Here is a 144179-nt window from a genome sequence, read left to right as displayed (position 1 = left end):
ATGCCAGGATTCGGCCTAATTTTAAAGGTAAGAAGTATTCATCCTATAAAACCTCCCCCTCCCCACTCCCTTTGGGGACACTGAGCCACCCCCATTGCCTACCTTAGAGCCAGGAGGCTGGGGAACAGGTCTAGCACTCACAGCTCAGAGGAGCTTCCCCACCCCATCACCCTGGGTCTGTGTGCCAGGCACTGCCTTCTCCCAGCAGTGCCCTGGCCTCCAGCTCAGAGAGACAGGCTTGGAATCTTCTCCCAGATTCCTGGAATGCTCTACCAATGTGGCTGTGCTTTGCTACCCTTAGGCCCGCCTGTGAATGTGACCTGCAACATTTTCATCAACAGTTTTGGCTCCGTCACCGAGACTACCATGGTAAAGCATCTCCATGCCCCCCCCCCGCCCTTCCTCTCTAGTGTGAATGGGAGAAGCCCACCAGATAGCAAGCCAGTCTCTCCTCTGCCATCCTTTCCCTGTTTCAGGGTCATGGCTAAAGCCATGGGATGTCCAAAGGTGGTCACTAGGAGTTTATCTTTCCCTAGCCCAGGGTTTTTGTGGCTAAAGGCAGACTAGCCTAAGCAGCAGACAGCCGAGTTTGGAAGATAGCATGATGACTAGCACAGGCTTTTAATCAGAAAAACCTGCATTCAATCTCAGACTCTACCATCTAACAGTTGTATGACTTTAGGCAGATTTACTGAAACCTCTCTTTGTCTCAGTTTCCTCATCTGTAAAATGGGAATCATAACAGCACTCTCCTCTCAGGGTTGAGGTGAGATTTAAATAAGATGATGCATATGAAGAAAGCACTTAGCAAAGACTCAGGCACATAGTAAGAGCTTAATGGGTGTCTTTTCCCTTCCCATCTTTGCCATATCAGCCCAAGGCAGGCTCCTTCTCCAGTGGAAAATGCCCACTGCTCCTGAGATGTGTTCCCAGAATTTTCCTCCTCGTGGCCCTCCTCTGCAGGCAGGCTTGCTAGTCCCTGCAATAACACTGCCTCTGATGGGCCCATCTTTGTGCCCTCCCAGGACTACCGGGTGAATGTCTTCTTGCGACAGCAGTGGAACGACCCACGCCTGGCCTACCGAGAATATCCTGATGACTCGCTGGACCTCGATCCCTCCATGCTGGACTCAATCTGGAAGCCGGATCTGTTCTTTGCCAATGAGAAAGGGGCCAATTTCCACGAGGTTACCACAGACAACAAGCTGCTGCGCATCTTCAAGAATGGAAACGTGCTCTACAGCATCAGGTGCAGCTGGCAGACGGCCAGGAGAACTCGGGGCAAGGGGCAGAGGCGGAGGGGTGGGAGGGAGGTCGCTGTGCTGTGCTGGGCCACACTCAGCCAGCCTGGCTTCTTTCTTCCTGTCCCTGCCAGGCTGACTCTCATTTTGTCCTGCCCGATGGACCTCAAGAACTTCCCCATGGACATCCAGACCTGCACGATGCAGCTGGAGAGCTGTAAGTGTCCCTAGAAAGTCACAGAGTGATGCCTGAGACACCAGCTGAGATAGTTGCCTGAGATAGTCAACCCCATGCTGTGATATTCCAGACAGGAGAAGGGCAGCCCAGAGTGGGGATGGACTTCCCCAAACATACACAGTCAGCTCTTGGCCCAGGTAAGACTAGAAGCCAGAGCTCCTGAACACCCAGTCTAATGTGCTTGTCCATTCCCTCGCTGTTTGCAGGTCTGGCCGCCCTACAGGGCCGGAGGGTGGGAAGGTACCAACCTTATATACCAGCGTGCTTGGGCTGGATGTGGAGGGCCATTGGAGGAGTACCTCCTGTGTCCAGAGATACGCTCCCTCTCACAGTGCCTGCGGGAATTCTACCTTTGCTTCCTTTGAGTTAGCATATTCAAGATGCCTCTACAAATCTAGACTTGCCAGGGATGGGGCAGTCTTTGAACCCTGATTCTTTGTGAACATAGGCAACTTTTTTTTATTGAAGTATAGTTGATTTAGACTTCCCTGGTAGCTCAGCTCATAAAGAGTCCACCTGCAATGCAGGAGACCCCGATTCAGTTCCTGGGTTGGGAAGATACCCTGGAGAAGGGATAGGCTACTGACTCCAGTGTTCTTAGGCTTCCCTGGTGGCTCAGACAATAAAGAATCCACCTGCAATGCAGGAGACCTGAGTTTGATCTGAGGGTTGGGAAGATCCCCTGGCAGAAGACATGGCAACCCACTCCAGTATACTTGCCTGGAGAATGGACAGAGGAGCCTGATGAGCTACAGTCCATGGGGTTGCAGAGAGTCGGACACAACTGGGCGACTAAGCAGAGCACAGCACATAGTTGATTTATAATGTTTTGTTAGTTTCAGATGTACAGCAAAGTGATTCCATTATATATGTATTATTTTCCAGATTCTTTTCCATGATAGGTTATTAAAAGACACTGAACATATTTCCCTATGCTATCCAGTAGGCCCTTGTTGTTTATCTATTTTACATATAGCAGTGTGTACAGATTACTTTTGTAGAAAAGTGAGAAAGGACAGTTCTAGGCATAGACAGTGCCCAGGGTACCAAGGTCAGCCAAGGGCTACCAAGGGCATAGGGTGACAGCCTGCAGGGGCTGTCCCAAGTGCAGAGAAGCCAAAGGATGACAAGGCTGGACATCACCCATGTCCATTTCTTTGCCATCTCCTGGGCAAGTGAGACTGCGAGATCAGGAGTTATGCATTTGATCCTCGGAAAAGTCTTGTCTGTCGGTTTCTAACATATAATAATAGTGATGGATAAAATTTGCCCTATGTGGTCCGCTTTTTAGAATTCATAAACCACCTTCACGTCCAAGTCCTCATTACCTCCTCTGAAATGTAAGTGGAACATTTTAGAGAAGGGGAAGTGACTTGCCGAAAGTCACAAAGCTACTCTGGGCCAAGGCCCTACACTAGACATCTGTAAGCCTTTGTGTTTCTGCTCCCATTTCTACCCAACATGTGAATATAGTCATCTATATGGCAGGAGTCTTCACGAAATTCTAGCTCTCCATGAGCGACTTGGCACTTTTGATGTTAGCTCTCAGTTTGCCCCAGTTCAGGGCCCTGGCTAGGAGTCTGTGGTATGCACATTGGCCCATGCATGGCTGGCAGGGTATAAATAGCTCTCTCCTCCCTGGAGTGAAGTGGCAGAAGCCCCAGCTCCAAGGCTGGCTCAGCTCAAGGTATGTGGTCAGTACACATGCTTACTCCCCTGGGTTTGAGATGGGGCAGGAGGTTCCCAGCTGGGTTCCTTGACATCTTTCCAAGCCTTTTGATGTGCTTCCTAGGTCTGTCAGAATAATTTCTCTTTGGGACTTTCTAATGCTTGAGGACTAGGTAGGAGAGGAATCTGAAATCTTTCTGATTTACCCACTTAGGCTGGGCACATGAAGCAATTGATCAAGTACCCTCTTCAGAATGGTTTTTCTTTCCCAGATGAGCATGAAACTCCTAAAACCCAGGCCTTATTCCTCATCTGTTCTTTCCTGCCAGTTCTAATCCTCTCCCTACCCCCAACCAACACCCACGCTCTGCAGCTCTCTGCCATCTCTTTCACTTTCAGTTGGCTACACTATGAATGACCTCATGTTTGAGTGGCTGGAAGATGCTCCTGCTGTCCAAGTGGCCGAGGGGTTGACTCTGCCTCAGTTTATCTTGCGGGATGAGAAGGATCTAGGCTACTGTACCAAGCACTACAACACAGGTAAAAAAAAAAAAAACCTAGGATCTTACTGGCTGTGGGCTGCACGAAGGGCCTCCAAATGGGAGGGAAAGGAGCAAGGCAGCTGGCCTCTATTGAAGGTCCAATCTGTGCCCAATGCGTGCTAACTTTCTTATATGTCTTATCTCATTATGGTAGTGGTGATCAGTCCCATTTCTCAGAAAGAAAAACCTGAGGTTCTAAGAAATTGAATTAGTTATCCAAGTCCCACAGTTAGTAAATGACTGATTTCAATTCAAAGCCCACGTTCCACCACCAAAGCCCGTATTCTTGTCCCTATCATATGCTGCAGAACAAATGGTCCTGTGTCAGTGAGTGGCAGGAGTGTTCCATCTGTCCTGAGGCCAACTTCATGTGTAAAGTGAGGAATTTCTGCATCTGGCAGTATTCAATGACTACACTGAAGCAGGAGAGAACAGAATTCAGGGACCAGCTGGCTTCCTGTCCACACTCCCTGCCACTGTCTCCAGTGCCCAAGTCTCATGAACTGACATGGTTTCCCAGGAGTGAAAACTGGGTCTGGAAATGAAGAGCAGCTGCTTTTCCAGCTTGAGCACCTTCCTTTTGCAGCTTCCCTAATCACTGGAGGTTCCTCATTTCCACTGACCATTTGGCTGTTGTGAAGAGCTATGACGCTGAGATAGGGGCCACAAGCTGAAGAAGGGAGATCTTGGGTCCCTCCAATGGTGTGCTGATATGCTTTGGGTGCAAGCCTATGGATATGTGTTTGTGTATGTAGGGGTGCAGATAGTTGGGGAGAGGAATGAGCCATTGAACTTAGAAAATGCTGGTGGGAGTGGAAATTGGTGTAAACTTTTTCAGGAAAAAAAACCTGACAATTTGTATATAGACTTATGGTTTTCAAATTTTGCTGTGCATCATATTTCCCTGGGGAGCCTGTTAAAATATTGATTCCTGGGTTCTACCTCTCAGAGATTCTGATTACATGTGCTTGGAGTGATGCCCAGAAATCTGCATTTGAACACGACTCCTGAGGAGTCTGATGCACGTGGTCCAGGGGGCACACTAAGAAACTTTAGTCTGGAACCTAAATTTTTTCCTTACCTATTGATCCAGGAATTCCACTCCTTGGAATTTATTTTAAGGAAATATTCCAAAAAATCATATTGACTTTAGACCCCAAGAGGGCTCCTGGGTCATTGTTTATACTGGCAAAAACTCAGAACTGCTCTTAATATCTACCAATAGGGCAGAAGTTAAATAAATTACATAGCACATCTGCTTGCTGGGATATTATCCAGAGGTCTAAAAGGATGCTTGCAAGGTGCTTATATCAACATTGGAAAATACAAGTGGAAAAGGTTAAGATTCAAAGTTGTATACACAGAATGATTCTAGTGTGGTGAAAGAAACAAACCAAAAGCATTTGTTTTAAAATCCTGGAAGAAAATAGCACCAAGTGTTTCTGAAGCAGTGTGATAAGAGCAAGAACTTTGAAATCAGATAGAGCTGAGTTTGAATTCTGGCCACACTATTTACTATTTGGGAACCCTCAGGAAACATAATCTCAAAGGAGCTTCCGTATCCCTACCTGTAAAATGGGAAATAATCATTTTACCTGCCCCAAAGAGTTGCTATGGGGTTTAAATGAGATAAACTATATAAAGTCAGGGCACTTAGCAGGGGCTTGATAAATGTCAGTTTATGAATATTATTATTCCCTCTCTACATCTCACATTTTTTCTATGCTAAACAAGTGTTAATTTTGTCATGGAAAACAAAACCGCTATCATCAAAAAGAAAAAAAAAAAGAAAGAAAATATGGATACCAAAAACATTTCATGGCTAGAACCCTGGGGTGGGATGAAGTGAGGTGGACTCAGGCAACAGTGGGAGATCACAGCATCACACGCACGACAAAGTCTTAGTCAGTCACTGATGAAATCACTAACCTTGAGGAATCAGACAGGCCTGCTAACAGCAAGACTGGGCCACAATGAAAGAACAATATACGTATCGTCTGCTTTTTGCCTTGGTTATCCTAAGCATCTACTGCCAGGGGAAGCTCTGAGCTAGTGTTTTCTTAGCCTTGGGGCTTGGGAAGCAGGGTAAAGTGAAGGTGACTGTCAGAGGAGGAGGAGAGCATTGGTACGTGTGCCCGGGGCCAACACACTTTTTGTTGGTGGAATAGGACGCTGCTGCCTAATGCTGTCTGGGAACTTGCTGCCCACTGTCCAGAGCTGGTCTCTGTTGGACGTTGTTTCCAGATATTTGCTATCCAGCTCTTCTTACTTGCTTAAGACACAGGCAGTGTTTATCTCAGTGAATCATTGCTGGAGAGCTTCAAGGGTTTCAGGACACACCAGCAAGGATGCTGAGATTGGAGTGGAGTCTAGGCTCATCGCTTTGTTAATCATGAGAATAGTACCAGCTGCCTACGTATTCAACACCTGAAATGCATCATCTAACTTAATTCCTACAATTGCCCAGTGATGGAATGGATATTGTTGTTATTCTAGTTTATAGACAAGGAAACTGAAACTTTAAAAGCTTCGGTGTTTCACCTGAGGTCGCACAGTTAGTGAGCAGAAGCTTCAGGAGTTAAACCCATACAGCCTGGCTTTGGAGTCCTCCCACTTTTAATCCTCTTTCAGGGGAAGGCCTTCTGCTGGCAACTAAAGTGCTTGGAGCAAGAGGTCAGGTCTCTGTTGGCTACTCTGAGAGCTTCATCAAAACATACATCTGGGACCTGGGACCATTTTGAAAGGCTCAATTATTGACCCAGCTTAGGTGCCCAGAGGCTGGTCTACAGAGATAGAGCTGCCCTACTCCTGCCTCTCAGTTTCAGCTGCTGGCTGGGGACCTGCGGCCTGACACCTCACCTCTTTCCTTGCAGGGAAATTCACCTGCATCGAGGTAAAGTTTCACCTGGAACGACAGATGGGCTACTATCTGATTCAGATGTATATCCCCAGCCTACTCATCGTCATCCTGTCCTGGGTCTCCTTCTGGATCAACATGGATGCTGCCCCTGCCCGAGTGGGCCTAGGCATCACCACTGTGCTCACCATGACAACTCAGAGCTCTGGCTCCCGGGCCTCTTTGCCTAAGGTGAAGAGACATGCCAGGGACCTTGCTTGCCACAGAGCTCCCCATTTCCCATTCATTCCGCCATTCCCTCCCACTGACTATTTTCCTTGGATTTAAAGTAGAGAAGAGCCATCAAGCAAGAGCAGGTGTCCTGCATTCTCTTTCCCTGGAACACACTGCTAATAACATTGCAAACAGTGTGGAGACTGGGGTTGCAGATGCTGTCTGGCTAGGGAATGAGTGGACAGTGCTGACTTTGACTTTCATCAGGAAATACTAGCATGTCCAAGATCAAAAGACACTCAGCAAGTAGAAAGCCCCATTTCCTCATGGCACAGATGAGGGTATTACAGCCTAGAGAGATAGAATGACTTTCTCAAGGTCATGCTTCACAAGGAACAATCAAAGAAATACAAGGATTTTAAATTGACGTCTGTTTCTCGCTATGTCAGAAATCAGATACTATCACGAAGAGCTCTAGAGACGATGTCCCTTCTTTAGGGGTGAGTAAACTTTGAGGCAGCAAATAGCAATTAAAGTCAGTGGACACAGATTTTCTAGAGCCAGGTGATATTTTGATGACACAGAGAGATTTATGCTGATGGGACTAGACCCAGGTTTTCCCTGCCTCATGTCTTCATGAACAGAATTTAGAGGTCATCACCTCAATGTCCTTAAAGTCAGCAAGGCTCTGAGACGATCAGGGAGCAAGCTAATTCATTCATTCAGTAAATATTTATTGAGCACATACTGTGTACCAGGCATTGTACTATGCCATGGAGAAATAATGGAAAGCAAAACAACACAGTTTTTATGGCTCTTATAGTGAACATATTCCCTCTTGCTCTGTTTTGTTGGAAACCAGGCCCTGTGATCTCATATCTCCCAGTGTTTATTCCTAAGAAGACTTTTACTGGGGACTTAAACAGGGGGTGATCTGGACACTCAGATGAATTTACAAATTTCCTATATACTGAGGTGGTGGGGCAATAGTTGTTAAGAGCAGGAGATTAGAGACAGGTAGTTTTTTTGTTTGTTTGTTTGTTTTTAGACAGATAGATTTTTATTGAAGTCCCAGCCTCATCATTTACTAATGGTGATCTCAGATAAATTCCTTCTCAGTCTTCTCACCTGTAACGTGGGAATATTACCTCTTCCATAGGGTTATTGCAAGAAATATATACGATAATGTATTGACAGAGAGAATGGTGTTTGGCACATAATAATCACTCAATAAATGTTAGTTATTGTTGTAATTATTAGGGGTCTCGGTGGAAAGGACTGGGTAGTGCTCTCAATTATTTTTGAATCACCAGGAAACCTTTGAGATGATCCTAAGTTCCTCTAGGGACAGACAGTGACAAAGCTGAGATTAGGATCGCGTCACAGGGAAAGTTGTCAGAGATAATTTCCTATACAAGCATACCTCATTTTATTGCACTTCATTTTATTGTGCTTTGCATATCTGCTTTTTTTTCCCCCACAAATTGAAGGTTTGTGGCAACCCTGAGTTGTCAGATGATGGTTAGCATCTTTTTAGCAATAAAGTATGTTTAAATTAAGGTATACATATAGTCTTTTTAGACATAATGTTATTGCACGCTTACTAGACTACAGTGTATTGTAACTTTCACATGCACTGGGAAACCAAAAGATTTGTGCGATTTGCTTTATTGTCGTGATCTGGAATTCAAAGCCACAACATCTCTGAGGTAGGCCTGTAAGTGTGTTTCCTAAATGGCAAGGATATTGAAGAAGCTGTGAGAGGCAGACTGGGCTTAGGTGAAGGCTGCAGGGCCAGATGAGGCTGTGGTAGTGGCCCTGCATGAAGACGAGAGGAAGAAAAGTAGTTCAGACCTAAGAACCCTGCCCTAGTTTATTGCTGCTGCCATATAAGGAGATTCTCCTCTAACTCAGGGAGTTGCTTCAGTGTATGCCTTATTCTTGCTGAGAGAACTCCTTTCTCCAGTCCCCTCCTGTGAGCAAACACCATGCATCTGCTCCCAGGAATCATTCTGTTTTCTCATATAGAAAGAATGTACTTTATTAGAGGATTGTTTGGTTTGGTTTGGTTTTGGGGGGGGTGTGGTATTTGGTATCTCCTCATCAGATTTTGATGACCTTTTCTTTATACATATATAATTGAAGTATAGTTGATTCACAGTGTTGTGCCAACCCCTGCTGTACTGCAAAGTGACTAGGTTATACATATAGACATTCTTTTTCATATTCTTTTCCATTATGGTTTATCACAGGATACTAAATATGGTTCCCTGTACTATACAGTAGGATCTTGTTTTTTATCCATGCTATATATACCTGTTTGTATCCACTAATCCCAAACTCCCAGTCCTTCCCTACCCCACCGCCTCCCTTTTGGCAACCATAAGTCTGTTCTCTATGTTGATGACCTTTTCTTGGCCTCATTGGCCAATAGCAAAGTATGCAGGCATAGACCCTGAACTAAAAAAGTTTCATTGGCCAGCCCCGCAGAGCAAGGGACTAAGTCAGAGAGCTTCTGCTCACTCTTGAGTTTGTGCAACATTAGATTTCATGGGAGCCCCAAGGGAAAATGTGGGGCCAGATCAGGGGCTTTTGAAAGCAACAGCAATCTCACCCCCAATACTATTCTAGTGTCCAGGATGAGAGCAGCCAAGGGTCACTTTGTAAGGGAACTCAACTGGGATGGCCGTTTCCCATGCTACTGGAAGCCACTCCATCTTTGCCTTTATGAGGGCTAGGGCTCCCAAAGGCACCCATCATTGTCTCTTTGCCGGGCTCTTGATCTATACAACTTCCAGTTGGTTCAGTGTATAATGGAAGGTTTTAATGAAGTTTCGACTAGAGACTGACAGATTAGACCTAAAGTTGAAACAATTCTTTCAATCTCCTGTCATCTAAATGGCCCACAGCTCTTGGGGCAGGTAGTAACAAAGAAGGCTAAGAGGGCAAACAGAACTAGCAGAGACAAATACTCCATCCACCTCTTCATTAATTCAAAAGCTACTTACTATATGCCAGACTCTTAGCAAGGCACTGGAGATAGAACAGCGAACATGATAACAATAGTCCTTGCCACTGAAGAGCTTACCATCTAGTGGAGGAGAGAGCCAGGTCTATTTGATGGGTGCTCAGGTACAGGTAACCTGAGCTCATCCAGTAGGGGCAATCAACCCAGACCGGGATGATTAGGGAAGACTTCCCAGAGGATATGGTATCTAAAGTGGACATTTAAGTAAAAATCATCAAGGTGAAGGAGAGATACAAAGAGATGATTCCCTTGGGAGACAACTGAAATCGATCAGCATGGCAGGGTTATAGATTGCAAGGGACAAGGTGAAGCTGAAGAAGTAGGCGGGGGCTAAGTGCCATGCCAAAGGGAGCACTGCCTATATCAGAAGGAGAGTGGAGGACCACTGAAGGGTTGTAAGCAGAGGAGTGATATGATCAAACTTACATTTTGAAAACAAAATTCTGGCTGTTGTTTGAAGAACAGATTGTAAGTGGCCAGCAGAGATGCAGGGAGATTGTTTAGGAAGCTGTTGCCATCCTTCAGATGAGTCAGGATAGTGAGTGGATGATTTCCAGAGATATTTAAGGTACATTGTTGACACTTATTGTTAACAAGACTTTCTTCTTGCCTCTTAAGGTGTCCTTTTCTTTTGATGATCCAAAGTCCTTCATGGACCTCCCCTGTCATTACCTCATTGTGGATTTTCATAGCACTTACTTATCCCTGGGGGCACAGTGGGACTGGGAGATGGTAAATGAAATAGGAGGCCCTCTTTGTAGGTGGCAAAGTGGAAACACCAAGGGATGCTTAATCAGGGTTGCCTAGCAACCCACCACTATCCTCTCAATAGAATTGGCCTAAAAGAAATAGAGCAGAGTTTCTCCATCTTAGCACTATCATCAGTTTGGTTGAGATCATTTTTCTTTGTTGTGTGAGTTGGCGGGGGGAGGGGTGGTGTTCTGTGCACTGTAGGATATTAACAGCATCCCTGGCCTCTAGAAGCCAGTTGCTAGCACCACCCTAAAACTGTGTGACCAAAAATGTCTCTAGACATTTCTAAATGCCCCTGGTGGTGGTGGGGAGGGGAAGATGTTTGTGGGGGTCAGCCCTGATTAAGAGCTACTGAGGTGGAAGATTTCTCTTGTGAGACCTGCTCCTTACCTGGAGTGTGCAGCATCCTCAATGTCCAACATAGCAGAGGCTGGTGAAAGAAGTTGCCTGTCATGAATCCTACTCCTGCTGGGGGGGCCCCATAAGGTGAGCTTAGCCACTCAAAACTTTGTAAGGAGGTGATCTGATTGAGGAAGTGGAAGGACTTCATAAACCTGAGTTCTGCCCTCCCCTCTGGTCCCACCCAGCCACAACCCTGTTTCAAGAGAAGTGAGCATTTAATCTTCACAAAGGAAATGGGAGAGAAAAGTACAGTTACCTCTCAAGTGCCCTTGGGGGATTGCTTCCAGGATTCCTTGCAGATACCCCAATCAGCAGATGCTCAAGTCCCTTACATTTGGCCTCTGTATCCTCAAATGCAGAATCCATGGATACAGAGGGCTGATGGTACCTGAAAGCTACCAAGGCAGGTAGTAAAGGAGACCACTAGGGACTGGACAGGCAGAAGCCAGCATTCTCGAAATGACAGAAGCATCCATAGCAGGGGGTGGATGGTGCACCCCATTGGGATCCCTACCCTGTTCTGCTCTTCATTATGAGAGATGAGGCCCCTGCTCTCCACTCATTTCAAATCCTCACCAGTGTCTCTTGCAAAGAGTGGCAGGGAAAAAGCATAGTGTCAGAGGAAGAATAGACATGGAGGAAGGAAAGGAAGGAACTCACAGTCTGGTATTGAGACTGCAACCTAGGTAATTCACAGCATCGCTGAATTGATGCCCAGAATCCCTAAGCCCTAGTGCCATCTTCTCACTGGGTAGTCTTGGCTAAGGCTTTCCCCTTCTTGGCCTCGAATGTCCTCATATGTCTCACTTGTGAATAACACACCCTGCCCAATTACCACCACAGCTGTGTTATCCTAGGAGAGAACAGAAGGCAAAGAAATCCAGCACTCATGTTCATTGCTTTTTATTCAAAGAAAAGAATCAGAAAATGATAAGAATGAAAAGGACAATAAGAAGCAGAAGCAGAAATTCAAAAAGGAGAAAGAAAGGAAGGAAAAAAGGTACAGGAAGGAAAAGTAGCTGGAAGTGGAGGGTGAAGAGGGCAGAGGGGTGAAGCATAACGGGTAGTTTGATGTTTTTGACACAGTCCTTCAGATAATGGAACATATCAAGGAAAGCTTCTTTAAACACGAGAAGAAAGTCACGATAAAGCTGCAGAATAGCAGGCAGTTGATGCAGGCTGGTAATCCACGAAAGAGGCCGTGAAAGAACTCGAGGAAGGTTGACTCTTCCACTGATGGATGTTGCAGGTGTCCTACGTGAAGGCGATCGACATCTGGATGGCCGTGTGCCTGCTCTTTGTGTTCGCTGCCCTGCTGGAATACGCTGCTGTCAATTTCGTCTCTCGTCAGCATAAGGAATTCATTCGACTTCGAAGAAGGCAGAGGCGCCACCGCATGGTGAGCATAACTAGGGAGGAGCCCACTTCCTTTCTGCTTTGGACTCCTTCCTTCCTACTACTCCTCCCCAAACCAAGACTCAGTCTAGACTGCAAGGACTAGACAGGCAGTCAGGAACCCTGGATTCTAGTCCCAGGCTGGTCACAAATAAGCTAAGTACTTTAACCTTTTTGATTCCATTTCTTTATCTGTCCAATGGGACATTCGTCTAGCAGAGTAAATTAAGGGCATGGGCAGATTCTCCTGCATAGTAAGCACTGCAAATATATTAGCCAATATTAGAACCTTATTGACTGACTTACCACGAGATTGCTTTGAGAATTAGTAGTGGTTGCTCCTGACTCTCCTCCCACCCAGGAGGAAGGTACCCCAGGTTGTCCTATACTGATTGGTGGTTAAGATTCAAGTCAGGCATTGGTGCCTTTCTAGGGGAGCATTATAAAAGGGTCCCCAACATAACTAACCTGGAATTGAAACACTACCACTTGCATCTTCTGGCTCTTTCATTTCTTCGCCTTGGTCTCCATTGGGTGCATCAGATTTGTTAGGCATGACTTGTTATTTTCTCCTGTTCTTGTTTGTGATCACCTGGGGAAGCAGAGTAGGGATCTTGTCCTCATGACAACAGAGGCGGTGCATCCTCCCCGCCCCCCACCCCATTGCCCAGACAGTAGGTGCTAGGTACGCTGTCATGACAACAGAAGTGCCTGAGCCACTGTCACAGAAGGAAGTGCCCAATTATGAGCAAAACTAAAAGCCTTTGCTGAGCTACATAAGCTTCACTTAATCATCAGACACACAGAGTTCTGGCATATCCTGAGCTCCAACTCCCTGTTTACTGCCTAATCTGGAGGCACTAAAGCACACATGATCTCTGGGTGGGGAAACGAAACAACGATCTATCTAAGCGAACTGGCTCTAGCTTGTTGGGGCCACTCTAACACTAAGGTTCTTCTCTCTTCCTAACAGCCCCACCTCCCATTTCAGCTGCTCCTGGAGTGCCCTTACCATATGTCTGCACTAAAAATATCTCAAAAGCTACCTCCGGGATTTCATGTTCCTTGCTAAGGTCCCTTTCTGCTGAGGGCAGGGTCCTTGTCTCATCTAGTGGTTCGTCGGAATTTATCAATTTTTTCCCGGCTTCAGTCCTTGAGTTGCGGCCTGGGAAGCACGCCCTCTAGTGGAGTGATCCACAACTGCACCTCCTTGAGTAGGACCGAGCAAGAGTCCTAAAAGCCTTTCCTCTCCTAGGAGAAGGCGATGGCACCCCACTCCAGTACTCTTGCCTGGAAAATCCCATGGACGGAGGAGCCTGGTAGGCTGCAGTCCATGGGGTCGCTAAGAGTCGGACACGACTGAGCGACTTCACTTTCACTTTTCACTTTCAAGCATTGGAGAAGGAAATGGCAACCCACTCCAGTGTTCTTGCCTGGAGAATCCCAGGGACGGGGGAGCCTAGTGGGCTGCCGTCTATGGGTTCGCACAGAGTCGGACACTACTGAAGCGACTTAGCAGCAGCATCCTAGGCAGAGGCTCGGGGGAAAAACATATGGCCTTGGCAGAAGGGCAAGGAAAGCAGATGTACCCTTTTCTAAGTTAACTGCTCCCACCTCTTTAGCTGTGTCAAACCTGCCCAGAGGCACCCAAATCTTATCTTCATAGGGGTTTTAATCTTGGTGCCTTCTCCATGCTTACCTTAGAAAAGAACAGTCTGCCAACCCGTTCCAGACTTCTTTTCCCAGCTAGATTGCCTCTACAGGTGTCCTGGTAACAGAAGACGGCTGCAGTTGCTGTAGAGCTACTCCAGGGTGACACTTGACCCACCTCCTTCCCTGCACCTCTCCAACCTCCAACTGCCCACAGCCTATCCCCTCCTGGTCATATACAGGGTGATCCTGATGTCATAATGAAGCCCATCATAATCAGTGCTCAATTATGACATAGTTATGACAGCAGCCTGGGCCCTGCTTAGGCACCTGGATCCTGCCTTAAAGTGGCCCAGGCTTTTGATTAATGTAGATAAAACCTGAAAACCATTACCTGAATCATTAGTTCTGTCCCTTTTTGAGTTTCCTACAGTCATTGCTATCCCAGGAGAAATGTAGCCAAATCCTGGAGGTCACTGAGCAGGCTGAAAAACTTAATACAGGGTTGATTCATTTCTAGAACCTCTCTCTGGACCCTGCTATTCCAGCTAGAGAAGTGATTTTCAGTCTAAGAAGAGCTCTCTTAAGGGAGAGAGAGACTCCATAGGATTTTCAAGGATCCCTTAGCCAAGAGCAAGTTAGGAGTATTCCAGAAGTCAGCCAGCTGTTCATCAAGCTCCAGCCTTCATCCTGTTCTTCTCAAATCCCAAATCTCAACCATCCATTTGCACTTTGTAGTGGTCTCCTTCCATGTCACAGTCTAAGATAGCTTATTTTTTTCCTAGACATTTCTGCTTTGTCTTCCTAGCTAGTCTAGAAGCCTCACACAGAAGGGTCTGTTTGTCATTTTTTCTGACCTCAACAGGCCCTGGCACTTGGTTCTGGACACAGCAGCCACAGAATCCAGTCCACCAATCTTTGCAGACTTGTTGGCAAGGGCTCTCTTTCAAGATGGACAAAGGAAAAAGCCTTACCATTATCAACAGAATAACTTGAGAAATGGAAGTAATTTAAAATACTCCCCAGTCCTCTCAGGAACTTGGTCCCAGAACCCTGCTTGCCTCTTCCCATCTCCCAGGACCCTTCCCCATTCTCCAATCTCCTCTCTTCACTTCAATAAAATCACTCAATATCGATCCATCCTTCCCATCTTCACAGCTCATCTCCCACACTGTACATTCCCATCCCCACTTGATTTTGGAATATCTTTCCTCTCTAGTCCCCCAGCCCTCCTCCCCTATAGACATCTGCCACAAAAATGCTCCATCTCAACAGCTGTGGAAGCCGCAAGTATGCTTAATGTGCTGTCATGTCCGACTCTTTGTGACCCTATGGACTGCAGCCTGCCAGGCTCTTCTGTCCGTGGGATTTCCCAGGCAAGAATACTGGAGTGGGTTGCCATTTCCTTCTCCAAGGGGATCTTTCTGACCCAGGGATCCATCCAACCGTGTCTCTTGTGTCTCCTGCCCTGGGAGGCAGATTCTTTACCACTAGCGCCACCTGGGAAGCGTGACAGCCACAAAGTGGAGTTTAACTCTCCACTGTCCCTCCCCAACACACACACAAACACGCACACCCCTCTGAATTTGGCCTAAATAAGCAATACCCAAATTCAGGACTCTCACCCTTGAATTTTAGTCCACTCATCTTTGCTACCCCAACTACAATATGTTAAAAAAAATTTTTTTTAAGCCCAGGGTGACTTATACTATTGGACATTTTTTTTCCTCTTCTGTGGGAAATAGCTTTTTCCAGCTTGAAAAATAGTTCCAAATAATTCTCTTTAGGTTTACTGTGATTGGATAAAAGGGAAAATAATTAGATCTATAGAAACAGAAGTAGCAAAAGTTGGATTTAACTTTCTCTTTCAAAGCTTTTTGCAAACAAATACATTCCATGCTTGTATCCTCTAGCTGGAGACCTACAGGGATTAGGATGAGCAATGGGGAACAGGGAGTCTGAGGGACTCTGAACTGGAAAGCAAAAGAAAACTTCATTTTATTTACTCCCTCATTTTTCACTTCAGTTCAGTCACTCAGTCATGTCTGACTCTTTGCGATCCCATGGAATGCAGCACACCAGGCTTCCCTGTCCATCACCAACTCCTGGAGCTTACTCAAACTAATGTCCATTGAGTCAGTGATGCCATCCAACCATCTCATCCTCTGTTGTCCCCTTCTCCTCCTGCCTTCAGTCTTTCCCAGCATCAGGGTGTTTTCCAAGGAGTCAGTTCATTGCATCAGGTGGCCAAAGTATTGGAGTTTCAGCTTCAGCATCAGTCCTTTCAGTGAATATTCAGGACTGATTTCCTTTAGGATGGACTGGTTTGATCTCCTTGCAGTCCAAGGGACATTTTTCACTTACTTGGGTGATATTTTGTTTACCTCTGGTTCTTCATCTGTAAAATGGATCCAGCACAACCTGTCATGAAGAAACAGTGTGTAAATGAAGTACAGAATACAGGTGAGGTGAGCCGAGGCCTATGGTGATAGGCTGTATAAAGAACTTAGACGAAAGAGCTGAGGTCTCCCCATCACAACTCAGGGCCAAAGCACCACCACAAGGGTGAATTGCTTCTGGCCTACACGTGTACAGGGCTTCCCTGATGGCTCAGGGGTAAAGAATCCCACCTGCTATGCAGTAGTCACAGGAGACGCAGGTTCAAGCCCTGGGTGGAGAAGATCCCCTGGAGGAGGGAATGGCTACCCACTCCAGTATTCTTGCCTAGAGAATCCCATGCACAGAGGAGCCTGGTGGGCTACAGTCCATAGGGTTGCAAAGTGATTTAGCATGCACGCACACATGTACAACTCTCTTCACAGAGGCTGGCAAAATCAAGGATTGGGTAGCAAGGCTCTCTGGTGGGCAGACTTAGAGATACCTTTCCCTATGCCAACGATGCCATTCTTTTTAAGGGGCCTCAGGCCATTGTGCAGAGGTGGGGCAAGAAGCAATTGTTTTTTTCTGCCAGGCACTCTGTAGCTAAGATTCTCTTCTAAGTAGACTCTTCAGTTTGAGATCCTGAGAGGATGCTGGCTTCATGAGAACAAAGCCATTCCCTGTCCTGTATTCCGCGTGTGGCTCATCAGTCCATTCATTCATTCAACTAATATCTACTGGGTGCCTATCAGATGCCAGCACTGTGCTAGGCACTGGGGACACAGCAGTGAGCCAGACTGATGTCCTTTCCCACGTATGAGCCTGCAGCAGGCAGAGAAAGAGATAGGATCTGTTGACAAATCTCTGACCTGAGCTTGTCCACCTCTGATGCCCAGTGACAGGCTAGGCCTTCTAGTGCTATCATAATCAAGGATTAATGGGACCAACCACACCAACATCTCATTGAGGAAGCCATTTTGAAATGGGTTACTATAATTATAGAGGTCCCAGGATAAAGACCCTAAGATGTCCTTCTAACTGCATAGCATGTGTGAAATATACTTTGTCTACATTTTATGCATATCTGTCATATCCATTCAGTATAGACATGTGCCTTATTCTGTTTAGTACTGAAAGTCCTAAGTATCAGGAAGGCCTCAGTTCCGGGCAAACTGAGAAGATAGTTGGTATCATCCCACAAGAGGTTATTTCTTACATAGCTGAAGCTTTTACTGCTATAAACATTGATAGTTTAAAAAATTATAACCATCTCTGAATGAAGTATTCCTAGGTTGTAGTATATACTTACCTGTCCTATGTCTAATTTCCAGGTTGTGAACCACCACTTGTGATGGCAGTGTGTCCTTTAGAAGGAGACAAAATGGGGCAGGTTGAGGTTGTATAGAAACCAACAATAAATAGGCTCTGAGTTAGGCCCTGAAAGACTCTTATATGAGTAAAGTTCTACTGATCACTCAGGGGCTTTGGTTCTCTCTCTCTTCTTTTTCCTCTGTTTCTCCCTCTGCATCTCTCTCTAGGTCTCTATCCACCTATCTTTCTGGCCTTACCTCCTGACTCCCAGCTGTGTTGTAGCTACTTAATGTTGTCAGTTGTCATTTTTATTGGACAAATGAACTTTGTGTGGTCTGCTGCATTACTTAATGCTTAGATAAAATTTACCTCTTCAGTGTTAATGTGTTCATCAAAATTCACGAACTGCACATGAATGGAATGTGTATTGGGTAATAAATGTTACCCTAGAAGTACACACATCTGCAAGAGCATAATCAGCTTTACCCTAATTCCGATAACCCACTAGGTTATTTAAAACTTTTGGAATTTTCAGAGATAAACATTTTTTAAAAGATACTATGTACAAGGAGAAATAATTCTGCAGCTTTGGGAAGTCATCAAAGTCAAGTTTCCAAGTCTCACTATCTCAGCTGTGCTTTCTAAAGGTTTCATTGTTCTGTTTATTCTGTTTATTACCAGTCAGAGATAACTTGACATTGAGATGTGCCTCTCACAGTGAGTTGGCACTTTCCTGGGTTGTAGACGGCTCTAAATGATGTTATGCATTTTAAAAAGGCAGCTCAAGGCTTATCTGCAAATAGAATCATAAACATATACCATACGTGCCACGTATAGCTGCTTAGTGTACATCGATCTTGTGAGTAGTTCTGTGACCATAAAAAAGCACGCGCTGAGCCTGTGTGCCCACCTACCCTGCCTGCATAGCATCGCCTGAGATACTTGTGTGGTGTGGTCTCTATTCTTCTACTTTAGAACTGTGACCTCAAATTCTGCCTTTTCTTCCGTGTAATTCCAGGAGGAAGATATCATCCGTGAAAGTCGCTTTTATTTCCGTGGCTATGGCCTGGGCCACTGCCTGCAGGCAAGGGATGGAGGTCCAATGGAAGGTTCTGGCATTTATAGCCCCCAACCTCCAGCCCCACGTCTAAGGGAAGGAGAAACCATGCGAAAACTCTACGTGGACCAGGCCAAGAGGATTGACACCATTTCCCGAGCTGTCTTCCCTTTCACTTTCCTCATCTTCAACATCTTCTACTGGGTTGTCTATAAAGTGCTACGGTCAGAAGATATCCACCAGGCACTGTGAATAGGAGCTTAAGAGTCCAGTTGTTGGCTTCCTGCTTTCCCCTTGTGGGCTTTCCCTCTCCAGTAGATTCCATCAAGGGCTTGGGCAGCTCCTTCCTGATCTCCCACTCAGAACTTCAACAGCCAATCCCAAAGCTTTGTGGAGCTACAATGCATGGTGCCAATAGTGGCTGTACTTAGAAAGATGGCTCACCTCTCTTCATCCAGATTTTCTGCATACTACCCCATTTCTCATGAAAGTAAGGTTTGGCTTCTTGTGGCCAGGATAACCCTGACTGGAGCTTCTCTGTCTTTCAGTTCTTCGGTAGAGGATATTCAGAACACTGCTACTAGATTCTGGCATTTGTCATCTTAACCTGCACCAATCTTTGCCCTGCCACCTCCTACCAAAAGTCTGACCTTTACCATGACCTCTGTCCCTCCTACCACGGGTTAAACAGGAATCTTTCCCATCCCCAAGTGCTGCCCTGTGTGACTTAGTCATGTTTCCTTGACCCTGGGAGGAAGGCAAGGGGACAGATTCCCCACTACTCAGCTTGGAACAGTCATCAGCTACACTGGGGTAGGGTGTTGCTATACAACCCAACAGAGAGGTCTTCAAGTTTCCTTGAACCTCAACACTGTTAAAATGGGGTCAGGAATCTTGGACTCTCAGAAAGACCACCTTTCCAGATCTACCCAAATTTCCTGATCTCAGAAATATTTATTGTATTCCCTAACTAGCTAGCATCATGGAAGGGTGTGTTTGACTGCTGTGGAGTATGAAAAGAGAAAGATGCTTAGTCTTTTAGAAAGTTACTCGATGATGCTATAAAGCTTTCAAGAAAAGTGAGCCTAAGGTGGTAGGGCCTAGGAGGATTAGAATACTATCCTCAGAGAGTCTTCTGTTGCCTGGACTTTTCGTTTCTTCTTTTCTCTAAAGTCTATCTCCCAGGACCTCTCATTTCCAACTTGCTCCTTCACCTCATATCAGTGAGCAAATAATAATACCATGCAACCTTGCCCAGGATAAAGCGGCCTACGAGGCTCCTGGGAAGGAACTATGTATATAGAGGATCCCTATCCTGGACAAACATTGACTTGGCCAAGCTCAGGATGGAGTTGTCAAAGTTAGAAAACCATAATTTGGATGTATTTCTTAATCCTTCTCATTTCCCTTCTCTTTCCACACTGAGGAGGTGGAGCAGTCAGTTGAAGCTACCCAAAAATATCAGAATAGAAGGAGTGTGGAAGGGCTCATCTCAGGCCTGACACTGGGACACGGGGAAGCACGGGCCTGTTACTCTGAGTCCTTTGAAATGATCCAACTGGGAAGAACTGTAAAAAGGAAGATTAAAGTGCAGGGCTAAACAGCTGGAAGACAGAAGTGATCAAACAATCTCTTAAACATCTTGTCTTTTTCTCTGAATCTAGAATAACTAACAATGTAAGTTGAGTCTCTCTCTGTCTCTCTGTCTCTCCCTTGCCCCATATCTTCCTCCCTCCCTTTCACTTCCTCCTTTCACCCTTCATTAAAAACAGGTGTTCAAAATTGAAAGTCAATAAATCCAATGACCAAAGCAGATCCTACAGACAAACCAAGAGCTCAGCTTTCTTTCCCCCTTTTCCCCATTGAGCTTGACTGCCCTCTGCTCTTTGTGGAGATACTCCTCTTGTCTCTTGGCTTTGTGGCAAGCATTCTGGGCTGACCAGGATAGCTGGTCAAGAAATTAATCTTATTGAAAATATTAATTATGGTGGCCAAGGCAATTCCAAACTAAAGGACTGGGTTAAGAAAGGAGATTAAATTGAGGGGGCAGAGAATCCCTGTTTTCCCATTTCTGCCCAGGTAGTGCCAATCAATGAGAGGCCACAAGCAATACCCCTTTGAAAGGAGCAGAGAGTATCTCTTTGATACTCTCCATGGTCAGGCTGGGGTGTCAGGCTACTGCAGCCCGAAGGCGGGGGTAGTGGGGGGTGGACTATGGAGATGAGCCTATTGCACAGAGCTCTACTTGTTGTAGATCTTGTCCAGATGGGCCAACTGCACAAATCTGCCCTGTTGGAAGTCTCAAGAACAATGCCCTGGAGACAGCTACAGCACTGAGCAATAGAGCCTGCCCAACTGGGACTCAGCTCAGGGCATCAGCTGGTGCTGGGAGCCGAAGAAGCCAAAGTACCAACCAACATAATAGCCCAAAGGAGTCCACAAAGCAGCTCAGAGGCAATGCCAGGTGGAAGGTGCTGTCCCTCCCCATCGGAGCTGACAAGTGGAGAAGGGAGGCACAGGGTGTCAGAGTCAGGTGCAAATGGCTTTCATTTTCCTCACCCTTCCCACACAAATATGGGGGCGAGGGGGGGTGCTGGGTCTCACTGGGTCTGACACTTAGCAACCCATTCAATCGTAGAATTCTTGAACTTTGACCCTTCATACAGTGAATTGGCAGGAGACAATAATGAGACTCATTTGGAGGTCTCTTCTATCTACCCTCATTTTTCCAATACTCACTGCTAGAGATCCACGCTACTTTCTGCCTGGATCATGTATGAAATAATTTTTAGTTTTAAAACAGCATATTTTTTAAAGGGGAACAAACTTCCTACATAAATAGAGTGTTTTGTGTTTTCATTAATTCACTGTTAATATTTAATGTCAGTTAAATATTTTATACGTATATTTTTCCAGAAAAGGGCTTTATTTTTCCTGTTGTTATTAAGGCTATCAGCACCTTCATCTCCTGTTCAGTTTGGGCTGCTCTTTGAAAAGCCAGTGGTCTGTCGTCCTCTTTCCTCTCAATCCACTAGCAAGCAGGACCTCTTGCTATTCCAAATTTCACAGTCATATATATTTTTAAAATTTTCTATGTGGAAGAAGGGTTGCTGTTGTTTCAGTTGCTAAGTAGTGTCCAACTCTTTGCAACTCCGTAGACTGTAACCCACCATGCTCCTCTGTCCATGGGATTTCCCAGACAAGAATATTGAAGTGGGTTGCCATTTCCTTCTCCGGGGGGATCTTCCCGACCCAGGGATTGAATTCATATCTCCTGCTTGGCAGGTGGAATTTTTTTTTTTAACCACTGAACCACCTGGGAAGCCCAGGAAGAAAGGTAGTGAATCAAATGTATTCCTTTCACTTTTTCTCATAAGCCTTTTCCCCCACCTATCACCAAAGAATTGACACACTTCTAGATGAAATGTTGACTCTTAACATTATTTTCCCTCTCCACTGAGCCATGCAAATATCCCAACTTTGCCCAGAACATATTGCCTCCTGGGAATCGTTATACGTGTCCCCACTTGCCTCTCTCCATTCTCAGTTCACTATTATCAATGTGGTAATTATTATTAATATCTTGTCATTTGGGGCTGTCAAAATCTTACATTTAAGTTCACTGTGTTGGGATTAAAGATCTTCCTAGGTTGCTTTGTTGATGAATAATCAGGTAAACATAGAAACCACCGAGGGATTTGGAGCCCAGATAGTACTATCCCTTGCTCAATGGAAGAGATGTAGAATAAGCTCTGTGAGGACATGTTATACAGCTATTTAAGCCACACAGACTCTGGTACATAGGAAGGCTCAGTATGTACATGTGGAATGAAAGCATGACTTCTCATGTGGTCTATTATATACCACAGTTCTATTCATTTGCTTCCCATTAACCTATTGATTACAGAAAAATACACTTGGAAGGGAACTTATAAAACCAGATAAAGTTTACACACACACACGTGCATGCACACACACATACTCAAACTGGTCCTTTGGTATAACAGAACCTAAGTACAGAAGACATCAAAATTTCGTAAATGGCATTACTGAAGAAAGAATGATAATGATCTGATTAAACATTACTAACATGCCAAATAAGAATAGTATCAAGCTATGTTTCAAAAACCAAGCACCAAATGAAAACTCAGGCAGTGATTAGCGAGTATAGGAGCAGGGATTCTGGCAGTACAACCACCTGCCTCTCCCCATTCAATATGCTGTTTCTACCGGAGAGCCAGTCATCCTTGAAGGGATAGCGATTAGCCTCTTCTTCCCAGCTTCACACTCACTTCATTATACATCTAGGATAGATGTACATCTAGGATAGAGTTTGCAATCTACAAACTTGGACTGGTGACATCAGAACAGCTCGTTATCAAATCTTAGGCTAGGAGAAGGAAGGCCATCTGAACCAGAGGCTTTCTTGCTCGCAGAGCATTCTCTTCACGGAAGAGCAAAGCCCAGCTCCTATCATAAAGTCACCTGAAAAAGTCCCTTGAGGACTCAGCTGTTGCCGTCCCACCTGAGTAGCTCTGCCTTTCTCAGTCTCTCCTTTCACTGTGAGGCTTTCTGCAAATGCCCTGGCTGCGTCATACTGTGTGGTGCATTACCAAGGAAGGACATGCTCTCGCTATCAGCTCCCTGGAATAAGGGCAATTTTTACTATCAAGTTCAGGGAACATTTTGCCTTACAGAGCTGGATCTAGAAAAATGTACACATAGTCTCTATTTTCATAGCTTCCATTCATGACAGTGTAGTGATGAAGAGCATGGTTTTGGTACCAGACAGAGCCGGGACTTGAATTACAACTCACTAGATATGAGTTCTTGGGACAAATGACTTCATCTCCCTTGGCATCCCTCGCAGCTCTGTAAAGCATCTGCCTGCAATGCAGGAGACCCGGGTTTAGTCCCTGGGTCGCAAAGATCCCCTGGAGAAGGAAATGGCAACCCATTCCAGCAGTCTTGCCTGGAGAATCCCAATGACAGAGGAGCCTGGCAGGCTACCGACCATGGGGTCGCAAGAGTCAGACATGACTTAGCAACTAAACCACCACCCTAGGAATCAGTTTCCTCCTCTAAGGAGTCATTTGAAGGCTCTGAAAGATCCAGCACACAACAACTAAGTGGCCTTGAGAAAATCACTGAATCTCTCTCTGATTCAAATATTCACATCTGTTCAGTGAAAGTGCTAACAGTACCTACCTCATAGGGTTGTTTTGGCAATTAAATGTGTTAATGTAGCTAAAGTGCGCTTAACTCAGTACTTCGCACATAGTAACTGCTCAATGAAGATTAGCTATTATATGACCTGACCAGTCATAGTCTGGTCATATCATAGCTTATCAAATTTTCAGTACAGGGACCTGGTTGGAACTTCAGATTGCCATTTTTGCATATCTCTTCTTGTTGAGTCCACACTCACAAAACAGATCAACTGAAAATAACCTCTTATATTTTCAGTCTCTCCACTGTCACTGGGTTCTTCCTGCTGGCATATGCAATACTTATAAAACATGTAACCATGGCAAATGGCTGGATCTCTCTGAACCTTAGGTTTTTCAGAGAGAGGAGGAGAAGGGGAGGAGCAGGAAGATGGAAGGGAGAGAGGGAGAGGGCAGAGAAGGAATGTCTCTCTCATTCAAAATGAAAAATAAAAGTAAAAACTACCCTCCATTTGACCCTGAAGTTATCTCTAGCTATTAACTTATTGCCCTCCTTCCATTCATCATCAAGTTTACTGAAGGGGTGTCATTATTAGATGTTTGCACACATCACACCGCCATTACTCCGCAACACACTGCAATCTAGTCTCCGCCTTCCCCACCCTCACTCTACCTCAGGTTCCTCACACCCCCTCCCTGTTTGCCGTCTCAAGTCAACACTTCTCTATCCTAATCTTTCATAACTTCCTGCAACATCTACCCGAGTTGTCACACCTTCTTTGAAATCTTCTTCTCCCTTGGCTTTCATTTCCCTGTTTCTTCTCTTGGGCCTCCAGTAATTACTTCTTGCTGTTCTCATTCTCCAGTATTTCATCTTTGGCTTTCACCCCCTCCTCATTGCACACCTACTGCTTAGCTGTTCTCAACTATTTCCAGGCTGTGAGAACTTATATGCTGATGATTCTCCAATTTCTACCTTCTGTTCCGAATCTCCACAGCTTTAGTCCTATTTTCCAATTTTCTGTTGAACATTCTGAGCTGGGTGCCCATAAGGACCTCAAACTCAGTAAGTCAAGAGCCAAGCAATTCACAATCTCCTTCAAATTTCCTCCTCCATTCTTTCCAGTCTTTGTGAGTGGCACTTACCTACCCAGTCACCTAAGCCAGAAACTTGGGAGTGAGCCTTGACAACTCCTTCCACAACCCTCAGATCAAATCAATCAAGTACTGCTGAGTCCACCTTTCAAATATTTCTGAAATCTGTCCCTCTTTCTCCAACCTCCCTGGTCTCATTTTGGCTCAGTTTTTGATTCCATTATGATTTCCTACCCTTTTCACACTAGTGTCCATTTGACCTTTCTAAACCAGAAATCTTTGAGAAACACTTTCTTGCTCTTCATTCTTCAATAGCTCCCTATTATCTTCACAAAAGAGGACACATTCCTTAAATTGACCTCCAAGAGATTTTCTGCTGTGGCCCATCCCAGTGCCTCCAGCCTCTTTCCACATTACTCTCCTTGCTCCCCTAAATGCATGCTGCATTTGAACACGCTGATTCACCCACAGATCCCTGAACCCATTAACTCATCCTGTCTAATGCTCTGTGCCTTTGTATATGTTGTTCCCTAGCCTTTAAATGCCCTCCTCTGACCTCTTCCATCTGAGGTATCCCTACTCATCTGCCAAGATTCTAACCAGATATCATATTTTCTGTGAAATATTCTCAAAACCCATGTTACCCCAACACCCAGACAGATTTGGGTTCTCCAATAATGCATTGTATATAGCTCTATGTGTACTTGGAAGATTACATAGTGGGTTTTTTTTTTTTTTTGGTCTGTTCCCCTCACAATTACATGAGTTTGAAGTCAAGGGTTACAATGTATTTTTCAATTCCTTATACCAAGCTCACAGTATGAAATGAAAAGTGTTTGCTAGATAATTTTTAAAGTAATGAGCACTTGAAACTTAAAAATTTTTTTTAAATGTTTAAAATTTTCAATCACTCAATTGCAACATTAGTTTCCACCAACTATACTTACTTTGCAGGGGTTGTGTCAAGAGGGACTATATGATCAAGGTAAAAAGCATCCTTGCAGTCTTTTCCTTTGCGAAGCACTTAGTGGCATGTCATCCTTAAAGCAAAGCTTCTAGGGAAAATAATTATGCATTCATGCAAGAGATGAGGCAATGAAGCTCAGAGAGGCCAAGCGACTTGCCCAAGTCTGTTAATGAGTTAGTAACAGGGCCAAAACCAAAACCCTATTTCTGTTTTCCTATTTCTCAGTTTAATGTCTTATTTACTGGGCAAGGAATTTTTAAAGTCAGCTTCAAGGAGTCCTAGAACAGGCAGTCACCTTCCCAATCCCCTCACATGCACACAATATGCACATTTCAGTCAGAGTAACTTTACTTTCAACTGAAACATTTATTATACCATAATACTCATTTGGGATAGGAGTGGTTGGTGGGGGGAAGAGTTTATTGTTGCTTTTAAATTTTTGAAAAAAAAACCCTGCATTTTCTACAAATTTCAGAGGTATTTATTTAACAGCTCAATGAATGTTACAACTGTGTTATTTGGACACTAGTATAGAAAGACCTTGTGTTTTAAAAAATAAGCCAAAATGAAAGGCAGTCATGACAAAGGAAACTGACAATTGAGCATCTTTCTGACTTTAAGCTCCTCTTCAAATTATCAACCTACAGAAGTCATGAGTTCTTATCCGCCTCCCTCCCCTTACACTTTCTAACAATGCCTTGTTGACTGATCTGTTTTATCAGTCCTCAATTTAACACTAATCCTTAACTACTTCAGGCAGTGAGAAACACTGTTATAAAGACAGCCTTGACTATCAAGAGGGCAAGAATGTTTGGGACCTTTGGTCACAGCAACACATTTGCTATCTCGACTGCATTTACTGCTATTCCCACACAGAGAAAGAAACAATTGGCTCTTTTAGAGAACTAATCTCTCATGGGATTTCCCATAAGGCAACTGGGTCAACGGATCACAATGTCTTAGAAATCTAGATCCTGGCATAAGAGAGCTAGCAGGGCCTTCCTGGACCATTTTGTCTTCATCTGCTCACCAGACAACATCAGACTACACTGAAGGTCTAGTAGGGTGAAGTCCAGGCTGTAAGTGTAACTCCTCCCCTGCTTTCTTTTGAAATTAGTTTGAAGCTATTAAGGAAAAGAATGGAATAGAAAGGGAGGGTACAAAATGTGCCATAATTTATTAGATTCGGAGACTCACTTCTGAAACTGCTCTGGCAAGTTGACTACAGGAAATTCAAGGCCAAAGAGTATCTGTAGCTGAGGAAACTCCCTGTGAGACCATTCAGTCCCCAACCTCTCCCATGTTAATCTGTTTAGATGTCCAAAGTCCCAACAGAAAGAGAATAGCACTAATCTTGCCAACAGTTGGGATAGCACAGGTGTAAATGGTGCTGCCACGATCCAAATTCTACAAACTCAGGGTGTCCTTCTCTTTGTGAACTTATCTGTGAAGCCCTTAGTCTTATACTTCTACCCCTTCCCTAATGGAAACATAACCTGTTATCACCGTTTGATTAGCCTAAGTTTCAGGTTGGTCCTTTAAGGAAGGACATAATGTAATTCCTCACTAATACATCATTATCCTTCTTTGAAATATACATTGATTTTGATTGTTAACTCCATTGATTTTGATCAATTAACTCCATTGATTTTGGTCAATTAACTCCATTGATTTTGGTCAATTAACTCCATTGATTTTGGTCAATTAACTCCATTGATTTTGGAGTTAACCTTTCTTGCCCCATCTCTTAGAATTTCAAATTCCAGGTGTATGAACCTTCTTCACACAAGGCCACCTAACAGAGTAGAGCCATGAGCTATGGAAATTAATCTCATTCATGTCTATCTGCTACTTAAGTATTTCTCTCTCCCTAATATCCCAGTGGTAGATTCATTTTCAGAGTAAAGGATTCAAAGGAGAGAGAAAGAGTAAAAACTAATGACTATATCTTTCAGGCTTCACTGGTACCATGTTTGATGTTATCCTTCAACCAAGAGAAAACTAGTTAGGGACTGTAGATACAAAACAGTAGCTTTGCTTCCCTTTACTCTCCCTTGGAGTGGGGACAGGGACAGGGGTGCACTGTCTCTCTGACATCCCCATTTGCTATCTTCCTAACCACCTGAGAACCAAATCTAAGATAAAAGACATCATCCCCTGGCATTGACATCTACTCCTGGATGAAGGCGGGGGCTTTATGATGGTCTTGGAAGGTTTTCGGGGGCCACATGCTTGTTTCAACTCCCTTCAGGGGGCAGGCCAGCTTAATTTTTATTGGGAAAACTAATTGCCTTTCCTGTGATTCCACTCTGTTTCACCCAAGAGGTGTACCTTGGAGGCCCGTTTGCCTTATGGGGCTCAGCCTCATAAAGTTCAAGAATGGCTACTGCCCGAATGCCCTTCCAGATATTCTTCACTCTGCTACTTAACCTCTTCCTTTAAGAATGAAAATCTAGTGTGGATTGACATCCATTCTTTGTATCTCACCGAGTCCCCAGTTTTACAGAGGACCAAGCCCTGAGATTCAGGTCCTCTGTAGGCTCTTAGTGCCCTAAAAAAAAAATCTCCCAAATTGACCTCAAGTAAGGCAAAGTTCTTCACTAGAAATTTGAAGCTATCAACTAAGTGATCAGTATGAAGAATTCACTCAACTGGAACCTCATTAAGGTAGGAATATGATCTTCATCTGTAGCTAAGAACACAGTGTTTGCAACAATGGAGATGAGCAATAAATGCCAGCCCAATGAACAAGTGCACATGTGCATTTGGCCCTACTGCCAACTCTCTCTGGTTGGAAGGACCAGTAAGTGTTCTTGTGTTTTGGAGGAGAGAGTGGTATGGGGGAGCAGGTAGGGGGGGAATATGAGTCTACAAGATAATTAGGAGTCTGGAGCTCAGGGTAAGCTGGGGTTGGAGTTCTCTGTGTATTCTTTGTTTGAACTGTTTTTTGTTTTTCAAAAGTCAGTGTTGGACTTCCCTGGTGGTCCAGTGGCTAAGACTCTGAGCTCCCAACGTAGAGGGCACAGATGCAATCCCTGGTCAGATCCTGCATGCCACAGGGTGTGGCCTTAAAAAAATGCAGTGTTATCTAATGATTTCTTCATCCTATAATCAAAAGCATTCCATAGATATGAAATAATCTCTTCAGTTGGCTTTCACCTACCAATATTGCCTCACTCCCCTTGGATTCATTCATCAACTTTTGTGGAGCACCCACTATAATATGCCAGGCGCTGTACTAACTACAAGGGCAAACACAGTGAAGAAGAAACATGGCCCCTGCCCTCAGAGGGCTTATATTCTGGTGGAGGAGACAAACTTGTACTAAGTTAGTGGAGAAGAATAAAATGGAGAAAGTGTGGAAGTATTATGGAAATACATAAGAGGCAGAACTGACCTGATTGTGGTAGAAGCTGGGGGAAGGGGTGTCACAGAATGCTTCTCTGAGATGGAGACACTTAAGATATGACCTGAGGGGAAAGTGAGAGGGAGGGAAGCAAGAAGGACCTAAAGGGAGGCCAGAGAGAACAAAGGGAGTTTTTCAAAGGGAAGCAATGTAACAGATTGGCACTTTGCAAGGAACATTCTGAGTCGCAGTGTGGGGAACAAATTGCAGGGAGGAGAAGTAGGACACTACCTGAAGATGGTGGCGACTTATAAAGGGGGAAGTAGTAGGTCCTGCTGCTGCTGCTGCTGCTAAGTCGCTTCAGTCGTGTCCGACCCTGTGTGACCCCATAGACGGCAGCCCACCAGGCTAAGAGAGCATTAAAAAAATCTCACTTCACCTGGTCCTAGAGTTAAGTGACATTTCAAGTGAGACTTGAAGGCTGGGTTGGGCATGAGGTGCTGGAGGGGTTGAGGAGTTGGAGAGTCTCCGGCGCTGTAAGCTTCTGCTTTAGCCAAAGCAGTTCTCGTGATTGCTAATGCTTTGGTCTCAACCTAGAATGCCGAGTCCCAGTTCCTTCTAGTCAAATCCTGTATATCTTTCCAGGCCCTCTCAAATCCCACCTTCTCTGCTCACACCCAGATATGGCTTCTCTTGCTTCTAAACCCCTATGCCATGTTTGTCACTTGGCATTTAAAGATCCACTATTTAGTATTGTTACTTAACTTTACACTTATCTGCAAACTCCTTGTAAGCTCCTGAAACTTATGAATAGTCTTCCATGCCTTTGGCATCACCCAGGGTACCTAGCACAGTGATGAGCACATAAGGCACTCAGTGAATGAATGAATGAGGCACTAGAGCCCCTTCAGGGCTCCTTTAGTAATTCCCTATTATCTGTGAAGCTGATAAGGAAACGGTCTTCTTTCCCTACAAGATTTCTGCTACTTGCCTCCGAAGACCTAAGATTCGAGATCGACAGCTCCTTCCCACTGGTCACTGCTTCTCACTCCCCTTCCAATCCTGCCCCCTCTCCCACCACCACCACCTTCTATTGTTTCTCCTGTCTTCTGGTTGTCAGCCAGGATGAGAAAATGGCCTAGCTGTCCTCAGAGACTTACGCCAGCCTGAACTGCTCTGTGGTGCCATGAAGGGCCAGGACTTTTGTTTACAGCTGGGACCATGGCGAGGTGGTGAGCACAGCTGACAGCCCCACGCTGGAGCAAACATCAATCTTCCTCTGTCCTCTTAGCCAAGTTTCACAGACCAGCTCTATTGAAAACTGGCTGCACCCGCCTGAGTCTCACTGACATCCCACCCACCACCCTGGCCTGGGAGCAGCTGGGTGAATCTCGGCTTTGTACCTTTTAGGCACTGCCCTTGGCTCTCTTCTCTGGCCCCAGCCTCTAATCGTATTACCTCAACTTCAGGGCCTTGAAAGAACATGTACTCCCAGGCCCCCACACTCCAAACAATGTCCCACCTCTCCAACCAAATACTCTGACTCCCACCAGTGTACCAACACCCTCATTGGCTCAGTTGAAGTTGAAACACAACAGCAAAAAGAAACAAACCACCCAGTTTTCAGTGTGTACTTTTATGGAGTCTGCCAAGTTTCCAAGTTGAGCAGACAAGGTTCCAGGCCCTTGGACATTCACATGCTTGTGTGATCTTTGCCCGCAGACAGCTTTCCTGCTTGTTTTAAAACCTGCAAATCAGATAGGGCCTGGAGCCTTTACAGAATATCATTTGAAAGCTTAAGTAAGGTCCTCTTTGCACCAAATTCTGTTTCTTGGCCTTCTCCTTCCCTAGCACCTTTGCTCTCTCTAGCACTCACCTGGGGTGAGAATGAAGCCCTATCTCTCGACCCCAGGTTCCCTTTGCCTGTGTTTCTATGCCTACTGGCTAACAGTTTTGACCAGTTAGCTGAGGCCCGTTTCCTGGTTTTCACCCTCTTCCCATTTCCAAAGGTCCATGGGAGATGATTCACTCCTCTCACTTGCAGTGGCTCATCATAGCAACATGTCTTCAGGATCTGGCAGAGAGGGACTTCAGGCCAGAAGAGACTCCCTTTCTAGGAGACCTTCTCAGGATTTCTAGCAGAGAGGTCTTTTCAATCTAAAATAACCTCCTCCCCATTTTTTACATGGTGTCTTCCTATTATTGGTTGTCATCCAATTATTACCTTAGTCGTGTCTGTTTCTTTGCAACCCTGTGAACTGTAGCCCACCAGGCTCCTCTGTCCATGGGATTTCCCAGGCAAGAATACTGGAGCGGGTTGCCATTCCCTTCTCCAAGGGATCTTCCTGACCCAGGGATTGAATCAACATCTCCTGCATTGCAGGCAGATTCTTTATCACTGCACTGTTGGAAAAGCCTATTATCCAAGCCCTTGGTTAACAGAAAAGAATCCCATGTGTATTCTCCTTCCCAGGGCTGACAGCACTTTTTAATTTTTTTCTTTTTCTTTTAAACTGTTTTATTGTAGAAACCTTCCCCCAAAACACCCAAAAGTAGTCTTTAAAATGACAGCTGAAATTTTCAAAAGGTATAGCTTTTATCATTCCCACTAAAATGAGGACTGTGGGGGCAGGTTATAAGCATGAACATAGTTATATTTGAAAAAGGACTCAAAGCATCCTCTCGAGGCAATGCTTGGATCATAGGACCCAGCGTACACTGGTGGAAATCAGTCCTCATCTCTGTTAGTTGATGTGTACCACAGATGGGTTGACACAATCATTCCAAGTGAAGTGTGTGGTTCACAAAAGCACACATTTTGGTGAATCACATGCTAAACTGTTGACTCAGGAAGGGGAAACCAAGTCCATCATTGGCCCTGTCTGTCATGGGCTAGCAAACTAGACTGATCCAGACAAATTTGCCGAACTGGTTTTATGAAATCCCTATGGAACGAGGTAGGTATAAATAGATAGAAAAAACATTGTTATTAAAGAAACACCATTTTGCTTAGCCTTGAAATATTAGGGTTTTTTTTTTAACTTTTAACTTAACCAATCATTCTTCAAACAAACAAACAAACACCCAGTAAGCCCTATGTGCTTAGCTGCTCAATTGTGTCCAACCTCTTGCAACCCCATGGACTGTAGCCCGCCAGGCTCCTCTGTCCATGGGAATCCTCCAGGGAAGAACACTGGAGTTGGTTGCCATGCCCTCCTCCGAAGGATCTTCCCAACCCAGGGCTTGAACCCAGGTCTTCCACATTGCAGGTGAATTCTTTACCATCTGAGCCACCAGAACCCAGTAAGCTAGTCAGAACCAAATGAAAAAAATAGCAAATTAACCTTAGAATAGAGCAATTTCATCTACTACCCAGAAGCCATGGGAAGATACTGGTGTCCCTCTTTATATTCCAGAAGAGACTGACCACTACCTTCCAGACCTAGGAAGAGACCTAGGCTCTTCCAGACCTAGGCTAAGAAATTAGCCAAAGGGTAAGACAAGCAAGGCCAACAGATACCTTTGGGCAGGGTAGGTCCCACCCTGCACAAGGGTACCCAACTGAGAGGGAGCAAATGGAGGCTGAAATTCATTCTTCAACTGCCCTAGTGGCCTCCAACATCCCTGAGAAAGAAAAACATTTTTCTAATTGTTCCTCTAGTGTGGCTGCTTCTCTGCAATTTGTCTGCCCCCAGGTGGCGCATGTTTCTAATTAGCACAAAGGCATCATATGAGCAAATAGTAGCCTTAAAAATTAACTTAGAGATCTTAGAGCCATCAGGTGTTGTGAAGGCTGCAACCATGAATAACCTTTGTCTGGCCTTGGGCCTTGAAACTAAACATTGACTGAAGCTATCTTTCCCTTCCTGTTAACTCAGACTGTGAAGACAGTAATTGAGCTGTAAAATGAAAAGGAAGAAGAGTAACTCGCATTTGCTGAAAATCTGAAAATCTATTAAGAATCAGGAATCTGCTGAAGCTTCATCCCACTAGTAAGTGGAAGGGGCAGGAGATAATTCACCTTTGAGTGGGTACCATGACATAATAGGAAAAATCATGGGTTTTGGAGTCACAAGAGAGAACTCTGAATCTTTGCCCTGCTGTTTACTAGTTGGCAACTTGAAGTGAATATTTAACTTCTCTGGGCTTCAGTGAGGAGTCACAAAGATAATAGATGTAAAGAGCTGAGCATAGTGCTGCCTGGCACATATAAGGCATTCAGCTCCTATGTCTTTTTCTGCTACCACCCTGACTCCAAAGTTAATTCACATTATTCACACCATTGGCCTTTAGGACCTCATTCAATAGAGCATAAGGACGAGTCTGTGCTGTGCTGCTCTGCTCAGTCGTGTCTGACTCTTTGTGACCCCGGGGGCTGTAGTCTGCCAGGCTCTTCCGTCCATGGGATTTCCCAGGCCAGAATACATGGAGTGGGTTGCCATTTCCTTTGCCAAGGTATCTTCCAGACTCAGGGATCAAACCAACATCTCCTGCAATATCAGGCAGATTCTTTACCACTGAGCCACCTGGGAAGCCTCCAAGAATGGGTCTACCAGACAGAATATTGAAGTGAGAGTCAGGAGACATCGGTCCCAATGCCAGACACCTCCCTTGATGTACACTGAGTAAGTTACTCCCCTCTCCTGATCCCATCAATAAAACAAGAGAACACGTCTAGCTCTGATGCTGAAAGGCAAGAGCAGAGGAAATTACTTTTCTTGAGCACCTGCCATGTTATACACACCAAGTTAGGCCCTTTTGCATACCTTATATACATATGCTAAATCAGCACTGTCCCATAAAACTTTCTGATGTTGGGAATGTTCTGTATCTGACAATATCTAATTTGGTACTAACACTAGCCATAAGTATCTACTGAGCCCTTGAAATGTGCATAGTGCAACTGAGGAACTAAATTTTTTATTTTATTTAAATTTAACTAATTCAAATTTAAATACCCATTTATTTAGACAGTGGTTACTGTATTAGATACTGCAGCTCTAAGATAATGAAGCAGGAATATTTGTTCCCATTTACTGTATGTTGAAACTGGGGCTTAGGAAAATTTAAGAATTTGCTGAAAGTAACATAAATAGTAAATAAACCAGATTCAAAACCAAGCAGTAGAAAGTTTAGCAGCTTAGTACTGTCAAATACACCAGGAATTACCTAGGCTCCACTACTCACAAGTTATATAACCAAAGAGAGATAATTATAGTCTCTAGAATTCACTTTCATCGTCTATAAAATAGGGATAATCATCGCCTAATTTGTAGGCTTATTGTTGAGATTAATAGGTTAGAGCTATATAGAGTGTGGCTTTCAGCAACTGTGTTTCCTCACCACCCTTTTACCTCAGCCCCACACAGAAGAGGTTTAGACAGAAACTAAAAAAGATAACTGTAAGGTAGAGGGGGCATTTGGGAAAAATAAAAGCAAGAAAGGAAACACTTATGAGCTTTCATATGTTATCTTTCATAGAATGGAGTTGAGGGAAGGTATGAAATCATCAAACTACTTCCACTTATTTGGTTTGCTTCCTTGCCGTATTCTTGATACTCCAGTCAATGTTAGCCAAGGCAGGGAACAAGGTATATATAATGTATTCTGAGGCCCCAAAAGACAAGACAATGCAGCTGAACAACACAGTACTGTCAAGGGCATGGGCTCAAAGGGCAGGTAAAGTTCAATCCTGGCTCCCAAATTTTGTATGCACAAAATAATATACACCACTTCACAACAGTCTTTCATCTGTGAAACAGGACAGATAACATGCAGGGTGTCTCAATAAAAAACATATACGTTTATTATTTTGCTTTACATTCTGTAGCACCCTCTAGTGGAGTGTACAAAAATAAGCATTATATTTCTACCCTCCAAGAAGTGTGCATTGGAATCACCAGAATAGTTTGTTAAAACACAGACACCCAAACCCTAACAACTACTAGAATTTCTGATTAATTAGTTTGGAGGTGCGAATCTAAATTTCTGACAATTCCCCACCAGGTGGTGCTATTGGTGTGTCTGGAAAACACTTTGAGAACCTCTGCTCTAAATCCCACCCCTCCCCAAAGTGTGCACGTGTGTGCCCAGACACACATATGCACACACACACAAACGTATGGAATCTATAACTGAAATAAGTATAACTTGTGTTGTTTGATTTTATTAGTATGCCTCTAACAAGGATTTTGTGAAGAATTAAAGAATATCATGTGATACGACACAACATCTAAAATATAGAAAGCATGCAAAAAAACTGAGGATCACAGAACATAAATCCCAGGTTCTCAGAACTAGTAAGTGGTGGAATCGGGCTCAAAATTAGGCCTCTAATTAGGCCTCTAAACTCCAAAAACATAATAAAGTTTAACTGTACTACTGCAGAAGACAGGGTGAAAACACAAATATCCGATCATAATTTCAAAAGTGAAAGATCAGTTTTCAATTCCAGGGTCCAAGCCCAGTGAAGACAAATGTCTATACTGACCAGAAAACCACCTGTGTTTTCCCTGCAGCAGAGCAGGGGTCAGGGTGAGGTGGTAAAGGGGGGCAGGTGGCAGCATTTGAAAAGATCCTAACCCCACAGAAAGGGTTAGAATCTTCGTATCTTCATCGGCATCAGTGCTTGGGGGTCATTCATCAAAAATCCCATGGACGGAGGAGCCTGGTGGGCTGCAGTCCATGGGGTCGCGAAGAGTCAGACACGACTGAGCGACTTCACTTTCACTTTTCACTTTTATGCATTGGAGAAGGAAATGGAAACCCACTCCAGTGTTCTTGCCTGGAGAATCCCAGGGACGGGGGGAGCCTGGTGGGCTGCCGTCTATGGGATCGCACAGAGTCAGACACGACTGAAGCGACTTAGCAGCAGCAGCAGCACCCCCAAAAAAGGCAAGAAGAAAGAGATGGGAGGAGGGAATTTTTTTTTTTTAAGGAGGAAAGAAGTAAAGAAAGGAGGTAAACATTTGAATAGAGCCCTACCTGGTAGGGCTATTAATAAGTTAATTTGATTTTTCTCGAGAAATGAGAGATATATATGATCTTTATAGATTGGAAAGTTCAGCAAATCAGGAAAAAAAAAAAAAGGATGGGGGAATCCCATAATTCCAGGGACCAAACAGCCAATCCTTTGCTGGAATTTGGCGGCATCTAGTGGCAAACTCAAAAGGTATAAACCTCACACGGAGAACTTTCTGGAAAATTAGAGTGCATACTTGCGTTAAGAGCACTCTGCCTGGAAATCAGAACAAGCAGGTAAGAGAGCCTCAGCCCCCACAGAAATTCGGAGTCCCTAGTGGAGGGAAAGTCTGTCGTGTACAGATATTCTCAGCAAAATATTGTGGCAGAATTGGACGCAACTTGGGGGTGGGGGATGGACGGGGGAAGGAGCGGGGGTTGGGGGAAGACGGCTATTAGGGAACAGCAAAGCTGCTTTTTGGAACTGCTAGTAAGCGAATGGGGGATTTGGTTGTTAACCGCTGCTGGGCTACGGCTTAGAACGGGATTTTTGATTCGGAGATAGACGTGGGAAGAAAGTGTATTTTTAGGGTTTAAAATCAAATCGATAGGGGAGACCGAAGTATTTCTAGCGAAAACCCTTTATCTCAGTGATGGTCGCCATAACTTAATTGCTTAAATTTCCGTTTTATAAGAATAATTTTCAAACATAAAGTAGAAAAATGATCCGCAGAGAACGCGCGCGCGCACGCGCGCACACACGCGCACGCACCCGCCCCAGAACACACACCAGCCCCGACGCTAGGGGCGCACGCCTGCGCACACCAGCCACCTCCAGCGCCACGAGGCCTGGCGTTCGCGCACACGCCAACGCCAAGGCCACGCGGGCTCGCTTGCGCACAGGAGCCCTGACACCGCGCGCCCGCAGTACCCCCCACCCCCAACTCGCACACACATCAAAACCCCCAGTCAACCTTTATTTTTTTTTTCCTCCGGGAGTTGCGCAAGAGGTTCGGGGGCGTGGCCGCAGATTTGACCTAGCGCTTCCCCACTCGCGGGGACCTTAGCTCATTTCCGCCCATCCTGTTTCCGCAGGCCACGTAGACACTTCCTTTCCCAGTTGGGGGGGGGAACCCACAATGCCTCCCTGCAGGAAAAAAAAAAAAAAAGAAAGAAACCTCTGGGCAGGGGAACTCTGGGTCGTGAAAGTGGGCCACGTGAACACTCTGCCCTATAGACTTATGACCCAACCGCTGTCGCGCTTTTGGAGGGCGGGCTGAAAACCTAAGAGGGCGAACGTCATTGGTCAGAGCCCTCACTAAAGGAGAAAGGTAATTGGTTTCCTTCAAGCCTTAACGGTGAAGAAGCAGGTTGCTAGCACCCGCCTTTACTGCGGCGGAGTGTCATTGCTGACGTGGTGAGCTTCATCCAATCATTTGGTTATAGAACATTCTAAAACTTAGATGAGACGATTGTGATTGGCTGTAGGGCATAAGCCCGCCTCCAGGGTGACGTGTCTGCCTATGGATATCAGTTGCCAGAGAAACCTGGCTTTACTATGGCGGTTGGAGAGTCGGCAGTGATCACACGTCGTCGTCTGTCGGAAAGAACTGGATCCTCGTTTCAGGTTTCGGGGTGGGGGTGGGGAGAAAGGGTTGACGATTTCCTCTTATCGTCGCGTATACAGACAAGATTGATTAATGGCTTTACTATCGGGCAGAACTAGATTCGAATTCCTACTCGCCAACGCCCAGCTTGGGCTGGCTGTTCTTTCTGTGTCTCGGTTTCCATGTTTGTAAAATGGTGATAATAATAGTATCTGCCTCAGAGACTTGTGCCTCAGAGGCGTGTGCTGTATATTAGAGCGTATAATATACGACTGCTAGGTAATGTAATACGTATAATAACTTAATACGCACCGTGGCTCCGGAAGACGTTAGCTATTACTGTGGAGAGAAAAACCCGCGTAATAGAGTGAGAAAAAACGTAAAATTATGTAAAGTCGTTCCTTACAGTGCTTTTCCTATCACCTCCTTCCGTAAAAGAAATTCGAGATACAAAAGAGACGTATCAGTCTTTACCAATGAAATAATTTATTTGACAATTACCTCAAAATAGCGGGGATTGGAATTTTCCGTATTGAAAAGTTAAAAAAAAAAAAGCGGGGGTGGGGAGAAACGGAGAATGAGGAATGAGAGCTAGCTGGAGATGAACCACATGCGATGAGTAGGCCTTGTTTGAATCCTGATTCGGGGAAATCAACTATAAAAAAATACTTAAAGGTGCATCAGGAAATTTTAAAGACGGATTCGACATTTGATTTTTTTAAGGAATTAATGACGATGTTTTAGACGTTGTAATGATACTGTGGTTATGTTTTCAAATTGCCTGTAGCTTACAGAAATATACGAAAATACGAATTAAACAATAAAAGCATTCAGACTGGCTTCAAAATACCTTGATGTCTAGGATTTGCTTCAGAATTAGCTCAGCGGTAAGGGGAAGTGGCGAGGGGCATAGATAAAACAAAATTGACACTAAATTAATCGTTTAAGCTGAGTGATGAGCTTATGGGATTCCTTGTATTGTTCTAGCTTCGTTGGTATATGTTTGAATTTTTCCATAATAAAATACAGAAAGTCAGCTATTCAGTGCTCTTGAGAAAAACAAGAGGGGGGGGGCGGCGAGCAGTGGGTGGGGTTACAGATAAAACAAGATGGCCTTCAGTTGGTAATTGTTGAAGCTGGATGATAGATTCGCAAAGGTTTATATTATTCCCCTACATTTTTATCCATTTGAAATTATCCTTAATAAAACTTAGAAAAAAGCAAAAACAAATTATCGGAAATCATGATAAATGTACAATAAGGTAAATTTAAAAATGTAGCCACAAGAAAGGGGGAAAAACCTTGTACGTTTTTTATCAGCTTTGGTGTCCTTTGTGTATGTTAAAATGCATTGGTGGAAAACAAAACGTTCATCTCATATCTTTATGTCCTTTGCTGTCCCCTTGTTTGACCTTCTAGACTACCATCAGAAAAACTAAGTTTGCTGTGTAGTGAGGATCAGGTCTGATCCTGATTGCAGAACATCCCTCATTACAGAATCTTGGGTAAGTGCCTCCCTTCTCCTGGCCTCAGTTCTCAAACAAGATAATTCCACATAACCTTGATAACTATCTAGGAATATTTTGAGGATTAATAAGGGCCTGTCGAGGAAAGCACTCTACATTCTAAGAATGGAAGGATGGAGCTAAGTCCATCTGTGCTTTCAGTATAGAAAGTGCCTAAAAATCAGTGGGCCCTGTAATCTTACATTCCTTGGTAAAGGATACTCTCTAATACTGCCTATAGTTAGAGCCGTGCATCTATATATATATTTTTTAAAGTTTGTGGCATTCCCTATGCAGCATAATTGAGTGGTCAAGAGCAAATACTGACTTCCTGAATTTAAATCCTGGTTCTGCCACTCACTGTAGGATCCTGGGCAGAATACTTATTCACTTTGTCTCTAAAGTTCCTCATCTGTAAAATAAAGATAATGGTTTCTACTTCATTGGATTATTAAGGAAATTACATGTAAATTGTTTGGCACATATAAGTAGTTGATTTAATTAATCATTGTGACTATTAGTCCTTCTGGTACATCCTGTTTTACACACTTGTGCATATGCACACATGCACACACGTGCTAATAAAAGCAATAGATACCTTTTTGGAGTTGTTAATAATAATAATACTGTTGATTTCTCTCCTGATTTTCCAGAAGCAGCGGTTACTACTAGAACTGAATTCTGAAATTATAACTTCTGACTTATCCTAACACTCTAGAAAGGTATTGAGTATGTTGATCATATTTATTTATAAGGAAATTTCTAGAAACTGTAATTTTTAACTAGCAAATCAAAACCATATTCAGTCTGCTAACAGGTTTTATATTATTCCTCTTTTGTCTCAGACTCAAAAAATAAAATGTTAAACATTAATGTTCCAAGATCCAGAATTGATATAAATGTAACTGACACGGTGTATATGCATTTAAAGATTTATTCCAACAAACCACTGGATTTGTTCACATTCATTTCTGACACAGTCATACACAAAAGTGTCAGTAAATGGAGTCTGTATTCCTGAATAGCCCATCATTTGGGTGAGGAGATGAAAGAAGGTTTTTCAGTCTCTTGACAGCTTTATTTTCCCATGGAGTCACTATATTTTCCTTGCTACTTCCCCCCCCCCCCCCTTCTGAAAGCTAAGTTGCAGAGGAGGGCACACTGCCCTGGTGGGAAAGATGCAACAGATTGGAAAGGGGAGGGCACAGAACCTCTTCATGGGAGGCTATTTGGAGAATGATTAAAGGTGAAAGAGAGGTGGACTGTTAGGCCAGTAGCAGCCCAGAGAAGGCAAGGGTCAAGGTAACCTGAAGGAGCCTCGAGGGGGAAAAGGACCTTGACCTGGGCCTCTGAGGATGGACAGAATCCATAAGGGGAGAAGGAAACCAGTTCAAATGTTATGCATACAAAGTATATGATATACAGTGCTTAAGTCCAGCTGTATGTTAGAACCATGAATAAGAATAGATCCGAAAATTAATAATGATTTTAAATATGCATATTTTAGTGTAAATCTTTAGTCACTTAATTGATATGTGAATCAGTCTCATAATTTACAAAGCTAAAATGTTACAGAGTAGGCCCAGGTTTCCTTTCCTCACGCCCCCATTTCTCTTACTCTCCTCAGAGTTAACCACTATATTATCAGTTCTATTTCCTTCTAGATCTCTAAATTATGCACCTGTTTAAAATGTAGGATATATATATATATAAAATATTCTTTGGTGTTTTCTTTTACATAAATATGCTATCATAGATACTGTTTGACAACTTGCCTTGGATGTCTTCATGTCCATTACAGAGATGTTTGATTCCATTCACAGTGGCATTCCTTTAACTAGTATGATAGTCCATATAAAGAGTAAGCCATGTTTTGTTTTGCCAAATCACTATTGATAGTCCTCCAGGTTGACCCCCAGTGGTTTTCTGTTTAATTTATACTTCACCAAACATCCTTGGAACCCCTTTATAAGTGTTAATTCCAGGGCAATATTTATGTCTTTAAATTATGATGATTAAACCAGTGTTGATACTGGTGGGAGAGGAGCCATCATTATGACAGACTGGATAACCTAGAAACAGTGATACCTTTAAAAATGGAATAATCAAAAATCATTAGAAACTAAGTACCTTTAAAGATCCATATAATTTAGAATGTTATAAAACAATTCAAATCAGTGGGGAAAGGATAGGCTCTATTAATTAGAAAAAAATTAGGCATAATATTTGGAAGAAACTAAAATACTGAGAGAGAATACAGGAAGTCATTTAGAATATTGATTTGGGAGCATTTTCCCCAGGCATGACATGCCAAAGTTCACAAAGGGAAAAGTTGACACATTTGTGTTTTTATACACACAGTGACCCACTTAGAAGAATAATGACAGTTTGGAAAAAATATTTCTAAAATAAAAGACAAAACAACATAGTAGAAACGGGGACAAAATATATAAGAGATGGATACGTACAAATATCTGAACATATGCTCAGTATCACACAAATTCAAATAAAAATATCTTCCTACATATTAGATTCCCCCCCTTTTTTTTGCCAAAAAGATGTTTATCCAGTGTTGCTGAAGTTGTGGGTGAATAAGCTTAACATTTTTGCTGGGAGTACAAATTAAAACATTTCTTCACAAATTAAATTTACCTCTTAAGTCATCAAAGTTGTAAATAAGCAAACCCTTTGAGCAGTTGAGAATGCCCTTCTGAATACTTACTTAATTCGCTAATATATCTATACACTGATATCTGTTAACAACATTTCTGTAATAATGAAGTGTTGGAAACAGCCTAAATGTTCGTTTATATGGGACTGGTTAAATTATACTACGTGGAGATTGTAGAATGATGTGGATGTTAAAAAGAATGAGCTAAGTATGTGGCCATAGATGCCTGTGATAAAGTGAGAAAACGTGAGGGGCAATATGTGTCTCACCTTTGTCAAGACAGTGTAAATCCATGATACATAATCACAATAAGAGCATTACAGACACATTTAGTTTTAAAAGTAGGTTTCTGTGTGAATGTGTACATAAAAAGATTTGAAGACATATTCTGAGATCAGGGAGGGAGGGAAGGTGGTAAGAGGATGCCCATATCTATATATTTTGGTGTTTATAATTATGTAATAGTTTTATGATTATGTAAAGGAACTATTACTCAAATGCTACCACAAAATTAATTACTTGGGAATATAGATTTTCAGTTCACAACATAAATAGTTTTTGGGTGGGTTGAGGAATTAATATATTTTAAAGATCCATTAAAATGTCATCAATTTTTAAGCTTAATGGAAAAACCACATATTTCATCATATGCATCTTTAAAAATCTCATCAGACACTATAAACTGGGAGAAATATTTGCCCAGATATGACAATTGATAAGCAACTATAAAAAACACTTAAGAAGCAACTCAAAATGAATAGAGGACATGTAAAATATACCTAGCCAGGGAACACATTTTTTTAAAATACCAAGACAGCTAATAAAAGAAATAACAAGCACCTATTTTCCTTATCAGGTTACAGTGCACACCAGAGTTGTGAGTTTGAAAATTGGTACAAATTGTGAGAGAAGTAATTTGGCAGCATATTTTAAGCTACTAAATCCACATCTGGGGGCAAAAAAAAATCTTTTAATTACAGGATAAATTGAGGAGGGGAATCACTTTCCAGAAAGAGAGGGTGGTTAGAAAGTATGCCCATTTGGTTTCATCTCATACAGCTCTCAAGATGTATGCATATTCCAACCTTATTAACATGGGGAAATGATCCGTCAAAATAGTAAGGTTTTAAATATCTAAGATTTGATACCAAACCTTCAAGGATTTACACAGAAATGGAAGATAGAAAACTAACACAAACATACGAACATGTTTTCTCTGGCATACCCTAGAACTGACGTAGGGAACAAGTGGGAAAATATTTGATGACCGTCATTCTTAATTTGTGCTTCCGTTTTCCCCATGTGCTGAATCACCTCACTGATTCACTAATGTATACCCAGAAGGGACCTAAGTGCTGCTGCAGAAAGTGAGAGATACATATTACACAAAGCTTATGACAAGTGGAGATTAGTGGTGTAGTTCCATAAGCAGAACAGGTGAAACATTTAAGTAAATACTAAGTTGTGAAGTACTGACAGCTCATATGGTATCAGAGATGGGGCTAGAGAAGTTAGGAAATCTAATGGGACTTTTCCTGGTAGATGAGGTAGCTGAAGGGAGGAAGCATGATGCAAATAACAGGTACACCAAGCCAGTAAACAAACTCAAACTGGCACATTCAGTTTAAAACAGCTCAAAGCAAAGTGTAGTGCTAATGTTTTTAATGAGGAATATCCACAGCATGTATGTCACCAAGTGATGGAGTGATGTAAACTTCTAGCAAGGGAGGTGCAAAGTGCAGTGACCCTAATAATAAGTTTGTATTACAAGTAGGAGACAGACATCAAAAGGATGGTTTTTCCTCCCTTTGATATCTGGCTTCTGACTCCAGGTAGTAATAGTTGGTTGATCTGTGGGATACTCAGATGAAAATAAAGGTACTGAGACCATTCTAAGAAAGGCTGCTTCCTTGGCTTTATTCAGTCTGAGCACAAACCTGGGTATTTTCCTGTCCAGTGTCAGACATTTCATTCAACTCTGGACTTGATATGAATAATAGAATTTGTAAAGAATGATGAAATACACCCACTTAATGAAAACCATGTAGAAATCCTTATGGTTTTCTTTGCATAAATAAGTGTAATCGATGCCATAATATACAGGAGGTTCAGCGGTCATTCTTAGGTTCCTCGGTAAGGAACTGCTGATGACCAGTGTGACATCCAGAAGACTTCTCTGCAGCCTTGCTCCACTTCTGTGTGTGTTGCAGTCTGCTTGGCACTGGGCCATCTTGCTTTTAGTAGTTGGTGTTTTAACTGTCCCCTTGTTTGTGGAAGCTCTGCCCATTATTCCTCAGGTAGGTTTTCTGGATATCACCTCTATTACTTAACTCTGATATCCTCACATACTGTGTCCCCTCTGTCCCAGTTACAGTAAAATTTTTGTAAGAAACATTTTGTAAGCCTAGTAGCTTACGATGTAATACCATGAAACACTAACCACATCTGATCCTTAACAGGATGTGTCTATATATCCCTCTCAGCCAGAAGGTTCTGATTCCTACAGGGTCAGTGTCTGTAGTCACAAATTTTGATGCTGAAGAGCACCTTTGCTCGGATTTCCGCTGAGAGCTTTGTGTTCTGTCAGAGGAAATCATATGCTTAGTGATAGCACCCAGGCCTCTTGCCAATAACTGACTTCCCTGATGCAGGGCTCTAGTTTTCTAGTATTACTTACCTCATTTCCCCTTCAGGGATTCCCTGACACCTGCTCACATAATCTCAGGGGGCCTAGCAGTTGGCAAAAGGGCTTTTTCTATGGGTTAAAATTGTGGTTACCAGAGAAACCTGGTTTCAGGCTTGTCCACCATCACATCTCATTCTTTCCCAGAGGGAACCCTGGTTTTAATAGTCTGATATTTATTCATCTAGATATTTTCTGATGTATACACGTCAGTTTAAAACACAGAAGTTGGACCTCGCTGTTCATAAGAACTATCTAAAACATGCTTATTTCTCCACTTGGGCTATCTCTGGGATCCTGTTGTAAACATTATACATTATGCAACTTGCCTGTTTACCTAATAGTGTATAATTGACTATCATCCCACATCACTACATGAATCTGCTTAATTCATTTGAATGTTCTTCCGTGGTGTGCATACATCATAGTTTCTATTGTCATTTCCCTATTGAAGAATAGATATTTCCAGTTCTTCAGTATTACAAACACCACTGCAATGAACATCCTTGTATCCTTATTCACATATGCAGATACTCCTGCAAGGTACTGTGTTGGCTGTTCAGCCACATTGTATTTATGAAATTCTTACCTAGGGGTAATTTGCCACATTCCATAGATGAAAGAGGCCAAGAAAGCTTAACAGATCTTGCCCAGAGCCTCACAACCCATAAATGACAGCCTAACTGAAGTAGAAGTATGTCTAACAGCAGAACCATGTGTTTTCTCTGATATCACAATTGTAAACCACATGTTTTAAAGTTAGGTTATTTTTTCTTTTTCCTGGATTTCACAAAAGGTCATTGTGATGCCTGCTTCCCCTTTCTAGGTTGTGTCTCACCTCATCTCCACGACCATCCCAGAAGATCTGTAAGATTCCATCTGGGAAAACACTAGGAGTTCTTGGCAGGGAAAGAAGAGGATTGCGTAAGTCAAAGGACTTGTTTAATCTGTCATTCCATAAGAATCACAGAAAACTTGTTTTCATCTTTATCTCACTAACCCTATGCTGCATTTTACAGTGTAAATCATCTTTTTCCTTCTTGAAATTCTCAACTTCTTTGGATTCCAAAATGACATTGTCCTAATTCTCGTATGGCTGCTTGGACCATTTTTGCTTGTGTTTTTTTTTTTTTTTTTTTTTGGTAGTCTTTCTCTCTGCTCATCCCTTAAGTATAATTCTTTCTTAGGTTTGACCAGAATTCTAGACTTGTTCAGTTCTTCCTCTATCCTCCATGAACTATTTCTATTCCTATCTATATGATGATTACACTCAGGTCTCCATTTCTGCTTCTGACCTCTCACCTAAGCATTAAAGTCACATGTTTAACTGCATACCTCACAATTAATAGGTCTATACCAAACTTTCCTTTCCAGTCTCTTTCCTCCTCTTCTAGATACAGTCTTATTTGGTGATAAGACTATCACCTAATCACCCATTCTCAAAACCCTGGCAGTCATCATGGACTTTATCCCTCACCAATTTATCACCGCCAACAAGCTATTGCTGAAAGTAGCATTAGGTACCATTTCTTGTTTGCTCTAAAAATATCCTGTGTTTATATAACTATCACTATACTAACCTTGTTGTTTCGTAATTGTCACTTTAGATACTCGAATCCCTAATACCTGGCATAATACCTGTTCCAAAGTACATAAGCAGTAATATATGAAGACTAACTTGAATGAATGAATTAACTTGTTTCCTATTTTATTACTAATTCCAAACCATTAAAAATTGGTGCTTTTACTAATTCATTAATTACCCAGACCTGAAATTGTAGGGCCACCTGTGACTCCTCTCTCTCCTTCATTTACCAAGTTCTCTGTTCACTTTCTCTTGACTCTGTCATCAGCCTAGTTCAGGCCTACCTGGACTTACACAAAAACCTTTGCTGGTACGCATTTTGCTTCCAGGCAGCTAAATTAATCTTTCTTGTTTCTTTTGTCTTGTCATTTTTCCTGTTCAGAAATCCTGAATTTCACCTCCACTGCCTTTTGTAGTTTAATTCATTCTTTCTCTGAAATTATATTCTTGTCTTTTGAGTAACATCAAAAAACTAATTTATGGGCAGGTCTGATGAGTGACTGGGTAGGCTGAGAGTAGTGGGTGAGGGGTAGTGAGGATCAAAGAGTGAGCAGAGGTAGTAAGTCACTAACAATTAATTGGTTGGCCCTGAAATAGGATCTGAAATCCAGATTTCAAGAGAGTAGTGTGTGTTGTGCTTTAATAGGCCTTTAGGAAGCACACTGTGTTCAAGGTCTCCATAGAAAACAACCAAATAAAATGTTTTATATATTACAGTGGTTGGAATAAAAACAGGGTTGAATGAGTTCCAGAAAGCAGGGTTCTCAAACCCGTGGACACCAATCTGCCGAAGAAGACAATTTCAAAAAACCAACTAGAAGCAATATGCAAAGAAGTAAAATGAGAGGGTCCTCTGGAAAGAAGACAGCTGGTCCCCAGCAGAAGAATCTGGAAGCAGCACTCCCAGGCAGATGGGGGGGTCGCTCTGCTGAGAACCCCCCATCAGGGTCGGTGAGGAAGACCAGAAGGAACAAACAGAAGACCCCTGGGAATGGAGATGGTGGCAGCACCAGCGAAGCACCCCAGCCACCTCGGAAGAAAAGGGCCCGGGCAGACCCCACAGTTGAAAGTGAGGATGCTTTTAAGAATAGAATGGAAGTTAAGGTGAAGATTCCTGAAGAATTAAAACCATGGCTTGTTGAGGACTGGGACTTAGTCACCAGGCAGAAGCAACTTTTCCAACTCCCAGCCAAGAAAAACGTGGATACTATTTTGGAAGAATACGCCAACTGCAAAAGATCACAAGGCAATGTTGACAACAAGGAGTATGCAGTTAATGAGGTGGTGGGAGGGATAAAAGAGTATTTCAATGTGATGTTGGGCACCCAGCTGCTCTACAAATTTGAGAGGCCCCAGTATGCCGAAATTCTCTTGGCTCACCCTGATGCACCAATGTCCCAGGTTTATGGGGCACCACACCTCCTGAGATTATTTGTAAGAATTGGGGCAATGTTGGCATACACGCCCCTTGATGAGAAGAGCCTTGCATTATTGTTGGGCTATTTGCATGATTTCCTGAAATACCTGGCAAAAAATGCTGCGTCTCTGTTCACTGCCAGCGATTATAAAGTGGCTTCTGCTGAGTACCACCGCAAAGCCCTGTGAGGGTCTACTGACCACTCGCTGTTACGTCTGGTATCTGTAAACGCTCTTTTTGTTCTTAGTCTTTTTTCTTGTATAATTGATACTCTTTAAAATCGTTAATGTATAACAGGGCTTATGTTTCAGTTTTCTGTTTTCTCCTAAACAGAAAATAAAAGGAGTGTAAGCTCCTTTTCTCATTTCAAAGTTGCTACCAGTGTATGCAGTAATTAGACAAAGAAGAAACATTCAGTAGAACATTTTATTGCCTAGTTGACAACATTGCTTGAATGCTGGTGGTTCTATCCCTTTGACACTACACAATTTTCTAATATGTGTTAATGCTACGTGAAAAATGCCCTGATTCCTAGTGCCAAAGGTTCAACTTAATGTATATACCCGAAAACCCATGCAATTGTGCTTTTTTTTTTTATGGTGCTTGAAGTAAAACAGCCCATCCTCTGCAAGTCCATCTATGTTGTTCCTTAGGCATTCATTCTATCTTTGCTCAAGTTGTTGAAGGATGGTGGTTTGTTTCATGGTTTTTGTATTTGAGTCTAATGCACGTTCTAACATGATAGAGGCAATGCATTATTGTGTAGCCATGGTTTTCCGGAGAAGTTGATATTTTAGGAATCGTATTTCAGATCTTAAATAAAATTTGTTTCTAAATTTCAAAGCAAGCAATTTGCAGTGTGTCTTTAATGTTACTGAGCCTGAGAAATCAGCAGGCTCAGCAAAGATCTAGGTGGTACTAAAGGAGAGAGTTCTGACTCCTTTTATTGTTGGGTGTAGCAGCTGGGATGCACCCTGCCAGGTCAGCTTCTCTTCTCTCCCCTCTGTGTGGCTGCTCAGGGTGGGATTGCTTTCTACTGATGCTTATAAGAGCCACTTTTGTTCCTGAGGCACCTTGTCTCTATGAGTTGGGCTAGTATAATAGGATATTTAATGGGTACTGCAACACTCCTTTAAAGTTAGGGAGAGCATTGCTGTTTCCCACCAGAGGAAGCATGGGCAGCCACCTCCAGTATTAGACATACTTGTAGATTTGGGAACAAGGATGGCAGCTTTTCCAGCTCCAGCATTAATGCCATGTTCCCAATGCTTCAATAAACCCTTGGACATAAGATTGGGAATCTTATGTTAGGGAGTCTGTGGAGAAGAGGGACACCTGTGACGATAAATCCGTCTTCTGTGAAAATCCCCTAGTCAAACGAAGTTTTGCTTCACAACACTGTTACTACTTTAGTGAAAAAAGTATTCTATGGTTACCACAGAAACTTTGGAAAATACGCTAAGAACAAACAGAATAAGAATCAAATATAATCCTGGGTCTGTCAAGGTCTGAAGAAATAAATGGGACCCAAAATGGATGATTTGAGTTTAACAGAATTTTCCCCAAGTTGTCAGTCGAGGAGTCACCCACAGACTGGGTAACTTAAAAATTCTAATCTCTTAAAAGGAGGCCAGTCGTCTTAGACTAGGGCTCACCCTAATGAACTCATTTTAACTTAGTTACCTCTATAAAGACTCTGTCTCCAAACAGCCACACTATGAGATACTGTGTTGGGGTCGGGTCCCAAGTGGTGGTAGGAATTTAACATGAGTTTGGAGGTAACTCAGTTCAGTTTGTAACATGGTGTTACTACCTCTAGACAGGAGGAGAGGAGAGAGCAGGATGAGGTGAGGGAGGAGGGAGGGGGGAAGACTGGAATAGGAGCTGGGGAGGAGTAAGAGGAAGGAGCAGGGGGAAGGGAAGGAGGAATGACTGGAATGGAATGGAATATTCAAGATGCAGTTAGCTCACAGAAACCTTGAGGAAGACAGAACCCCGGAAGGACTGGGGTGAAGTACCTGCCCTCATTCTTCCCTCCGTTTTATCTACTGCTCGGTATTTCCCTTTGGCCACATTGGAAATCAAAAGGCAAAGATGACATTTGATATATCTACATGGGTAAGCTTGGGGGATACAGCAGGGAATAAAAGTAGATTGGTGGGGGGAAGGCAGATGAGATTTCTAGCACACACATACCTGAAACTAACCATCATTCATACTTTGTCATATATTAGAATTATTATGTTCTCTCTGGGACCTAGGGCCTTAGCCAACTAGAGGAGTTCTTAACAAGGACTTTTATCCATTTAACAGGAAGCCTAGTATACAAGTAAACACATCATCTCTATAGTATAAGAATAGTTGTTAAGTTTATTATTTATAAAATTGTTTAGTTGCTCAGTCGTGTCCTACTCTGAACCCATGGACTATAGCCCACCAGGCTCCTCTGTCCGTGTGATTTTCCAGGCAAGGATACTGGAGTGGGTAGCCATTTCCTTAGCACACATGTCTGACTATGTTAGAAATATCACATTGCCTCTAAATGAACATAAATATGACCCTGAGATCCAACCGTAGCATGTTGGTGGGATATTTACTAAAGTTATTATTGAGGATTCCCCATCTCTATTGGTTGTACAGATATCCTATGGTCTTATCTAGCACCAAAGCCTGAGGAGATCCCTGCTGACATCAGATGACTCTCCACACTAGCTGGGGATGAGGTGCACCTTTACCGAATTGGCCCAATATCTTCAGATCCTTTGTCCCTGCTGCTTCCATCAACCCTTGGGTAGGGGGATCTTTGGTAAGACTAGGTTCCCAGCTTCCCTGAGCCCTCCAGAGTCTTCCCTGGGGCCTGATAAGGGAAAATACTCATGTCTCTGCTACTGGAAGGACCTACAAATCCTGACCTCTTTTCTCTTGCTACCTTCACATGGCCTCCATTGCCACCTAGTGAAACCTAGCTTGATTTTGTCAGGATACAATCCTTTTCAAAATATAAAACCAATTGGCTTCAAGTACCTTCTGTCTCCAGCTCTGCCACAAACCTCACTCTCATGGATCTCTGCAGAAAATGAGAGGAGAGAAAAATATAAGAACACAATACACATGTTAATATCTCAATGACATAATTCGATATTTCCCATTTCATAGGTGGTTAGCTTATTTCTTCATTTTTAAAAAATACATTAGGAATATTCAGGAGAGGCCTAAAGTACTTTATTAGGATGTAAACCAGGCTATCCTATTGACCAAAAAAATAGACAATTACAATAACTATACCCAAATTATCCAAATCTGTTGATTTAGCAAGTTTCTCATCTTAAACTACACAGGTGATGTAGTTTCATCTAGCCATCTAGATGACTAAATGGCTTCCCTTCTGAAACTGAAGGGTGGTTTTAAGAATGTATTTGCCCCATCAGATTCAATGCCTAGCTAACATGGTGGTTCCATGATGTTGTTATAATTGTCATTTGTAATTTTCATCAATATGATTAACAACAAAAATAAGTTTTCCATTCAGGATAATGTACGTGGATTTCACAATGGAAGCGGGTTGTGAAATAACCTCATGACACCAGTTAAACACTTAGAAAGTAAAGAAGGTAGCCATTAAATATAAGCCTTGTCTTGCCTAAGAAAATTTTCTGGTACAGAATAAATGTTCAAAAATGACAATTCTCTCACCTGTTTCCCTTCCCAAAAGAAAAGGGTGATAATATATATTTTAAGATCAGTGGTTCTCAACCTGAGGTCCTCAGACTCTTAAGGGTTTTGAAAGATACCATTAAGAATTGAACCCTTATTTGTTTCCTCTTATTTTTTTCATAATTCATTATGAGGTAACACCTAGCTGAGCTTTTTCTAGAATCAAATGAGATTTTAAAATATATCATGAACTGTGAACTATTGTAATAATAATGGTTAACAGTTTATATAGATAGACATTTCAAAATGTGAAAGTCTGTATAAGGAAGAACAGAAGTTGGAGATACTTTGGATTTTGTTAAATAATATAAAGTTAGGGGAGGCATCACGCCATCTCACTGGTTCATGTGTTTGCCTGTACCTTAATTTTAGCTTCTAGGTAAAAGTCACTAAGCATATACACTTAGAGTTCTAGAACCTTGAGAGTTCCAGAGCGAAGCTCATCTATAGCTACAAGACTTGATAAGATCCTTCCCCTCTTCTACCTTCATCTACCGGAGATGGTAAAATACCTGATATTATTTAATATGTGTGAGAGACTAAGTGCTCTTTATAAAAATCATTCATATAACCTCACAACAATCCTAAGAGGAAGTAATGTCATTGTCCTGGTTTTAGAAAAGGGGCACAGAGGCCAAGGACACACAGCTAAAAGTAACAGACCTGGGACTTGAACCCAGTGAAGTCAGGCTTTTTACTATACTACCCTGCCTCTCTGAAAAACAGTACAGCTATTGAGAAATGTGAAACATGAGCTTCCATTTGTGAAAATACCCTGAGCCTGTGTATCGGTGCAGGCCCTCCTGGAAGCAAGTGCCAAGATAGGATTAGACAAGATTAGAGATTTACTGGGGGAACACCTATGAAAAATAGAGGAAGGAGCCAGATGACCTGGGAAAAGCCGTCAGACTGTGATGCACAGCTCACATCTATGGAAAGAAGAGAGGGAACGAAGGCAGATTAGGCAGGAAGAGTCTCAGACTGTGGTGTAATAATAAGAGAGTCTGTGCCAGGCCAGTGAGGACAAGCAAAGTTGAGGGAGTCCTTCCACGAGCAGAAACTGCCTGGCTCTGGCTGCCCAAATGTGCTCAGAGTATGGGAACAATCTGGAGCAAATGTGGCCTTCGCATAAATGTCAGGGGAGATCTAAAGGTTCTTTTGAGGAAATATTTGAACTATGTGACTCCCTGGCCACCAAAGACCTGGTGACTTTTTCCTGGCAGTCGTCCACATAACTTCTGGCGCCTGAGTGTTTTGTAAGAACCCTGAACCTGATCCCTCTATGCTTCCTCACCAGAGGGGCTCCCACTCCCAGGCATTGTGGGCATCCTGCTTAGCACACAGCTCTCTCCAGGGTCCTGGACCCTCAATGCTTTGTGCTCTGGAGTTGGCAGGCTGGTAGCTTCTTGGACATGTGACAGGGATACCAGCCTTCCGTGTGAGCAGGGAAGTGGTGAGAGGCCCAGAAAACCAGACTCTGGTTGCTGCTGACCCTCCACCATCAACACCCCCAAAATGTCTTCACACCAACCCACAGCCTGACTGCCCTGACCCCTGGAACTGCAGTGCATAGGGGTGTTCACACAGGAGTGACACCTCTGTTCTCCTGAGCTGTAAGACCACAGGCCTTTAAAGCTCCCTTTACCTGGGGGCATCTGTACCTCTGGGCCTGGGCTGACGCAAACATCAGAAGCGCCGCACCAGCACACACAGACCTAAAGTCACCACAGAACCACCCAAACAGGCCAGGGCACATCTGAGGCCCTTCCGGGAATCTGAGCAAGGTGAGTGGGAGAGGGATGGGTGAGGTCTTGTCTGAGGTCTAACTCCATTTCGGGATGGGGGCGGGTACTTCACTGGACTCTGACAGAAGGCGCAGGCCCTTCTGCTTCAGCCCTAAGTTACCTGGTTAGGCCCAGGCCAGACACCTGTTTGCTCAAGTATCCCAACCAGTGTTTCCAGTTGGGAATCCTTGGGCTTTATCTCCCCCCCCTATAGAAGGTTCCCCAAAAGAGGGAGGGAGAAGGAAGGAGAGGCAAAGTGCTCTGACCTGCAATGGGGACAGTCGTCTTCCAGGTATGCATGTCTAGGACAGTCTGGGCCTCAGCCTAGAAGAGTCTGGTGCCCGCTGCGGGCTGGAGCAGAGAAACCAATGTCAGACCACCCTGGAGAGGGGTGTGCCTTGGGGGAGCCCCTCCACATCCTGCCCAGGGGCTGGATTCCTGTCCTATAGAACTGGTGTGTTGCTGGACTCTCATCTCACTCCAGCCAGAATCCAGCTGCACCAGCATCCATCAAACTTAAAGAATAGTCTGAAGATTCCCCCAAAATAACAACATAGAGGGAAAAAAAAAAAGCCAAGGGTTCATTCATTCTTGCTTTGTTCCATAGAACTTGTCAATTTTCTTTACAATTTTCAATTTTTTCTTCTAGTGCTTTACAAAGGCACTCCCCCTGGAATTTTTATGAATATTTTCTGTTTATACACTGCCTCTCCACACACAGAAAACTATACTTCTAATCCCATAGCTCTCTCAGCCCCTTATCATTAGGTGAGGTTACAGGATTAGTTTTGGCTAATCAGCTGTGCATGGCAGTGACTTCTGTTACTTCTAGACTACAGTGACTTTATAGAGGGAGGAGGTGAGAGATTTCTATGGCACTCTCCCCTTGCCACAGTAACCAGCAAGCTTCCAGGTTGTGGAGCCTCTGTCAGCTTGGGGTCCATGACAGACTATAGGAATCAGAGCCCCCTCACCCCTGACCTTCACCAAGGGATGCTGGGCATTCCTTGTGTGCTGAAAACTAAACCATGTTAAGCCACTGAAGTTTGGGGATTGTTACCCCAGCATAAGCTTAGCCTAACCTGACAAGAGATGGCTCTCAAAGCTTAGGATGCAAGAGTCACCTGTGAAACGTTAAAATACATATTGTGTAACAAAAACATATTGGGGGACAGACTTATGGATTAGTGATGTTAAAACAATTATCTGATGATTTGACAAAGCCTTTTGAATTTTATACCTTTTAATCTTTTTAACTTTATTTGTTACCCAAGTACAAGGAAAAACAGAAGACGCGAACAAAAGAGGAAAAATTAAAAAAAAAAAAATCCAGAACTATATTGCTAATCTTCTAGTGTGGCATGTCAGGAATTTTCTTGTGAAAAAAGACCATGTTTTCCTTACACGCCTTTCCAGAGCTCCATCAACTCCGCAGGGTGACAGGGCGAGAGTGTGGGGAATGCAGTCCCTGAAAGGATTTGCTTCCATGTCTGCCCGCCCCCACCCCTAGGGTCTGCAAGCACCCCACCGGCAGGAATCCGGTGTGCTTACCTCTCTCCATCTTTCCCTCCACCCACCCGCCCATGTCTTCAGCAATAGGAAGCTTGCACCCACGCAGGGTTCCCGCCCACCTCCCCAGCATTCCCGTTGCCCACCATTTTCTGAATCAAAATGGATAGAAGACGAGGCTGTGGGGGAACACTGCAGTACTGGACCTGCTCCCGGTCCCCCCTCCCCACTTTCCTTTCCGGTGGTTTGCAGGTGGAAGCCACCTGCACTTGCAGGGAACCCAGGGATTTGCCTCCTCCTCCTCTCTTCCTGGGCGGGAGGCCAACCTGCTTTCAATGCAGTAGGGAGCTGGTACCCAAGCCTGACCGCCGCGCCACAAGCCCACCATTTTTTTTGCCCCAAAGTCGACAGGAGCAGGAGCAGGAAAGGAGCATAGGCAATGCAGTCGTGGGCCCGCATTGGTGTTCGCCCTCGCCTTTGGATAGCCTCTGATCAAATCGCGGGCAGATGCTACTCTCCTCCTCTGGTCTAGAAGCGCGCCCGCCTACGCCTACTCCAAGGTAAGCGGGAGATGGTGCCTCGGCGGGAAAGAGGACTCAGACTACACAGTGAGTGAAGTTCACGTCAGCACTTTGTCCAGCGAGGCCATGTTAACAGTGAGTTCAGGTCCTCGACTAACTCAACAGCACAGCTGGAGCCGAGGTGTCCGCCCCCCGGCACCTGAAAATCTTTTGTCAAGTGTGTTATCTCCTCGGAATGTCTATGTGGCTTTCTCAGATTATCAGAGAGAATCAGCCCTTGAGGGTTAATCCCCGGAGTCTCCTTTCTTTTCCCTCCGCCTGCTTCCTAGACTTTCCACCTCCCCTCCCCCGGAGGTCGACCATTTCCCTTGCAGTCCTGTCCAGGCACTTGAAATAGGGTTGAGGAATTGAGGGTCCGAGTGGGAGAGATTTTTACTAGTTCTTTTTAATATTTGTCAGTTCTGTTCCTTATAGTTATTATTATCATTACTGTTCTTACTATCAGCCTACATCCTGTTTGCCATTAAAAAAGAGAAAAGAGCTCTCTGCTGTCATTTGGGAAGCAGGAGGTAGATTCAAGCATGTGTGGAAATAAGTAAACAACCCAGCCACCTGTTTTCCCTGCCCAGCGATAATACAAATATGGATCCTTCAGGCAGCCACGTTTTTTTTTTTTTTGAAGTTTGAAATGGACAGAGCAGCTGAGGCTCCCCTTGTGAAGGGCCCCTGTGTATGTGGCGGCGGAGGGAGGGGAGGGTCCATGAAGTCAGCCTCTGAGGTCACATAATTTCATAATACCAACTTGGAGCTTCAGATTTTAAAAGCTGGTCAGTCACATGTTCAAGTCTTCAAGATTGTGATTAACCTCCACAATTCCTCTATTTCCTAGTTCCCTATCATGGCCACATCCATATTATCCCTTTCCAATTACAATCAGAATTTCATACTACTTCTTACCATCTCAGGGACAGATCTAAGTTGTGAGGCCTGAAACTTAAAATTCAGGGGACGTGCTTTATGAAAAAGGATGTCAAAAATACATGAGCAATGCAGGCAACTAGGTGCCAAAGTTAATATTAATTTTTAATAAATCACAAGAAATTTTGAAATTTGAACAGCTGATATATACAAAACATCTCAATTTCCATACACACAGCATTTTTATTAATTACTGCCTGGCCCACTTCTATGATTTTTTCCCTACAATTTTTTTTTATTACAAACTTTTGCTCCTCTCTTCATATGTCTGTGTAATATAATTTTTCTTAGAGAAAAATGTAAATATAATTCTGTCTTTCCTTTGCATGGTTAATACATTTGTTACTATTATTATTGTTGATAAAAATTTTAGTTTTACAACTCATTATTGGTGGCAGGTGAAATTTTAGAGGTAGAGCTGCTGTCTACCTCTGTCAAATTTCTTTCTTTTATGAGCTTAACATTGAAGTTTTCTTGTGAATATTTTTATCTTAAATACTCTTACTAATGATGCTTACAAACCAGTTTGATGTCAGTGTCCTGAAGAGGAGCAGAATTTGCCACTCCAAAATATACCTTTGGGCACAAGATTATTTTAGGCTAATGATTTTTTAAGAAATCCAGACCTAGCAGAAGCTCAGAAAACCGGTAAGTTACCCTTTCCTAAGAGATATTTACATTTATAAGGGAAATTTCCACTTGTAAGGGAAATTCCAGTACCTGGAAGAGAAGGATGACTAAATCTCTAGAAGCTTTTATCAATGGAGAAGGCTGCAAGTTAAATTAGCATAACAACCTTATTCTTGTTTACCTCACTTTTCCTGCTTGCCTCTATTGACTGGTCTCCCGCATTCCCACCTCCACCAGTAACATCCTTTGTCTTTAGCTGGAGATGGGATTTAAGGGGGTGTCTTGGGCTATTTCTGGGAGTTACTCAGTTTTGCTGGGTCTCCTCTTTATATACAGGACCTATGCGTGCATGTGTGCTCACTCAGTCTTGACCAACTCTTTGCAACTGTTTCCAACTACATGGACTGTTGCCAGCCAGGCTCCTCTGTCAATGGAATGTTCCAGGTAAGAACGCTGGAGTGGATTGCCCTTTCTTCCTCCAGGGTATCTTCCTGACCCAAGGATCAAACCCACTTCTCTTGGGCCTTCTGCATTGGCAGGCAGACTCTTTACCACTAGCGCCACCTGGGTTGTATACATGTTATTAAATGTGTTTGTTCTTCTCTTACTAATCTGTTCTTTATTACAGGAGGGTCTCAGTAAAGAACCTAGAAGGGTAGAGGGAATATTATTTGTCCTCTCCCACAGTCTTCACAGTAGTAGAAATTTTGAATTTTAAGGTATCTTCTTAGTCAATGTCAATATTTCCTACCATATCACCAAGAAATTAATATGAAGCTATGTGGATGTGATTGGGCAAACCCATACATGTAGTTAGTGTAGCAAAAGATCAGAAGTTCATCTTTGATAAATCACATTTTACATATTTATAGGGAAGCAATGGGAGCCAAGACTGAAAAAGTATCTTGGAATCAGGTAATGAAGTGGGAAATAGCATCAAATGCTAGCAAGTGGCTGGTGTTAAACCACCATGGTATTCATTTGAGCTGTAAAATTTATTCAAGATTCACTAAAAGTATGAACAGCAATAGAATATAGCATGAGTTCATTAGCATTAGAGGCAGATAACTGTAGTTTGTATCTTAGAGCACTTAGTACACTGTGAAATCTTACTGGTAATTAATTATATGCAGAAGTGACTGAGAAAAGCATGAATAAATTATACAAGTAAACCCAAACTAAATGTAATTCCAAATCAACTTCACCTTAATTTGATCCCAAACATGCCCACCTCCATCTCACCACTACCAACATGAGGGGAGTCAGAGTAAAAAAAGACAGTATTTTTTAATTGTCAGTATTTTTGCTTTGGTAACTTTACAGAAATATCTGAGACATTGTATGACTCCTGTATTAGTTTTCTGTTGTCATGTAACAAAATACCAAATTTAGCTGCTTGAAATAACATCCATTTCTTTGGCTACCAGTTCAGTAAGTCAGAAGTCAGGCGTGTACTGAGTTCTCTGTTCAGGATCTCATAAGGCTGAAATCAAGGTGTCAGCCAGGCTACACTCATCTGGAACTTAAGAGTCCTTTTCCAGGCTTACATGGTTGTGGCAGAATTAAGTTCCTTGTGGTTGTAGGATTGAGATCCGGCTTTCCTCCTGACCATCAGCCGGGGGCCACACTTTGCTCGGACGTCACCCACATTCCTTCCCACATGGCCCCTCTATCTTGAAAGCCAAAAGTGGAAAATCTCCCTCACATCAAATCCTTTTCACACTTCAAGTCTTTCTGACTTAAGGAATAGCCATCTGTTTAAGGACTTGTTCAGTTAGGTCAGACCCACTAAGTGATTGCCCTTCTGATTAACACAGTGATTTGGGACATGGATTCTATCTGCAGAATCCGTTTTGCCATGTAATGTGACATAATCATGGGAGCGGTAGCTCTTCATATTCATCAGTCCCATCTACAATAAATAGGAGGGAATAAGCTTGAAGGTCTTTGGGACCATCTTAAAATTTTGCCTGCCATAACCCTTCTTAGATAGTGCCCATACAAACCAAGGGGCCCTTTTCAGGGTGAATTAACCTCTGCATTGCATCTATGCATTCAGAGTTTTCCATTTCATCTATGCAACTGTATTCGGCTAATGAGCCCCCCAAACCTCACATATACATAATCATGAATTAGTTACTGCTTACAGTTTTAACAGAATTTCTAAGCTGTATTAACCAACATTGTTTTGGCTGCTAAGAATTTTACCATTTACCTAAATTGGGGGTGCTGAAGCCTTCCATCTTGGACATGCAATGAAAGGCAGTTATGATTGTTTTGTATAACCACCAGTGTATATGTTACATTGAGGGTGAATAAATTGCAGGAGACAAAAAGGCCAAATCACAAGGAAATAATTATCCTTTAGAGGTCTCTGGGAACTTATCACTACTGTACCTGCTATGTGTCCTGCATTGGGACAGTTGCTTTATATAGGCCAGTGCACAGCTCCTCATGCCCTCTCACCTCTTGCGTGAGGTGGGGATTATTAGCAGGTCAGTAGAAATTTGGAGAAGATAATGTCCAGTGCAAACTGGAATTAATCTACCATATTTCCTGATTTTATCTTGCCATTCTGCTCATGCTCTGGCCCACAGTTCATTGAACAATCTTAGATTCCCTATCCTGACCTTCATTACTCTTCAGGATCTAGTCTGAGTCTCACAGTCTAAGCTTTATTAACAGTTTTTCCTCTGTACCAGCGAAAAGAGACCCCGACCCCGAGTCAGTGTGACTCCCAACATGTCTTACCCATTCTGCTCCTGCTGTGCCATTCTTCTAGAAGGAATAGTTACCCAGACCTGGTACTATAAAGGAATATGAACAGGAAGTGTAAAGGAAGGCACATCTCATAAAGGAAATGCTCCTTGGGATGTTTCAGGAGCATAAAAATAGATCACGGGTACAGAGAGCCATACGAACATATGACCTCAAAGGCCTCACACCACCATTGCTTTTCGAGAGAACCAGGTACTTTAGCTCAGGCTAGAAGAAAAAGGATTATTTTCAGAGCACTGTGGACCCATGGCTTGGATGGTAGTCAACATCTGATTTCATCACTTATCATGGCAGATAGTGAAGATCTCCTTCACTTCAAACACCTTGATCTCTTCTTTTATCCTTTCTCATGCCTCCCTTTATGCTGTTAATATATGTTCCTTACTTTTTTCCACACGATCTTTGGATCAATATTCTAGGACTTTTCTTCTGCCAAATTGAGCAGAGGTGGACATATTCTCCTCCCAATGAAATAGATCATGTCTAGCCCTGTCCACAAAAATGCCCCTGAGTTGACATGCACTGAAAACTCCTTACCTGAAGACCAAATACAGAAGAGAGGCATTTCTCAGTGCTGTCACAGAATGTCAAGGCCCAGAAGCTGGCATTAGGTCTTGGTGAAGTGCCTCACACAGAGCTGATAAGAGCGCCTTGTGAAAGTAAAAGTGAAAGTCGCTCAGTCGCGTTCAACTCTTTGTGACCCCATGGACTATACGGTTCATGGAATTCTCCAGGCCAGAATACTGGAGTGAGTATCCTTTCCCTTCTCCAGGGGATCTTCCCAACCCAGGGATCGAACCCAGGTCTCCTGCTTTGTGGGCGGATTCTTTACCAGCTGAGCCACAAGGGAAGCGCCTTGTAGGTTAGTCTATAATTATTTCTGCAAGCTGACAGCACTGGGAGCTTAACACATCATTGACAAGAGATGTATTCATGCCACAGTTGTGAATTTCAACAAAAATCGCTGGTCAATAACATGTTAAACAGTGGTGAACCCACAGTTCTGTGCTCCTCTGACTTGGTGAGCATCTCATGTCACATGGGCTGCCAAGACCACTGGGCTTTGGCCACACTACAGTGACCTACAAGACAGAGAAGGGATTGCTTCCTTCAGTCACCTGCACTATCATCTCTTTTGTGTCCTTTGCTTTGTATATTTGCTACTTTAGTTGTAACCAAACTAACACCACTTTGAACCTAGTCCAAAAGGTCGTTATTGTGCATCTCTGAATTGAGACCAGATTGAAAATTTATTTATACATGCTATACAGACACAATTTTATAAATCTGCTTTTGGTCTTATTTACAGATGAGAAAATAGACCTGGAAAAAGATTAAATATATTGCTAAGTTCATCTAGCAAGCCAGGAAAGAGACCAGCCCTGGGACATACATCTATGGACTTCCGGTTATCCTCACTAGGTTCCTTGATGGCTTGTATGATTCAGGAGGGACTTGCTCCCAACATCCCACCATCTAGAGATGTTCAGAATATGCTACAGGGATATTTCCTTGGTGAAAGCTACTCACAGAGACGTGGGCTCCAGCCATGTTTACTTGCAGTCTAGGTGGACAGCAGAGGCCTTTTCAGGGAACAGGAGCTGAAGGTCCCAGAAGGCAGGCAGGGCAGTCATGCAGGCCAAGGGGGAAGACTGTCAGCCCCTGCCAGCTGCTGCCATGACAGCAGTCTCCAGGGCCGTGGCCTTTCTCTGGGAGCTCTGAGGAAGCCCAGGGTAGGTCTCTGGTTCAGGGATCCCTGCTCCCTGGTGAGACTGCGCTTGTGTGGCAGATACCGAGTCCCCCGCGAGCCTTGCCTGCAGAGAGAGCCCCTCTCCAGCACAGACTCCATGGAGGTCTGGTTTGCCTTTGCAGGGCCCACCTGTCTGGAGATGGACTTGAGGAATTCTGCTCTCTCCAGCCCAGACGTTCCCCCTGCTGCTACCGCCTCTGCGTTCTTTCCTGATGACGCCCGTGTCAGTACTTGGATCTCAAGACTTGCTGCCTGGGACTGTAGCAGGCCCCGTCCAGCCTGGGGCGCCCAGGCCTGCCTCCCCAACTCCCGCCCCAGGGGGAATAGCCAGGTGGGAAGTGCAGTGACAGGAGCCCCTCTCTTCTGCTTCTGGCCTCGTCCTAACTGAACCGGGACACACATACACATGCACGCGCACACACACACACACTGCAGATGTCCAGAGAAATGAGGAAGGGACACACACACGCACACACCCTTGCAGATGCCCGGAGAAAGAAGGAGGGGACTCTGAGGAAAGGTGGGGTGGCACCTCCGTTTTCTGGGAGACACTCAGGGGGAGGGAAGGCAGGTGCAGACCTGGGCTGAAGGTTGCAGTGGCGGGCTCTTGGCTGGGCAGGGCTTGGGCTGCCACTGGCTGAAGGGCCGTGAAGGCTGGGCGCCCTCTACCCTTCTCCATGCCTCTGTGTCCTCTTCCTGCTCCCTGAAACGTGGGCTCAGGGGCTGTGGTAGAGCAATGCACACGGTCCCTTCCAGACCCAGGATGCTCTGAGTCCACACTGTCCACCAGAATGGAGTGACAAGGGGTCTTTCTTAGGAACACCATTTGGCCTGACTGGGGGCCTTTCCAGACTGGTGGCTGCTGCCTTTCCCAGAATCCAGGTGAACTTAGAGCACAGAACTCTTCCCTCCTGAGCCCCAGCCTTCTCACAGCCTTACTCACTCTTGGCCTCTCAGCCTCTCGAAAGGGTCCAAATCAACCCTAGTTTTTTGAGGTCTGGGTGATAGAGGTTGAAACAGAGGAGACAGTTACAATCTTGAATATTTGGTTCACCAAACTTATATTTACTAAATCTTTTATCCTCTGTCCTATATAGGATATCAAATAAGACACAAATGTTCCCGGGGATCACTGGTTTATATGGGAGCATGTGTGTGTGCTAGGTCACTTCATTTGTGTCCGACTCTGTGCAACTCCATGGGCTGTAGCCCACCAGGCTCCTCTGTCCATGGGATTCTCCAGGCAAGAATATCAGAGTGGGTTGCCATGCCCTCTTCCAGAGGATCTTCCCAACCCAGGGATTGAACCTGCATCTCTTATGTCCCCTGCATTGGCAGGTGGGTTCTTTACCACTGAACTACCTGAGAAGCCTTTATATGGGAGAGAGACGTCTAAACATAGTTTTAGCTTGATAATAAATCTGGTCAACTGGTAATTCTAGGAACACCAGGAAAAGACATGTAACTCTGATGACTGTGAAGAAGATACTTCAGTTGAGTTTTAGTGATTAAATAGGATTTTGCTTAACAGAGAAGCAGAGGGCAGTCTAGACAGAAGGGGGAAAGCAGGAGAAAGCTTGAGGCAAAGCCATGGAGGTTTGGCCTCAGAGATCTGACTGAACCAGTCCAGCAGCAATTCAGATGACAGATATCCATTACAGAGGCCAGTTTTTTAACCCACCAAGAAATTAACAACTCTGACACTGAGGGGGTGTCAGATCCCACATGTTAAGGGCTTATTTCCACAAGACTGTGCCCTCTTGTACTCCAGATGTCAACCTGTGCTTCTGACAGACCAGTTATAGACCAGAGGTTCCCATGAACCTCTGCCTCAGTTTGATAGACTTGCTAGATTGGCTCACAGAACTTGGAGAGGTTTACTTATGTTTTCCAGTTTATTTTAAAGAAATTAGATGAATAGTCAGATGAGGTAGGGGCAAGGTCCTGAAGGGACCTGAATGCATGGACTTCTGTTCCCAAGGGAGTGGGGTGTCCCACCCTCTCAGCATGTGGATGCATTCGCCAGCCTGTGCTTGCATGCTTAGCTGTGTCCAACTCTTTGTGCCAGGTCCCTCTTTCCATGGGATTTTTTAGGTAAGAACACTAGCCTCCAGGGGATGTTCCTGACTGAGGAATAAAAACAAACCTCCCCTGCATCTCCTTCATTGCAGGTGGATTCTTTACCCACTGGGCTCCCCTTGTGGCTCAGCTGGTAAAGAATCCTCCTGCAATGCGGGAGACCTGGGTTTGATTCCTGGGTTGGGAAGATCCCCTGCAGAAGGGAAAAGCTACCTACTCTAGTGTTCTGGCCTGAAGAATGCTCCATGGGGTCTCAAAAAGTCAGACACGACTGAGTGACTTTCACTTCACTCTTTACCCGCTGAGCCACTGGGGAAGCCAACTGGAAGCTCATCCAGTCTTGTTCCCCTTCCCAGTTGTCCTTGGGGCTGAAAGTTCTGGTTTCTGGTGACCAGCCCCATCTTGAAGCTATCTAGTGGCCCCACGCCCTTAAGCATGAGCTCAAAAGGGTCTCCCTATGAATAACAATAGACTCCTACCACTCAGGCAGTTCCAAAGCTTTGAAGAGCAATGCGCAAGTAACGGGACAAAAATCAAATACATTTCTTATTATACCATAGTAGGTAACAACCTGGATAGATTTCTAAGACATGCTGGAATGGAAAAAAGAACATTTTGTTGAATGAAAAGTAGGGTATAATGTCATTTATATAATATCATTCAAATTCTATGAATATGTGTGTTTCCATGTGTATGAATTGTTTCTCATGTGAACTCCATATACTTTGCTTATTTTCTATTGGTGAGTGGAGATTTATATGTTTTAATATATTTCAAAGATATCTCAAAATCTGTAATATATGTTTATCTCAAAATCTGTATTGTATGTTTATCTCAAAATCTGTAATATATGTTTTAAATATTTCATCTGTTTCTCATGTGCCAGTTGATATTCGTTGAGATTTTTTTAACTTCAAAAATTTTGAAAGAGATCATTCTATTAAATTTTCTGATTGCAAAAGCATTCTTGTGGTAGATAATAAGAGTGGGATAGTGTTCACACCTTTTCTGAGTTCCAAAAAGTGAGTGCCGCTAGACTCAGTGTGAAATTTTAGGAGCAAGCAAGGCATAATGGTTAAGAGGCAGACAAATGTAAGTTCAAATCCAGCCTCCTCCTACAGATTGTGTGATCCTGTATAAGTCACCAAACCTTTTTGAGTTTCAGTCTCCTCATCTATAATAAGGATGAACGCCTTCCTCAAAGTGTTGTAAGGATTTAAGATCTCAGAGATTAAATATCTGGCCTAAAGTAGGTTCTAGCTCATTTTGAATTTCTTTGCTCGGTTCCAAACAGAGCTAGTGCTCTTTGCTCTACCTTATGCTTTTTTTGGGGACCTGCCCATTCATGTGGCCTTCAGACAGAGGCCTCTGAAATCAATGAGAACAATTTTATGTTCACTATAGACACCACTGTCCAGGACTGTGGTTGATGGAATGTCCATGTGGATGAATGCCATGGTACATGTGTAAAAAAAAAAAGGAATCAATAAAATATATGCTATATAATATATGACGACAATAAATATGTAAATGAATACATATGCACATCTTCTTAGTTGACAATATTATATAAATATATAAGGTAACATACATATATACTATATAGAAAAGTAAATTGACAAACTGTACGTGAAGTCGCTCAGTCGTGTTTGACTCTTCGTGAACCCATGGACTGTAGCCTGCCAGGTTCCTCTGTCCATGGGATTTTTCCAGGCAAGAGTACTGAAGTGGGTTGCTGTTTCCTTTTCCAGGGGATATTCCCAACCTAGGGATCGAACCCAGGTCTCCTACACTGCAGGCAGATACCTTACTATCTGAGCCACCAGGGAACAAACTGTATAAAAGGAGTACATGTGTTGTAGGGGAGGAAAAATAATTTTCCCTCTATCCTTCTGGGGCCTTGGCTGAGACCCCCCTGTGTAATAAAAGATAGATTAAGAAGGAAATGGCAACCCACTCCAGCACTCTTGCCGGGAAAATCCCATGGACGGGGGAATCTAGTAGGCTATAGTCCATGGGGTCGCAAAGAGTCAGACACGACTGAGCGACTTCACTTCACTTCACTTCAACCTTAGAAAAACAAACAGAAATTTGATACTATATATACCTCCTGTATACATAGGAGATAATCAAGGAAAACTGAGTAACTCCCTGAAATAGCCCGAACGACCACCTTAAATAGCATCTTCAGCTAAAGACAAAAGAAAGATGTTTGGAGGGAGGGGCAGCTATGAGATGCTATCAAGCAAAATACAAAACATCAAACACATTTAACAGGACTAGAATCTGAAATCCACACAGGTATATTACAGTTTCCACTGAAAACATAATTTTATTCTCCACACTCACCCCCATTTCTATCAGGGATAATCAAAGGAAGACTAATTAGTTTGCAAAATGAGTCTAGTAAGGGAAGTCTGCTTTGTAAGGGTGTCTTCCTCTTGGTACCAGGAAGAGGAGGAGGACAGAAATATCTATAAACTCATGGAGAAGGAGCAAACTTAAATAACGGCACTCTTGTTTGCTGTGCTTTGTCTGACTATAAAACCATGCCCCATAGGGTTAACAGAAGCTGGCACCTTAACCGAAATCCTTGAGTGTATCTTACAGAACAGCAGATAAGGGAACAGCTTGTTAAAAAAAAAAAAAAAAAAAACCCGATGTTTGTAATCTGTCTTTACTGATTAAGCATGCTTGCAACTTTTTTTTTTCTATTTTTTTCCTTCTTCAATTGCATATCCTCCAAGCTTAGGTAATATATCATAAGACTTCTTAACCACCCCTACCATCTCTGACGTAGGGGTCACTATAGTAACGGGGCTTAAGTTGTTTTCTAGGAACTTGGAGTTAGCTCCTGTCCAGTTCAAACTGGCTAAAACTGGTTGGGACCAGCAATCCTAAAATCAAGCCTGCACAGGTGTCCAATGAAGGACCTTTTAACATCAAAGGGCCAAAAACTCTACCCTTAGATTATGATAAGCACCTCCACTTTTTCATAACATACATCCCATGAAGAAGCAGGTAACTCAGATATGCCTGCACAAAACACTAATTACCTAACCTTTTCCCTACTACCTCCAATCACCTTTCCCCATGCCTATGGCCACCCTGCTTCTTTATCCCATAAATATCTCAAGCTTCTCAATATCGGGGAGGCAGATCTGAGACTTGTTCTCCTGTCTCCTTGTGAATAAACTTGGCTGCCTTGTGAATAAACTTGTCCTCTGCTATAAAACCTCAGCATCTCACCATTCGCCTTGCTGAACATCAAGCAAATAAAGCCAGTTCAATAACAGTAACCACCTGTGACTGCCCCCACCCCCACCAACATCTTTTGTCTTTAGCAGAAGATAGTATTTAAGGTGATGGCTTGGGCCATTTGGGGGAGTTGCTCAGTTTTCCTGGGTACCTCCTCACAGGAGGTATCCGTGCATGCATGCTAAGTTGTTTTAGTCATGTTGACTCTTTGTGACCCCACGAACTGAAAAGGAGGTATACATGATATTAAACTTCTGCTTGTTTTTCTCCTGTTAGTCTTTTATTACAGCAGATCTCAACTACAACCTTGGAAAGGTAGAGAGAAAATTATATTTCTTCTCCTACACAGTTAAAGCCTTGTTAATATAACCAGTGTTTCTAATTGTGTCCTGTTAATTGCTAATTGCCATGAAAACTACCCAGTAAGGTTCCAAATTCTAGAGGGATCAGATAGGGAGGAAAATCAATTGTTTCACCTTTGTTCATAAGGGTATACTTTGTGTGTGTGTTAGTCACTCAGTTGTGTCCGACTCTGCAACCCCAGTCTGTTAAGCTCCTCTGTCCATGGAATTCTCCAGGCAAGAATACTGGAATGGGTAGCCATTCCCTTCTCCAGGGTATCTTCCCAACCCAGGGATCAAACCCACATTTCCTGCATTGCAGGTAGACTCTTTACCATCTGAGCCACCTGGGAAGCCCCAAGAGTATACTTGAACAACTAGATATAAGTCATAGATAGCTTAAGAGAAAAGAAAAAGAGGTTTCCTTAAATGTGGAAAACAAAACGTTGAATCAAGATGTTTCAAACAAGTCATAAAAAATTCCAATCATCCTCATTAGTTGATTCAGCCCCACATGAATTAACTCTTGTTGATCTTGTTCTTTTGTTAGCAGTTTTATGAATTCAATTTTTTCATTAGGGTTCTGTAAATTCTTATCCAGTCCAGTGGTATGATGTGAAAGATTTCAGAAATCGTAGTTCTCATAGTCCTTCCCATGAATCTGGAAGATGAAGCACTTTTGCAAAATCATCAGAATGAAACAATCAGTTCAGTTCAGTTGCTCAGTCATGTCTGACTCTTTGCAACCCCATGGACTGCAGCAGGCCAGGCTTCCCTGTCCATCACCAGCATCAGGAAATTGCTCAAACTCATCTCATGTCCATTGAATCAGTGATGCCATCCAACCATCTCATCCTCCATCGTCCCCTTCTCCTGCCTTCAATCTTTCCCAGCATCAGGGTCTTTTCCAGGGAGTCAGTTTTTTGCATCAGGTGGCCAAAGTATTGGAGTTGCAGCTTCAACATCAGTCCTTCCAATGAATATTCATGACTGATTTCCTTTAGGATTGACTGGTTTGATCTCCTTTCTATAAATGACAAAAGGCTTAAAAATGGCCATCGTTAAAGATATGATGAGAGTACGTTGTAATGCAATTGATAAGGAAATTTGGCTATTTCTGTGACAGTATTTTAAGATAATTAGAATTATGACTGATAACATTATACTAGGACATATCAGAAATCTAGAAATTTTCATACAATTTCTGAAACACTTATATTTAACATATATGAATATAACCCAAAGAAAGTTTAAAATATCAAATAAGCCTAATTAGTTTAATAGCTCATTTTTTTAAAAGGAGAGAGAATAAATCTTTTGAAATTTTCCAGAGCACCTTTGGGAAATTCCAAAATTACTTTGAGGTCAAAAAGACTTCATTTATAATTTGATTTGGGGAAGTTAATACAAAATAAAAAAAGGTGGACGCTTGACTAAGAAGGATCACAGATCATTATGAAGCTACTTAATTATCCATCTAACCAAAGTGAAAAAAGATTTTAAAGGCAAATACTCAGAAGACTTGGTTTTAAGTAACTGGAGACCCGATGATGAATATAAAGCATAGGAAATTACTTCGGTAAGACACAAAATCTTTGTTTTTTTCTAGGCAGATTAAAAGGTAAAGAAAAACCTTTCATAATCTCTTATCAAGAGCAGACTGATAGTCTATTAAACTTTTTCCTTATACCAGAGAAAAAGAGAATTAAGTTTTAGTTTTATATAGATACACCATGGACTGTAGCTTGCCAGGCTCCTCTGTCCATGGAATTTTCCTGGCAAGAATACTAGAGTGGCTTGCCATTCCCTATTTCATGGGATCTTTCCCATCCAGGAATCAAAGCTGCATCTCATGCATTGGCAGGCAGATTCTTTACCACTAGCACCACCTGGGAAGCCCCACACTATTGATACTAAAGCGTATTTTTAAAGGCCCTTAAAATATCAATTTGATTATATTCTTTGCAGCCAAAAATGGAGAAACTCTATGTAGTCAGCAAAAACAAGACTGGAAGCTGACTGTGGCTCAGATCATGAACTCCTTATTGCCAAATTCAGACTTAAATTGAAGAAAATGAGGAAAACCACTAGACCATTCATGTACTACCTAAATCAAATCCCTTGTGACTATACAGTGGAAGTGAGAAATAAATTTAAGGGACTAGATCTGATAGACAGAGTGCCTAATTAACTATGGACAGAGGTTCCTGACATTGTACAGGAGACAGGGATCAAGACCATCCACAAGAAAAAGAAATGCAAAAAGGCAAAATGGCTGTCTGAGGAGGCCTTACAAATAGGTGTGAAAAGAAGAGAAGCGAAAAACAAAGGAGGAAAGGAAAGATATAAGCATCCGAATGCAGAGTTCCAAAGAAAAGCAAGGAGAGATAAGAAAGCCTTCCTCAGCAATCAATGCAAAGAAATAGAGGAAAACAATAGAACTGGAAAGACTAGAGATCTCTTCAAGAAAATTAGAGATACCAAGGGAACATTTCATGCAAAGATGGGCTCAATAAAGGACAGAAATGGTAGGGACCTAACAGAAGCAGAAGATATTAAGAAGAGGTGGCAAGAATACACAGAAGAACTGTATGAAAAAGATCTTCACGACCCAGATAATCACGATGGTGTGATCACTCACACTCACCTAGAGCCAGACATCCTGGAATGTGAAGTCAAGTGGGCCTTAGAAAGCATCACTACAAACAAAACTAGTGGAGGTGATTGCACTCATCTCACATGCTAGTAAAGTAATGCTCAAAATTCTCCAAGCCAGGCTTCAGCAATTTGTGAACCGTGAACTTCCAGATGTTCAAGCTGGTTTTAGAAAAGGCAGAGAAACCAGAGATCAAATTGCCAACATCCACTGGATCATCGAAAAAGCAAGATAGTTTCAGAAAAACATCTATTTCTGCTTTATTTACTATGCCAAAGCCTTTGACTGTGTGGATCACAATAAACTGTGGAAAATTCTGAAAGAGATGGGAATACCAGACCACCTGACCTGCCTGTTGAGAAACCTGTATGCAGGTGAGGAAGCAACAATTAGAACTGGACATGGAACAACAGACTGGTTCCAAATAGGAAAAGGAGTACATCAAGTCTGTATATTGTCACCCTGCTTATTTAACTTCTATGCAGGTTATAGCATGAGAAAGCTGGCTTGGAAGGAAGCACAAGCTGGAATCAAGATTGCCAGGAGAAATATCAATAACCTCAGATATGCAGATGACACCACCCTGTGGCAGAAAGTGAAGAACTAAAGAGCCTCTTGATGAAAGTGAAAGAGGAGAGTGAAAAAGTTGGCTTAAAGCTCAACATTCAGAAAACGAAGATCATGGCATCCAGTCCCATCACTTCACGGCAAATAGATGGGAAAACAGTGAAAACAGTGTCAGACTTTATTTTGGGCGGGGGCTCCAAAATCACTGCAGATGGTGATTGCAGCCTTGAAATTAAAAGATGCTTACTCCTTGGAAGGAAAGTTATGACCAACCTAGACAGCATGTTAAAAAGCAGAGACATTACTTTGTCAACAAAGGTCCGTCTAGTCAAGGCTATGGTTTTTCCAGTAGTTATGTATGAATGTGAGAGTTGGAATATAAAGAAAGCTGAGCCCTGAAAAATTGATGTTTTTGAATTGTGGTGTTGGAGAAGACTCTTGAGAGTCCCTTGGACTGCAAGGAGATCCAAATAGTCCATCCTAAAGGAGATCAGTCCTGGGTGCTCATTGGAAGGACTGATGTTGAAGCTGAAACTCCAATACTTTGGCCACCTGATGCAAAGAGCTGACTCATTTGAAAAGACCCTGATGCTGGGAAAGATTGAGGGCAGGAGGAGAAGGGGATGACAGAGGATGAGATGGGTGGATGGCATCACTGACTCAATGGACATGGCTTTGGGTAGATTTCGGCAGTTGGTGATGGACAGGGAGGCCTGGAGTGGTGCAGTTCATGGGGTCACAAAGAGTCGGACACAACTGAGCGAGTGAACTGAACTGAACCAATGTCAATTTTAGCCAGCTTGACTACACATGGTGAGATGCTTTTCCTTGTCAAGCAGTATGGCTGATGGAATGAATACCTATATGAATATCATGGCACACGTAAAGAAAAATAAAGGAATAAACAAAATATATGCTATATAAGATGGCTTCCCTGGTGGCTCAGAGGTTAAAGCGTCTGCCCACAATGTGGGAGACCTGGGTTCAATCCCTGGGTCAGGAAGATCCCCTGGAGAAGGAAATGGCAACCCACTCCATTCTCTTGCCTGGAGAATCCCATGGGCGGAAGAGCGACTTCAATTCAATTCAATTCAATTCAATGCTATATAAGATATAAATACAAATATACATATGAATACATAAAGGTATTCAGATATATATCACATAATTATATAAAGTAATACACATATGTGTTAGTCCCTCAGTCCTTTCCAACTCTTTGGAACCCCATGGACTATAGCCCGCCAGGCTCCTCTGTCCATGGGGATTCTCCAGGCAAGAATACTTGAGTGGGTTGCCATTTCCTTTTCCAGTACATATATACTATATAAAAAGTAAGTTATGAGTATATAAAAGGAGATATATATATATATTTACACACAATATAAGTAATGCATATTAATATTAATTATTTTCTCTACATAAACTAATTTATATCTTCTTTTATACTTTTCTATATTTGCATATATTTTTCTAGTAGAAATATGTAACTTCCCATTGAGAGAAAAAGTGACAATAGTGTAAGATTAAACCACCTTCTTGTGCCATCTTACTACCCCTGCCTGCCCAGGAAGAAGCTGATAACTGTGTCGGCCCAGTGTCAGTCAGGATTGAGGTCTTCTTCCCCCAATCACCTGATAGTTTCTCCTTCCCTCTTGAATGAGTGAGTGTGTTAGTCGCTCAGTCGTGTCCGACTCTTTGCGACCCCATGGACTGTAGCCCAACAGGCTCCTCTGTCCATGGAACTTCTCAAGCAAGAATACTGGAGTGGGTTGCCAATCCCTTCTCCAAAGGATCTTCCTGACCCAGGGATCGAACTGGGATCTCCTGCATTGCCAAAGCATAGTGACTCAGATGGTAAAGAGTCTGCCTGCAATGCAGATGTGGCTTCCATTCCTGGGTAGGGAAGATCCCCTGGAGAAGGGAGTGGCAACCCACTCCAGTATTCTTGCCTGGAGAATTTCATGGACAGAGGAGCCTGGCGGGCCCCAATCCTTGAGGTCGCAAAGAGTCGGATTCGGATTCACTCACTCAAGGAGAGGGAAGGAGAAACTATTGGGTGATGAGGGGAGAAGACCTCAATCCTGCCAGACACTACTGGCACAGCATAGCTGTTTTCTACTCGCAGTTCTGGCTAAGGCCACGAGATGGCGCGCTTACCTCTAGTTTCTAAACTTAAAAAAAGGGGTATTATCTTGGCTGCTGCTGCTAAGTCGCTTCAGTCGTGTCCGACTCTGTGCGACACCATAGACGGCAGCCCACCAGGCTTCCCCGTCCCTGGGATTCTCCAGGCAAGAACACTGGAGTGGGTTGCCATTTCCTTCTCCAATGCATGAAAGTGAAAAGTGAAAGTGAAGTCGCTCAGTCGTGTCCGACTCTAGCGACCCCATGGACTGCAGCCTACCAGGCCCCTCCGTCCATGGGATTTTCCAGGCAAAAGTACTGGAGTGGGGTGCCATTGCCTTCTCCATTATCTTGGCAAAGAGGTGTAAAGAAAAAGATCATTTTTTACACACAGATCATGAATCAGTGAATTCAGTAGAATCTCACTCTGAAACGTGGATATTTATAGTAAAGGGTAGAAGGATATTCAATCAGATTCTTGATTACTACGCACCGAGCTGTGTGCGTGCTCAGTCGCTTCAGTCCTGTCCTATTCTGTGTGACCCCATGGACTGTAGCCTGTCAGGCTCCTCTGTCCATGGGATTCTCCAGGCAAGAATACTGGAGCGGGTTGTCATACCCTCCTCCAGGGGCTCTTCCCCACCCAGGGATCAAACGTGTGTCTCCTGCATTGCAGGCAGATTCTTTAACCGCTGAGTTTCTGGGATGGACTGCATACCACAAGCCAAAATCCCTATTTCCATGCCAGTCTCTTCCAAATTCTAGACACATATCTAACTGCCTACTGGACATTTCCACCTGGAAAAAGATAAGTGTGGAAACTCACCCAAATGCACAAACCAACAAGGATAGCATACTTAGCAAATCCAAATAAATTATTATTTAAGCCCCAGAAAGCTACAATCTAAATTGGAGGCAGACTGGGGAGAATACAGAATTTGATTGAGATAAATCTGAGAACACATGGTCTACCTCTTATTTATCTGTGTAATCTTCCTTATTTGTAAAAATAATTGAGTTTGTATTTCTGAATGGGAAAGGAAGCAGTCTCTGGGCATTTTCAAGAACCCTGAACCTGATCCCTCTATGCTTCCTCACCAGAGGGGCTCCCACTCCCAGGCATTGTGGGCATCCTGCTTAGCACACAGCTCTCTCCAGGGTCCTGGACCCTCAATGCTTTGTGCTCTGGAGTTGGCAGGCTGGTAGCTTCTTGGACATGTGACAGGGATACCAGCCTTCTGTGTGAGCAGGGAAGTGGTGAGAGGCCCAGAAAACCAGACTCTGGATGCTGCTGACCCTCCACCATCAACACCCCCAAAACGTCTTCACACCAACCCACAGCCTGACTGCCCTGACCCCTGGAACTGCAGTGCATAGGGGTGTTCACACAGGAGTGACACCTCTGTTCTCCTGAGCTGTAAGACCACAGGCCTTTAAAGCTCCCTTTACCTGGGGGCATCTGTACCTCTGGGCCTGGGCTGACGCAAACATCAGAAGCGCCGCACCAGCACACACAGACCTAAAGTCACCACAGAACCACCCAAACAGGCCAGGGCACATCTGAGGCCCTTCCGGGAATCTGAGCAAGGTGAGTGGGAGAGGGATGGGTGAGGTCTTGTCTGAGGTCTAACTCCATTTCGGGATGGGGGCGGGTACTTCACTGGACTCTGACAGAAGGCGCAGGCCCTTCTGCTTCAGCCCTAAGTTACCTGGTTAGGCCCAGGCCAGACACCTGTTTGCTCAAGTATCCCAACCAGTGTTTCCAGTTGGGAATCCTTGGGCTTTATCTCCCCCACTATAGAAGGTTCCCCAAAAGAGGGAGGGAGAAGGAAGGAGAGGCAAAGTGCTCTGACCTGCAATGGGGACAGTCGTCTTCCAGGTATGCATGTCTAGGACAGTCTGGGCCTCAGCCTAGAAGAGTCTGGTGCCCGCTGCGGGCTGGAGCAGAGAAACCAATGTCAGACCACCCTGGAGAGGGGTGTGCCTTGGGGGAGCCCCTCCACATCCTGCCCAGGGGCTGGATTCATCCTGTCCTATAGAGTCGCTAGACCCTCGTCTCACTCCAGCCAGAATCCAGCCCAATCAGCATGATCAGGCTACCATAATCTTGAGGAATGGTCTGAAGACATGAAGATCCTCCAAATGGCATCACACAGTGAAAAAATTAAAAGCAAAATCAAGGGCACAGGACTGGCTTACCACTTTGAGATCTGATTACCAAAGAACTTTCAACTTATTTTTGATGTACTTTACTCATATTGTAAGGAAGCAGTGCAAGGCATTCCATAATGTCAGTCATAGAAAATACATCTTGCTGTTTTGTCACCTCTCTTAGGTTTTTATTTATTTTTACCATATTTATTCTGTATATGGTCTTGCTTTGCTGCAAAAAAATCTAAACTTTTTGTTTATTTTTGTCTGTGCCATGCCACATGTGGGATCTTAGTTCTCCAACCAGGGATCAAATCCATGCCCCCTGCACTGGAAGCATGGAGGCTTAATTACTGGGCCACCAGGGAAGCCCCCTCACCCCCCAAATTAAATTTTATGTAGTAAAATTGATGGAGTTATTTTTAATTCCTTATTTAAAAATATGGTTGGACAAGGCTTTTACCTCTTTAGTTTTCTTATAATCATCTGTACTTCTATTTATGTCATAATTTATCCTTACTAAAACTAGGAATATATTGTATATAGCTAGCAGTCACTTTCTTATGTGCTTATAAACAGAAAAGCAGATTTAGTGGGTCTGGGGTACAGCCCAGGTCTCTGCTTATTTTATAGGAGAAACACTGACACCTGAAATCTTTAAATTTTACTGTTGAATTTGGGGAAACAATACCTCTCCCAGATCCCTTTGGAACTGCAAATTACACTTTCTAGAGATGTGAACACACTGAAGCTTACGTAGTTCATCAGACAGACTGGGTTCATGATTGGGTTACAATTCTGAGAAATTATTAACCACTGTCCGTGTTTCTAGAGTGAATACAATGAATAAAACAAAATTTTAGGTTTTTACAAACAAGTTTAACACAGAAATCATATCTGATACAGACATATATAGTAATTTAATGACTTACAATGTACTTCTGCGTGTTTCTTGTTGGTGTAGGGTGGGGCAGATGGGTAATATCCTAGCTTGAGCTTAAGTCATAATTTCCTCTAACTTATACCTACTGAGCAAGTTAGAGGAATTGGTAAGGCAAGCCTGCCAGAAGCCTCTGGGAGAGAACTCATCCTAAGACAAGTATTGGGCAATTACAACCATAGTTATCCTTGGAAATGATTTGAGAGAGGAGGGTTCCAATTCTAGGCACATAGCATTGTGTCTGGCTCACAAATTTTTCTCCAAGCCCAGGTGAACTCATGATTGTGTCCAATGGAGAAAAGGGAGGCTTTCAGGAGAAAAATAAATAAGGACTATTTTGCTAAGAATTCTATAAGATTTAGAGATTTTAAGCAGCACTGGGATGGTATCCACCTGGATAGGTGTAATATTAAAGCTAGAGAAGGGGCATCCTTCATATATCTTAAGAGACAGGGTTCAGCTTTGGTCCTGAAGGGACTCCAGAGCAATCAACAAAGCTTTGCACCTGGAGAACTCTGGTACCTCAGCTGTGATGGGGGCCACTGAAGGAGCAGGACCCAGGAGAAGGGGCAGCTATAGCCAGTCGACATGGCAGTATCCAGGGAAGAGAATAGCAGGACAGGAGGAGTATGTAGCATTTATCTGGCATCATACAGGATTTGAGTGCAAACAAGACCTTTGGGTACTATCCCCAGTATCTGAAGGGAATCTATAGGGGATGGGTCCAGCCTGTGCCAGTAGGGGAAAAAATATAGCTCACATGACCTTCACCTCACTTGGTTCCACTGAGGCCCCATAATAAATAAATCATAAATAATAAATCATCTTATTCCTATTTAAGTAGGAAAACATTTGTTTACATTTCTGTCTAAGAGATTCAGGAAAAAAAGGTGGGATTTACTTTTCTTTTTTAAAGTTCTGCAAAGTATTTATTAAGTGCCACATTTTCTTTATAAGCTGATTGACAAATTTTTTCATTGCTTTACAATTTTTCCCATTGTATTGTCTTTTTTTGGTAACATGTAAAATGTGTTCATCTTGAGAAAATGAGAAATTCAGATGAAGCGAAAATGAAAAACAAAGCAAATCACCTGTTATCCTACCACACAGACAATCACTGTTAAATCTCTGCAGTATATACTGAGTTTTTTCTTTGCATATTAATATACAAATATACACTTTTTACAAAAATGGGATACTACATATACTTTTTGAAAATTGCTTTTCTCCACTCCACAATATATGCTGTGCATCTTTCCATGCAAATGGAGAAGACATGATTGAAAGAGGACGTCTTGCAGATGGGGGTGAGACGCAATTTTATGCCAGTTACTAGAGAAATACCTCATAGCCACACAAAAAGTCCAGATTAGGAAGACGTTGTAAGGTATGTAAGAAAAAGCCAAGTTCAAGTGATAATACATCCGGCGAAACAAAATTCCAAGCGGAACACATTAAATAGGATAAGGACGGTTCCGCCTGGCCTTCCAATGCATGATCATCAGTTTGTTCCGTACTCGCTTCATCTCTTCCATCTCCTCTGCTACCTTTATCATCTCCTCGTTGCTTAAATTCCTGCCGTGTATGTCCCCTCTAAACTGCGGGCGGGAGCGGGCCAGCCTTTCCTTAAAGCTCCCCTCTTCTAGTTTGTGCTTGCCCACTCCGCAAGGAGGCTGCTCCATGGGGGGCCGCGCCTCAAAAAGGTCCTTCCTCGACAGGCGCTCCTGGGGAGGGCGCTCCTCGGACTCGAGCATCTCGGGAAGAAGCTCAGGAAGGAGTTCGTCGGGAAAGAACTCCTCCTCCGAGGACACCTCCTCCGAAGACTGCTCCTCCGGGGACGACTTTTCGGGAGACGGCTCCACAGAAGGCCGCTCTTCACCCGCCTGGGGCGAGCTCTGTGGCTGCTCCTCGGGCTCTTTGCCGGCTTTTTCCATGTTCAGGATGGTCTTTTTCTAAGCACGGTGATGCAGAGGAGACAAGAAAGGCAGAGGCGAGTCAGAGTACGCGCCGCCCGGACTGAGACCCCGCCCACGAGTCCCAGTACCTGCCTCTTCCCCAGTCCGGGCCCGAGTCCTGCAGCCTCCGCTGACGGAGGGGCCCTGCGGCCCCGGGGCCCCGCCGCGTCCGGTTCCCCTCCCACCCCCCGCCACCTTGTCGCCCCCTCCTTCCGAAAGCCCACCATTTTCCCGGCAGGCCTTGCCACACAGGCCTCTCCCGCAGGGACCCGGGCGGAGCGGGCCGGCGGTGCCGTGGACCCGGCTCCCTCCGGCAGCCTCCCTCGCACCCCCGTCCCGGCCCGCCGGCCGCCCCTTCCCCTACCTGGACCTCTCCCGGCGGCTGGTTCCGAGGCGGCCTCTCCTCCAGGTGCGCCGCTGTGACCTGCGGAGCGGCAGACAGACGCCGAGACAGGGTAGGGGGCGGGGAGGAGGGAAAAACTGACTCACGCCCCTTTTCTGGGCACGGGCCGCCGCCCCCCGTTTTCCCCTGCCCCCGCCCCGCTCCATCTCAGAGCTTCGTGCTCCCCCCACCCCAGCCCTACCCGGTAACGCTCGTCATTTCTTTTCAGGCGGGAAGTGAAAGCGAAGGTCTGCTTAGAAACTAGTTCTCAATGCCCGTGTTGTCTTCCCGGGCGGGGGGATCCACTCACCTCCCCAGCCCACTCCCTAGACCACCATTTTTTACACCGAAATGGGGGCGCGGGGGCGGGGTTTTGCAGGGAGAACGCCTGGACTCAGTGCCATCCCAATCCCAGAGGTTACTGGGCAGCACCAACACTCACACCGATTTAAGAGGGCGAAGGGGACTTACTTTCTTCTGCTTTTCCCCTCGTCCAAAGGGCGATAGGCAGATGGTGTTTGGACAGGCAAAAAGGACCAGGACGAGAAGGACTTGGGCAGACACGGGCTCTGGTCACGTGAGGGCCGCGCGTCACCGCCGAGCTCAGATCCCCAGTTACCACTTTGACCGGCGGCCGTGCTGCCGCAACCAGCCGGTATTTCTTGACCCCTGACACACTAGACATAGTCACTCACCTCTCTTGTTTACGTGTGCCTTTTCTTGGTTACCAGAGACGGTCAGCATCCAGTCTTGAGGGTTATTGCCTCTTCCTCTCTGCCTTCCCTTGATAACACCTCTCTCCCTCATTCTCCTGTCATCAGCTACCAAGGCCCATTATTTCCCTTACAGTTCAGATCCTGCACTGAAACTGGACTGTTTCTCTTTAATGAGCCACTATCATATGCCACCTCTTCCGGTTTTAATCCACATCCATAACTCAGTCATGTCCGTTTAGGTTCTATCAAAATGATTCTCATGTCTTATCATTTTCATGGACAATAAGCTTTCACTTTTCCGTGACTTCAGGATTTTTGAGTCTCTAGACCTAAATCACAAACAGAAGCGCCAGTCTAAATTAGTAATCATTCAGTTCTAGAACTCTAGAATAAAGTAAAGTTTGTAAAGAACATGAATCTAAAAAGACTGAGTACTTTGATTTTCATAAATCAGAATGCACATTCATGCATCTAAGTACAAATAGTTTGAAAACATTGATTATCTGAAATGGGAGCATTTTTGATGGCTGCTGCTGCTAAGTCACTTCAGTCGTGTCCGACTCTTTGTGCGACCCCATAGACGGCAGCCCACCAGGCTCCCCCGTCCCTGGGATTCTCCAGGCAAGAACACTGGAGTGGGTTGTCATTTCCTTCAATACATGAAAGTGAAAAGTGAAAGTGAAGTCGCTCAGTTGTGTCCGACTCTTCGTGACCCCATGGACTGTAGCCTACCAGGCTCCTCTGTCCATGGGATTTTCCAGGCAAGAGTACTGGAGTGGGGTGCCATTGCCTTCTGGAGAACACAGCATTATTAATGGGCTTCCCTTGTAGCTCAGTCGGTAAAGAATCTACCTGCAATGCAGGAGATATGGGTTCGATCCCTGCGTTGGGAAGATCCCTGGAGAAGGAAACGGCAACCCACTCCAGTATCCTTGCCTGGAAAATCTTATGGACAGAGGAGCGTGGTGGGCTGCAGTCCATGGGGTTGCAAAGAGTCCGGCACGACTGAGCAACTTAACACTATGGTATTACTATATATATATATATGTATGTATTTGCATATTGTATATATGTACTCTACGTATATATACAATTCAGTAATTATAATAGAAGTAAGAAAGAATTTGCTGGAACTCAATCTTTGGATTGGAACAGCAATCTGTTCCAGCAATCTTGGAACAGCAACCTCCTGGTGTTGCTGGTTGAGGCAGTTTACATTAATTCATTAAATCAGCAAATATTTGCATCCTGGGACTGCTACACCCAAAAAGATTCAGCACAGAGGACATTCATATTAAACTATGCAATAATTCTGTGGACTGCACACAGAGTACCAGGATTAAAATCATGCTAACACAGTTATTACAAGCATGTGTTTTTGGATCTAATGGTGTTTTATGATCTTCAACTTCATACCTGCGTCTCACACCAACCTAGATGCCACTTTATCATGCAGATGCCCTTTTTTCCAGAGAGCAGACTATACCTCTCCTCACTGTATTTTACACTTTCAGGATAGGTCACCGTTAGACCTGTGAGGATCCTAGGTGGTCTAGTAAGTTTCCAAACAGAAGTTCATATGTGGAATTTCCCATTTTAAGAGCTTTTAGTCACTTTTCTTGAACATCTAATTTACTTTGTGTTGAGAAGCATCAAAACAGCTAGACATTATATCCTTTCCATAACTGTTTTACTTTTCTTTTTTTTTACGTATTTAAAAAAATATGGCAACCCAACTGATTCTTTTTTTTTAATTTTTGAAAATTTATTTATTTTTCTATTATTTTTGACTGCACTGGGTCTTCGTTATTTCGAGTGGGGGCTACTCTCTAGCTGCGGTACGAGGGCTTCTTATTGCGGTGACTTCTCTTGCTGCAGAACATGGGTTCTAAAGCACATGAGCTTAGTCACTCCATGGCATGTGGAATCTTCCCAGACCAGGGATTGAACCTGTGTCCTGTGCATTGGCAGGCAAATTCTTAACCACTGGACCACCAGGGAAGTCCCAATATGTGTCTTTTAAACCAAGTTTCAATAGACCTTCTTTATTCTTTTTTCACCGGGTCACACAGCTTTCAGGATCTTAGTTCCTGGACCAGGGATCCAACCCACAGACCAGGGATCTTGCCGCTACAGTGGAAACCTAGATTTTTAACCACTGGACCACCAGAGAATTCCCTTCATCCATTTCACCAAGGGTTGGCTTCATCATTAGTATGGTTCCTTTCCAAGAGGAACCCCATTTATTTATTCTTTTATCTTTTTTTCCCTTACATCCTGTGATGGAGAACTCACTACCTTAAAAGACACCCCACTGAAATTTCAGACAGTTGTAATCATTCAGTGTCCCCCCCCACTCCCCCCCACTTTGAGCTGAAATCTGCCTTCCTGTAATTTACACACATTGGTCCTGGTTCTCCCTTCTGGAGTGTTACAAAAGAATTGTGTGCGTGTGTGCTAAGTTGTTTCAGTCATGTCCAACTCTTTGCAACCCCATGAACTGTAGCCCACAAGGCTTCTCTGTCCACAGGATTTCCCAGGCAAGAATACTGGAGTGGGTTGCCATGCCCTCCTCCAGAGGGTCTTCCCCACCCAGGAATCTCACCCGAGTCTCTTACATCTCCTGTACTTGCAGGTGGGTTCTTTACCACTAGCGCCACCTGAGAAGCCCACAAAGACATATGAAATAACAAACGTGCCTTTTACCCCCGACAGCCTGACTCTGGCAAAGTTAACATTCTGCTTCCTTCCCCTGCCCACCTGTGAGACACTGTGCGATATTCTCGACTTTTCTGTGACTCTACTTCCTCATCTGCAAAACTGGAGACTATTAGTACCTACCTCACAGGACTGGTAAGAGGAATCAATGAGTCAGTATATGTAAAGGACCTGGAGTAGTGCCCAGCATATAGAAAGCATTCTATAAGTATTAACTGTAATAATAGTAACTAATGATAGTATGATAATACTAATAATACTACTAATTATCATCCTTTTTTATTAACATTAATTGAACATGCACTAAGCACTGTCACATATGCTGTCTCATTTAATCTTTAAACAATTACCTTCTCATTGTTTTTTTTTGTTCAGTTTAATTTCCCAAGTTATTTTGGCTCATTCTAATGTGATATATTTGTTCAAAGTCACTCACCATCCTACATGCCTCTGAATTCATAAATGTCTGAAAATACTGAATATTCTTCCTGGTATAGCATGGAGGGATTTGGCCACATCCTTCATTCTAAAATAGCTGAGTTATATCTACAGATGCATCCTAAGATCGTAGTAGATTTCGTAGATGCCATATCACACAGTTGAATCCACTTTAAGTTGCAGTCAGCTGAGAACCCCTCAATCCCTGTTAATACACTTCTGTAAATCAGTTTAGATTTTTTTAAAAGAGATTATTTATTTACCTAGTTTTCACTGAGCTGGGTCTTCATTGTTGCATGTCGGCTTTTTCTACTTGCAGTGATTGCGGGCCATTCTTTGTTGCAGTGTGCAGGCTTCTCATTGCGGTGGCTTCTCTTGTTGTCGAGTGAAAGCTCTCGGCATGTGGGCTTCAGTAGTTGTGGTGCACAGGCTTAGTTGCTCTGTGGCATGTGGAATCTTCCCGGACCAGGCATCAAACCCATGTCCCCTGCATTGGCAGGCAGATTCCCTATCCACTGTGCCAAAAGGGAAGTCCATCAGTTTAGTTTTAACCCAAGTGCAGAAGCTTGTATTTTTCTGGGTTAAATGTTATCTGTAAGATTCACTTCCTCATTCTTTGAATCCAGATTCAGTACATTAGCTACAAAATATTAGTTTATAGCACACTATTAGTACAAAATGGGATGATAACTTCAGCAAGCTCAGGAAGGATCTAAGGGAGATCCTCAGCAAAGAGCTCTGACTCCTAATGAAAAAAATAAATTCCTTTTCCCTTTGGGTGTGGCAGCCAGGAGTATACCTTGCCAGGCCAACCCCGCTTCTTTCCTTTCTTAGGGTGGATTTGCCTTCTGCTGCTGTGACTCAGACAATAAAGAATCCACCTGCAATGTGGGAGACCTGGGTTCAATCCCTGGGTCAGGAAGATCCCCTGGAGAAGGGAATGGCAACCCACTCTAGTATTCTTGCCTGGAGAGCTGATAGAAGCTAATGGTTGCCTCTGAAATCTCCAAAACCAATATAAATTAACCCTTAATGAGAACTTGGTAAACACAGAGGGCAGACAGGGAGGTATGAGGAATTAGAACCAGAAAGAAGGAATAAAGACAATGTCTTTGTATTGGCTCTAAGTTTCTTCCTGACAGTAGATGATTTGGGGTTCCTTTGAGAGGATAAAGTGAAGAGGGTTCTGCCATGGTGACAACCATTTGGTACAAAGGAATGTGGTCTGCTACTTGGCGCATATGGGGGAAGGAAGGTGATGATGATGAAATAATTCTTCCCATGGATTTGATTTGATACTGCTGATTTAGGGTCCTGTGACAGTTTAGTCTAAGGAACTCCATTTTGAAAGTGAGATGCCTCAGGTTCTGAGAGGTTACAAATTGTTCCCATGGAAACAGGTAATAGTGAATAGCAGTTGTTTAGTCACTCAGTCATTTCGTGTTTGACTCTTTTGTGACCACATGGCCTGTAGTCCTCCGGGCTCCTCTGTGCACGGGATTCTCCAGGCAAGAATACTGGAGTGGATTGCCGTTTCCTTCTCCAGGAGATCTTCCTGACCCAGGGACCCATCTCCTGCATTGGCAGGTGAATTCTTTACCATTGAGCCACCAAGGAAGCCCAGTGAGTAGCAGAGATGGGATTTAAACCCTGGTAATGTGACATGAGACACTGAACCTTTAACAACTTTGTAAAACTGCTACTGGGCAGTGGGCTGTAGGCATTTTTACTTGCAGTCAAGGTGGACAGCAGAGGCCTTTTCAGGGAACAGGAGCTGAAGGTCCCAGAAGGCAGGCAGGGCAGTCATTCTGGCCAAGGGGGAAGACTGTCAGCCCCTGCCAGCTGCTGCCATGACAACAGTCTCCAGGGCCGTGGCCTTTCTCTGGGAGCTCTGAGGAAGCCCAGGGTAGGTCTCTGGTTCAGGGATCCCTGCTCCCTGGTGAGACTGCGCTTGTGTGGCAGATACCGAGTCCCCCGCGAGCCTTGCCTGCAGAGAGAGCCCCTCTCCAGCACAGACTCCATGGAGGTCTGGTTTGCCTTTGCAGGGCCCACCTGTCTGGAGATGGACTTGAGGAATTCTGCTCTCTCCAGCCCAGACGTTCCCCCTGCTGCTACCGCCTCTGCGTTCTTTCCTGATGACGCCCGTGTCAGTACTTGGATCTCAAGACTTGCTGCCTGGGACTGTAGCAGGCCCCGTCCAGCCTGGGGCGCCCAGGCCTGCCTCCCCAACTCCCGCCCCAGGGGGAATAGCCAGGTGGGAAGTGCAGTGACAGGAGCCCCTCTCTTCTGCTTCTGGCCTCGTCCTAACTGAACCGGGACACACATACACATGCACGCGCACACACACACACACTGCAGATGTCCAGAGAAATGAGGAAGGGACACACACACGCACACACCCTTGCAGATGCCCGGAGAAAGAAGGAGGGGACTCTGAGGAAAGGTGGGGTGGCACCTCCGTTTTCTGGGAGACACTCAGGGGGAGGGAAGGCAGGTGCAGACCTGGGCTGAAGGTTGCAGTGGCGGGCTCTTGGCTGGGCAGGGCTTGGGCTGCCACTGGCTGAAGGGCCGTGAAGGCTGGGCGCCCTCTACCCTTCTCCATGCCTCTGTGTCCTCCTCCTGCTCCCTGAAACGTGGGCTCAGGGGCTGTGGTAGAGCAATGCACATGGTCCCTTCCAGACCCAGGATGCTCTGAGTCCGCACTGTCCACCAGAATGGAGTGACAAGGGGTCTTTCTTAGGAACACCATTTGGCCTGACTGGGGGCCTTTCCAGACTGGTGGCTGCTGCCTTTCCCAGAATCCAGGTGAACTTAGAGCACAGAACTCTTCCCTCCTGAGCCCCAGCCTTCTCACAGCCTTACTCACTCTTGGCCTCTCAGCCTCTCGAAAGGGTCCAAATCAACCCTAGTTTTTTGAGGTCTGGGTGATAGAGGTAGGGACAGAGGCAGGGTAGGCTATGTAATTTGTGGCACCCCATGTAAAATGACAGTACAAGTCCATTTGTTCAAAAAGTAAGGAAAAGAGTGCTATTAAAGGTATTAAAATATAAAGCTTTTTCCCCTGTGATCTCCCTTTTGACGTTTTTAAAATAGACTTCATTTTTTAGAAGTATTTGATTTACAGAGAAATTGAGAAGATACTATAGAGAATTCCCAAATACTCTGTACCAAGGAGCATCTTGTGCTTAGTCACTCAGTGGTGTCTGACTCTTTCTGGCCCGTGGACTATAGACCACCAGTCTTCTCTGTCCATGGGATTCTCCAGGCAAGAATACTGGAGTGGGTGGCCATTTCCTTCTCCAGGGGATCTTCCCGACCCAGGGATCAAACTGGGGTCTTCCACATTGCAGAAGGATTCTTTACCAACTGAGCCACCAGGGAAGCCACTTTATACATTAATATAATACATTTGTTGTAATTAATGAACCAGCATTGACATATTGTCATTAACTAAAGTCTATACTTTATTCAAAGTTAGTTCAGTTCAGTCGCTCAGTCGCGTCCGACTCTTTGCGACCCTATGAATCGCAGCACGCCAGGCCTCCCTGTCCATCACCATCTCCCGGAGTTCGCTCAGACTCACGTCCATCGAGTCCGTGATGCCATCCAGCCATCTCATCCTCGGTCGTCCCCTTCTCCTCCTGCCCCCAATCCCTCCCAGCATCAGAGTCTTTTCCAATGAGTCAACTCTTCACATGAGGTGGCCAAAGTACTGGAGTTTCAGCTTTAGCATCATTCTTTCCAAACAAATCCCAGGGCTGATCTCCTTCGGAATGGACTGGTTGGATCTCCTTGCAGTCCAAGGGACTCTCAAGAGTCTTCTCCAACACCACAGTTCAAAAGCATCAATTCTTCGGTGCTCAGCCTTCTTCATAGTCCAACTCTCACATCCATACATGACCACAGGAAAAACCATAGCCTTGACTAGACGGACCTTAGTCGGCAAAGTAATGTCTCTGCTTTTGAATATACTATTACTTTTTTACTTTTTTTTTTTTTTTTTTTAGATAATGCCCCTTTTTTACTCCTGGATTCTATCCAGAATACCACATACTTTGAGTTGTCATGTCCTTAGGCTCCTCTTAGCTGTGACAGTTTCTCAGACTTTTACTGATTTTGATGATCTTTATACGTATGAGCCAGGTATTTGTAGAATGACTGTCCATTTGAGATTTGTCTCATGTTTTTCTCTTGGTTAAACTGGGATTATGGGTGTGGAGAGGAAGATCACAGGATAAAGTGCCATTTCATCACATCATATCATAGCTACATGCTATTGATATCATTCATGACCATTGATGTTGACCTTGACATTGTGCTTTTTATTTATTATTTAATGTTATTCTAAGTAAAGTTGAAAATTTTAACTATTACCATAAATTTTATAGTCTGTATTCTACAATATCAGTGTTAAATGTAAATACATGAGCACTTGACTCATATTCAAAATCACCAATATTGCATAATTCACATTTTGTAGCTCATACATGCATATTTATTTACTTCTTAACAGAACAGTGGAAATGTTGCACAAAACTCACTCAACTGGTTTATGTTACTTTTTGGTACACGCACATGTGCACATTCTACACATGTAAAATGGAATTGCAACTGCGGGTTGTTCTATCTTTTCTTTGTCATCATTTTCAACAGTAAGTGGTTGGCAAATACAAGGCAGTAACATATGTCCCTGATGGCTCAGTGGGTAGCCACAGGAGATGTGGGTTCAGTCCCTGGGTCGGGAAGATCCCCTGGTGGAGGAAATGTCACCCCACTCCAGTGTTCTTGCCTGGAGAATCCCATAGACAGAGGAGCCTGGAGGCTACAGTCCAAAGGGTGGCAAACAGTCGGACACGACTGAGCACTAAGCACACACACACAATGTATGTCAGAGGTTGGATTTCTTGGTCATTTGTGTTTCTTGGAATGGAACTATGTGTTGCAAGTAAGTTCTGGGTGCAATCAAGAGGGTGGCCTCTTCAGGCTATCAGCAGTCATAAAAGTAACCAGATTACCAGTTTCTTGCTTTGAGTCTTGCTAAGCTCCCATTCAAGGCTCCATTGGAATTTGGTGCTCATGGGGTGCAGGGAATGCAATGTGCAAACTGAACAGCAAGAATGACAGACACACATACTGTGTATTTCCTCTCCTATCCTTTTGCCAATACTATGCTGTCTTGGTTACTACAGCTTTATAGGAAAGCTCAAAGTCAGTTATTGCCAGTCTTCTGATATTCTTTTTCAAGGTTACTTTGACTGCTACAGATTCTGTGCATTTCCTTAACAGATTTTAGGATCAGCCTGTCAATTTTCACACATATACAAAAGCCAGCTGGGATCTTAATTGGAATTATACTGAGTATACAGATCTGGGGAGAATTGCCACTTTGACAGTACTGAGTTCTCTGAAACATGACATGGCATATTTTGTCATTTGTTAGGTCTTCTGTGATTACTCTCAGCAGTATATTGTAGTTTTCAGTGTATAAGTCTTCATGTATTTCCTAAAATGTATCCCTACCGACTTCACTCTTTTTGATATACCATTGCAAATAGTATTTAAGTTTTTCATCTTCTAATTGACTATTTCTAGTATTTAAGATATATACTTGATTCACATATAGCTACCTTTTATCCTGAGATGGTTGCCAAAATCTTGCCCCCCTGTCCACTGGTACCAAATTTTAAAAAATGCAGAGACAGTTTGGAGGAAATAGAAAAATGGCTTTATCTTTTCCTGGCAAAGGGGAATACACAGCAGGTTAGTGCCTCAAGAACTGTGTCCCCTCTCTCTAGGGGACTGGAGAGATTTTTTTTTTCATTATCCCAATGAAAGTCTTGCTTTTTTTTTTCTTTGCAGAGTTTCAAAACAGCCACAGCTGGTACCAGGCAACTCATCAAGTGTTTTTGTTTTACAGTTTGGTAAAATAAACTGAAATTTTACTGTTACAGTAAAAACCAAAAATTTACTGTTTGATCTGGTGTCCCTGAAGTTATTGACCTGGGACCTTCTTTCTGAAATGCAGAATGCTACAACAGGGTATTGGAGGAGGAGAATGCCATGTGTAGAGTATAATCTATATGGACTCAGAGAGTAGTTAGCTTGTGAAGGACAAGTCTAGCTGCAAATGTTTGTTAGTAGTAATAGCTAAAGAATAACCAAGATTGTTTAACTCTTGCAGGCCTGTTTGGCTGGTATGTGCTGAAGGCTGTTGACTCATTTCTGTTTTTGCTACAAGACCAGGCTAAATTCACTTATTAGTTCTAATAACTTTATATAGATTCTTGGCTTGGTGATTTAGTTGCTAAGTTGTGTCTGACTCTTGCGACCCCATGGACTATAGCCTGCCAGGCTCCTCTGTCCATGGGATTTCCCAGGCAAGAATACTAGAGTGGATTGTCATTTCCTTCTCCAGTGATCTTCCTGACCCAGGAATCGAACCCAGGTCTCCTGCATTGCAGGCAGATTTTTTACCAACTGAGTTATAAGGGAAGTCCAAAATAGATTCTTAGGGCATTCTATATACATACTCATAATATTCCTGCAAATAAAGACAGTTTTACTTCCTTCCCCATCTACACACTTTTTCCCCTGGCCTTAGTTGAACTAATTAAGATTTCCAGTACATTGTTGAATTGCTCTTGCTGTTATTTAGTTACTAAGTTGTGTCCAACTCTTTGGGGCCCCATGGACTGGAGCCCACCAGGCTCTTCTGTCCGTGGGATTTCTCAGACAAGAATATTGGAGTAGATTGCCATTTCCTTCTCCAGGGGATCTTCCTGACCCAGGAATCGAACCTGCAACTCTTGCTTGGCAAGGGTCTTCTTTACCACTGAACTACCAGGGAAGCCCCACATTGTTGAATAGCAGTGGTGAAAACAGGCATCCTTGCATTGTTCCTTTAATAGGAGGAAAGTGTTCAGTGTTTCACTATTAAGTATGATGTCAGCTGTAGTTTTTTCATAGATGACTTATTTCAGCCTGAGGAACTTCCTTTCTAGTCAGAATTTCCTAAGAAATTTTATCGTAAGTGGGTATTGTCTTGGATCAAATGCCTTTTATATATCTATTTAAATGGTAATAATTTTTCTCCTGTATCCTGTTAGTATGTTGAATTATATTGTCATGACCAAGCTTATGATAAAGCTCATTTATTATACTTCTTATATATAGCTGTGTTCAATTTGCCAACATTTTTTAAAGAATTTTTGCATTTATGTTCATGAAGTATATTGGTCTTAGATTTTGTGTAATGTTTTTGTTTAGTATCAGAGTAATTCTAGCCTCATTATGTAAGAGGAGACCTCTTTCTCTAGTTTTTGAAAGAGTCTGTAAAATTCATATTATTTCATCCTTGAATGTTTGATAGAATTCACTAGTGAAGACATCTGGGCCTGGAGTTTTCCTGGAAGTTTTTAAAAACAAATTATTTTTTTTAATAGATACAGGGAGTGGCATGCTAGAGCTGGCTTGTACTAGCTAACTGAAAGCTGATTGCTTTCATCTCTTTAATCTTCATTCAGTGATGTCACATTGATAGCTTGAAATTGACCATGGTTTACACTGTAGAAGCTAGATATACTTATAAATTAAGGACTTTATTTTCTTCTAGAGACCTGATGGTTAAAATCCATTCTTCTGTTCAGGTCTTCAATTTTTTTTAAATTTTATTTATTTATTTTTGGCTGTGCTGGGTCTTTGTTGCTGCTCTTGGGCTTTCTTTAATTTGCTGCAAGTGGGTGCTGTTCTTCGCTGCGGGGCATGGGCTTCCCATTGAGGTAGCTTCTCTTGTTGCAAAGCATGGGCTGTAGGTGCAGTGGGCTTCAGTAGTTGCAACACAGGGACTCAGTAATTGTGGCTCACAGGCTCTAGAGTACTGGCTCAGTAGTTGTGGCACATGGGGCTTAGTTGCTCCACGACATGCGGGAACCTCCCGGACCAGGGATCGAACCCATGACCCCTGCACTGGCAGGCAGATTCTCAACCACTAAACCACCAGGGAAGCCCCTTCAATTTCTTTTTGAGTGACTTTGGCAATTTGTATCTTTCTGGAAATTTGACAATTTTATGTATGTCCTTGAGTTTATTGATATAATTGCTACTCATAATATTCCCCTTACTATCCTTAAAATGTCTGGAGTATCTGTAACGATGGCCTCTTTCATTCTTTTTTAAAAACAATTTTATTGAGGTATTATTCACATATCATACAATTGAAAGTATACATTTCAGTGGTTCTTAGTATATTTGCAAATATGTGCCACCATCACCACAGTCAATATTAGAACATTTTCATCATCTCAGAACAAAAGTCCATACACTTTAGCTATCACCCATCAGCCCCCTCATTCTCCCCATACTTAGGAAACCACTCTTCTACTTCATGTTTATATGGATATACCTATTCTAGACCTTTCATGTGAAAGGAGTCACATAATATGTGGTCTTTTGTGACTGACTTCTTTCACTTAGCAGAATATTTTCAAGGTTCATAAATGTAGCATGTGTCAGTACTTAATTGTTTTTTATAGCCAAATAATATTCATCATCTGGATATACCATACTTTAAAATCCATCCATCAATTAATGGACATTTGGATTGTTTTTGCCTTTTAGCTATTATGAATAATGTTGCTTTAAACATTCATCTACAAATTTTTGTGTGGACATATATGTTTTTGTTTCTCTTGGGTGTATAACTAGGCATGGAATTACTGCGTCATATGGTAGCTCTGTGTTGTGTATTTAGAGTCATCTTACTGCAGTCTATGGGGTCAAAGAGTTGGACACGACTGAGCAACTAAACTGAACTGAACTGTCAGTGTCTAGAGATGTTCACAGGGATTCTGATAGGGAGTGCATTTAATCTGTAAATCAAGTGGGGATTATTGTCATTTTAACAATATTAAGTCTTCCGATCTATGGAGATGAGATGTTTTTCCATGTTTAGAGCTTTAATTTCTTTCAACCGTGTTCTTAAATTTTTTTTTCCCTTTTGGTTGCACTGGATCTTGGTTACCTCATGGGTTTTTTCTAGTTGCAGGGAGCATGGGCTACTCTTCATTGTTGTGCACAGGCTTCTTATTATGGTGGCTTCTCGTATTGCAGGAAACAGGCTCTAGGCATACAGACTTCAGGAGTTGTAGCACACGGGCTCAGTAGTTATGGCACACAGTCTTAGTTGCTCCACGGCATGTGGAATGTTCCCAGACCAGGGACCGAACCTCTGTTCCCTGCATTGGCAGGTGGATTATTTTCCACTGTACCACCAGGGGAGTCCTGTTCTTAATTTTTTTAATGTATAGTTCTTACACTTTTGTTAAATTTATCACCAAGTATTTTATTTTTTGATGCTACTGTAAATGGAGTTGCTTTCTCATTGTCACTTTTTTTGGATTGTTCATTGCAAGTATATAGAAATACAGTTGATTTTTATATATTGAAATTGTATTCTGCCACCTTGTTGAACACATTTATTAGTTTTAATAGTTCTTTAGTGGAGAAGGAAATGGCAGTGCACTTCAGTATTCTTGCCTGGGGAATCCCATGGACAGAGGAGCCTGGTGGGCTGCTGTCCATGGCGTCACACAGAGTCGGACGCGACTGAAGCGACTTAGCAGCAGCAGCAGCAGCAGTTTTTTAGTGGATCCTTCAGGATTTTCTATATAAAATCATGTCATCTGTGAATAAAGATAGTTTTACTTCTAACCTTTCCAATCTGGATGCCTTTTCTTTCTTTGTCTTGCCTGTCATAGCTAGAACCTCTAGCGCAATGATGAATAGAGGTGGGAAGAGCAGACATCCTTGTATTGTTCCTAATCTTAAGGAGAAAACATGCAGTCTTTCACCATTAAGTATGTTAGCTGTGCATTTTTTGTATGTGCCATTTGCTGGGTTGAGGAAGTTGTCTTCTATTTCTAATGTGTTGTGTGTTTTTATCACAAAAAGATGTTTGATTTTTTAAAATACCTTTTTTTGCACCTTTTCAGATTATCATGTGGTTTTTGTGGGGTCTTTTGTTTGTTTATTCATTTTATTTTTGGCTGCACTGCATCTTTGCAGGACATAGGCTTTCTCTAGTTGCAACAAGGGGGGGCTACTCTTTGTTGCGGTGTGTGGGCTTCTCATTGTGGTGACTTGTTGTGAGGTGTGCAGGCTTCAGTAGTTGTAGCACTGAGGCTCAGCAGTCTTAGCTCGTGGGCTTAGTTGCCCCACGGCATGTGGGATCTTAGTCTCTGGACCAGGGATTGAACCCATGTCCCCTGCATTGACAGGTGGACTTTTAACCACTGGACCATCAGGGAAGTCCCTGTGTTTTATTCTATGGCTATGGCATTTTAAATCGGTTAAATTTTGGATGTTAAGCCAACTTCACACTCCTGGGCTTCCCTTGTGGCTCAGATGGTAAAGAACTCGCCTGCAATGCAGGAGACCTGGCTTTGATCCCTGGGTTGGGAAGATCCCCTGGAGAAGGGAAAGGCTACTGTCTCTAGTATTCTGGCCTGGAGAATTCCATGGACTGTATAGTCCATGGGGTCACAAAGAGTTGGATACAACTGAGTGACTTTCACTTTTCACACTCCTGGAATAGGTCCCACTTGCTCACGGTGTGTAATTCTTTTTATATGTTGCTGAATTCACTTTTTGGTATTTTTGTGGTGGATTTTTGCATCCATATTTATAAAGATATTAATCTGTAGTTTTCTTTTCATGTGGTGTCTTTGTATGGTTTTGATACCAGGATAATACTGATCTCACAGAATGAGTGAGGAAGTATTCTCTCCTCTTGTATTTTTTAAAAGAATTTTTGAGAGAGTAGTAGTAATTCTTTGTATGTTTGGCATAATTCACCAGTGCAGCACTCTGGGCCTAGACTTTTCCTTTGGGGTAGCTTTTTGTTTACTAATTAATTCTCTTTACTTTTCATAGGTATGTTCATACTTCCCATTTTGTCAGTTTTGGTAGTTTGTGTCTTTTTAAAAATTTGCTCATTTCATCTAAGTTATCTAATGCTTTGGCATACAGTTATTCTTAGTATTCCTTCATAATCCTTCTATTTCTGTAAAGTCAGTAGTAATGTCTTCTCTTTCATTTCTGACTCTAGTAGTTTGAGTTTTCTTTATTTTCATTCTATAGGTTTGTCAATTTTGTTGATATTTACAGAGAACCAGCTTTTAGTTTGATTGATTTTCTCTGCTGTTTTTCTAGTCTCTGTTTCAGTAGTTTCTGTCTAGTCTTTATTACTTCCTTGCTTCTGTTTGCTTTAGGTTTAGTTTGCTGTTTTCTGAGGTCTTATGGTAAAAGGTTAGGTTATTGATTTGAGATCTTTCTTCTTTTTTAATATAGGCATTTATTGCAACACCTGTACTTCTAAGCCTTGCTTTAGCTGCGTCCCAGAAGTTTTGGTATGTTGTATCTTCATTTTCATTCATCTCAATATAATTTAATTTCCTTTTTTTATTTCTTCTTTGATCTATTGGTTATTTAGGAGCATGCTGTTTAATCTCCATGAATTTGTGATTTTCCCAAATTTCTTTCTGTTTTCTAGTTTCCATGTTAGCAGAAAACATACTTAATAGTATTTCTAATCTTTCAAGTTTATCATGGTTGATGATAAATATATCATGGTTGTTTTGTCAACTAGCATGTGGTCTATTCTGGAGTACATTCCATGTGTACTTGAGAAGAATCCTATTATTGTTGGGTGGAGAGTTCTATAGATATCTATTAGTTCTAGTTGGTTTATAATGTTGTTCAAGTTTCTATTTTTTGTTGGTCTGCTGCTTAGGTGTTCTATACATTATTAGATATTGAAAATCTCCAACTATTGTTGAACTGTCTACTTTCCATTTATTTTTGTCAATGTTTCTTCATGTATTCTAATGTTCTCTTACTAGGTGCATATGTGTTTATAACTGTTATGTCTTTCTGATAGATTGATCCTTTTATCATTATAAAATGTCTCTCTTTGTCTTTACTAACATTTTTGTGTTAAAGTCTATTTTGTCTGATATTATTATAGTCACATCAACTTTCTTATGGTTGCTGCTTGTATATCTTTTTTATTCTTTTCCTTTAAATCTATTTGCATCTTTGAAGTGTATGTCTTGCAGATAGCATATTACTAGACTTTATTATTTTTTAATCTTTATTTTATTTATTTGGCTGTGCTGGGTCTTAGTTGTGGCATGCAGGATCTTCAATCTTCATTGTGGCATCTGGAATCTTAAGCTGCAGGACATGAAACTCTTAGTTGCAGCATGTGGGATCTAGTTCCCGGCCCCCCCGCATTGGGAGTGCAGAGTCTTAGGCTCTGGACTACCAGGAAAGTCCCTAGCCTTTTTTTCATATCCAGTCTGACAACTCTTTTTTGCATAGTTTAATCCATTACACTTTCTATTAATACTGATGTAGTTGGATTTACTTCTACCTACCATTTTACTTTTTGTTTTCTATGGCTCATAATTTTTTTTTGTTCCTCTATTCCTCATTTGCATTAAGTGAATATTTTCTAATGTTGCATTCTAATTTCATTAACTTTTTGGCTACATTTTTTAGTTATTTACTATATACATATTAATTTACCAGAATGAGCTGCAGATTTATAACTAATTTAATTCTATTGAGATACAGAAAAATTATTCCTGTGTAACTATTCGCTTTACCATTTTCTGAGACTTTATTGTTTTATATATATATATATATATATATGTATGTATATACTTCCCTTGTAGCTCAGTCGGTAAAGAATTTGCCTGCAGTGCAGGAGACCTGGGTTCGATCCCTGGGTTGGGAAGACCCCCTGGAGAAGGAAATGGCAACCCACTCCAGTATCCTTGCCTGGAAAATCTCATGGACCGAGGAACCTGGTGGACTGCAGTCCATGGGGTCGCAAAGAGTCGGGCACGACTGAGCGACTAACACACACACACACACACACACACACACACACATATATGTAAGAGTCAGGTACCACTGAGCAACTGAGCATGAGCATGAGATATCTATATATATGACACCTATATATCTTCAAACCCAGCAATATACTGTTATAATTATTACTTTATATAACTTAGGAGAGAAAGAAGGAAAGCTAGTATATATTCATAGCTTTTGTTATATCAACCTTCTTATGCATCATTTCTGGGTCTCTTCACTTGGCTTCTCTGGATTTGAGTTACCATTATGAGAGTCAATTCCTAGGCAGGTTGGTAAGAAGTCTGGGGTCCCCAAGGAGGAGAAAGAGGCCTGGGGCTCTCAAAGTGGAGATCAGTTCAGTTCAGTCACTCAGTCATGTCCAACTCTTCGCGACCCCATGAACCACAGCATGTCAGGCCTCTCTGTCCATCACCAATTCCCGGAGTTCACTCAAACTCATGTCCATTGATTCAGTGATGCCATCCAACCATCTCATACTCTGTCATCCCCTTCTCTTCCTGCCCTCAATCATTCCCAGCATCAGGGTCTTTTCAAATGAGTCAGCTCTTCGCATGAGGTGGGCAAACAAAGTATTGGAGTTTCAGCTTCAACATCAATCCTTCCAATGAACACCCAGGACTGATCTCCTTTAGGATGGACTGGTTGGATCTCCTTGGAGTCCAAGGGACTCTCAAGAGTCTTCTCCAACACCACAGTTCAAAAGCATCAATTCTTCGGTGCTCAGCTTTCTTTATATTCCAACTCTCACATTCATACATGACTACTGGAAAAACCATAGCCTTGACTAGACAGACCTTTGTTGACAAAGTAATGTCCCTGCTTTTTAATATGCTGTCTAGGTTGGTTATAACTTTCCTTCCAAGAGGTAAGTATCTTTTAATTTCATGGCTGCAATCACCATCTGCAGTGATTTTGGATCCAAGAAATAATGTCCAACGATACAGCCTCTAAGGTCTAGAACACTATGATTTCTTTTGATTTCTGTCTTAGTTGGATATCTTCTCCCTGATATAAAGAAAGCAATAATGAAAGATAGTTGGATGGGTGGGTTAGCCCCTTGATATTCATTCAGGTTTCAACCCAATTCTTTTAAGAATTAAAAATAGTGTTGTATTTGTCTTACAAATGGAGTCTTTTAGAGACTCAATTTGTGGCTCTAGTAGCAATAAAAGCCTAATCTTCATTTTTACCAAATCCTAAATTTTCTCTATTTATCTCAAAAATGCTTATAGATATGTAAATGATCAGGATAGGTAGAACAAAACTGGAATTCAAAGAGATTATGCACTCCAATGTTCCACTGCAGCATTATTTACAATAGCCAAGACATGGAAACAACCTAAATGCCCACTGACAGTTGAATGGATAAAGAAGATGTCGAATATACATACAGTGGAATACTACTCAGCCATAAAAAAGAATGAAATAATGCCATTTGCAGAACATGGATGCAATAGAGAGTATCATACCAAGTGAAGTAAGGTCAGAAAGATAAAGACAAACACCGAATATTATATCACTTATATGTGGAATCTAAAATATGACAGAAATGACCCTATCTTATGAAACAGAAACAGAACTGGGGACATAGAGAATAGACTGGTGGTTGCCAAGGGGATGGTGGGAGACTGTTGGATTAGAGAGTTTGGGATTAGCAGATGCAGACTGGCATGTAAACATCGAGGTCCTAACTTATAGCACAGGGGAATTATACTCAATATCCTGTGAAAAACCATAATGGAAAGTAAGCAGTAGTTAAGACAACATTGTAATTCAACTATAAATGAAAAATAAATTTAAATTTTTAGTTATAGAAGGCCTATTTGCATGTTTTTTTATACTTCTAGTTATTTGGCTGAAATTTTCCAATGAGTCAGTCTTTTTATCCCCTACTTTAGTATGAAAATTATTATGATGATGATTATGGATTATGATTATTATTAGCTGCATTGGACAGCAGATTGGGATTTTAGTTCCCAACGAGGATCAAACACAGCCCCTGTATCGGCATGTGGAAGTGCAGTCTTAACACTGGACTGCCAGGAATTCCCAGAAAAATTATTTTTAAATTGAGTCTTATAATTCCCAATATCTGGCAACTCCTATAGATCTGTATTTGCTGTTGTTGTTTCTGCTGAATTTTTTTTTTTCATGTCTGCACTCATTTTGTACCTGGCTACATTTTTACTATGTAGACAGACTATTTCACCAAAATAACTGTAGGATTAGATGATGCTAAAGTCCTGCAGAGAAAATTTACACTTATTTATGCCTAATAAATCATGCAATTCAGAATCCCCCTGAATCTTAAATATAGAATTGATAATTGAAAGTTGGACTGTTGATCCAGTAAATTTTTTCTTTTAAAGTATTCTCTCAGAAATACAGAAATTAGCCCAAATGTTTTTCAAGCATCATGTGGTTGATTGCAGCCATGAAATTAAAAGACGCTTACTCCTTTGGAAGAAAGTTATGACCAACCTAGATAGCATATTAAAAGCAGAGACATTACTTTGCGACTAAGGTCCGTCTAGTCAGGCTATGGTTTTTCCAGTGTCATGTATGGATGTGAGAGTTGGAATTAAGAAAAGCTGAGCACGAAGAATTGATGCTTTTTGAACTGTGGTGTTGGAGAAGAATCTTGAGAGTCCCTTGGACTGCAAGGAGATCCAACAGTCCATCTAAAGGAGACAGTCCTGGGGTTCATTGGAAGGATGATGGAGCTGAAATCAATACTGTGGACCCATGCAAAGAGTTGGCTCATTGGAAAAGACCCTGATGCTGGGAGGGATTGGGGCAGGAGGAGAAGGGGAGACAGAGGATGAGATGGCTGGATGGCATCACTGACTCGATGGACGTGATGTCTGATGAACTCTGGGAGTTGGTGATGGACAGGGAGGCCTGGCGTGCTGCGATTCATGGGGTCGCAAAGAGTCGGACACGACTGAGCGACTGAAACTGACTGAACTGATGGATAATCTTTCATAAATAAAAGTCTAAACTTCGTTGGTTTAATTAAAACTGGCATGTCTTCAGAGTTATCAGCATTAAGTATGATTGTAAACATACAGCTTTTACTTCTACCAGGTTTACTAAAAGTATATTATTTATGTTACAGGATTTGTTAGAAAAAAATTAATTTAAGATGATGGTTAGCTATTTAATGCCTCAATAAGTTTTCTATATTCTAAAAGGTTATTATATAGATGTAATTAAGATAAAACTGTATATTGAAAAACTTTTCCACAGTAATTATGTTTTATAGTATGTCACTTAAAAAAGTTTCAAAAATCTTTTTGATAACTTGAAAACTTAAAAGTTATATTATAATGATGGATATACATTGAATATCTAGATCATCTTCAGATAAATAAAATACTGAAACAACTATCTGACATAGGTTTATCTACTTTTGGCCATCTTCTTATAAAGGAACAAGATATTTGTATGTATCAGCAAACATGTGTTGTGCCCATATTGAAAATTCACTGTCAGAAAGAATATGATTTAGAAATTATGAAATATATTATAAATTTGCCAATATTAGAATGCTAAAGTAACAGGCAGTCCTCAAATTGTTACTTTTTTAGTTTCAGTAGAAATTAAGGTTTCTAAGGGTTAAGATGCTAATCTATATATGTAATTAAAAATACAAGAAACAATAAGGGTAAAAGGAAACAACTATGTATGAAAAGTAGGTTAAAAAAAGTAGGATGTGTATTTTGGATAAGAAGTGTGAAAGACATGTTTTTGTTAAGGGAAAAAGAGTTATTGTGTTCTAAATCAAATGGACTGGTATTCTAGAATGAGGAAGAGGAAAATACAGGTAAAAAAAAACCTGAGTGGCTGAGTGGGGTAGACAGTTTCAGTAAACAAAATCTTGGGAAAGAAATTTTATGTGTGGTCAAGCTGGCTAAGATTAGAATGGATTTATTTATAAGTTTTTTAAAGAATGAGCTTTAACCTCAAAAGTACAATGGTACAAGGACTTTACTGGCAGTCCAGTGGTTAAGACTCCATGCTTCCGCTGTAGGGGGAAAGGATTTGATCCTAGGTCGGGGAAGTGAGATCTAGCTTGCTTAGAGGTATGACAAGAAAAAAAGAAAGAAAGGGAAGGAAGGAAGGGAGGGAGGGAGGCAGGGAGAAAGGGAGGGCGGGAGGGTACAATGGTACAAAATTAGTTTGGTCTTCTCTCCGTTAAAAAGAAAATGTCTTTTGGACTATTGGTCTTCTCTTGATAAGAGATTGTGAAATGTTTTTTCTTTACCTTTTGGGTAATCTGCTGGAAAGCAAAGATTTTGTCTTACCAAAAGAATTTTTTGTGTTTCATGTTGTCTTTATCAGGTCTTTGATTATGTGGGAGAATTGAGTCTTCTCAATGTGAAAAAAAGCTATATTTTCATTCACAGTTTTTGTAACCTTCTGTATTTACCTTAAAATTTTTTTTTATTGTCCCTTTGGTTAAATAGATAAGTAAGTATTGTTTCATATTGACTTGTGATCCTGTTTAATCAAATGTTCAAACTTTTTGACGTTTATGGCAACTTCCCAAAATCAAAATCTAAATGGAGTCTTTTTGACCTCAAACTAGTTTTGAGATTTCCCAGAGGGTCCTTAGAAAATCTCAAAAAAATTGTCTCTCACTTTATTAAAGAGATGTTAAAACAATTAGGGTTTTTTTGGTATGTTAAATTACATGGGGAACATTGTCAAATAAGAAATATTATGCTTTCTTAGGTTATATATGTATGGATATGTTACTAATATAGATATTCTAGACTTGTTTGAACTTCACAGAAAATTTGTCAATACCCTCATTGTCCAGTTATTATCTTCAACTGTCATATGGCACAAATTCATGTCATATGCTAATCCAGGATTACCCTTTTCCCTGTTCTTCTGATATCTTAAATTTTATTGTCCACATGTAATATTTTATAATTAGCATTTGCCTTTTTCCCATTTCTTAGTAGAAGAAACCTCTGGAACTTATGAAGTAGATAGTGGCAGAAAATTCATTTCAAAAATCTTTGAACTGGGCTTTCCTGGTGGCTCAGTGGTAAAGAATCCGCCTGCCAATGCAGGAGACACAAGTTCAATCCCTGGTTCGGGAAGATCCCACATGATGTGGAACAACTAAACCTGTGCACCTCAACTATTAAGCCTGTGCTCTGGAGCCCACATGCCACAACTACTGAAGCCCTAGTGCCCTGGACCCTGTGCTCAGCAACAAGAGAAGCCACCACAGTGAGAAGCCTGCGCACTGCAACAAAGAGTAGCCTTCACTCACCACAACTAGAGAAAAGCCCAAGCAGCAATGGAGACCCCATGCAGCCTAAAATAAAAAATTACAATAAAAAATCTTTATACTACTTCAGAATAAACAATAATAGTTTATTCTGAAACAAACTATTCCATATTGTTTTTATCTTTAAATGAAATTTTTATTTTTATTTTTATTTTATTTTGGTTTTTTTTGGCCACATCACGTGGCTTTATGGGATTTTAGTTCCCTGACCAGGGATTGAAGCCAGGCCCTTGGCAGTGAGAGCTCAGAATCCTAAACCACTGGGATCACCCAGGAATTCTCTAAATAAAGTTTTTATACTTTGGGGTTTTACATTTTGTTCTGTGAGCCATTTTTAATTCATGTTTTGTGTATGGTGTGAGGTAAGGGTACTTTTTTTGTATATTGATGTCTGCTATAGACTGAATGTTTGTGTAACTGCAAAATTCATCCAGTTGGATGGTATTTGGAAGCAGGGCCTTTGGCAATTAAGCCATGCAAGTGGAGCCCTCATGAGGAATTAGTTTCATTATAAAAATGACCCCAGAAAGCTCCCTTGCCCCTTCTGTCATGTGAAGACATCTGGTTATGAACCAGGAATCTGACACCCTACTAGATACGAAATCTGCCAGCATCTTGATCATGGGTTCCCACACTCCAGAACTATGAAAAATTCCTGTCTGTGGTATGTTTGTTATAGCAATCCAAACTGACCAAGACGACATACGGTTGTTCCAGTATCATTTGTTGAAAAATCTCCACTGAATTCCTGTGGGTCCTTTTTTAAAACATGAATTGATGATATACATGTGGGTCTACTTTTGGACTGTGTCTTATTCCATCAATTTATATGTCTATCCTTATGCCATACTACATAGTCTTGATTACTGTAGTTTGAGTTAGCCCTGAAATCAGGCAACGAGTCCTTCAAATGTGTTCTTCATTTTCAAAATATTTTGGCTATCCTGTGTCCTTTGCTTTTCCATATAAAATTGAATTTATAGATAACTTTTGGAGAGAATTACCATATTAACACTATCAAGGCTTCTAATCCATGAATAGGGTATCTTTTTTTTAACTCAGGGCTTCTGATTCATTCATAATTAAGTATATGTATCACATAATTTATTAAACATATGTGAATAAGAAAGTCCTCATTTGGAAAAAGCGACATACTAGTGGGTTAAATTAAAATCCCTATCATTGAGAGTTTTTAATATTTTTAAGAGCACTGTTACAATTTTTAGTTGGAATTGGTCTGGAATGGGAAGGGATATTTTCAGTTTGAAATTCAGTTGTGTAACCCTCTCTGATTATGTGTAGACAAGTCCTTTGAATTTGTGTAGGAAACCAACCAGGAGACTTTTTAGAGAGAAAACTCACACTAATAATGGTATATAAATTTAGATATGGCCTCCCTGAGGTACTGTGGTGTGTAGTTCAAATAACTATCTACTGTTTCATCCATAGATGTGTCTCAGGATACAATCCCCAGGGGACCCAAAATATATGAGTCCTGTAAGAGATAAGAAACTACTATAAGCAAATATAAAATGAACTAAAATGTTAATGACTACTTTGCTAAGAACTATGTAATATAATGGAGCCCAAACTGCCCTGGGGCAATGCCACCAGGGTAGATACAACTCTGAAGTTGGGAGACGGAATTTACCCACATTCCTATAGAAGTCAAATAGGGGCTTTGACCCTTTGGGGACTAAAGGGAACCAGAGGGGCTTTGTCATCATAAGGCCTCCATCATATCAATAGCTGTCAGCAGAGGGTACAGGGCCGGGAAGAGCAGGCATGCCCAGCAGATATGGTAGTATCCAGAGAAGAGTGGCAGTCTCTTCTCGTCTGCTTAGACTTGTCCCTAGACATCGGTGAGACCTACCCTCAGCTCTCTCCTGAGTATCTGACAAGGTTCAGAGTCCTACTGCTACAAAGGAGCTCTCCAAACACAGCTAACATATCCAGTACCTCATATGATCCACTCAGCAGATTGTAAGACAAGTTTTAGTCCCATTTCACAGATGACAAGACTGACCTTTAGAGCACTGGATCTGTTGTAACTGTCAGGTTGATTCCTCTAGCTATGAGTCCTAGATGTAATGTTTTACTTATCATTTTACAGTCTGACAACAGGAATCTTCATTGCCCTCATAAGCTCACTGAACATTTCAATTTTTTTTATCATGTATTGATTTCTAGGAATTTTTTATTATGACAAACATCATTTAAGAAGAAGTAGAGATGAGTGAGCAAAGACAAGAAAAAGAATGACACATGTTGGGAGGAGCCATAGGATGGCAGAGGGCCCAGGAGAAGCGCTGCCAGTGCCCACTGACATGGTCACAACTAGGGGAAGACATGGGGATGGACACACCTGTGGAGGGATGGCATGGAGGTACCATCTGATGATTGGACTCATCTTTGAGTACAGGCAAGACCTATTTTCTGGCTACAATCCAGGAAAAAACTATCACCTAGTTTTTAGTTTTCATGGTTTTCTCTGTGCACAAATGCATTATGCAAACATTTACTACTTCTACAAAGTGAAAAGCATTAGTCACTCATTCATGTCTGACTCTTTGCGATCCCATGGACTGTAGCCCACCAGGCTTCTCTGTCCATGAGATTTGCCAGGCAAGAATACTGGAGTGGGTAGCCATTTCCTCCTTCAGGGGATCTTCCAGACCTAGGGATCAAACCCAGGTCTCTGGCATTGCAGGCGAATTCTTTACAGTCTGAGCCACTAGGGAAGCCCTTTTACAAAACTGGTTTGATACTATACATTTAGTGTTTTTTTATTGCTCTTTTTACAGTGTACCATGAACATCTCTTCCATGAACGTGGGTGAAAACCCCCTACTGAAACACAGAGCACTGTAGTTGGATCAAATGGCTGCTGGTAAGGACAGTGACCCCTAAAGCAAAGTATCAGCTTGAGGATAAAGCACATAGCCTGGCAAGTGCCTGCCAGGGAAAGCAGTGTCAGTGATATTCTCATCAAAGAAACCAGAATCAAATGCCAAGGCATTAAAGATATGGGATATCATGTATGCCCCTTTGGCTCCTCCCTCCTCCCTTCGTTCCCTTGACACCCCATTGCCCCCTTGGGGTGAATAGATCCTGTACATTTCTTTGTATCCAATGAAATCCACCCAATTTTCTGTCTTTTCCTTAGCTCTTCAAGCTGAGCCATTGACAGATCTCCACATTCTCTCAGTATCTCCTCCCAGATGCCTTTCCTGTAAGTTGTCCCGATAGTCCTTGGGGGAATCCTGTCCTTTTTTCTTTTTGCCTTCTGGGGCACATAATCTTCAGCAGGGCACTTTTTGGCAGCACGCGACTGGCTCTCTGACTTTGCCTGGGACCCTGGCTTTCCCTTGAGTGCGTTTCCCTCAGCTTCGAACTTGCCCTGCTTTTCTTGCTTCCCCTCATCTGCTGGTTGTCCCTCATGTGCAGGTTGTCTCCCCTCGTCTGGCTGTCCCTCATTCTGGAGCTCTCATTCCTATTCTGACTTCCCCACCACTTCTGGCTTTTCTTTCTCATTTGACTTTCCTTCATTTTCAGGCTCTACTTCATCTTCTGGCTTTCCCTCACTTTCCAACTTTCCTTCATTTTCATTGCAGTTTTTCCATGTTGAGATGTCCCCTCCCCTTCCTGTCCTGGGGGTGAAGGTGGGGGTGGAGAAGAGACAAAGAGGAGACAAGGGAGACTGCGGGCTTGGGTGGAAGGCAGGTCTGGACAGCACTGGCATCTGACCCGCGTCAGTGGTCCCCTGACCTGGCCGGGCCTAGCGTGCCTTCTGCCTACCCTTTACCCCACCATTCCTCCTGCACTGAGAGCCAACCATTCCCTGGAAGGCCCTACCACCTTGTACCATCCTTTAGCGTGGCAGGGAGGGTATATATTTTATCTGGTGGGGGGATGGGAAGTGGGGCCTTAAAATGCTGCCAAAGCTGTGCCCCCAAGACCCATGCCTGTCCAGTGCCCTCTTATTTTTCACTGACTTGCAGGGATTCTGGCCAGGTTTCTCCTCCTTTTCTAGCCTTGCAGAGTGTTGGGAACAGACATGCAGACCTGCAGACAGACAGAAGACAGAGAGGGACTGCACGGTCCATGGGCTGGGGTCCCTTTCCTGAATCCGGGCCCTCCTCATCCTACAATTTTCCCCCTACCTCTCCTGCATCCCAGCCACCATTACTTCTCAGGCCACAGGCACTAGACCAGGATGCTTTCCAAACTATTTTGGGTCTGTGTCTTCCTCCCGCGCAAGCAACCCGCCGCATCCCCACCCCTTTACGTGAGGTCAGTTATTTCCTCCTGGGCTCAGAGTGTGAAAGGGAATTATTTTCAGAATTTGTCTACGTTTCACCGTTGCACTGCGGGGGCGCATCTCCCCCCGCCCAACCCTAGCAATTTCAGGCTCAAAAATGGGTTGAAGGCACAGAGGAGGGCCGTCGAGGAGGACACGGGGCCACCTACCCACATTGCGCCTCGCCGTTCTCCACATTCATCTCGGGACCCCCTCCTCTCTCCCCATCTCTCCCCGCTGCTCCTGGATCCTAGTCCCATCAGCTTCCACCCCTGCCCGGGACGCCAGCAGTGGCCACCTTCACACTGACCTGTGGGGCCTGGGCCAGGTCTGCACCTCCTTGGGCTCGCCTAAGCCCTCTCGCCCCTCGCCCGGGCAGCTCTGGGAACTGGTTCTGCTCAGGCAGGGCGGGCATGGGGGTTGCTGCCCACGTTGGCGCCCAGCCGGTCATGTGAGCGTCACGTCACCTGAGCCAGGTCCTCCGCCCCACTCCCTCGCCCCCAGCCCAGAGGGACCCGACAGCTCCAGAAGGTGGGGGCAGGCGGGGGGTGGTGGTAGTTGGAGAAGGAGGCATTACTGATAAAGCAGGAGTGGAGAGGCTTCCTGACTGCAGGTGCTTTACCTGGAGCATCTCGGGTCCTCGCTCAGCATCCCTCTGAGATGCCCATTATCCCCAGTTGTGGCAGCTGATCACAAGGAAGGTGCCAGATTTTGCCTAAAGCACCACATAGCCCCACAGTCCGCTTTCAAGACTAGCTCCTCCTGACTCTAGAGTCGTGGTGCTGGTCCCGCCAGGGAGCCGCAATGCCACCTTGTGTAGCCGTGCCTGAGCCTCAGCTCTTCTCAGTCCACGTGTTCTCTCTCCCTAACTCTGTCCATTTTCCTGTAAACACAGATTCCCAAATCTACACATCCAGGTTATTCCCTCCCCTGAATCTCAGGCTCATTTTTGCTTTCCCACCAAAAATTAAGGTGAGTGCTTATTTCCCGTTTTCGACATAATGTGGCATACTTTTTAATTTTCACTGATATAAGTGAGTAGTAGTATATCCATGGCATTTTATTTTGCATTTCTGTTTAATAGCAAATTAAATATCATTGTGAATTGTCTGTACATGTCTTTTCCACATCTTTTTTTTTAAATTTATTTTTATTCATTTGGCTGCACCATGTCTTAGTTGCCACATGTGGGATCTTTAGTTGTGGTGTGTGGGATCTAGTTCCCTGACCAGGGATCAAACCTGGGCCCCCTGCATTCGGAGCGTGGAGTCTTAGCCATTGAACCTCCAGGGAATTCCCTTTTCCACGTTCTTCTATTGGGTTATTGCTCCTTTGCACTTTTGAAGTGTTCTTTATACATTATATTAGGCCTTTATCTGTTACAAAAGTTGCAAATATTTACTTCCAACTTGTTAGTTGCTTTTTGACTTTTTTATGATGTATTTCTGCCATACACTAAAAAAAAAGTAGTCACATTTATCAGATTTGTCTTTTATTGCATCTAGATTTTTGACTCATAGTTAAAAACTCTTTTCCTATATGAGGTCAAAGAAGAATTCCCCATTTTCTTTTAGTACTCATAAGGTTAACTGTATTTGTCTTAAGGGCATCTATGGTTAAGGAGTAAAGGTTAAGGAATAAACCAGGGTTAAGTGAATTGAAGCTTTAGAAGACTCAAAGCACGAGAATAATAAAACTCAAAGCCCAAGTCTTATTAAAAGGGAAGGAGTTTCCTAGGAACTCCAAATGTTTCACTTTAAGGGTAATTATAAACTGGAAATAAACTAGCCCTCACAAAGTCTTTTAGCTTGGCTTTGCAACATCTAGGTGGACTAGTAAAGTTTAATTTTTGAATATAGATTATGGTGGTTTTAGACAAGAAGTATCTTTATGGGCCTAACCAGTGCAAACAAAATCTTCTTTGGAAAAGATTCCACCATCCTCAGCCTCAAATTATTCCAACAAACAGCTATTTAAGTACAATGCCCATACACAAAGATAACCAGAAAAACAAAGAAGAGACATCATAGATAAGAAGCACCACAGGCAATAGACAACAGAAGCAGATCCATTAGCTTTGAATTATTCAAATTATCAGATACAGACTACTAAACCATAGTGCTTGGCATCATCAACTCAATGGACACAAGTTTGAGCAAACTCTGGGAGATAGTAAAGGGCAGGAAAGCCTGGCATGCTACAGTCCATAGGGTTTCAAAGAGTCAGACACGACTGAGTGACTGAACAATAAAACCACAATGCTCAGTGTATTCAGATAAATAAAATCCAATTTTGAAAATTTCAACATGGAACCAGAAAACCAAAAAAAAAGTAGGGAAAAAAGAAAATTCCAAAACTGAAAAATAACAAAGCTGAAATTAGAAACTCAGTGGATGGCTTTTAACAGCAGATTAGATGCAACTCAAGAGAATTAAATAACTAGAACTTATATTCAGATGAAATTATCTGTAAGGCTGCACAGGTGGTCAAAAAGATGGAAAATACAGACAAGGATAAGGTCTAATACATGTTCAATTGGAATTCCAAAAGGAAAAGAGAAATGGAACTGTTCAGAGACACTCTTTGAAGACTTAATGGTGAAGGATTTTTCAAAACTGATGAAAGACATTGATCCATAGATCCAAGAAGTCTAACAAATCCCAAACAGGATAAATAAAAAGAAGCCCATGCATAGAATACATAATAGTGAATTTACAGAGAATTCAAGACAAATATAAAATCATAAAAATAGCCAAAACGATAGAGTATGCCTCAAAAGGAACAAAACTTAGGCTAATTACTGGCTTTGCAACAGCAATAATGAAAGATGGTGAAGTGACATCTTTAGTATCTTGAAAGAAAGTAAATGCCAACCAAGAAAATGAGCAGCAAAAATACCCTTCAAAAATGAAGGCAAAATAAAAGCTTTATAAATAAACCAAAACAAAGAGTTTCTAGCAGCAGTCAGAAACCAAAGGAAATACTCAATTCTATGGGACATTTTTCAGATAACAGGAAAATGATCTCAGATGGAAGACTGGGGATGAAGGAAGGAAAAGAAAGTAATTAAAAGGCTAAATATCTATCTATAAATTTAAATTTAAATCAATACTATATAAAATAATATTATCTTGTTAATTCATACTGACAACACAGGAGTCAAGAGGACTACAGTAAAAGCATTTAAAGTTCTGGCATTATCTAAAGAGTATGTGTAAGTATAAATTAATGTTAGCCTTTAGTAAGTCAAGACTATATGCTGTAATTACTGGATAACTATTAAGGAAGAGTAAGAGAGTAAAACTTCTAAGCTAATAGAGGGGCAAAAATAAGAAACTAATCAATCCTAAGGAAGGAAAAACAAACATAAACCAGCTGGGATATAAGAGAAGGAATGTGGTACAATGGTTATATCCAGTATTAATAGCAGTAAGTACATTAATGTAAATGGTTTACATGAAGCAATTAAAAAACAAAGATTTTTGGACTGGAAAAACCCAACTATATACTATTTACAAAAGACATATCTGAAATATAAAGATACATAAAGACTGAAAGTAAAAGCATAAGGGAAAAATAACATGAAAACACTAACCAAAGGAAAGCCATTATAGTTAAATTAATAACAAAATAGACTTTAAAGCAAAAAGCATTACAAGACATAAGCATCACTTAATGATATTTAAAATTTGTATGCATTTATTAAATAGACCACAAAATAAATAAATCTGACAGAACTACAAGAAGAAATAAAAAAATATCTTCCATTTCAGTGTTAACACTCCTATCTCTATAACTGTAAATAGTTAAAATGTTGAAAGAAAAAAAAAACTAACCTAAAATTCTATATCCAGTGAAATAATCCTTCAAATGTGGAGGAGAAATAAAGACTTTCTCAGACAAACAAAAACTGATGGAATTCAGCATCAGCAAACCTTTCCTTCAGGAAATGTTAAAAGATTTTCTGCAGAAAAATGGTGCAGGCCTGCAACTCAGATCTACATAAAGGAAGAGCGTTGGAAATGCAATAAATGAAAGTATAATGAAATTTTTTGTCTTATTCTTAATTGATGTAAAAGATAACTCTTTATCTAAAGTAATAAAATAACAGTGTATTAAGTGATTGCAGGAAATGGATGAGTGAAATGAACACTTAAGGTACCTGTACTACATATAAGTAAAGCAAACAGTATTATTTGAAAATGTTCTTAATTAAAAATGTAAACTCAAGGAAAATTTTTGAAAAAATTTTAAAGAAATATAATCAATACACTAAGAGAAGACAAGTGGAATCATGTAAAATACTCAATGAAAACTAGAGAAGGCAGACTTCCCTGGTGGTCCAGTGGCTGAGACTCCACACTCCCAATGCAGGGGGCATGGGTTTGATCCTTGATCAGGGATCTAGATCCTACATGTTGCAACTAAACTGAAAGATCCCACATGTCATAACTAAGACCTGGTGCAGGCAAAAATAAACTAGAGAAGGCAGAAAAAGAAGCCTCTGGCAACAAATAGAAAACAGTTATAAACATGCTTCATACTAAATCCAAATATATTGAGTCATTTTAAATATGAATGGTCTAAATACATCAATTAAAGATTGAAACTATCAGAGTGAATTAAAAAACCCAACTATATGCTGTGTACAAGAAGCCCACTTTAAATACAGTGAGTGAGTGAAAGTGAAAGTTGCTCAGTCGTGTCCAACTCTTTTGAGACCCCATGGACTGTAGTCCATGGAATTGTCCAGGCCAGAATACTGGAGTGGGTAGCCTTTCCCTTCTCCACGGGATCTTCCCAACCCAGGGATCGAACCTAGGTCTACCTGCATTACAGGTGGATTCTTTACCAGCTGAACCACAAAGGAAGCCCAAGAATACTGGAGTGGGTAGCCTATCCCTTCTACAGGGGATCTTCCTAACCCAGGAATCAAACTGGGGTCTCCTGCACTGCAGGTGAATTCTTTACCAACTGAGCTATTAGGGAAGCCCTGATAAAGAGTGAGAGGTTAAAAGTAAAGCAACAGAGAAAGATCTGCACTAAAAAAAAAAAAAAAAAAAAAAAAAAAACAACTGGACAAAACAAGAAAGCTGGAGTAGTTACATAATTTCAGACAAAGCAGAAGAAGGAAAGTTATCAGAGATCAAAAGAGGCACTACATAATGATAAAGGGATCAATTCTGAGCAAAACATATAATAATCCTAAACATGTATATGTACATGACAAAAGTGTCAAAATATATGAAGCAAAAATTGATAGAACTGAAAGGAGAAACAGACAAATTATTATTATGGTTACAAACTTTAATGCCCCCAATCACTAATTGACAGATTAAGCAGGCAGAATATGAATAAGGATATAGTCAGAGAAGGAAATGGCAACCTACTCCAGTATTCTTGCCTGGAGAATTTCACGAACAGAGGAGCCTGGCGGGCTACAGTCCATGGGATCACAAAAAGTCAAGACACCTAACTGAGCACCTAATACGTAGTTGACCTGAACAGCATTATTAATCAAGGTGATTTAATTCACATTTATAGAACATTCCATTCAACATTCAAGCTCATATAGAACATGAGCTCAAGAGAGTCCATAAAACCCACCTTAACAAATTTAAAAGAATAGAAATCATAAAAGTATGCTCTCAGTAGAATTAAACTAGAAATCAATAACAGGATAGATGGCGAACCCAACTATTTGGAAATTAAGCAACACATTTCTAAATAACACGAGTCAAAGAAGAATTCTCAACAGAAATTTTAAAATTATTTGAACTAAATGAAAATACAACATATCAAAATCTCTGGGGTAAAGCAACAGCAATGCTTAAAGGGAAATTTCTAGCTTAAACGCATATATGGAAAAGAAGGTTCTCCCATCAATAACCTATGCTTTCTTCTTAGGAAACTAAAGAAAGAAGAGTAATTTAAGCCTAGTGAAAGTGAAAGTTGCTCAGTCATGTCCAACTCTTTGCGACCCCATGGACCATACAGTCCATGGAATTCTCCATGCCAGAATACTGGAGTGGGTAGACTTTCCCTTCTCCAGGGGATCTTCCCAACCCAGGGATCGAACCCTAGAGCAAATAGGAAAAAAGAAATAACTAGAAATAAAATGAAAGGAAAGTGAAAACAGGAAAACAACAGAGAAAATCAACAAAACCAAAAGTTGGTTCTTTGAAAAGATAAAATTATTAAATCTCTTATGAGGGTAACCAAGAAAACAAGAAAGACTCAAATTAACAATATCAGAAATCAAAGTGGGGTTATCATTCCTGATCCCATGGATATTAATGAGGTAATGAAGTAATACTATGAAAAACTCTATGCCTACAAATTAGATAACTTAAGATGAAATGGACTAATTACTCAAAAAATACAAACTCCTAAAACTCACAGGAGAGGAAAAAGATAACCTGAATAGTTCTGTATCTATTAAAGAAATTGAATCAATAATTAATAACCTTCCAAAGATAGAAATCACTAGGACCAATTTGTACCAAACATTTAAGGACCACCAGTAAACATTTAGAAATCACCAGTGAATTCTACCAAACGTTTATGTTAGAAATAATACCAATTCTCCACAATCTCTTCCATAAAACTGAAGTAGAGAACACCTGACTCATTCTGTGAGACCAATATTACCCTAATTCCAAAACCAGATAAAAGATACTACAAGAAAGGAAAATTACAGACCAATATCTCTAATGGATACAGACACAAATACTCAACAAAGTATTATAAAACTGAATCCAATAATGTATAAAAAGCTATGTGCCAAACAACTGAAATTTATTCCAGGTATTCAAGGTTGATTCAACATTTGAAAATCAATCGATATAATCCACTACATGTTAACAGACTAAAAAAGAAAAATTATACGATATTATTTGATACAGGAAAAAGTATTTGAGAGACTCCAACAACCATTCATGATAAATGCTTTCAACCTGGGAGTAGAGGGGAACTTCCTCAGTTTGATAAAGAATATCTACATGGTGACTGAACAACAAAAACTACAAGAAACTAACATGATACTTAGTGATATAAAAGGAGACACTTCACCTGAAGTGTCAGGAACAGGGCAAGGATGTCCTTTCTCATTGCTCTTATTGAACATCATACTGGAAGTCCTAGCTAGTGTATTAAGACAAAAAAGGAAATAAAAAGTGTACAGATTAGAACTGAGGAAATAAATCTATCCCTATTTGCAGATGACATGACGGTCTATGTAGAAAATGCCAAAGCATTGACAAACTCCTGGTCACAAGATCACAGGGTATAAGTTAATATATAAATTTAATTGCTTTCCTATATACCAGCAATGAACAACTGGAATTGATATTTAAAAGTGCATTTATAACAACATTCCCACAACACAGAATGTGACAAAAGACTCAAGTATATCACAAATGCACGAAACAACTTCACTGAAAGGGATGGAAGAATAAGGCACTGATATAGGTAACTTTGGAAATGAGTGGAGTCTGTTAAGACTAAAGATAAAATTTTCTCTCTATATATTTTAAAACATATAAAGATGTATATATATGTACATACATATATATATATATGGAGAGAGACAGAAAGAGATGCATATATATCTTCTTTATCAACTGAAAGGGCCTAGAAGCAATGATATCCAAATGGTAGGGTGTATACTTAACACCTAAATCTTGGTTTCTAGTACTGTTCTCCAACCAAAGGTACCAGGGTTCCTTGGAGAAATGGTTGATTCTAGGATTTGGGCAGGAAATATGCAAGATATGACTAGACCATTTTGTAGCACCAGAAAGTTTTATAAACACACACATACACACGTACACAATGATGGGGGTATGTTAAATAGATGCAAGAGCCAACTGAAAGAACTTCCAATGGCCAAAAGTGGAAAAATTTGAGCAATGAAAATATATATAGTAGTAGTACAGTCCAAAGTATATTAAATAAATGGAGAGAAATCAAATATGTAGAATTCCAAATAAATGTTGGAGATACTCTATCTTCAACAAGATTGAACATAACACCACAGTCTTTTAAGTGTAGACTGTGCAGTGATTTTCTCCCAAAGAGTATAGTCTAGAAAGGGAGAAATAAAAGAGTAACTTTACCATGTAGAATCCTGAGAACACTACTTTAGCCAGGTGACCAATATTAACATAGTGATAATATTGATAGTATGTACCCTTTATATGATTCCATTTTGCCTGTGTGATCCTCTTCCCAAAAAAGCACTTAACACCTGTCTAACCATAAGAGAGGCTTCCCTGGTGGCTCAGATGGTAAAGCGTCTGTCTACAATGTGGGAGACCCGGGTTTGAGCCCTGGGTTAGGAAGATCCCCTGGAGAAGGAAATGGCAACCCACTCCAGGACTATTGCCTGGAAAATCCCATGGACAGAGGACCCTGGCAGACTACAGTCCACGGGGTCACAAAGAGTCGGACACGACTGAGCGACTTCACTTCACTAACCATAAGAGAAAAATCAAGCAAACTGAAACTGCGGTACACTAATCAAAGTACCTGACCAGTGCGTCTCAAGAGTGTCAAGGCATAAGAAACAGGGAAAGTGTGAGAAATTGTCCCAGCCAAGAGGAGCCTAAGGAGACATGATGACTAATTGTAAGATGAAAACCTGGATGGGATCCTGGGACAGAAAAAAGACATTAGGGAAAAACTGAGGTACTCTGAATAAAGTATGTATCTTGGTTAATGATAAATTATCAACATTGGTTCATTGTGACGAACGCTTCAAGCTAAAAGTTCAGTTCAGTCGCTCAGTCGTGTCCGACTCTTTGCGACCCCATGAACTGCAGCACGCCAGGCCTCCCTGTCCATCACCATCTCCCGGAGTTCACTCAGACTCACGTCCATCGAGTCGGTGATGCCATCCAGCCATCTCATCCTCTGTTGTCCCCTTCTCCTCCTGCCCCCAATCCCTCCCAGCCTGAGTCTTTTCCAATGATGTTAATAACAGGTATGGGGTATATGGAAACTGTATCTTTGTAATAATTCTGTAAATCTACAACTGGCCTAAACGTTTATTTAAAGAAACACTATAAGCAAATAAAAGGCTAATGAAGAGACAGAGGGAAAAAAATCACATAGGTAGATGGGTCTGCTGAAATGATAAGCCAGGGCTTAACAGGAATTTCCTAGGAGCCAACTTCTTCTAAGAAAAAAGCGTCAGCAGACACGAGATTAACAGGTGAGAATAGCACAGCATCTGGTCAGATTTTTCTCCCGGTTCAATCTCCAGTATCTAAATCCAGTGCAGATGGCTGTACACAGAAACACACACAAACCAACAAAATACTTGGAAAGGTATGTTTTATAAGAACTTTATAAATAGCAAGACCCAAGTGACAACTGGGTGCTACCCAGGTGAGTTAGGGTAACTCTACTGTAGAGAATTCTCCACTTTTCAGTTGTGACATGGTGTTGTTTTAGACCATCACGATCTCTAGCCCATCAGCAGCAGTGGGAGCCTTAGGAGGGTACAGTACCCACAAGCAGAGGCATACCCCCCAAGAGTCATGACATTACCCCAGCTGGAGAGGGCCACCCACCTCACAGCTGTCTGGACTTACTCCTGCACACACTTGAAACCTCCTCAGCCCTCTCCAAAACATCTGCTGGGGCTCTGGCCCTGCTAGTGCAGGGCAGAGTGGGAACCAGCTCACATACTCAGCATCTTATTGAATATTCTCCACAGCCCTAGAAGGCAAGTTTTATCCCCAACTCACTGATGCCAAGAGTTTCCCTTACAACAATGGATCTGTACTAATTGCCAAGTTGATTCTTGCACCTTTGAGTCCCAGAGGTAATGTGACTTTTACTCAGTTCACATCCTGGCAACACAAATTTTATGTGTCTCCACTGCCTCAGAAGGCACTTCACTGAATAGTACTTGATTGCTTGGTATTGCTTTCCTATTTTTTATCTTTCATTATTGCTATGATAAAAAGTAAGCTGTGTGTTTTTTAAGAGAATATAAACAGATGAACAAAAAACAGAAAAAAAAATCACCCACAGATAATCGCTATTGATTTTTTAGTAGATAGTTTTCAGTTTTTCTTGTACATGGATCACTAGTAAAGTATCTTTGTAGTTTTACAAAAATGGACTGATGCCATATATATGGTTCTGAAAACTATTTTTGTTTTTAATTTTACAATGCACCATAAACATTTTTCCATGCAATGGATGAAAATCTGCTACTGAAACATAGAGGGCTGCAGTTGAATAATGAGAGCGACACCTAAAGTATAGGATTAGCATTTAAGGTTAATAAAGCACAAGGCCTGGTAAATGCCTGCCAGAGGCACTACACAAAAGGAATGTCTTCAAAGCCTCTTTGCGGGGCCCTGCAGCCACCCCTGAGTTCCCTTGGGCCCCTTGGGTGGAAGGGGTCCTGTAAACTTTTTTGCATCCACATAAACCCCCCCAATTTCTGTCTGGTTTTCTTCACCTCATCCTCCACCCTGGCCATCTCATCAAATTCTCTTATCATCTCTTCATTGCTCAAATGCATATCATGTATGGCCTCCTTGTATTCCTTGAGACACTGAGCCAGCCCCTTGTTGGTTTTTCTTTTGGCCTTCCTGGGTACATCCTCCCCAGCGGGGCGCTTTCTGCCAGCCCTCGGTTCCCTTGGTTCGCTGGCTGGCTTGTCTTCTTTTGGCTTCCCCTCGCTCTCTGCTTTTCTTTCTTGTGCTTGTTCCTCACTCTCTGGCTTCCCCTCACTCTCTGCTTTTCTTTCTTTTGCTTCTTCCTCACTCACTGGCTTCCCCTCGCTCTCTGGCTTCCCCGCGCTCTCTGGCTCCCCCTCGCTCTCTGCTTTTCTTTCTTGTGCTTGTTCCTCACTCACTGGCTTTTCTTGGCTCTCTGGGGCTCCTTCTTTTGGCTTGGTCTCACTCTCTGGCCTTTCCGTAACTGTTAATACTTCCTCATCTGTTTTTCCCTTGGGATCTGTCCTTCCCTGGTTTTCTAAGTTTTCCTCATCTTCCCTAGTACAAGCTGCTCCTGGTTTTCCTGCATCCAGTGGCTGTTCTTTGTTTTCCATCTTGCCCTGGTTCTCAGGCTTCACTTCATTTTCACTGCAGAGTTTTTCCATGTTGAGCGTCCCCTCCTTTTCCTGTCCTGGGAGTGGGGCGGGGGAAGAGAAGACAAAGAGGAGACAAGAGAGACTGAGGTTTGGGGGGAAATGCAGGTCCGGACAGTAGTAGTCATTTCTTGCCCTTTGTCAGGGATCTCCTGACCTGGTCTGGCCCTCCGAAAGTGCCTTTTGCCCACCCTTTACCCCACCATTCCTCGTGCACACGTGAGACAACACTTCCCTGGCAGGCCCTGCCATTTTTCCCTATGCTTGCTCAGCGCGGCAGTGTGTAAATGTGTTGGGAAGTGGGCAGTGGGGCCCCCAATTCTTCGCGGGCGGTCCCTCCACACTCCCCACCCCTCTGGGTCCCTGTCCAGTGCCCTCTTCCTTCACTGACCTGCGGGGATTCTGGACAGGTTCCTCCTCTTTCTATAGCGCAGTAGAGCGCTGGGAACAACAGACACGTAGACCTGCAGACAGACAGGAGACCGGGGATGGGCACCGGTGGATGCACAGGGACGCGGGCCCCTTTCCAGAATCTCTGCCCTCCTCACCCACCGTTTCCCTCCCCCACCCCCTGCACCCCAGCCGCCATTTCTTTTCATGCCTCGGGCGCCAGACCAGGATGTTTTCCAAACTAATTTTGGATCTCTGCGTCCTTCTCTCCCAAAGGCAACTCGCCTCCCCACCCTCGAGGTCAACTTTCTACTCTACGCACAGAGTGGCAGAGGGGATTTATTTCCACTGCCTCACTGCTGGGGCGCCCCCTAGCTCACAATCTCCGGCTCCAAAATGGACGGAGGGCAGAGAAAAGGATGTTTAGAGAAAGGGGAATGGGTACTTGGGGTGTCCGCCTTCCCCTCCCTCCGCCCAACGGCCGTTTGCTCCCCCTTAGCCGTTTTCCCTCCGCCATCTCTAGCTACAGTCTGGCCAGCTCCCCTCGACCAGAACCCCATCCCCAACCTTTCTCCTTTCTGCGCCCGTTCCTCCTCCCCCATTCCGGTGTCCCACAGGCAGCGACGAGGACCCTCACACTGACCTGAAAGAACCAGGAGCAACAACTAGGGGCTCGCAGACGGCTCCGGGTCCGACAACACCGAGGGAGGGCCACTACCCGGACCGGTGCCCACTTCTGGGCCCAGCGGTCACGTGAGCGTCGCGTCACCCGAGCTCCGCCCCCGCACCCCGCCCACCAGCCGGCGTCTGCTAGCCGCCCACCGCCTCCCTCGGGCAGGTGCCTCTTAACCTCTCTGGGCCCTTTTGTCCCTTTCCTCTTCTTGAGAAGTTGGTCAAAGAAATAATTTTAGTAAAAACCACAGAGGTGGGGACCTACCTGGCAGTCCAGTGGTCAGCACTCCGCGCTTCCACTGCAGGGGGCACGGGTTCTGTCCGCGGTGGGAAAACTAAGATCCCACACGCTGCCTGGCGCCACCAAAACAAAACAAAACCTCAGAGGCTTTTTTTTTTTTTATGGGTTGGGCAGTCTGGGGGAGGAGTCTAACTTTGCTCTTAAATTCCATTGAAAGAACGTAGACGTATAAATGAAATGCTATGACTGTGAACTTTAATATTGTACAAAGAGTAGAATATTGCACTTTTAGGAAAAAATGTTACCGTCAAAGTGAAATTGTCCCTTTGTCCTGGTATGCAAAACATAAGTTTTCTAATGAATTAAATATTTAGATCTGAAAATGATTTTATATTTGAAACAAAATGAAAGAATGATTTTTATCTTTAAGTGAGAGACTGAATACAGAACGGACGATGACCAGATGACAATAGAATTGTAACCCACAACCTCTGTAGCAAGCAGCCCCACAAGCCAAACCACAGCCTCTACAGCAATCTTCTGGACTTGATCAATGACTACCAGCCTTCCTATTTTTGCCCTGCCACTAACTATAGAAATCTAAATGTGCTCCCCAAACCAATCACATAAAATACCTCTGGCTCACCAGCGTTTCACTGCCAACAACTTCCAATCAGAGAAAATATGGTCTTCCTTTTTTTCACTCTAAAGTTTTCCCATTGCCCTGCCTGTTTAAGTCTCTGCCAAACACAAGTTAGGGTGGCTAACTCCCTTGTTATAACAAGCTCTGAATAACTAGCTTCTGCTTCTGCATAAGCTTTTCGTAGAAGATCTTTAAAAACATAACTGAAAGTTGAACAATTAAGAACTTGACTGATGGATTTGATTACATGAAAACGTAAGAGATGGGGGACACATGCATTTCTCCCTGCTCTTTTTTTTAATTTATTTTTTATTGAAGTATAGTTGCATTAAAACGTTGTGTTAATTGTTGCTGTACACCAAAGTGACTCAGTTACGTATACATATACATTCTTCTTCATATTCTTTTCCATTGTGGTTTATCACAGGGCATTGAATATAGTTCCCTGTGCTATACAGTAGCACCTTGTTTATCCAGGCTATATATATCAGTTTGCATCTACTAACCCCAAACTCCTGCTGCTATCCTCTCCCACCTCCCTCCCATCCCCGACCCCTCCCTGCTCTTGTAGAGTGTACTGGTAAAAATTTTCTGCAGGGCAATTTTGTAAATTGTTTAAAAATAAAAATATTTGATATTTTGGTTCAGCAATTCCAACTCAAATATTTACCCATGGAGATAATAAAACGCTAAAATAGAATCTTGTGTTTTAATATGTTTTTAAATTCCCATACCAATTATTTATTATGCATTTATCCTTTGCTGGAATTGGGGCTACAGTAGGGATTCTGTAGGCTTTGTTTACAATGGGAAAAAAGGGAACATCACAATTGTCCATCAGTACAGATATAGTTGCCTATCCCTTCTCCAGGGATCTTCCCCACCCAGGAATCAAACCAGGGTTACATAAGCTTCTTGGTATATTTGTTTACTCTGGTTATCTTTGGACATTTGGTTAGAAAAAGAATCCTTTTATGTTGGGTGCTCAAAATGCAGTAAAAATAATTATTTACTATCCATAACCCGAAATTACTGTGGATGGTGTGACCCAAAGGATAGCCACAGGATGTGGTATTGACCTGTGGAGCAGCAGTCTCCAGCCTTTTTGGCAACAGGGATTGGTTTTGTGGAAGATAATTTTTCCATGGACCCTGACTGGAGATGGTTTGGGGATGAATCTCCTAAGGAGGGCACAACCTAGATCCCTCTCATGCACAGTTCACAGTAGGGTTTGCGCTCCTGTGAGAATCTACAGCCACCACTGACCTAACTGGAGGTGGAACTCAGGTGGTAAGGGCTCATTCCTAACAGAGGGTTGGGGACCCTTGCTCTAGAGAATACCACCTATGTGCCAGGCACTGTGCTTGTTACCTTATGTTATCTGGTGTGGATTTCATTTATACTTGATGGAAAAACTCATACTTCAGTGAAGCAGAATGATTTATAAAGCTACAAGCTTAACTCACTGTAGTACTGAAATAAAGATAGTAAGAGGAATAAAACATCTCCAAGTATAAAGTTTTTAGTATATGATAAAGAAGCATTTCTATTCAGTAGTAAGGTATAGGTTATTATGGAAAGTAAATTTGTATGATTATTTAAATAGTTAAAAAAATGAAGAGCCTTATTTTCTGACAAACACGCAAATTCTTTTCAGAATAAGCAAGAACAATAAAATGAAAAGTTTCTAGATTGGAAGGGAAGAAGTAAAAACTATCTCTATTTACAAATTATATGATCACACATATGGAAAATCCCAAGGAATTCACTAAAGAACTATGAGAATGAAAGAGTTCAGCAATGTGGCAGAAATATAAGATCAATAAACTAAAATTGAGTGTGTTTCTATATGCTAGCAATGAATAATTCAAAGAGGAAAGAAAAGTAGCATTTCCATTTAAAATATCATCAAAAAGAATAAAATACTTAGAGATAAATTTTGAAAGTCCAAGAATTGTATACTGAAAACTATAAAACATTGTTGAACAAAATTTTAAAGTACATAAATAAATGGAAAGATATCCTATGTTTCATAGACTGGTAGACTTCATATCATTGAGTTGGGCAATATTTCCTAAATTGATCTGCAGACTCAACACAACCTCTATCAAAATCTCAGATGGTTTCTCTGCAGATTTTGACAAGCTGATCCCAAAATTCATACAGAAATGCAATGAACTCAGAATAGACAAAAATAATCTTGAAAGAGAAGGATAAAGTTTGAGGTCTCACACTTTCAGATTTCAAAACTTACCATAGATCTACAGGAATCAAGACAGTGTGGCTCTGGCAGAAGGACATACAGACCAACAGAATTGAGAATACAGAAATAAAGCCTCAGATTTATAATCAATTGGTTTTTAACCAGAATGCCAAGAAAATTTAGTGCTTAAAGAAGAGTCTTTTTAACAAATGATGTGAGACAACTAGATATCCAGATGCAGAAAATGAATATGGACTCCCACACCACACCATATACAGAACTTAAATGAAGTCCTAAATATAAAAGCTAAAACTGTTAAACTCTTAGGAGAAAATGAAGGTGTAATTCTTCATGACCTTGGATTAAGCAATGATTTCTTCACTATGACATTAAAAGTTCAAGCAATAAAAGAAATATAGAAAAATGGGGCATCACCAAAATGGAAAACTTTTAAATTTAAACAACACAATTAATAAAGTGAAAACACAACCCACAGAAGAGAAAATTTTTGAAAGTAATACGCCTGATAAGGGACTTACATCTAGAATATACAAAAAGAACTTACAATGCAATTAAAAATAGGCGAGGAATTCCCTGGTTGTCCAGTAGTTAGTACTGTGTGCACTTTCACTGCCAAGGCCATGGATTCAGTCCCTGGTTGGAACTTAGATCCCATAAGCCTCATGGTGCAATGAATAAATAAATGAATAAAAATGGTCAAAGATCTGAATAGATATTTCAGCAAAGAAAATGTATAGAAAACCAATAAGCATGATGTTCAACATTATCAGCTGCCAGGGTAATGCAAATCAAAACCACAATGAGATACCACTTCATATCCACTAGTAGTGATATAATAAAAAGGCAGATAATAACAAGCATTTGCAAATACGTGGAGAAATTAGAACCATCACGAAATGATGGTGGGAATGGGAAATGATGTACCACTGTAGAAAACAGGCTGTCTGGCGGTTTCTCAAAATGTTAAACATTAAGTTATCATATGATTTGACAATTCTACTTCTAGATCCAAGATAAATGGAAAAATATCACACAAAAACTTATATACAAATGTCCTTGGTAGCATTACTCATAATAATTTAAAAGTGGAAATATCCCTAATGTTCATGATCTGATGAATGGATTAAAAAAATGTGGTATAATAATGGAATGCTATTTTTCAGTAAAAATGGAATAAAGAGCTGATACATGCTAACAGGCACATGAAAAAATACTTACTCTCACTAATCATCAGAGAATTACAAGTCAAAACAACAATGAGGTGTCATCTCACCTGTCAGAATGGCTATTATTAAAAAGACAACAAATAACAAGTGTTGGTGAGGGTGTGAAGAAAAGGGAGCCCTCATGCACTGTTGGTGGGGATGTAAATTGGTGCAGCCACTATGAAAAGGGCTTCCCAGGTGGCTCAGTGGTAAATAATTTGCCTGCCAATGCAAGAGATGCAGATGTGGATTCAATCTCTGGGTCAGGAAGATCCCATGAAGGAGGAAATGGCAACCCCCTCCAGTACTCTTGCCTGGGAAATCCCATGGACAGAGGAGCCTGGTGGGCTACAGTCCCTGAGGTCTCAAAGAGTCAGACACAGCTGAGCATGCATCCACTGTGGAAAACACTATAGAGATTCCTCAAAAAATTAAAAATAGAACTACCATATGATCCAGCAATTCCACTTCTGGGTATTTATCTGAAGAAAACAAAAACATCAATTAGAAAAAATATATGCACCCATATGTTCATTGCAACATTCTTTACAATAGGCAAGATAGGGAGGCAACCAAAGTGCCCATCAATGGATGAATGGATAAAGAAGATGTGATATATAATGGAATATTAGCCATAAAAAGAATGAATTCTTACCATTTATAGCAACATGATTTGATCTAGATGGTATTATGCTGAATTAAATAAATCAAAGACAAATGCTGTATGATTTCACTTATATGTGGAATCTAAAAACCAAAACAAATGAATAAACATAACAAAACAGAAACAGTTACATACACAGAGGACAAACAGGTGATTGCCAAAGGAGAGGGGAGTTGGGGGAGGAAAGAAAGAAGTGAGAGAGATAAAGAAGTACAAACTTCATGTTGCAAAATAAATGTCACCAGTATGAAATATGCAGTGTGGAATATAATCAACAACTATGTAATATATTGGTATAGTGACATATTATGACTTGACTTATTACAGTGGTCATTTTGAAATGTTTAGAAAGTCCAAAGCACTATGTTGTGTAACAGGAACTAACTTAGTGTTGTAGGTCAATTAAACTTCAAAAACAAATAAAGAAAAAGAGATCAGATTTGTGGTTACCAGAGTGGGGAAGAAAAGAGAATTGGATGAAGGCAGACAAAAGGTACAACTTCCAATGATAAGATACATAAGCTGTTGTTGTTTAGTCGCTAAGTCATGTCTGACTTTTGTTTTTTTTGACCCCACAGACTGTAACCCACCAGGCTCCTCTGTCCATGGGATTTCCCTGGCAAGAATACTGGAGTGGGTTGCCATTTCCTTCTCCAGGGGATCTTCCCGACCCAGGGATCCAACCTGTGTTTCTTGTCTCCTGCATTGGCAGGTGAATTCTTTATTGAGCCACCAGGGAAGCCCAAGAGAAATAAGTAGCAGGGATGTAATGTACAAGATAATATATTTAACACTGCCATATGTCACACATGAATAATAAGAGAGTAAATCTTGAATTCTCATCACAAATTGTTTTTTCAATTTCTTTGATCTTGTATCTACGTAAGATGATGCATGTTATGCTAAGCTGCTTCAGTCGTGTCTGATTCTGTGCGACCCCATGGACAGCAGCCCACCAGGCTCCTCTGTCCACAGGATTATCCAGGCAGGAATCTGGAGTGGATTGCCATTTCCTTCAACAGAGGATCTTCCCTTCCGACCCAGGGATCGAACCCAGGTCTCTTTCGTTACAGGCAGATTCTTTACCATCTGAAACTTATACAGTATTATATGTCAATTATATCTCAGCAAAACTGGAAGAAAATAATAGTGGAATAACAATAATAAGGAACATAGCAGCTGAATACTTTCTGAATATAAATGATTATTTTAATCTTTTAATTTTTGGAGTAATTTGTTATGCACCGATAGTAACCAGAACAATATAAAGGATATGAAAATACTAGGTTTGATAATAGATAGTGCACAAAGCTTAAAATATTTACTATTTGGTCCTTTACAAAGAAATTTTGTCAACCCAGGTCCTAGACCAAAGGGAATAACTAAACCTCCACTACCACCACAACCATTACTATTAAGATATGATGTTAATTAAGTACTAATATTCATGCATTTCAGGGTAAATTTCAGGTAACATTTCATTCATTTAAGAGGGTAACTTTAACACAATTTTAATCTTACAAAAAATCATTCCATGTATTTTTGAAATGACTAATTCTTGAGTATTGAAAACCCATGCAGTAAAAGTTGATGGCCTAGTAGGAAGAGCCTAGAATTCAGGCTTGGAACTTAAAAAAATATATATTTAACTTCTTTTAGGCCCAGTTGGTTTGCCCATCCATCTGTCAAATGGGAGAATGGATAGCAGTCAAAAGACTGGCGGTGGACTTCCCTGGTGGTCTAGGTGTTAAGAATCCACCTGCCAGTGCAGAGGATGCAGGTTTGATCCCTGGTCTGGGAAGATCCCACATACCTTGGAGCAACTAAGCCTGTGGACCACAACTACTGAGCCTGCATGCCCTTTCCACAGAAAGGGGGGGCCACTGCAATGAGAAGCCCTCATACTGCAACTAGAGAGTGGTCCCTGCTCGTCACAACTGGAGAAAGCCCGCTCATAGCAAAAGAGACCCGGCACAGCCAAAAATAGATAAATTATTTTAAAAACACATATGTACTCTAGGTGGAAGTATAAATTGATATAGCCACTTTGGAAAACAACATCTACTAAGGCTAAACATTCATGTACATTTTGACTCAGCAGTTGCAGTCTTGGTATATTTCCACAGAAACATGTCCTTGTGTCCACCAAAAGATATGAAGAAGACTGATTAGTGAGCTTAAAACTTATAGCAATGCAAATGTCCATCAAGCAAAAAAGAGTGTTACAATCCTATAATGCGTTATAATACAGACATGAAAATAAGCAAACCACAAACACAAACAACATGGGGTAAACATCACAAATATAACACTGATACTTCAATTGTAAATCCTTCTCTCTCTCCTGCCTACAAAAACACTTATCAGTGGAGTCACAAATGGGGGCAGATTTGTGGTCACAAGAAAGAATTTAGGGAGAGGGAAAAGCAGAAGCAGACCCTGGAAATCAACCTGACGTGTGACATTCCCAGCTGTTGGAGTTTATTAAGGGAAAAACATTATGCATTTTATGCTTATATATTTTAATTTGGATTAATTTCCCAAGTGGAGGCTGAGATGGGTCAAATAAATTAACACTGTATCAGCTTTTATTTATTTTTATTATTTTATTTATTATTTTGTTGAATCATGGAGTAAGCAAAGGAATTCCAGAAAAACATCTACTTCTGATTCTTTGACTACCCTAAAGCCTTTGACTGTGTGGATCACAACAAACTGTGGAAAATTCTTGAAGAGATGGGAATACCAGACCACATACCTGCCTCCTGAGAAACCTGTATTTGGGTCAAGAAGCAACAGTTAGAATTGGACTTGGAAGAACGAGCTGATTCCAAATTGGGAAAGGAGTACAACAAGGCTGTGTATTGTCATCCTGCTTATTTAAATTCTATGCAGAGAACATCACATGGAATGCCAGGCTGGATGAAGCACAAGCTAGAATCAAGATTGCCAGGAGAAATACCAATAACCTCAAATATGCAGATGATACCACTCTAATGGCAGAAAGTGAAGAACTAAAGAGCCTTTTGATGAAGGCGAAAGAGGAGAGTGAACAGCTTGCTCAAAATTCAACATTCAAAAAGCTAAGATCATGGCATCCAGTCCCATCACTTCATGGCAAATAGATGGGGGAAAAGTGGAAACAGTGGCAGATTTTATTTTCTTGGGCTCCAAAATCACTGCAGATGGTGACTGCAGCCATGAAATTAAAAGATGCTTGCTCCTTAGAAGGGAAGTTAAGGCAAATCTAGACAGCATATTAAAAAGCACACAAACATCACTTTGCCAACAAAGGTCCATATAGTCAGATCTATGGTAGACTACATCAGTAGTCATGTACAGATGTGAAAGTTGGACCATAAAGAAGGCTGAACACCGAAGAATTGACGCTTTCAAATTGTGGTGCTTGAGAAGACTCTTGAGAGTCCCTTGGACTGCAAGGAGATCAAACCAGTAAACCCTAAAGGAAACCAACCCTGAATATTCATTGGAAGGACTGTTGCTGAAGCTGAAGGTCCAATACTTTGGCCACCTGATATGGAGGGTTGACTCATTAGAAAAGACCCTGATGCTGGGAAAGATTGAAAGCAAAAGGAAAAGGGAGTGACAGAGGATAAGATGGTTGGATGGCATCACCAATGCAATGGACATGAGTTTGAGCAAACTCCAGGAAATAGTGGAAGACAGAGGAACCTGGCATGCTGCAGTCCATGGGGTCACAAAGAGTGGGAAATGACTTAGTGACTGAACAAATAGCTTTTCTTTTAAATTATTTCCTGTCAAGCAGATCAATGCAGAGAAACAGTTTCTATAAGCTTCTGATAGGTCCAAACACTCAAAGGCTAATACCATGTCTGATAGACCAGACACTAGAGTGAGATTTGGGAGATCACCTGGGTCCTGGTGTCGGTTCTTACCCAGTAGCTATGTGACCTTGGGTAATGCCCTTTACCTCTCTGTGAAGATCCCATCTGGGAAAAGACATTGTGTTCCTAAATGGGATAGAATTCACTATGCCAGTCAAATTATTTTAGCAAGAGCAATAACTATGAGTCTTATGATTTCTTACAACAAAATTCCCAGTAGTGTATGACAAAATAGCTGGTCAAACATCATGTCTTCCCACAGTTATATGGTCCCCACCTAACTCCAATTCCCAAGAGCTGACATTTTTCACACTTACCTCTGTGTAAGGAACATTTTTAAGGAAGACTTAGTTACATCATAGACAGGTTTCCAGATTTCAGAAGAATTCTAGGGCACCAGCAGAGGTGGTGAGCAGCAGGACTGGCCGAGTCACAACCCCTAGAGGGACGCTAGGCAGCATGGCAAGGGCTGGATTGACAACCTGCTAGAGGGGATTATAGAGCTTCATGCTCCGCTCGTGCTCACCAATAATCCTAGATTGCTTTTAAAGTACTTCTTATTAAGAAGAAAGCATAAATGTCCACTTTTTCAAGCTTTCTTCCCCTCCATCCAACACTCATTTCATCTTCTTCTTATTCAGGAGTGACCGGTCATGATCAAAAAGGAGGAGGCCGATGATAGGTTAGGAATCAGGGCCAACCCCATCTTACTGGTCTCTGTCTTTGGATGAGGTTTTCATCCTGTCAAGTTAATATTTTGGGTTTTATTTTGTCAGGTATACATGCTGGGTGATGAAAAAATAAAATAACTTTAATATTCAGATAGCTTGACAAAAAAGATGGTGGGGGAGAGTCATATTTCTCTTGCTCTATTACCACCTATTAATATAATTAATACCATTATATTAATATAATCAAGAGGCAGGTCCTTCACTGGCTGAGCTAGTGGAGAATGGGACATGAACTACTCTCACTGGATGCTCTCATTCTCAGAATGATGCATAATTGCAGATCATTAAGGCTTATATTTTTAAAAATGAAAGATTATAGGCCAGAAAAGAACAAAAACAAATCTGAATGAAATATAATTTCAGAATCTTGGAGACTTGACAAAGATATTATTTTTTGAAAATTTGATTTGTCTCTTTCTGGGCATTTTGTTGCTGTTATTTATTAAAATGAATTCAAAAGAAGTTTATGGTATTTTTATTCTGTTAACACTGTTTCTCCCTGATTCACACTTGCAATATGTTATTTACTGTAGTTGCAGCTGGTGGCTGAGGGTAAAGCGTCTGCCTGCAATGCGGGAAACCTGGGTTCAATCCCTGAGTCAGGAAGATCCCCTGGAGAAGGAAATGGCAACCCTCTCCAGTACTCTTGCCTGGAAAATTCCATGGGCGGAGGAGCCTGGTAGGCTACAGTCAATGGGATCACAAAGAGTCATACATGACTGAGCAACTTCACTTCCCTTATTTAGCCTTTTCCAAAAACACAGCATCAGAGCATGATTTTTCCTCATTTGGCCATCAGGTTAAAAGTCAGATGTACTTATTATCCCCTCCCCTTCAGTCTTTAACATCAAGCCAGGTTTGTCTCTCTATTCACCAGATTCACCTGTTTCAATCAACCCTGCACTCTCAGCTGAATTATCGGGCATTTAAATGTTATTTTATTAATGCTTCTGTTTATTTCCTGAATTTACAAGTGCAAAACAGCCAAAACATAAAACTGTCCTAATGGATTCGATATATCAAAATGCATTCTAACACAATATGTATGAGACCAATGTGCTACAATAACTTTAGTGAAAACATCTATATGGCATAGTGACAAATATTGGCTCAACAACAATTAGCATGATACAAAGTGACTTAGTGAATTTTTTTTTTTTTGGAAAATATCCATAGCTCTTTCCCTGACACACAGCTCTGAAAAGAACCTTCATTTTCCCAAATTTATTTTGATGTGTAGGTCAGTCACATGGCATCCCACCCTGCCAGGTGGATTTACTTGTTGCTGAGTTTGTGATAGTTTGTCTAGGTCTTTGCAGTAAAATCCTTTTTTCAAGTCCTTTAATAAGATTTTTCTAATATTTCTAATGTTTTTCTAATATGTCAGATAATGATAAATTATTCCTGATGAGAAAGTCAATTTTTGTGCATCTGGTCTCTAAAGATGGTAATTTTCGTATCTGACCATGAAACAAACATCATGTTAGAAAAGGAGATTAATTAAGGTTTTTTCCCTTTAACATTGTAAACTGAATCATTTGTATTTTACTCAATTTGAAATATTTTGTCTGTTTGGTTCATCTTTTCCCATACCAGATGTAATTGCTAATCATTTATACAGAATTTTTATATCCTTATTTATAAATGTGACCACTCAAAACTCTTTTTAGTGTGCTCTTTTCATAGTATGCTATGCTAAGTTGTTTCAGTCGTGTCTAACTCTTTGCAGCCCTAACGGACCATAGAGGACCAGGCTCCTCTGTCCATGGGATTCTCCAGGCAAGAATACTGGAGTGGGTTGCCATGCCCTCCTCCTGGGGATCTTCCCGACCCAGGGATTGAACCCATGTCTCTTATGTTTCCTGCATCAGCAGGCAGATTCTTTAACACTAGTGCCACCTGGGAAGCCCCTTTCATATTCTGTTTCCTTTAAATAAAAATGTAATGTTCTTAATTATCTGACACTGCTTCATTAACAACAACAAAAGTGTTTGTGTCTGTGCCAAGTCTCTTCAGTTGTGTCCCTCTTTGTGACCCTACAGAGTGTAGCCCGCCAGTCTCCTCTGTCCATGGGGATTCTCCAGGCAAGAATATGGAGTGGGTTGCCATGCCCTCCTCCAGGGGATCTTCCCAACCCAGGGATCGAACCCACATCTCTTATGTCTCCTGCATTGGTGGTGGTGGGGGGCGGTGTGGTTCTTTACCATGTGGGCCACCAGGGAAGCCTAACCACAAAAATACTTGTTAAGTATTGGACCATTAAGAAATGGTCTGACATTAAGTACGTTTGGAAACTTGGCCATTTGGGATGGCAGTTCCTTGGTGGCCTCAATTTCTTTCATTTCCTTAATCCTTAAGTCTTTTTGTGTGGAGGGGAGAAGGTTTAATTTCTGTGATTTATACTTTCCACATAGCCACACGTTTTATCAAAATTCTCCAATTAAAATAATTAAATTAATTAAATTAAATTAAATTAAATTAATTAAGAAAATTTTTCAATGTATCATCACAAATGCTTGAAAGAAATATCCTTTGTACAGAATAATACTTTCTGTATTATTCCTTTTTTCTCACTAAGGAGGTTACTCAGATATGTAATCTCTTCCCCCCAGGCAACAGCTCTCATATTTATTCACCAAGTTTACATTTAAGGCTGTTTTTCTGGGATTAAAGCATTGTCAAGAAAAAAACATTTATCTTGATTGACTTTTAAGGATAGTTTACTTTTTTATAAATATGTTTACTTCTGTTTGTGTTTTGTATTTGGAAACTGGTTTTGCTGTTTTCCTTTTTATTGCAATTCACTGAGGTTTTTGTTCAGAATTGGAGGCAGTGGCTTGCCAGACTGGTCCCATTTTCCAGGAGCTCCTTCCCTAGGTTGGAGAGTTACTGTTCAAGCCAGGGTTGCTTAGCCAGGCTTTTAAATACTCAGCTGGTGCACAAATGGCCCAAACAAGGCCTGCATCCTTCCTCTGGCACTATGGACCTGGTTTACAGAAGTCAGACTCTCAAAGCCCGGAAACTGAATTTTTTTCAACTTAGGTGCTGTAGATGGCGCCTGCAAAGTGCTCTCTAGGGCTAGGTGAAGGCTACAGAAGATTTTAGATAGTCTGATTATTCCATACCTTTCATTTGGCTCTTGCCAGGTAGAACTACACTATCACATATAACTACATTAGGTTATTGACAGGGTTTCCTGCATTACATTTCATTCAATCAGATGTTAGTTGCTCAGTTGTCTCCGACTCTTGGTGACCCCATGGACTGTAGCCCCCCTGGTTCCTCTGTCTATGGAATTCTCCAGGCAAGAATACTGGAGAGGGTAGTTTCCCTTCCCTAGGGGATCTTTGTGACCCAGGGATCAAACCTGGGTCTTCCACATTGCAGGCGGATTCTTTACCATCTGAGCTAGCTCCTTATTGCAAAATTCAGACTTAAATTGAAGAAAGTAGGGAAAACACTAGGCCATTCAGTTATGATCTAAATCTAATCCCTTACGATTATACAGTGGAAGTGACAAATAGATTGAAGGGATTATCTGATACAGAGTGCCTAAAGAACTATGGATGGAAGTTCATAACATTGTACAGGAGACAGTGACCAAAACATCCCAAAGAAAAAGAAAAGCAAGACAAAATTGTTGTCTGAGGCTACCTTGAACTTCCCTGGTGGTTCAGATGGTAAAGAATCCACCTGCAGTTGGTGAGACCTGGGTTCGATTCCTGGGTTGGGAAGATCCCCTCGAGGAGAGCATGGCAAGTCACTTTGAAAACAGACTATGATGAACACATAGAGATAGTATAGTAGATATCGCAAGCACAGATAACTCCCTAGGGTTTTGTGACTTGGTTTTCTGTACTTCATTTCATCCAGTCAGATGCTGCATCTACACAAGGCTTAACTTGCATACAATATTAAATATGGAAAATACGCTTGCCACTGCCTTTCTCTTTCTATCCTAGATTCTCTAAATTTCTGTCCTTCCCGGCTGAGCATTCCTCTCTATCTTTGCCCAGAAGGCTGGCAAGAAAGCCACTTCTAACACAGACAGGGATAGATGAATAGAGATAGCACAGTAACAATTGCAAGCACATATAACTCCCTAGAACGTTTTGACAAGTTTTATTTGCATTGCGTGAAATTAGACGTAGCTTGTAATGCAAGGCTATGGTTTTTCCTGTGGTCATGTATGGATGTGAGAGTTGGACTGTGAAGAAGGCTGAGCACCGAAGAATTGATGTTTTTGAACTGTGGTGTTGGAGAAGACTCTTGAGAGTCCCTTGGACTGCAAGGAGATCCAACCAGTCCATTCCGAAGGAGATCAACCCTGGGATTTCTTTGGAAGGAATGATGCTAAAGCTGAAGCTCCAGTACTTTGGCCACCTCATGTGAAGAGTTGACTCATTGGAAAAGACTGTGATGCTGGGAGGGATTGGGGGCAGGAGGAGAAGGGGACGACCGAGGATGAGATGGCTAGATGGCATCACGGACTCGATGGACGTGAGTCTGAGTGAACTCCGGGAGATGGTGATGGACAGGGAGGCCTGGCGTGCTGCAATTCATGGGGTCACAAAGAGTCAGACACGACTGAGCGACTGGACTGAACTGAACTGAACTGTATGCAAGGCCTTACTTAAATACAGCATATATAAACAGACCCTATAGATCTCCATTGCCTTACTTTTTCATTTCAAGATACTGTAAAGGTCTGTCCTTCTTAACTGAGCATTCCTCTAAGTCTATCTTTGCCCAGAAGGGTGGCAAGAAAGTTATTTCCAAAACAGGGAAGAATAGATGGATTGAGATAGTCCAGGAACTATTGCAAGCACATATAACTTTGTCAGCTTTTGTGACAGGGTTTCTTGTGCTGCATTTCATCCAATGAAATATTACCTCTACACAAGGCCTTATTTTCATTTGTTGTGGTTCAGTTGCTCAGTCATGTTCCACTCTTTGCAGCCCCATGATCTGCAGCGCAACAGGCTTCCCTGTCATTCACCATGTCAGGGGGCATGTTCAAACTCATGTTCGTTGAGTTGGTGATGCCATCCAGCCATCTTGTCCTCTATCATCCCCTTCTCCTCCTGCCTTCAATCATTCCCAGCATCAGGGTCTTTTCTAATGATTCACTCTTCTTCATCAAGTGGCCAAAGTATTTGACTTCAGCTTCAGCATCAGTCCTTCCAATGAATATTCAAGGTTGAAATGAACTATAATTCTAAAGGAACACAGATTACATTTATTTAAAGTTTTAGCTGTAGTCACTGAACTTGATTTTATTTTTTGCCTTTTTGGATTATAAACCATATGGAGCTACTTATCATTCCCACATTAATTTCAGGGGATCAAAGAGTTAGGTAAATGTGTTTTAAGTATATATTGAATATTACTTTTATGCTCCTCAGTACTCTCACTGTTTATTAGAATATCTTCCATATATAGTGTTTCATGATGGATTATCAATATAAATTATTTATGTGTGGTTTAATATGCCTCACAGCCGGACAAAGCGAAATCCTTTGCATTCCACTCCCCAAAGGTAGCCACTGCTACTGTTTGATTGGTACTTGGCATACAATTTTCTATGTATATTGAAATACACATACATAAATAGATACATTGGTCTACTCATCAACTGATTTACTAATTTGTTAGATATGAAATTGGAATCACAGAATAACACTGATCTGCTACTCACATTCTTCACTTAACAAGATGCGTGCTTTTAAATTGTTTTCATTAAGGTATAATTTAGAGAAAATAAAATTCACTCCTTTTAGTGTCCAGTTCTGTAAGCCTTGAAAGGTACATACAATCATATAACCACTACACAATCAGGATATGCAAGAGTTCCACTATGCCAAAAAAAAAAAAAAATCTCCTGTGCCTTTTTGTAGTTAACCTGAAAATGACCTATGTGTTTTCTGACTCCCCAATTTTTATAGCTCTAGATTTTTGCTTTTATTTTTATTTTAATAATGTTCTATGTATTTTTCATTTCCCTTGAGACTTCCTCTTTGACCCAGGAATTAAATACGTATTGTTCAGTTTCCCAGTTCTTGGAAATTTCATGTTATCTTTCTATTATTGATTTCTAGAGTTTTATTCCACTATTGTCGGATAACACAATTTGTTTGGTTTCAGTTTTTTTTAATTTATTAAGATTTGGTTCTTGACTCAGGATATAGTCTGTCTTGCTGAGTGTTCTGTATGCATTTGAAAAGAATGTGCATTCTGCTGTTGGGGTGGGCCACTCTATAAATGTCAATTAAATCTAGTTGGTTGATGGTGGTATTCAGTTCATCTATAACTTTGCTGACTTTTTACCTACTAATTCCAACTATTAGTGAGAGAGCAATATTGAAGATCGCAATTACAATTGTGGATTTGTCTATTCCCCTTTCAGTTCCTTCAGTTTCGCTTCATGTATTTTAAGACTGTTGTTAGCTATAATACATATTTATAATTATTGTATCTTCCTGGTGAATTGACTGATCCTCTTTATCCCTGGTAACTATGTTTTCAAGTTGATATTGTCTGATAATATAATCTATAGATTCTCCTGCTTTCTTCTGATCAGTGTTTGCATGGTGTATTTTTATTCATCGTTTTACTCTTAAGCTACCTATCATTGTATTTGAAGTGAATTTCTTGTAGACAATATATAGTTGGAACATTATTTGTGTTTCACATTGTTGTTTTTTAAATCCATTCTGACAATCTAGTTCATATAGTTATGCAGTTAGGCCATTGACAGTTAATTATTGGTGGTATGTTTTGACTTAGATCTACCACTTTATTTTCCATGTTTTGTTGGTCCTCTCTGTTTTTCACTACCCTCTTTCCCCTTTCTTGCTTTCCTCTGCGTTATTTGAATGCCTTTGAGTATCTCATTTTAATTTTTTTACTCTGATTTTGAATATCTCTCTTTGTAGAGCAACATTTTTGTGGTTGCTCTGTGGATTATAAACTACTACTGAACTTTTCATAGTCTATTTAGAGTCATTATGTTACCACTTCGATTGATATGTAGAAACCTCACCTTAATATGTCCTGTTACCACCCCCCTTTATGCTATATTTGCCTTATGCATTATATCTATATTGAAATGTACCTAGGTATCTACTATAGCTAATTTATTGAAAACTCCATCAGTCAACATTATATTTCGCTGCGATTTTCCACTTCAGGGTCCAACTCTCACACATCCGTACATGACTAGTGAAAAAAGTATAGCTTTGATGATATGGACCTTTGTCAACAAAGTGATGTCTCTGCTCTTTAATATACTGTCTAGATTTGTCATAGCTTTTCTTCCAAGGAGCAAGCATCTCTAATTTCATGGCTATTGTCACCATCTGTAGTGATTTTGATGAATTCTGTCACTGTTTCCATTGTTTCCCCATCTATTTGCCATGAAGTGAAGGGACTGGATGCCAGTCCCATCTTCGTTTTTTGAATGTTGAGTTTTAAACCAGCTTTTTCATTCTCCTCTTTCACCTTCATCAAGAGGCTCTTTAGTTCCTTATCACTTTCTGCCATTAGAGTGTTATTATCTGCATATCTGAGGCTGTTGATATTTCTCACAGCAATCTTCATCCCAGCTTGAGCTTCATCCAGCCCTGGCATCTCATATGATGTATTCTGCATAGAAGTGAAATAAGCAGGGTGACAACATACCGCCTTTTTGTACTCCTTTCCCAATTTGGAAACAGTCTGTTATTCCATATCTGGTTCTATTACTTCTTGTCCTGCACACAGGTTTCTCAAGAGATGGATAAGGGGGTCCAGTACTCCCATCTCTAAGAATTTTCCACATTTTGTTGTGAGCCACATAGTCAAAGGCTTTAGCATAGTCAATGAAGCAGATGTGTTTGTGGCGGGGGGGGGAGGGGGGAGGAGGATTCCCTTGCTATTTCTATGATCCAATGGATATTACCAATTTGATCTCTGGTTCATCTGCTTTTTCTAAATCCAGCTTGTACATCTGGAAGTTCTTGGTTTACATACTGATGAAGCCTGCTGCTGCTGCTTCGTCACTTCAGTCGTGTCCGACTCTGTGCAACCCCATAGATGGTAGCCCACCAGGCTCCCCTGTCCCTGGGATTCTCCAGGCAAGAACACTGGAGTGGGTTGCCATTTCCTTCTCCAATGCATGAAAGTGAAAAGTGAAAGTGAAGTTGCCTAGTCGTATCCAACCCTCAGTGACACCATGGACTGCAGCCTTCCAGGCTCCTCCATCCATAGGATTTTCCAGGCAAGGGTACTGGAGTGGGTTGTGTTGAAGCCTAGCCTGAAGTATTTTGAGGATTATCTTGCTAGCATGTGAAATGAGTGAAGTTGTGCCATAGTTTGAACATTCTTTGGCATTGCCTTTCTTTGGAATTGGAATGAAAACTGACATTTTCCAGTCCTGTGGCCACTGCTGAGTTTTCCAAATTTGCTGACATACTGGAATCTCTTTAAAAAACTAATAATAGAGTTGCCATATTATTCAGCAACTCCACTCCTGGGCATATATCTTAAAAAAACTCTAATTTGTAAAGATACATGCATCCCAATATTCATAGCAACACTTTTAACAGTAGCCAAGACTTGGAAGCAACCTAAATGTCCATCAGCAGATGAATGGATAAAGAGGATATATATAATATTCCTATATATAGATAGGAATATTATTTGGCCATAAAAAAGAATAAAATTAATGCCATTTGCAGCATCATAGATGAACCTAGAGATCATCATACTAAGCAAAGTAAGTCAGAAAGAGAAAGGCAAATATCATATGCTATCACTTATATGTGGAATCTAAAATATACAAGTGAACTTATTTACAAAACAGATACAGACTCACATGCTTAGAAAACACTCTTACAGTTACCAATGGGGGAAAGGGGAGCAGGGAGGGACAAATTAGGAGTTGGGAATTAGCAGATACACACTAACATCTATACAACAAGGTCCTACTGTATAACACAGGGAACTATATTCAATATCTTATAGTAAATCATAATGAAAAAGAATATTAAAAAGGATATATGTATATATATGTATAACTGCGATTCATGGGGTCACAAAGAGTTGGACACGGCTGAGCAACTGAGCTGAACTGAACTGATGTATAACTGAATCACTTTGCTCTATACTAGAAACTAACACATTGTAAATAAACTATACTTCAATTAAAAAGCAATATCAGTTCAGTTGCTCAGTCATGTCCAGCTCTTTGTGACCCTGTGAATCACAGCACGCCAAGCCTCCCTGTCCATCACCAACTCCCGGAGTTCATTCAAACTCATGTCCAATCAAGCAATAATTTGGGCAGCACTGAATGCCAGGGTTCAGCGAGATTAGAGTATTTAGAACCCTGGTAGCTTCAGGATATAATGGGACAAGTTTTGGGGTTATTTCAAGTTTAAGTACTGTGCAGGCATTCAAAGCAGTTTCCCTGGTCTACTTCACCTCTCCTAACTTCTTACCCTTATCTGAAGTATAGGATTAAACAGGTAACTGAATAAGTGTTAAGTTTAAAGTAAATACAATTTAGAGTACCACTTGTCTACATTAATTTTATAAATATTAATTTTCTTACCCTCCATATCGTGTTTCATAGGGGAAACATCTGTTATTAATTCACACAATCCCCATACTCAATTCTCTTGACCCTAGGGGTAGGATTTCATTGCTTTCATCATTATCAATCATCATTACCATCATCATCACCATCACCAAGAGCAGTTGTCCTATGGGGGATTTTAAATGACCTGTCCTTTGATAACCCTGTATGCGAGACAGCAAAAGAGACACAGATGTATAGAACAGTCTTTTGGACTCTGTGGGAGAGGGTGAGAGTGGGATGGTTTGGGAGAATGGCATTGAAACTTGTATATTATCATATGTGAAATGGATCGCCAGTCCAGGTTCGATGCATGATACAAGGTGTTTGGGGCTGGTGCACTGGGGTGACCCAGAGGGATGGGATGGGGAGGGAGGTGGGAGGGGGGTTCCATGTACACCCATGGTGGATTCATGTCAATGTATGACAAAACCAATACAAGTTGTATAGTAATAAGCCTCCAAAAAAATAAATAAATAAAGTGAAAAAAAATGACCTGTCTTTAACTCCTGGTGGCCTATCACCTACATAAGAGGTCACTGTGTATATGTAGTGCTTGTCAATTTTCTCTCATTATCAGGAGCCTTTTTTTTTTGCCTAATCACCTCTAACCCGACTCCCCAGCAGAATGTGAGATTTCTAATACTCCAGACGTAGTTGATCTGTTTGTGTACTGTGGCTGTGGTCCTTCGGAGGTTCACAGACCATTGTGGGTTTTGTTTTGTTTTATGGTCTGCACCACACGGTTTGTGGGATTTTAGTTCCCTGACTAGGGATGGAACCCAGGCCCTCAGCAGTAAGAGGGCAAAGTCTTAACCACTGGACTTCCAAGGAATCCCCTCACAAGCCATTGCAATATCTAGGAAATCTGATCCTCAAGAACCCATCTTTGATCCCTTGGGCATGGTGTCATCTGTTGAGAATGCATGGTATATTGTGATTAAGGCAAAAGCTGGAATCCCATTCCTTCTACATCCATCCCATGATCCCCATTCAAAAAATGTCATGATCAGATACCAGGCCTCGATGGACCATCCATGGATCCACTCAAAGCATTGATATGGAGCCACGCTCAAGTCCCTACACTTGGAGGGACCTGTAGACCTCCAACCTCATCCCTCTCTGAGAGAAATCTCACTTCCTTCTCTATTACCTGAGATATCCATTCTCCCAACTAGGTAGCCTGCCAGACTCCTCTATCGAAGGGATTATTCAAGCAAGAATACTGGAGTGGGTTGCCATGGCCTCCTCCAGGGGATCTTCCTGACCCAGGGATCAAACCTGCATCTCCTGTGTCTCTTGCATTGCAGTTGGATTCATTACTGGCTGAGCCACCAGGGAAGCCCAGTCATTTCCATAAGTTTTCACAAAGGACAGAAGAAACACTGGCTTCAGATAACTTCTGCTTCCTGCTCTGTTATAAATCTCCCATGTAGCAGGGGGCAGGAGCCCAAGGCCTGGTTTCCTGCTGCAGGAGGGTAAACACAGGGAGAGCAAAGATTAACCAATTCGGAAGTACATGTCCTGATACCTTTGCTAAAGCTCTGCCACCAGCAATCAAAGGTGCCCAGGCTGCCAGGTCCCAATCCTGGCTCTGGCAATTTGCATGGGGAGCAACTTCTTGTCCATTTTTCTCTGTGCTCAGGAGCACATGCTTTGGAGTCGCACACATCCACGAAGAGATGATAATGACACCTCACTAGTGGGGATGTTGTGATATGAAACCCAGTCACTAACATGAAGAACCTAGATCTGGGCCCCTCTAAACAATCTGCCTCATAAATAGTAGTAGCTCTTTCCTTTGTTGACTAGAGAACTTATGTGGTCCTGACCTGCCCCTTCAGTCAGGGTCCCTTACTCAGATTGCAGGTCAGAATCACCTTGGGGATCTTTTTCTAAACCCTCATATTAATTTCCCTTGTTGGTGGAAATAGGGCTTCTGTATCAAAAGCCATTCAACTTATTTAGGCATAATGACATGGGCCTTAAGAAATACATATGCCCATTTGGCACCAATAGTGTATGGCATTGTCCATTTCCCCTTCATTCTACCAGCATCAGTCATTAGCAGCTTTTGTCTTTACTTCCATATAGGATCTCTTCATTTTCCCCAGACAAGTCCCAGTGGAAGAGTCACCTCAGAAGCTGTGTCCTTAAACTTATAGATTCACACACTCCTTTGCTAGGGTTGCCAGATTTAGCAAGTAAACACACAGGATGCCCAGTTGTACTTGAACTTCAGATGAACAAAGAAATATTTCATGCAAAAAATCTACACTAAAAATATTTGTTATTTCAAATTCAAATTTAAATGGTTTAAGTATAATCCATTATTAAGTATAACCCTACAAATGGAGTGATCAGGAGGAGAACCAAGATGCTCTTGTCAACAGCACCAGCTGAGTCCCCAACAGAAGCCAGCACCAATGCTCATCTACATGAATGAGCTTTCTTGGATGTACTAGCCTAGTGGAGCCTCCAGCTGACAACAGCCGCAGGTGAGACTCCACATGGAGCAGAAAACCACCCACAGTATCCTGAGAGATTAAAATATGGCTATTGTTTTGGTGGTGTTTGTCAAACAGAAATGGATATCTGAACCATATGGTTTTGGTGATTTCTCTTTTTCTCCAGTTTGTAACTATTGGATAAGACAGGGATTTGCTGATCTTTGAAGGTTTGGTAGGATTTCATAATTTTGGCTATAGCCTGTGTGTGGGTTTATATGTGGGGATAGGTTTTGAACATTTCCTCAATTCCTTTTTGGATTCCCAGCATAAATTTTCATGATGTATGATTTTCATCATACTCTTGGAATTTTAGAAATTCTTTTCAACCCCGTTGCCCAGACAAGTCTTTGCTGCTTGTGAAAGGAAGAAGAGGGTATTTCTACAAACTGCTCCCTGAGATGCATAGAAAGCCATATCCTCAGAAGAAGGCATTGTGAGTACACAGTCAGAACAAGCAGTGTTTACCCATTTTGAGAAGAGTTTCTCAAAGATGGTGTCCTGAAACACTTTCTCCTGCTACCAGGATAGACTTGCAAGGAAGCCACTCTTCTTGAGTACACATAGGATGCCTTCACTAGAAAGCAGAGAGATATGCATTGCAGTTCTGGTCCTTCAGGACTGTCCTGGTACATCAGTGCAGGGTAGATAAATCTGTGCAGTTCTGGGGTTCATGAATATGAAGCCCACTTGCCTTGTGTGAAATCTAAGGCACATTCTACACTATCAGCTTTATAAGGAACAAAGTTGATGAATTTTTCTTATTTTTCATATTTCCTAATTGGTTTAGAGTCAAGACGTGAAAGAGTGTATTTTTAGGGCCTCTTAAAAACTCAACCATTTTGGAGCAAAATCGTAGGAATAGTTTGGGAGTCAGTGAGACAGAAAAGAGGAGAAGAGCTGTGGATTTGTTTGTTGATGGAGAAGGCGATGGCACCCCACTCCAGTACTCTTGCCTGGAAAATCCCAGGGATGGAGGAACCTGGTTGGCTGTAGTCCATGGGATCTCGAAGAGTTGGACACGACTGAGCAACTTCACTTTGACTTTTTACTTTCATGCATTGGAGAAAGAAATGGCAACCCACTCCAGTGTTCTTGCCTGGAGAATCCCAGGGACGGGGGAGCCCGGTGGGCTACTGTCTACGGGGTCACACAGAGTCGGACACGACTGAAGTGACTTAGCAGCCACTCCTGAGGGCAGAGCAAACATGTGCTCTATAAGGGCAGCTTGCTTCAAGAGCTTTGATGGGAGAGGGCCTCCGCTGTGCAACTTGTTTGTTCATACAACCTCACTAATCAGGGAAATGATTCTCTAGGTAGAGGAGTGAATGTATGGAGAGGTCACATGGGTTTGGTCTGGCCTGTTCCTCTATGGTGAAAGAAAATATCAGGAATGGAGGATAAAAATTTCCCAAGAAAAACCAATGTATGGTTTAAATGACTTAGTTTTCTGCCTATTAAATGTTCCAGGTTTGCTTGCCTGAAATCGCTCTGAGATTTCCTCATTGACATTTTTCTGTATGTATCTACATCAGTCACATGACCAGAGACAGGTTATTTCTTTGCAGATGGCTAACTGCTTAGCATGGACTGTGACAGTACACATTCACCCTCAGAGGGAGGGTAACTCATCTCCCAGACCCCTAGGGTATTTCCCTGGGTCTCTCTGTTCTGATAATACGTCCCTGGTGGTGGTTTAGTCACTAAGTCGTATCCGACTCTTGCGACCCCATTGTCTGTAGCCTGCCTTTGTCCATGGATTTGTCCAAAGGCTCCTTTGTCCATGGATTTGTCCAAAGGCTCCTTTGTCCATGGATTTCCCATGCTAGAATACTGGAGTAGATGTCCATCTCCAGGGGATCTTCCTGACATAGGAATCGAGACCCTCCACCCCTCCCCTACATTCTTGTACCACCTGGGAAGCCCTATACTGTCTCTTTCAGTTCAGTTCAGTTCAGTCGCTCAGTCGTGTCAGACTCTTTGCGACCCCATGAATAGTAGCAGAGAGTGAAATTGAAGTTGCTCAGTCTTTTCCGATTCTTTGCGACCCCATGGACTGTAGCCTGCCAGTTCCTCTGTCCGTGGGATTTCCCAGGCAAGAATACTGGAGTGGGTTGCCATTTCCTTCTCCAGGGGATCTTCCCAACCTAGGGATCGAACCCAGGTCTCTCGCATTGCGGGCCGACTCTTTACCCTCTGAGCCACCAGGGAATCCCCTACTGCCTCTTTAGTTCAATTCAGTTAAGTCGCTCAGTCTTATTCGACTCTTTGTGATCCCATGGACTGCAGCACGCCAGGCCTCCCTGTCCAACACCATCTCCCGGAACTTGCTCAAACTCATGTCCATTGAGTCGGTGATGCCATCCAACCATCTTATCCTCTGTCGTCCGGTTCTCCTCCCGCCTCCAATCTTTCCCAACATCAGGGTCTTTTCAAATGAGTCAGTTCTTCGCATCAGGTGGCCAAAGAATTGGAGTTTCAGCTTCAGCATCAGCCCTTCCAATGAATATTCAGGACTGATTTCCTTTAGAATTGACTGGTTGGATCTCCTTGCAGTTCAAGGGACTCTCAAGAGTCTTCTCCAACACCACAACTCAAAAGCATTAATTCTTCGGCGCTCAGTTTTTTTTTTAATAGTCCAACTCTCACATCCATACATGACTACTGAAAAAACCATAACTAGACGGACAACCGCAATAGTCTCTTTAAAGGAAACGCATTTTCTAACCACAAGCACATATTTTGTCCCTCCAAACTGGACAGATTTTTGTTAGTTGCCGGGGTCCCAGTCTAGTGGCCCTAATGAATATGTTTTCTCGGTTGCAGCCTGAAGAGCTGAGGCTTTTTACTTTAAGCTAAAGATAGGGGGTGCAGGAGGGTGGGAGGGTATTGGTATTTAAGGTGGTAGAGGATCTCCCGGTGCCTGGCGGTTACCATAGAAACGTGACGTCAGCAAGGCGACCTTGACGACTTTTTAATGGAGACAGAAGCGCCTGGCGAGGAGAGCAGGTTTCTTCTTCAGTTGTTTGGAACTGATTTGGGAGAGTGAGTTCCTGTGGGGGGCGCTGAACCGCCCTGGGGTGTGGGGAAACAAAGGGATCCCACTCAAGTGGCCGCTTTCCCACTTTGGGTCTCGGGGCCCCGCTGTCTCGTAGGTAAAGCACTGGGGTCCCGCCCGGCCCCTGTGAGTGCGGTGTCCTGCGCCAGGGGTGTCCTGGAGCCACTTTCCTCCTAAATGCAGGAGCGCGGGAGGTGATACAGGTAGCGACTCTCTCTGAGCCTCAGCTTTCCCCTCTGTAACATGGGGATAAGAATGTTTTCCCCACAGGATCGCTGAGAACGTTCAGTGATAACACATGAGTAAGCCGATGGCCCTCTGGTTGTGGGATCATGGACGTCTTTATGAATTCTGGCCACTTTTTATTCCGTTTCCACTTTGTTGTTAAGGGATAGATGAGAAAAGAAGAAAAAGTCCGTGGTGGGAAACTCGTAACATCTGGTTGTTATGATCACTACCCAATGGTTTCAGTGTCATTGTCATAACCCAGCACGTGCCTAGCATGGTGAGGGGCACACAGTTACACCAGTAAACCATGGTGACTGCTGGATGTGTCTTCCCTGTGCAGCCCTCATGCTGATCGCCTTGCTCATATTAAGTGTCTGAAGGAGGCAGCTTCTGATCAGTTTCCTGGTGGCTGATGAAACTTCTACTGCAGGTTAAAGGCCCGCGGTCCTCTGGAGACCCCAACATTTCACATCTTCAGTTGGATATGACGCCTGATTCAAATGAGTTCATACCTATGATAAAAGTATGTTGTGGGATATCTCTGTAAGGTTCACAAACTAGCCTAAAAGTAGCTACTTTGATCTCATGGGAAAGAGTTGGAAAGTGGGAATACATTCCATCAGCTGCTACATGCTTTTCAGTCACCCTTGAGGCCCATCTGAGAGAAGCCTTTTTTTTCTTTTTTGTGCTTTAAAGCAATTGTTTGTCCAACTGGGAAGGCAGTTGGTCTTTAACATTCATTTGTAGTAAATAGAGTTAAAGAAATAAATATACATTATAAATAACAATAATCAGTGATTCCCTGTGTCTCTTATATCGGTATGCAAATATGCAGTAGTTAGGACTTTCTAATAATTTGACATTAAAATGTAGATTGTTCTCTGCTGCAGATAGGTTTTTTTTTTCCTTTTTATAATGACGTGTCTTTTAGAAAAACAGACAATTTCCAAGTGCTAGTTTAAAATGTCAGCCATAGAATTTATTATTTAAAAACAAAAACTTTTACTTTAGAGTTTGTCCTAACATAATAATACTCAGCCACATTCCCTGAAATAACCAATTCCTGTTAAATATCATTATGATTTCCCTGGGATGTAATATTTTTATTTCTGTACTTCAGAAAGAAATGAACATTTAGTTTACCCTCATACTTGGGTATATTTTATTGCACATGATTATTTTGGTTATATGGAGCATGACCAATTTGATAAGATATAATGTGAATCTGTTAATACTACAAGAGCCTAACTGTAATAATTTTTCACCTGATTTATTTAATTGCATCAGAATTATGAATATATAAATATATTTCAAATATTTTATTGAGGTATGGTCAACATGCAATATACTGTGCATATTTAAAGTATATGGTCTAAGTTTTGATATATGCATGTACCTGTGAATCTAATACTACAGTCAAGATAATAAACATATCTATCATCTCAAAAAGCTTCCTTGTGCTCTTAGGTAACTGGCCCACCAAGCTCTCCTCTGCCTCTCTCCCTACTTCAACCTACCTCATTCATAGGCTTCCACTGACTTTTGTCACTGTAGATTAGCTTTCCTTTCCTATAATGTGGAACTATCCCATTATTTGGATATATAACAATTTGTTCTGTCCATTCACCTGTTAATGGATATTTAGGTTGTTTCCAATTTGGGGCTCTTGGAAATATACCTTCTATGAACATTTGTATATAATTCTTTCCCAGGACATATATTTTCTCTTTCTATATAAATACTTATAACAGCAATGGCTGGGTCATATGGTAGTTGTAAAATTAAATATGTAAGAAACTGCTAAACTTTTTTCCTGAGTAGTCAGAGCATTTTTCATTGCCACCGCAGTGTATGAGATATGAGAGTTCCATCATCCACAACCTTGCCAGTATTTGGTATGGTCATTCTTTTTAATTTTGGATTGGACTTTCACAGAGGGGTGTAGTGATTTCTCATAGTTTTCATTTATATTTTCCTGATGACTAATGATGATGAGCATCTTTTCATGTGCTTGTTTGACAGGTGTATATCTTAGGTGAAGTATCTGTTCAAATATTTTGTCCACTTATTTATTGAAGTGTCTGTTTTTTACTGATCTCTGTGAGATTTTTAATTCTGAATAACAGATCTGTGAATTACAAATATTTTTTCTCATTCCCTCAATGGCTTGTCTTTTTATTCTCTCAACAGTGTTCTTAGAAGAACATACGTTTTAATTTTGTGGAAATTCAGTGCATCAGTTTGTTCATTTATGGTTTTGAACTTGCTTTTGATGTCATATATAAGAAATCTTTACAAAACCTAAGGTCACAAGAATTTGCTACTGTAATTTTTCTAGAGTTTTAAAATAGTTTTAGCTTTAATGTTTACATCAGTCATTCTTTTTGAGTTAACTTCTGTATGTAGTGCATTATATGGATCAAAGTTGACACTCAGATGCTCAGTCATGTCCATCTCTTTGTGACCCCGAGGGACCATAGCCTGCCAGGCTCCTCTGTTCATGGGATTTCCCAGGCAAGAATATGGAGTGGGGTGCCAATTTCCCTCTCAGGGAATCTTTCCTACACAGGGATCTATCCCGCGTCTCTTGCATCTCCTGCATTGGCAGGTGGATTCTTCACCACTACTGCCACCTGGGAAGCCCCATCGATCACAGTTTATGGTGCATATGGCTATCTACTTGTCCCAGCACCATTTGTTGAAAAGACTCCTTTTTATGCTGAATTGCCTTTGTAGCTTTGTTGAAAATCA

General features: G+C 42.1%; 5 protein-coding genes and 2 long non-coding RNA genes across 13 annotated transcripts in view; 4 read left to right on the top strand and 3 right to left on the bottom strand.

Annotated features, from left to right (window-relative positions):
- The window catches only part of GLRA4 (glycine receptor alpha 4), a 25092-nt gene extending 4565 nt beyond the window's left edge, over positions 1 to 20527 (top strand). Inside the window, exons 2-9 of the mRNA XM_018044313.1 lie at positions 1 to 27; positions 302 to 369; positions 1026 to 1249; positions 1376 to 1458; positions 3547 to 3687; positions 6563 to 6777; positions 12192 to 12341; positions 18696 to 20527. The exon at positions 1 to 27 is cut by the window's left edge and continues 104 nt beyond it. Coding sequence (XP_017899802.1) covers positions 1 to 27; positions 302 to 369; positions 1026 to 1249; positions 1376 to 1458; positions 3547 to 3687; positions 6563 to 6777; positions 12192 to 12341; positions 18696 to 18986 — 1199 coding nt within the window. The 3' untranslated portion in view covers positions 18987 to 20527. The remainder of the gene's footprint in view (positions 28 to 301; positions 370 to 1025; positions 1250 to 1375; positions 1459 to 3546; positions 3688 to 6562; positions 6778 to 12191; positions 12342 to 18695) is intronic.
- Positions 20528 to 36446: 15919 nt separating this feature from the next.
- Positions 36447 to 48585, top strand: MORF4L2 (mortality factor 4 like 2). 5 transcript variants are annotated; one of them, XM_005700188.3, is made up of 6 exons: positions 37817 to 37897; positions 38665 to 38764; positions 39297 to 39382; positions 40036 to 40104; positions 45563 to 45660; positions 47039 to 48585. In XM_005700188.3, exon 6 carries the CDS (start codon positions 47063 to 47065, stop codon positions 47924 to 47926), a length of 864 nt encoding a protein of 287 aa, XP_005700245.1. In that variant the 5' UTR covers positions 37817 to 37897; positions 38665 to 38764; positions 39297 to 39382; positions 40036 to 40104; positions 45563 to 45660; positions 47039 to 47062; the 3' UTR covers positions 47927 to 48585. The 5 variants fall into 5 exon arrangements, with proteins under 5 accessions (XP_005700244.1, XP_005700247.1, XP_005700243.1 ...); XM_005700187.3 differs by lacking the exons at positions 37817 to 37897; positions 38665 to 38764 and adding an exon at positions 36447 to 36567; XM_005700186.3 differs by lacking the exon at positions 38665 to 38764 and having other exon boundaries at positions 37776 to 37897.
- A 6331-nt stretch (positions 48586 to 54916) lies between these two features.
- On the top strand, positions 54917 to 62622 carry LOC106503781. The gene is made up of 3 exons (XR_001297487.2): positions 54917 to 55305; positions 57211 to 57318; positions 61525 to 62622. It is a non-coding gene; the product is annotated as an uncharacterized LOC106503781 (long non-coding RNA).
- Positions 62623 to 76419: 13797 nt separating this feature from the next.
- Positions 76420 to 78374, bottom strand: TCEAL1 (transcription elongation factor A like 1). Its single transcript, XM_018044202.1, has 3 exons — positions 78327 to 78374; positions 77838 to 77897; positions 76420 to 77470 (listed from the first exon to the last, which is right to left on the bottom strand). The coding sequence occupies exon 3, from the start codon at positions 77450 to 77452 to the stop codon at positions 76973 to 76975; it is 480 nt and encodes a 159-aa protein (XP_017899691.1). The 5' UTR covers positions 77453 to 77470; positions 77838 to 77897; positions 78327 to 78374; the 3' UTR covers positions 76420 to 76972.
- Positions 77856 to 84778, top strand: LOC108634462. The gene is made up of 2 exons (XR_001917617.1): positions 77856 to 77928; positions 83773 to 84778. It is a non-coding gene; the product is annotated as an uncharacterized LOC108634462 (long non-coding RNA).
- Positions 84779 to 102914: 18136 nt separating this feature from the next.
- Positions 102915 to 105407, bottom strand: TCEAL3 (transcription elongation factor A like 3). The gene is given in 4 exon segments (XM_005709725.3): positions 102915 to 103123; positions 103125 to 103191; positions 103193 to 103238; positions 103241 to 105407. Coding segments are annotated over 4 exon segments (720 nt in total). The 5' UTR covers positions 103716 to 105407; the 3' UTR covers positions 102915 to 102991.
- An 8185-nt stretch (positions 105408 to 113592) lies between these two features.
- TCEAL4 (transcription elongation factor A like 4) lies at positions 113593 to 116547 on the bottom strand. 3 transcript variants are annotated; one of them, XM_018044201.1, is made up of 4 exons: positions 116417 to 116547; positions 115775 to 115847; positions 115090 to 115421; positions 113593 to 114969 (listed from the first exon to the last, which is right to left on the bottom strand). In XM_018044201.1, the coding sequence occupies exons 3-4, from the start codon at positions 115393 to 115395 to the stop codon at positions 114607 to 114609; spliced, it is 669 nt and encodes a 222-aa protein (XP_017899690.1). In that variant the 5' UTR covers positions 115396 to 115421; positions 115775 to 115847; positions 116417 to 116547; the 3' UTR covers positions 113593 to 114606. The 3 variants fall into 3 exon arrangements, with proteins under 3 accessions (XP_017899690.1, XP_005700249.1, XP_005700250.1); XM_005700192.3 differs by having other exon boundaries at positions 113593 to 115416; XM_005700193.3 differs by having other exon boundaries at positions 113593 to 115421; positions 116417 to 116546.
- Between the last annotated feature and the right edge of the window lie 27632 nt (positions 116548 to 144179).

This window comes from Capra hircus (assembly GCF_001704415.2).
Source record: "Capra hircus breed San Clemente chromosome X unlocalized genomic scaffold, ASM170441v1, whole genome shotgun sequence".
NCBI classification, from domain to species: Eukaryota; Metazoa; Chordata; class Mammalia; order Artiodactyla; family Bovidae; genus Capra; species Capra hircus.
Note: the sequence above shows the minus strand (reverse complement) of the source record. Positions and strands in the feature narration are given on the sequence as shown.

Coding starts and splice junctions, on each gene's coding strand:
- TCEAL1 (XM_018044202.1), bottom strand. CDS start 77,452: ATGGAAAAAGCCGGCAAAGAGCCCGAGGAGCAGCCACAGAGCTCGCCC.
- TCEAL4 (XM_005700192.3), bottom strand. CDS start 115,395: ATGGAAAAACTCTGCAGTGAAAATGAAGTGAAGCCTGAGAACCAGGGC.
- MORF4L2 (XM_005700190.3), top strand. CDS start 47,063: ATGAGTTCCAGAAAGCAGGGTTCTCAAACCCGTGGACACCAATCTGCC.